The sequence below is a fragment of the Oryx dammah genome, unplaced genomic scaffold (assembly GCF_014754425.2).
Source record: "Oryx dammah isolate SB20612 unplaced genomic scaffold, SCBI_Odam_1.1 HiC_scaffold_26, whole genome shotgun sequence".
Taxonomy (NCBI): Eukaryota; Metazoa; Chordata; class Mammalia; order Artiodactyla; family Bovidae; genus Oryx; species Oryx dammah.
The window spans coordinates 79,994,147-80,122,618 of record NW_024070210.1 but is presented as its reverse complement, the minus strand read 5'-3'; the positions used below and the strand labels follow the sequence as shown (position 1 = coordinate 80,122,618).

Here is a 128,472-nt window from a genome sequence, read left to right as displayed (position 1 = left end):
CACAGGTAGTGGAGGATGGGACGTGAACCGCCTGGGCTCTACACGGAGGATGGAAGGAAGCTAGGCTCCACCTTCGCAAGCCCAGCCCTGTTGCGGCTACAGTGTGGGGACAGGCGGGGGTGGCTGGCAGGCTGGCCTTAATTATCATTAATTAGTGTTAACAACCCAGAAAGGCCTAGAGGAGAGGAGGGAGAAGGGACAGGCAGGCACAAGGCCAGGCAGGTAGCCTGGCTTCCCCTAACCCCTAACACTCCCTGGCTCGGTGAACTTCTGACTCTAGTGACCCCTGACCCAGCTTGGCAACCCCAGTTGCCCTTGTCCCCTTGCTATTCCTGACCTCATGCCTCACCTGCCCCTTACCCCTGCCCTGGCCCGGGGCCCTGAACCCCAACCCTGGCCGCCCCCCCACAGTGCTGCGCTGCCTGGGCCTGGCCACCCGTACTGTCACCAACTTCAACTCTGCGCACGACACAGACACTTCCCTCACCATGGACATCTACTTTGATGAGAACATGAAGCCCCTGGAGCACCTGAACCATGATTCTGTCTGGTGAGGCTGGGGCTGGGCTGGGCTGCCTGTCCCCGCTGGTGACCGGAGACGCGAGGCCTGGATGCTGAGAGCCGGGGCTGCTGGGGAGGCCCCAGGCAGGCAGCCCACTGAACCCTCCATCTGCGTTCATCCAGGAACTTCCACGTGTGGAATGACTGTTGGATGAAGAGGCCAGATCTGCCCTCAGGCTTCGATGGGTGGCAGGTTGTGGACGCCACACCCCAGGAGACCAGCAGTGGTGAGCAGGGCCCCTGCCTGACTCCAGACCCCACTGGGGGCCCCTCCCTGTGTCCCCAGCTAGGGGAACAAACTCCAGTGTCCTGGACGGGGCCTTGGAATCAGGTCCTTTCGTTCCACAGTTCTTCAGACGGACTCATGAGGGCAATCACCATGTGATCCTTCATTTATTTTCACCTTTCTGCATAATTATTTGCCCCAATTTTATTTATTTATAATGGTTATTACACTCAGATGGCTCAAAAGTCCCAAGATTTGAGAGAATTCAGGGAGAGGTTTCCCTCACCCGACAAACCCACTTTTCCCACTTACGTTTTTATTTACATGTCCTGGAGGTAATTAATTGAAAGACCTTATATATATACATATCTATGTGTATATATATATATATATATGTATATATATAAGGTCTTTCAATTAATTTAAAAAGTCACTATTTTAAGTAAAGAGCTTCCCAGGTGACTCAGTGGTAAAGAATTCGCCTGCCAATTCAGGAGATGCAGGTTCAATCCTTGGCTTAGGAAGATCCCCTGGAGGAAGTCATGGCAACCCACTCCAGTATTCTTGCCTGGAGAATTCCACGGACAGAGGAGCCTGGTGGGCTACAGTCCATGGGGTTGTAATGAGTTGGACACAACTGAGTGACTAAGCACATTTTAAGTAAAACATGCTTGGAAGAAAAAAAATAGGATTGCGTAACATAAAATGTAAAATTTCCTATTCTCTCTCAGGCGGTTTCAGTTTTGTTTCAAGGAAATTTCTAGACCTGAATTCCTGGAACAGATTCCAGAAATCTGTATGTTTTTGAAAGTTCCCCTGGTGATGTTGCAGATAAGCTGGGTTAGAGGCTTTCCCTAGGGCACAAGCAGCAGAGTGAACCCTGCCTCTAACTTCCTCTCTTTTGACACATATTCTTGCTGTTACCAAATTATTCTCATTGCTCCACTGAGTTATATGTATGGTATGGGAAAAAAATCAGGGTTCAGGTAGGTTCAAAGGAGGTAACAGCTTCTATAACCCAGTCCAGCCTAAGAAATAATCACTGATGGCCTAACCTACTAGTCTCTTCTCTGCAACATATGTTTCTGCAAAAATTAGATCTCCCCAGACTTTCCTGGTGGTCCAGTGGTTAAGACTCCTCACTTCCACTGCCAAGTCTGCAGGTTCAGTCCCTGGTGGGGGAAGTTTAGTGTGCCGTGAGGTGTGGTCAAAACCAAAATTAGATCTCAAACAGGTCCCCCACACCCTTCCCACTTAATAATCTGGCCCCAGGCGGCCCCCACCTGCCCCTCCAGCTGCTTCTCCCCTCCCTGCATCCCGTTTCTCCCTTCCTCACCCTGAGTCAGATAGCCCTCCCTTAGCCTACCTTCCTCTTCTGGTCTCTGACCAGACCCCTCCCTCTCAATCATCTCTGTAAATAGTGCCCCCTGAGTTATACAACTCCAAAGACGCCTGTGATATTGAAACAGCCTGTCACAGGACACCAGGAGACATGAGTTCCAGTCCCCACTCTAGGAAGTGGATGGGCTAGGTGGCAGGCAGGGATTCTGAGGCTAGCCAGGGCTTGATTCTAGCTTGATCACTTCTTAGATATGTCCTCTTAGGCCAGTTCCTTGCACCTTTGGGCTCTGGTGTTCTTGTTTGTAATATGAGGATGATGTATACCTTATAGGGTGATTGGGAGGATCAAACGAGAGGTCATATTAGACTAGCAGCATGGCTGGAGCTTAGTAGCTACTTGGTAAGGATTAGCTCCTTCCAGTCTCTCTGTGTCCGACTGTCTTGCGTCTCCTGGCATTCACTTTGCCTTGCTGAGCCTATTTCCCCGTCTGTAAAAGGAGACCCTAGTTCGAGGTATTTTCTAAGATTCCCTCCCGTTGGACAGCCCTCACTTCCTGTTCTGTGTCCTCTCAGCCACACCTCCTCTCTATCAACCTGTCTCCTCCAGAAAGCCCTCCCGAGCATGTTGAAGACAGACACTGTCTCCTACCAGCTCCCCGGTCACCTCCCCACAGAGAGGATACCAGGGGCTCTAGAGCTGAGGGTGGCTCTGGATCTTTCCGGAATGGTGACTGTGATGTCATCTCTCTCCCAGCTGGCAGGCAGAGCCACAATGGGCTCTGGGTTTGTTTTGATGTAGGATGGGGTGGGTGGGGTGGGGTCTTGACCTCTGGGGGTCACAGCCGACATCCAGCTTCAGCCCGTGGAGGAAGGGTGCCAGCAATTTGGTTACCAAGGCAGGCTTGTCCCCCGGCAGTTGTCGCTACCCCCTCACCCCCACCAATGACTGAAGCAAAACAGAACTGCTCTCCCCTTTGTTTTCCCTCCCTGAGCTGGACTGTGAAGTGAAATCGGTCAGTCGAGTCTGACTCTTTGTGACCCCATGGACTGTAGCCTGCCAGGTTCCTCCATCCATGGGATTTTCCAGGCAAGAATACTGGAGTGGGTTTCCATTTCCTTCTTCAGGGGATCTTCCTGACCCAGGGATCGAACCCAAGTCTCCTCCATTGCAGACAGACTCTTTACCGTCTGAGCCACCAGAGAATCCAGACTGGAGGGGCTGAACCTGGGCAGTGGGCACTGGGTGGGCTTGGAAGGGTGGGCCCAGGATCTAGGGGTCCCATTCAGCCTCCCTGGATCTCTCACCCCTGTGGTGCCCTCACTCCCGTAGGCATCTTCTGTTGTGGGCCCTGCTCTGTGCAGTCCATCAAGAATGGCTTGGTCTACATGAAGTACGACACACCCTTCATTTTCGCAGAGGTAAGGGCTGTGCACCCGGTGCCTTCGTGGGCAGCCTGGGGAGACCAGGGCACTGGCGTTGGTCCTAGGTTCTCCAGGCGTGCCCCACTGCTGACCAACTACCTCTGTGACCTTGGGCAGGTCACTCATTCTACAAATCTTAGTTTCCCCAACTGTAAAAAGCCATAATAATGGCTGCCGTGCTTTCTGTGCTCGGGATCAAAAGAAGTAATGGGTATGAAACTGCTTTATAAGTCATGGAGTCAGCAAGTGAGTGCAAGGGATTACTGTTATTAATGCCCAATGCACCGTGCGGAGCCTCCCAGATCAACTTCTTTCCTGCTCTCTGGCCTTGTCTGGCTCAGCTTGAAAAGTCTCTCAGTTTCACTCTGCCAGGAAGCTCCCAATCTTTGGATCCAGCCTTCTCTGCAGTTCCTAGGATCCGGGGAAGGCAGCTGGGGGGTCAGGCCCACCCTCAGACCCTCTGGCTCATTCATTCCTGGTTCACACCCCTCACAATTGCCCTCCTGACAGGTGAACAGTGACAAAGTTTACTGGCAGCGACAGGATGACGGCAGCTTCAAGATCGTGTATGTGGAGGAGAAGGCCATTGGCTCACTCATCATTACGAAGGCCATCGGCTCCAACATGCGGGAAGACATCACGCACACCTATAAGCACCCAGAAGGTACCAGCTCCCCATCCCGGCCAGCTCTGGCCACAACCAAGGGTGCCTTCCAAGCGCCCGCCCCCCCAGCAGCAGCTGTAAGCTCACCCTTGACCCTCAACCCCCAGGCTCAGAAGCAGAGCGGAAGGCAGTGGAGACCGCGGCTGCCCACGGCAGCAAACCCAACGTGTATGCCACGCGGGACTCGGCGGAGGATGTGGCCGTGCAGGTGGAGGCGCAGGACGCAGTGATGGGGCAGGACCTGACGGTCTGCGTGGTGCTGACCAACCGCAGCAGCAGCCCCCGCACCGTGAAGCTGCACCTCTACCTCTCTGTCACCTTCTACACCGGCGTCACGGGATCCGTCTTCAAGGAGAGCAAGAAGGAGGTGGTGCTGGCGCCGGGGGCCTGTAAGTGCCCCTTCCCCAGCCTGTAGCACCCCTCTCCATGTCTGGGTAGCCCAGGGCTGGGGACATGGAGACCCAGGGAGGCCGGGTCTGGGGAAGCAGGCCTTGATGACACCAGGCCTCTTCCCTGCAGCAGAGCGCGTGACCATGCCCGTGGCCTACAAGGAATACCGGGCCCAGCTCGTAGACCAGGGAGCCATGCTGCTCAACGTCTCAGGCCACGTGAAGGAGAACGGGCAGGTGCTGGCCAAGCAGCACACCTTCCGTCTGCGTACCCCAGACCTCAGTCTCACGGTAGAGCAGCGGGCTGGGCTGGGGGCAGATTGGAGGGCGAGGCGCAGGGCACGAGGCCAGAAGCAGTGGTGGGAGGAGGTCAGGGACCAGCCTGGGCTCTTGGGCTTCAGTTTCCTTTTCTGGAAAATCAGATCTCATTTCCCTTACTCTGGAGTGGCTTCAGCTGGGGAGTAGGTTGGAGTTTCCTCTCTGGCTTTGGGTGAGGCAAGAATGTGGGCTCAGGGCGGTCTTCATTCTAAGGAGCTTTCCCTCCCTCTCTGGTGGGAGTGTCCAGTCCCGTAAATTTGGCTGGAGGCTCCGATAATAGGGGTCTCTTTCTCTCTCAGTTACTGGGAGCAGCTGTGGTTGGCCAGGAGTGCGAAGTACAGATTGTCTTCAAGAACCCGCTGCCTGTCACCCTCACCAATGTCGTCTTCCGGCTCGAGGGCTCCGGGTTGCAGAGGCCCAAGATCCTCAATGTTGGGTGAGTGCAGTTCCTCCTTCTGCCACTGCCCTTGCCAGCCTCCTGGCTGCATGGGTCCCACCTTTGTCCCTCTCCTGCTCAGGTCAGGACAGTAAGGTCTGTCACCTGGGGCCAGCCAGCAACACCTCCTGACTGAGTTCAAGAGGGCTTGCTTCAGGCAGTGCTCCTCGGTGTCCCTGCCCTGCCTTGCTGGCTTGTTAGGGAGCTAAAATCTCATATAGGAATCACTAGTAATTTGTCACTACTGTTGCCCAGCACTCAAGAGTTGAGCAGGCACTTTTAGGAATGTAAGCTCATTTGGAGACCCCCAATACCCTTGAAAGTACATTAGAGATAATCATATGATGAGCTTCAGGTCCTGGCTTCTTCACGCATGGGCTGTGTGCTATAGGTATGAGCTTCTCTATGCCTCAGTTTTCTCACCTGTAAAGTGGGGATAACAGTAATAACCTGGCTCTGAGAATCACAGGAGACAGTACATGTAAAGCCCTCAGCGTGGTGCTAGGCACAGCATCAGTGCTCCGCTGGTAGCTGCCCACCCTTTACAGATGGGGCGGCTGGTGGCCACATCTCCCAGAGCGTCTCGGCTCCTAAGGGGCAGGCTCCACTCCTCCGCCACGGTGCACACCTCACGCAGGCTCTCAAGCTGGTTGCTGGGCTGGTGTGGTGAGCAGAGTGAACAGTTCCTAAGGAGAGAGCCCTGTGCCTCAGGCCCTCATCCCACCTTCTGGGGCCTGATCCCAAGCCAGGGGAGGCTGTGTGCCCACCAAGTGCCCAAGGTCATGTTCCCGGGCCATGCTGCCACCTCTGACATGGACTCACACATGCAGGAACAGGGACAGCAGAGAAGGCCAGAGGCTGACCTTTAAGATCAGCTTTCTGGGGACATGGGCAGGCATTTTCCTCATCCAATAAAGAGCCCCCGAGGGAACGTGACCACACTCACGGAGGGGCTGGGGAGGGAAACAGAGGGTCCCTGTCCACCCTACCCATCCCTCTCCCCACACACACAGGCTCTGCCTGGGGGTGGCTGCCACTTTCGCCAACAGACCAGAGCTGAAAAGGCTGCTGTTCTACCTTTGCCCCATCCTGGGCTCGTGGGTGATGGGACACCTCACAAAGGAGCGCTTTCCTCCTGTCGCCCTAAAATAGTTTCTGGCAGCTTAGAGAGCGGAGCGTGGAACTCCCAGGCAGCTTACTTGCTGGGGTCTCGCCTGCCACTGACAGGCAGAGGCTCCCCTGTCCTGAGGGGTCCCCGGAGCTGGACTCCCCTCAGCTTCCCTGCCAGATCTTTGATTCTCTCCCCTTCCAGGGAGTAAGGCAAGGGCCACCCACACTGTGTACTGGAGACTCAGCCCCTCTCTTCAACTGTGGGGCTTGTGTGGGCCCAGTCTCCCCACCAGTAAATGAGAGGGTTGGATGGTGGTTTCTCAAGGCAGGCCCTCGGTTGACATTCTGTGGCTCCTCCAGCTACTGTGAGCCCAGGCAGGGCCTCCAGCACAGGTGAGAGCCCCGAGATGCTGATTTGGGTGTATTATTGGCTGGCCAAAAAGTTCGTTTGGGTTTTCCCCTAACATCTTAGAGAAAATCCCTGAACAAACTTCTTGGCCAACCCAAGCAATTCCAAAATTGGCATTACTTCACTCTCATTTGGACATCAAAGGCTGTGGTATGGAGCCTCATTACGGCATAAGGTGTGCCACCCCACCTGCTGACTGGCCACTTAATAAACATTCCAGCACTTACTCCTCCAGATGGCTGTTGTCACCACTAAAGCAGGCACCAAGGGAAGCTAGAAGTCTGCTCCAAGCCCTTCTGGGAATTTCCCCCAGAGCCTGAATCACATTCCCTAGAATGTCCTTAGGGTGGTCTTCTAAGGGAATGGATTTGACTTTGGGGAAACAGCTTCAAGTCATTTAGAACTAAGACTGATTAATAAGGTAAAGAGATGAGCCAGGTGGGTCATAATGCCCTTTTCAATCAGAAATGAACCTTGGCTGTAAAGGACAGTGACTTGGCCAGGTGTGAGTGCACGCCCAAGTGGGTATATGTAATGCGTGTGTGGTTTTAAATGGCTGTGAAGGAAAATCTGAGAGGAGCTTTTTTAAATGTTCAGTGTGGTTGAACAAGAGCATAAATGCTAATTTGAAGCTAATACTCAAATTAGCATCAAAGACAATGCTAATTTGGATGTCTAAGTTCTGATGTCCTGTCAAGGAGTTTGTTTTATTACTGGCACTCAGTATGTTGTGGGCACATTCCAGCATTAGTAGCTGATGTGTTTGCCTTAAACTCTCAAACTAGGGTGCAGCCAAGGTCTTGCCTGACACTAAGATCAGGGTAGGGAGAGATCTTGACATCCCTAGTTGGAACCTAGAGAGCAGTTTATCTTGGAAATAATCTTATAAATAAAGGCTAGGCTCTGAAATCGTACAGTTCAATTACACATATGTGTGCTCAGTTTCTTCAGTTGTGTGACCCTATGGACTGAACCCCACCAGGCTCCTCTCTCCATGGGGATTCTCCAGGCAAGAATACTGGAGTGGGTTGCCATGCCCTCCTCCAGGGGATCTTCCTGACCTGGGGATCAAACCCTTGTCTCCTGAGTCTTCTGCATTGCAGGAAAATTCGTTACCCCTGAGCCACTGAAGAGGCCCCAAAGTTCAATTATAGTATGGGTAAATAGACTTTTGAAGGCTGGTCTGAACCCAAACAACCTTTAACCTCATATCAATGGAAAAGTGGGCACAAATTAAAAACACAGATTTGTTACCAGGCAGATACAGCTTGGGGCTTCTGCTGTAACTCAGTGGTAAAGAAACCACCTGCAGTGCAGAAGCTGTAGGAGATGGAATTTCTGTCCTTGGGTTGGGGAGATCCCCTGGAGGAGGGCATAGCAACCCACTCCAGTATTCTTGCCTGGAGAATCCCATGGACAGAGGAGCCTGGCGGGCTTCAGGGCACAGGGTCTCAGAGTCGGAGATGACTGAGGCAACTGAGCACGCACGCAGAGTATAGCCTACCTGTTAAGTTGTAGACTGAATTTCAAGTTGGATATTATGATAGAAAGTCTTGAAATTAAGTCTACAACCTATCAGGTAGGCTATAGACATCGATCTTCCAGACTTTCCTACTTCTCGCCTTCATAGAGCTTGGAGGCACCTTCAAGACCATCTGATCCCACCCCCTCATTTTATATTCACTTCTATTTTACATCAGAATGTGAGGATGACTGCTACGTGTTCTAAACTACACAGTTAATGGGGTAGAAGGAGTACAGAGTGGTCCAGGGACGTCCCTTGGCAGCAGGCTCCAAGCTAAATGTTTTGCCCCAAGGAAATCCTTGATGTTGGGGTGTTGGCTCTTTCCCTTGGAGGACTGTGGTGTTTGCACAAGTCTAGCTCCAGAAATAGTCCCCAAGGCAGGCTCAAGTTTAGCAGGGGCCAGAGGTAAGGGTTTCAGGCAGAAGCAGGAAAGGACAGATGCTAACAGGTGTGAACAACTGCAATATACATTCAATCACAGTCAATGTGTCTGCGGACTTGCAGATTGCTGGAGAAGCTCAGAGATTCATTTTCCTGAGGGTAGGAGGTGCTCCAGGGAGCCCTCACTGAAGAAGAAGTGTGAACTGGGTCTGGAGGCAGCCCAGGGGCAAGGCATGAAAACAAGGTGAATTCAAGGCAGGGGTGGAGCTCACTGGGGCTGGTGGGCAGGAGGAATGTGGTGGTGGCTGGGGGGAATGATCGCAGGCAGGCGGGGTGAGTCAGAGTGACCCTGTGTGTCAGGTTACAGAGCTACAGTTTCGTCTGTCTCCTAAGCAACGAGGAAGCCGAGCCCTTGGAAGGCTCAGTTCACCTCTGAGTGATTGGAAAAATGAATGGAAAATGAGATGAGAGGCAAGGAGGGCCGTTAGAAGGCAGGTGAAATTGTAAATTCCTGGAGGGGTGATCTGGGACTAGAGGTGCATGGGAAGGAAGAAAATAAAGACACTGAGGTGTGTGTGCGTGTGTGTGTGTGTGTGTGTGTGTGTGTGTGTGTGTGTACACCAACCAGCATGTGTATTTCTCTCACATACACACTTGGTTTGTGTCTATTTAATTTAAAGATGCCACCTGTCTGTTCTTGGGAGAGACTCCAGTTTTGTTTGCTTGTCTTTTGGGGGACTCCAGTTTTGTTTTGTTTTTGAGATAACATCCTAAGCAGTGATGGTAGCAGAGAACTCCTTTTCTTCCACCTTCTTCCTTGGCAAGCCTGGAAGTATTTGGCAACACTGTGTCAAGCCCCAAAGTCTCCTTTTGAGGTTTCCTTGATCTTGGAAACCCATCAGGGCATGGGGCTGACCTGGTTGGGGCAGGAGCATTGGCAATGGAGAGGAGGGGGCTGTGCTTGCTCTTCGCCCAGATGTTTGTGAGAGCAGGGAGGGAGGAGTTCTGAATGCCAAGGAGATTTCCAGCTCAGCAGCTGGCTGGGTAGCCACTGATCACGCTTTGTGGAGGCGGACTTGGGGTTCAGGCTTTACCCTCCGTCAGTAGGTTAGGTCGTGGGTGTAGAGATTCCAGCTGAGCCCAGAAATGCCGGAAGGGCTCCACCTTCTGCTCCTTCCTTCCAGCTGTCCCATCAGCCCTTACTCCCCACTCCGCACCCTGTCACCCCAGGCCCATGACTCTATCTCTGCCCACAGGGACATTGGGGGCAACGAGACAGTGACCCTGCGCCAGACGTTCGTGCCTATGAGACCAGGTCCCCGCCAGCTTATTGCCAGCTTGGATAGCCCACAGCTCTCCCAGGTGCACGGAGTCATCCAGGTGGACGTAGCCCCGGCCGGCGGAGGCGGGGCCTTCTCAGACATTAGAGGCAGCGGTCGCTCAGGGGAGACCATCCCCATGGCCTCTCGAGGTGGGGCTTAGCCCTGAGCCAGAAGCAATGGGACTGATGTCAGATGAGCAAGGACACTGCCTCAAGACAGGGGCCTACAGCAGAGAGGCTCCCCAGGGGCTCAGGTGGGAGACCTGGGCCCCTGGGAGGAGCTGATCTCATTTGCACAGATGCTAGACGTAGATACTAATAAACTGTTTTTTAATAAAGCTGCTGTTCTGTCCATGTGTCAGTCTATGCCAAGCTAAGGAGTGTGGGCCCATGGCCTATCCTGGGGATGCAACTTGGCATTTCTGACACCCCTAGTTCTGAGAAACGTGGTTGGCAGATCACCAGTGGCACCCCTCAGCAGCTCTTAATGCGGGCCGCTTGGCATCAGGACAACCTCCAGTGCTTCCCTGGCTAGTCTCCCCCCACCCCAGGGTGCTTCTACTGACCGAAGCCCTTCTGAAGCTACCTGGGCTGAGGGGGACTGCCCCTTCCACAGCACCTGATGGAGAGAAGGAGCTAAATTCCTTCTATGGGCACACATTTGAGGTAAGAAATAGGCTGGACTTATCTGGGAACAGCAAAAGTCACTTTCCAGTATTGATCTTCAAATATCCTTGTCAAAGAATTTTTACGAAGGTAATGTGTGTTCAGCGTTAAGCGTTAAGAAAATACAGAAAATGGTAAAGGAGAAAATAACAATAATCCTCAACTCCCACCATGTACAGAAAGTAACTTAACATTGTTTCACATGCTGCTTGCCACTCCCCCCCGGGCACCCTGCCCATAAATTCCTACAGAGTTAAATATTCTTTGAAAACAGCACAGTTAGAGACTAGAGGGTAGACTAGGCCCTCCTGATCCCTCGCATCTCCGGCTGCCATTCTCACTCTCTTTAGCTGGTACCTCTGCCTCTGCACAGACTTGGCAGTTGGGGTGACTCAGGCCTCTGCCCTGGGCTGTCTGTCATCCAGCTACACTCTGCCAAGGTGAGCTCTGCCAGCCTTGAGGTTTTAAAGACTCCCCAAGTTGTATGTGTTCCTTGAACCCCAAATTTGTGTATTTACTGCCGTCTCAATATCTTTACAATGTGACTGTCCAATGTGGCTGTCTCATAGACACCCCAAGTATAACAGATCTGAAGTCAGACTCATGACCTCCCTCCAGCATATATCTTCCTGCAGCTTCCCCTCCTACATCAGTAAATGGCCCTTCCATCTTTCCAGTTTCTTGGCGCCAAACTTTTGGAGTCACCCTTGACTCCTCTCCTTCTCTCATAACTCACACTGGATCTGTCAGCAAATCTTGCTAGTTCTATCACCCATTCATAGGTGTTCAGCTTCTGGCCACTCCTCGTCGCCTCCACAGGCACCATCCTGCTCAAGCTGCTTTCCTCCCTCAGCTGGACTGTTGCACTTGCTTCCTAATTATTTCCCCGCTTAGACTCTTGTCCTGTGACACTCTGTTCACACAGCAGCCAGAATGAGCAGGTGGACCAGATCATGTCAGTCCTCTACTCAAAGCCTTCCACTGCTGCTGCTGCTGCTGCTGCTGCTAAGTCGCTTCAGTTGTGTCCAACTCTGTGTGACCCCATAGACGGCAGCCCATCAGGCTTCCCCGTCCCTGGGATTCTCCAGGCAAGAACACTGGAGTGGGGTGCCATTGCCTTCTCCGAGCCTTCCACTGCACCCCCTCAAATCAAAGTCCTTAGAGCGCTCTGTGACTCCGCCCTCCTTCTCCTCCCCGCCCCAGGCTCGGTCCATCCAGCTCACTGGCCCCTTCCTACCTGGACAGTGTGAGCCACACTCCTGCTCCATGAACTCTGTGGGCTACACTTTGCCTGCAGACTTCTTTCCCACGTGGCCTCACGGCCCACGCCCTCTTCTCCTTCAAGACTCGCTTAACTGTCACCATCTTCTGGTCTTCCATTCTATTTTAAAATTGCAGCACCTTCCATGTTTGCTGTCCCCCCCAGTTCCTTACTTTTCTCCAGAGTGCATGTTACCATGTGCTGTTCTTATATTGAATTTTTGTATCGTTTGTTTATTATCTAATTCTCTCTACCCCTACTGCCCCATCCTAGTCCAATCCACCATGTTCCATCACTTGGATCGAAGCTCCAGTTCTCCCACAAGCCTTTGCCCTCCCCTGTCTATTCTCAACTTGGCAGCCAGGGGATGCTTTTAAATGTCAATCAGATTATGTTACCAATCTGCTCACACTCCCCAGTGGCGCCTCACCTCTCACAGAATAACAGCTACGGCTACTTCACCTTTCTTGTTGTTTCTCAAAGCCTTGACATCATGGCCTTCGGACTGACAGTTTTCCTTGCTTGGCACATTGTTTCCCTGATATCCAGGTGGCAGGTACCCTCCTTTGAAGCCTGTCCTCAAATATCACTGTCTTAATGGAACCTTTTCTGGCCACCCAATTTTATTTTTTACTTATTTTTCTCTGTGCCAGGTCTTCACTGCTGCGTGGGCTACTTTCTAACTGTGGCTCAAGGGAGGGCTTCTCACTGCAGTAGCCTCTCTTATTACAGAGCATGGGCTCTAAAGTGCGCGAGCTTCTGTAGTTGCGGTTCCCAGGCTCTAGAGCACAGGCTCAGTAGCTGTGGTGCACAGGCTTAGCTGCTCCAAGGCATGTGGGATCTTTCTGGATCAGGGATCAAACCCACAATTGTCTCAATCACTCAATCGTCTCCTGCATTGGCAGGCAGATTCTTTACTACTGAGCCACCAGGGAAGTCCCTGGCCACACTATTTTAAATTGCAACCCACTCTTCTCACGACCACTTTTCCTTGCTTTATTTTTCTCCATAACACCTATCTACATCCAACATATTCAATATTTTAACAATGCATTTATTTATTGTGTCTCCCCTGCCCCAACTGTAATATAAACAGTGATTTTTATATTTATAAACAGTGTAATATAAGCAGTGATTTTTGTCTGATGTGGTCTTTGTTATATGCTCAGAAGCTAGTGCATGGAAATGCTCACTGAATACTTGCTGAGTGAAGAAGAATTTGGTACTGACCTATGACTTTCCTGGTGGTTCAGACAGTAAAGAGTCTACCTGTAATGCGGGAGACCCAGCTTTGATCCCTGGGTTGGGAAGATCCCCTGGAGAAGGAAATGGCAACCCACTCCAGCATTCTTGCCTGGAAAATCCCATGGATGGAGGAGCCTGGTACGTTGCAGTCCATGGGGTCACAAAGAGTCGAACATGACTGGGCGACTTTACTTACGTATAAGAATGACTGTCATCTTCACAACAACCGCTTAAGATAGTTGGATTGTAATTCCCCCTCTACAGATGAAGAAACTGAGGCAAGGGGCCAGGGTACCTGTCAAAAATCATTGAGCCGTCTAGAATAGAATGGAAACCTGGGCAGTCTGGCTCCACAGCCTGTATTTTAGCTGAGACTGAAAGTGGCCCCACAGAGTTCTTAATTTCACCCTCAAACTCTTCTTCCCCTAGTTTCTCCCCTCTCATTGTTACTATGATCATCTAGTAGTTCCAGCCAAAAACCTACAAATCACCCTTGATTCCTCCCTATTCTCACTCCCAAGGTTCACTCCAGCAGGATTTCTTATCAGTTCTATGTCCAAAAAATATCCGAGTCTGTCCTCTCCACTTACACTGTCACTGTGCTCTTTCCCTACTGAACTGCCATAGCCTCCTGGTGTGTTTCCACTCTTGTTTTTGAATAATCCAATTTCTACACAGCCAGTGAGCTTTCTAAGCTCTAAATTAAATCCTGGCACTCTCCTGCTTAAAATCAGACAGGGCTGGTACTGAACCCACGTTCATCTGTTTGCTTCTTGAGAGCCAGTACTCGAGAGACACGTGTTGGTGGGAAGGGACTAGCGGCATTATTCAAGAGGACATCGACCTGGGAAGATGGAGGACTAATGTCCCCAAACCATTTCCAACTTGCCGGTTACGGGACAAAAGGTTTTAAAGTGGTGTTTCAGGGGTGTTCGAGATGGGGCTATGTGCAGAAGAGCAAAGTCAGCTCCAATAATAATAATAAATTGGTCATGTGGTGTTCTGGTCAGCACCATCTAGAAGGGTTTATGTGCCTTTACTCTTCTACTCCAGGCTTGGTCTGCTCCCATATTCTTAAGGCCAGTCCCTGGGATTCTTAAGCAAGCAAGATTGTCTCCCACTCAACTAGTCATTATCTAAAAGCTCTAAGACATGCCAGGGTCAGTAGGGAGTGAAGATGCAGGTAAGTTTTAAAATCTGTGCTGCTGGAGCAGCTTATCTTATGGCTACACTTCCAATGCTTTCCCAACACCTTTAGAACCATGCGAAGGGCTACCCTCATCTATTTGGCCTTGCAGCCGTCTCTAACCTCAACTCCACCACTTGCCCCTGACCCTGCTGCCTCAGCCCCACAGTCCTTCTGCTTCTCAAATTCACAGCCTTCTACCTAAGCCTTGGCATCTGTTCTTCCTTCTGGAGGAACACTCTTCCCCGTGGCATGGCTGCCCCTCATTCTTCGGGTCTCAACTCAGATGTCACCTCCCTCAAAAGAGAGGGGATATATGTATACCTAGGAGCCTAGTGGGCTGCTGTTTATGGGGTCGCACAGAGTCAGACACGACTGAAGCCATGCAGCAGCAGCAGCAGCAGCATGGCTGATTCATGTTGAGGTTTGACAGAAAAGAACAAAATTCTGCAAAGCAATTATCCTTCAATTAAAAAATAAATAAATTAAAAAAAAAAGATGTCGCCTCCCCATAGAGCTCTTCTCTATCCATCAATCTGATTAGTTGGTTACCTCCAGTCTCTTATCACCCTATTTTATTTTGTATCCTACTTAGCACTTATTGTTTAACATCAATGTGATTGTTTGTTCATTAAATTCTCTTTTCTCTAAAATGTAAGCTCCTTAAGAGCCTATCTGTCTGTTCACACCCAGGACCCAGAACAGGGTCCAGCACAGAGCTGCAGGTGTTTGCTACTTACACACTTAAAAGCAACAATTTGCAAGATGTAACTTATAATTGTTCCTTGAATATGTGGAGCAAACTCCAATAGTTGTACTGTTTTTTAATAAAAATGATGTGATTTATTTGATTAACCTCTCATTCCTAGAAATTTAAGTCTTCCCAAAGTTTTACTAATTTTTTTCTCAATTAAAAAAAATTGGAGTATAGTTGATTTACAGTGTTGTGTTAATTTCTACTGTGGAACAGTCATTCATTATATATGTATATGTACATTCTTTTAAAATATTTTCCATTATAGTTTATCATAGGATATTGAATATATAGTTCCCTGTGCTATACAGTAGGGCTTTGTTGTTTATCTGTTCTATATATACTAGTTTGCATCTGTTAACCCCCAGATCCCAGTCCGTCCCTCCCCTCCCCTCCAACAAAAGTTTTGCTATTCTAAATAGAGCTGTAATAAATATCCTTGTACAAGAAAATAAATCTTTGGGCTCATTTTAAATTATTTCCTTAAGATAACCCCTAGAGTGAGAATTATTATGCAAACAACACGGAACACATTTAAGGTGGTTTGATATACTTTATTAAGTTTCCAGAAATACATCAGTATCTCTTTTTATTGAACTTGGGGGAAAATGTGAGAACTTAAGATTTCTAACAACTTTGTAACTTGCTTCACATTTATTCACTTCATCCTGGTCCTCTGCATGTATCAGAACTCAAAAATGCTTGAAATCCTCAAAAACAAAAACAAACACAAAAAAACGGGAAGGCAATGCTATTCTCCAAACAGCTAGAGGGAAAGAAACGAATATATGTTGAGCTCCTACTATGAGTTAAGTTCAAACTGGGTGCTTTATGGGGATCATCTCCTTTTTTTTTCTAGGGGTGAGCATCAGAATCCCTATTGTCCCAGTTTAATTTGTTCTTAGGCCTCTGGCTCCCCTCCCACTAGAATGGAAGGGCAAGGACCTTATCTCTGTTACTCACGCTGATTCATAGCCTGTGACATACTAGGTGTTCATTAAATATCTGTTGAATGGAAAATGAACTAAATTGGAGGGTGATGGGGTGTCTGGAGGCTTAGTGCAGTGGATGATTATGTTTTGGAGAATTTGTGGGAAGAATGCATGAGCGATAACTAGTCCAGTTCTGGGAAGATATAACTGGGTACTCAGGGAGAGGTGAGTAATGACCAGCTGAGCAAAACTCTTACTGGGATTGTACCTCAGCAAAAGTACTAGGGAAACGTATTTAATACCATTTACATTTTATATGATTATTTCTTTTGCATCATCCTACAGAATGCCTTTCTTAAAAAATTAAAGACATAGTTTTGGTTTTAAGAAATTCTCTAGAAGACTTCCTTGGTGGCTCAGTGGTAAAGAATCCACCTGCCAACACAGGAGACACAGGTTCAATCCCTGATCCAGGAAGATCCCACATGCCTCGGAGCAACTAAGCTCATGTACCACAACTACTGAGCCTGAGCTCTAGAGCCAGTACTCTACAACAAGAAAAGTCATGGCAATGAGAAGCTCAAACACCACAACCAGAGAGTGGCCCCTGTTCGCCACAACTAGAGAAAGTCCACACATAGCAGTGAAGACCCAGTACAGCCCCAAATAAAATTTTTTAAAAAGAATTTAATAAGAAATCCACTAGAGTTGCTGAGGGAGGCTTGGGGAGATAACTATGAGGGGTTTTGTGGAGGTAGTCAACACATGAGCCACAGAAGATGAAAGTCAAGCCCACGAGGCAAGGACAAAGGACTAATCCAGTATGTGCAAAGCATAAGATATGAGACAACTAGGTATATCCTGAAATGCAAGCAGTTTGAAGAGGATTGGCTTATAGGTGCATGATAAGTGCAAAGTGGCAAGGAATGTATTAGAAGAGGTGAATTTATTCAGATCATTAAAAATCCCTTTGCCATATTTTGGAGCTTGGACTTTCTTTCAAAAATAAGGGGGAGCTTTCAGTTAGGGATGATGTGATCAATTTTGCATTTCACCAGATTTATGATGAAAGCAACATGGAAAAGAAATTAGGAGTTGGGCTGGAGGTGGGGAGACTAGAGTCTTCTCAATGTGAGAAACAGGGAACCTGATATAAAATACAGACTGTGAGAATGAAAAAAAGAGGGGGCAAGTTTGAAGGTTCCATTAGAAGTAGAATTGATTAGACTTGGTGAGGGATTAGATTTGGAGAACAGAGAGGACAAACTTAAGGGCAATGGTCTTGTTTTCTGAGTCACGGGTAAAGAAATATGTCATGCACAGAAATACAGAGGCCAAGAGAAAGAACAGAATTTAAAATAGAAGATAATTTTCAGTTTTCATTCTGGCATATAAAGAAAGAGCTTAGAAGTTCTTCTCACTTCTGTCCTTACAAGAAGGATGAACAGAAAATCAAAAACCAAGAGAAAATCTTGAATGAAGCCTGAGGAGTATAAGTGGGTACATCTTACCTACAGAGGAGCAAAAATAAGAATTACATTAGGGGAATTTCCCGGTGGTCCAGTGATTAGGACTGTGTGCTTTCACTGTCAGGGCCAGGTTCAATACCTGGTTGGGGAACTAAGACCCCGCAACCCATGTGGGGCAGCCAAAATAATAATAATAATTACATCGGACTTCTTCAGAAACCATGCAAGAAGAGAGCACAGTAAAATGTCTAAAGTGTTGAAGGAAAAAAAAGTCCATCAACCTAGACTTCTGTATCCAACAAGATTCTCTCTCAAAAGTGAAGGAGTTAACTTTTTCAGGGAAACAAAAATTGAGGGAGTTTGAAGCCAGATCTGATTTGCAAGATATGCTAAAAGAAATTCTTCAGAAAAGAAGGAAAACGACATAGGCCAGAAACTCAGATCTACATAAAGGCAGAACTTTAGGGAAAAAAATAAAGGTAAAATTAAAAAGTCAGGTAACTAGAATTTCATAGATGTCCGATTTGAGTACTTTGGAACTTCCAGCTAGATGTCCCGCTGGCAGTCGAATGCACGGCTCTGCACAGAAGACTGATCTGGGGGGAGACAGGGAGGATCTCTAAGAAAGGAGATGGCCCATGGAAAGTGTAGTTTCACCAAATCCCTGTAAGGCACTCAGAGCAGATAATTAATTCAGAAAACAAAGAATACACACTGTGTGTCAAGGTTCTGTCCCTGGAAATAAGGAGAGACCCCAGGAAGGGTGACAAGGAGAAAGACAAGTTATATGAGGGGGCTGATGGGAGTAAGCGCACAACAGAATTCCAAAAGGGAAATCTGTTATTATTTTTAGCACTACACGCCTTTAAAAAATATATCAAATACAGAAGAACAAAAAAAATTACCTACAGTCTCACCATCTAGAAAAAAATTAACAATCTGACGTATTTTTTCAAACTTTGTATTTTATTTTTTAAGGGCGGGCGCCCTCTTCTGTTCTGTAAAAAGAGCCGAACTCTTACTGGAAGCCGCGCACCGCCAGGGGAAGGCTTTGCAGACGCTGGTATGGGCGCTGGGATTTAAGGAATCGGATTTGAGAGGCTGAAGACGATGGAGAGGGAAAGTGGCACGAACCTCCCTTTACCGACTAGAAAGGCAAGTCTTCAAAGAACGAAGCGCTTTCTCTGCAGGCTCCCCGAAATAATACACCGGTTGGGGGCGGAGCCCAGACCCGCGGTCCCCACCAGCCCGAAGCTGTCGGAAGTGCGCGGAAGCGAGGGCGGGGACCAGCGGCGGCGCCGGATCTGCCCGGGCGTGGCCTTGTGACGCGACGTCACGTAGCCCCTGTCTGGCGGCCCATTGGTTCACCACTACCACCCTTTTCCCGGGTAGGAGAAGTGGTCGCAGAGCCGGAAGCGAGGTAGCCTTCGGGTTTGAGACAGCGGCGGCGTTTCAGGCAGAGCGGTCTAGTGCCAGGGGAGCTGGCCAGCTTCTCCATTCGGGCTCCATCCCGAGTTGGAGAGAAACCCCAGGATTCTGGTGGCCCTTGGGAGGCGCAGACTCGGATAGCCAAGTATCCGTTGCAGACTGAAATAGCGGAGCCAGTGAAGGCCACCGGAAGCCCAGCCCCTGGGAGGAGTCGAGAAACCGCGCCGAGGAGGTAGGAACCCAAAGAGACGGCCCCTGGGGTGGAGTCCACCTGCCATGGCCACACCCCCGGGGGCCGGTCCCGCTGCTATTCGCTTTGTAGCTGCTGCCAGCTGGCGAGTCATTCGCGGGCGCTGCGTGGAGCATTTTCCCCGAGTATTGGAGTTTCTGCGATACCTGCGCGATGCTGCCCCTGGCTTGGTTCGCTACCGGCATCATGAACGCCTGTGTATGGGCCTAAAGGCCAAGGTATTGGAACCAATAGGACCTGGTAGAGGGGATAGGGGCTGACTGCTTGGGGATGGAACCGGTAGGAAAAGGGCAGTTTGCTCCGACGTGGGCATTCTGAGCTCAGTACCCTCCACAGTTGGTGGTGGAGCTCATCCTGCAGGGCCGGCCTTGGGCCCAGGTTCTAAATGCTCTACATCACCACTTCCCAGAGTCTGGACCTGTAGTGCGGGACCCCAAAATCGTGAGTAACCCTTGAAGCGAGCCCTACCCCGGTTAACACCTGATGCAGCAAAGCTGCTCCTCATCCTGGTCACTGGATCCTGGTGCCCCTTACCCGTTTGCCTTCCTTACCCTCGACAGACAAAGCAGGATCTGAGGAAGATATCGGAGGCTCAGGAAACCTTTTGCCAGCAGGTGAAGCAGCTGGCAGAAGCCCCTGTTGATTTGGCTTCGAAGCTGCAGGTAGGACTGGCTGCTTCGGAAGCAGTGGTGTGGCTGTTGGCTCTAGCCCTCTCTGACCTGCTGCTTTTCCTCCTGCAGGAACTTGAACAAGAGTATGGGGAAACTTTTCTGGCAGCCATGGAAAAGCTGTTTTTTGAATATTTGTGTCAGCTGGAAAAAGCACTGCCTACGCTGCAGGCACAGCAGGTTTTGTTGGGGCAAAACACATAAGGGCAGAATGCTGGGGTGGTGGGTGGGGTTGTAACAAGGCCTGTGGTCTTCATGACTCTCTCCCTTCTCACAGCTTCAGGATGTGCTGAGCTGGATGCAGCCTGGAGTTTCTATTACTTCCTCTTTTGTCTTGAACCAGTATGGCGTGGACATGGGGTGGCCACTTCCAGGTACCAGGACCATGTGGGAGAACTAAGAATTCGGGGGGTGGAGTGTTTAGCTTGAGACCTTTTGAGACAGCCCACTGGAAGGGTTACATGGGCCTGAGGTATAAGAAACCAAACTGAGTGGATGTGTTAGAATTTTAGCTTTTTAAGGAGCCTTGTTTTCTTCTTCAGAGTGCTCTGCTACTGATTCAGTGAACACGACAGAGCCCTCAGAACAGAGTCCTCCTCAGCAAACAAGACCAGCACTCCATGACCCTCTGCCAAAAGCCTCTCCTGGCCCACTGCTTCCTCAGGGACCAGCCTCGAGGAAGCATCCGGAACCTCTGACCGGCCATCATTTCAATCTGGCCCCTTTAGGCCGGCGAAAAATCCAGTCCCAGTGGGCACCCATTAGCAGAGGCCATAAGGAGCGCCCCACAGTCATGCTGCTCCCCTTCAGGGATGTGGGTTCACCAGCCCAGGTCATATCTAAGCCTGGGAAGAGCAAAGACGGCACACACATAGCAGATCCAGCAGGTGCTGTGGGCACCAGGGCACCCTCCACCGGGAAGTCTAGGAGCCCATCCAAGACCCTGGGGGGAAGAGCTCTGAAGGAGAATCCAACTGACTCATCTGCCTTGGAGCAAAAGGAGTGAGTAGAACAGCTGCTTCTCCCTACTAGCAGCACGTGCCCTGCCCGCTTTCCTTTCACCCTGTCTTTGCTTGCTCCCACCTCAGGAACTGCCACATGGACTGCCACATGGAACCACTAAGACTGTCATTATCACCTCCTAGGAAGTCAGGTAGGTATCCTGAGTCAGAACCAGATCAAATAGCCTTCTCTCCTGGGGACTCCTGAGGATCTGTGTTCACTGAGGAGAGTACCTGGACTCTGCTTTCCTCCCTACAGTGTGTCCTCCATCTCTGTACAGCTCTGACATTACCATAGGGGACCTGGTTTTGGACTCTGACGAGGAAGAAGATGGCCAGAGGGAAGGAAGAGTGAGTAGGAAAACTGGGAAGGGGATGGGTGGGCAGAACAAGACAGAAAGTGACATGCTCTAAGATATGGAGGGCTCAGGGCACGTTTCAATGATGATAGGATCTCCCTGCTCCCTTCTCTGCAGGAATCTCTGGAAAACTATCAGAAGACAAAGTTTGACACCCTGATCCCCACCTTCTGTGAATACCTGCCCTCTTCTGGCCCGAGCACTGTGTCTGTCCCCTTCCCTAGCTGTACAGACAGTTCTAGACTCCTGTGATAAGACTGAAATGCCCACGACATTCTGCCTGTTTCCTTTCTCTCATACAGTTTAGTGGGGATACAGTGGAAGCCTGGGCTTGGTTTGCCTGACTATAATGCTGAAGTTACTTTGTAATGCTTGATAATTAAATTTTGGATTTGTTAAAACACTGTCTTGATACAAGGAAGGGGAATGAAGCCTTCTCTAAGGTCAGGGTAGGTCATTCTTTAGAAACACAACCAGCCTCTCTGGGGCTGGAAGCGGATCCTTTTGCCATTTTACTTTCCTTGGAGAGTATTGTTCAGACATGCCCAATTACCAGGGCTGAGAGCCTGAAAGAAAAATTTCCTTTTGCTCTTCTGAAAATACTCTGTGGTCTGATGCCAGAATATACTTCGTAAATTCTCATGCTGCCAGGTTCCTTGGGGGTAGTGGCTCTAGAATGGAGATATTTCATGGGAAGGGTACTCACTGTCTCTGACTCTGCTGGGTCAGTGCTGACTCCACTTGCCCTGGGGTAGCACCCAGATGCCAGCCTTATGCAGAAAACCCCAGAATCTCAAAGTCATTGGGATCTGTCTTTATTGAGGTATTTAAAGTATGTAAATACTTCCACGCTTTGTAGATATTCAAAGGTCTATTTAATGAATCTGATTAACAAAACATGATTCTAAAAGCCTACCTCTACCAGAACCAAGGCCACATAAAACATTTATGTATGTATCAGCCTCTCTTTTTAATCATCTTCAGAATGCTGGGTCCCCAGATTCCCACTTGATTCTCTCAACTTCCTTTTCTCAGCCTGCCTGCCTTGCTTCCTCCCCACTGAGTGCCCTCGGCATTTTGCATGTGCAGATAGAGAAGTACAGAATTACTGCAGGAGCCATCAGGAGAGGATAGGAAATGACCAAGTAATAGCCTGAGTAGCTGGGATGAGAGAGGGGCCCACTTGGGAGCCCTGTGGTGGATGCTAGAGCCCTGGGAGGGCAGAACTGCTCAGGTCTAGCTCTCGTCACTGAAGATCGGATTCACCTGCTGGGTGACACGGATGAAGGTAGTTCTCCGGCTCAGCTCCTTCAGCTTAGCTGCTCCCACGTAAGTGCAGGTGGAGCGGATGCCTCCAAGAATGTCTCGGATGGTATGTTCCACATCCCCTTTAAAGGGCACCTCCACTGTCTTTCCTTCTGAGGCCCTTAGAAGAAGAAAAGCTTTCTTACCTTTGCTTGGTGGATTCCTTACCCTGGTCTCTAGCATTTAGTCCTTCCCTGTTCATCACTTTTCTTCCAAGAACTGTACTATCCATCTCCCAGCCACCGTGAATTCTGCCATCACCCTTCTTGGAAAGTCATGCTTTCCAAGAACCCTTGGCCTCTGGCCACCACACCTACCTGTACTCAGCCACACCCCCGGCATACTTCTTCATGGCCATTTCGGAACTCATGCCGTAGAAGAGCTTGTACTTCCTGCCATTCCTCTCGATGAGCTCACCACCTGACTCACTGTGCCCAGCCAGCATGCCGCCCAGCATCACGAAGTCAGCCCCTGCCCCTGCCAGCACCAGCGAGAGGGTAAGAGATGAAACTGGCCCAGGTGCCCAAACTGTCACCCTCAGAAGCAACTCACACCAAGTTTTCAGGCCTGACAATGATTCTGGCATCTTCCTGGTTTTGTTTCCTTAGCTGGCCCATAACCTAAGCGCACAGGCCTGCTCTGCCCTGACTTCAATTCCTTAGTAGGCCTGACTTTTCCAAGAATTTCAAAAAGAGTCTCTGCTAGGCTTCTGCTCTCTGCTTTTTGTTGCTTTTGCTATCTTCTGGTCACCTCTTTTTACTGTGCCCAGCGAAACAAGACTCACGTCAAGTGTCTCAAGAGCAAAGGTCTCCAACTTCAGTGTGAGCAGGGATAACCCAGGAAGCTGGAAAGTACAGATCTGCAGCCTTACTCCCCAGAGCTAGAGCCTGTGGATGCGCTCTGGGGCTCGGGCCTCTACACCATCCAGCAGTCCAGGTGACGGTGCAGATGGTCCTGGCCCACATTTGGGAGAGTCTGTATTTAGTTTCAGGATGTCCCCTGCTGGCCTGCCCCAGGTGACACCATAGACTTCTGGGTCCCTAGTCATATTATAGAAGAACAGCTTTCTTGGACTTCCCTAGCCTGATCCTCAACCCACTCCAGTGTTCTTGCCTGGAGAATCCCAGGGACGGGGGAGCCTGGTGGGCTGCCGTCTATGGGGTTGCACAGAGTCAGACATGACTAAAGCAACTTAGCAGCAGCAGCAGCAGCCTGATCCTAGACCCTCAGAGGTGACTCATCCTCTTCTACAGGATCCTCCTTATGTGCCCTCCTTACCGAAAGCCTTGGCCACATCCCCAGGACAGCTGCAGCCTCCATCCTGCAAAGTAAGGAGCACTGTGAAGAGACGGCATGGATGCCCCAAGCCCTCTAGGAGGTCCCAGCGGCCCAGCTCAATGCTGACAGGGACCCAGGAACCCTGATCCAAACTCTACCAGAACCTCCAGATGTGGGTGAGAACCCAGATGTTTGGCAGCTTCATACCCGACCCTGCCCTTGACCTTACTGAAATGATGTGGCCTTTGAGGCCATGAGCAGCATCTGCACACTCCATCACTGCACTTAGCTGTGGATACCCGACTCCGGTTTTCTTCCGGGTGGTACACACGGAACCTGAGAAGAATGTGACAAGAATGAGGATGAAGTTCTCCACAGGTGTCGGCCACTGGAGGGGTGACCAGTGGCCCCCAGTGAACCAGCTTACCTGGTCCAATTCCCACTTTGATGATGTCAGCCCCAGAGAGGATCAGCTCTTCCACCATTTCTCCTGTTACCACATTCCCTGCCTGGGACAGAACCATCAAAACAGCATTCTCAGGGTCAGAAAGAGAGAAAGCCATGTGCTTCCAGCATTATTACAAAGAGTCCCTGGGTTCCCCTTTTAGATGAGCCACTCACTTCAAAGGACCCTGCTTCCCAAGCTGAGGTCAGGGGTTGTGTGGCCAGTGTCAGTGTTATACTGGGGTAAAGTGGGGGTCCAGCTGGAATAAGCTCACACCGGATTTACAGATTTATCTCCCTCCCCACGAAGACACCCAAATGCATTCTGTGCTTAAGCTGCTACGTCATGAAACCTCTCTGGCTTCAGGGGAAGTGGGAGGACATGGTAATGTAGGCTAAGTACCCACCTACCCAGCTGTATTTGCTTTTGATGAACAGCACAGAGAGACCCCACAATGCTGTGGAGAAAACAAGGCCTTGTCATCACTCCCCTGAGCTTGTAAAAAAATAAAACTGCATTTCATGCAACCCCTTTAATGTAAGACTAGTGTCTGTCCATGTCTTTGGGCAGGTGTGTATGTACCAGAGATGTGCAATGCAAAAGTGTTCCATTGTGGTTTGGTGAGGGACATCGGGTACTGGATTTACAAGACCGTGTATCAAGGGTCAGAGAAAACAGCACTGGCCAGTAAACAAACATCTAAAACGGGGAAGCGTGGATAACCCCCCAGTGCCATGATGAAGTGGACTGGGAAATGCAGTAGAGGAGAAAGGAACTTATAACAAAATAGAGTGGCAGGTAGAGTAGAGAAGGAGAGGCATGGACCCACCAGATGGCAACAGACATACCATGATGGTGTGTTCAGGGAAGCGCTTCCGTACATCCTTCACAAATTCAACAAAGTGTTCAGAGTAGCCATTGGCCACGTCCAGGCATACATACTTCACCTGGGGAATAGCGTTCAGGATCTGTTCCAGCTGCTCAAAGTCTGAAGAGCTTGTGCCTGAGCTGGCAGCCAGATGCTGTGAGACAAACAGGGCCATGAGCATGTCAGAGGCAACATGGCTGGTTAGCCAACAGGAGTTGGGGGGTCAGGGTTGGAAGCCAAGCAAAAGGGATTCTCGGAAGACTGGGCTAAGGAAGGGATCAAGGGAGGGGCCAGTGTTACCTCAAGACAGTCAGGATTCTGGCTAGCAAACTCTTTCCACTGCTCAAGGCTGTAGTGTTTATGGACAGCAGTGAAGAGGGAGAACTGGGGAGAAGAAAGCGTTAAAAAGGAAAGAACTCGTTAGAACCGCTTTCTCTGGAAACAGACCTTTATATTATCCTATCTGAGGGACAAAAGGACTGAAGTCTGGAAAAAGCAACTTGAAGATGTCAGTGGTTGAACTGAGACCTCAGTTCCACCATTATTCTCCCTACAAATGCAATTGCGCTTTTCCACATAAGCTAGTACTTGCCCAACACTCCCACCAAAGCACTAAGTCATCTGGATTGGATTTCACCTGCCAGCGCGTGTAGTGCTTGGTTTAAAAGGTGACAAGGACAAGCTGTGGGTGCAGTGGGATAAGCAGCAGACAAGAGAGAACCATGAAAAGGCTGGACAGTGTGTCTGCCTGCACTGACTCAGCTCCTCCTCCTATGACAACCTAGTATAGAACTAACCTATTTTTGGTATTTTCAGTTCCATTTATCAGCAGTAATTCAGTGAGCCTAAATGCTCACAAAATCTAAAAAGGTAAAGCCTTAAGGTTAACAGCCAATAAGGTACTACCCTTTCTCCATCTCCGCTAAAGTAATGGACAAAAGGGACTTTCCCGGTGGTCCAGGGGTTAAGACTCACTTCCCATGCAGGGGGTGGGTTCTATCCCTGGTCCCACATGCTTCAACACATGGCACCCCCGCCCCCCCCCAAAAAAAAAGTAATGGATGGATTTTCTTAAGTCATGGACCAGCCTGAAAAGTCTGTTTCAGCCTATTTCAGTTAACCAAGTTCAAGGCTAGAATGACTCATCAGACTTATGTTCCCTAGCTCAAAAAATTGCAGACAACATCCCAATACAAAGGCCACTGTGAATGCTGCTGTTTGTGCTTTAAAAGTGCAGACATTTGGATAAACAAGATAGCAGTTGAGAAAGCACAAATCTTGCAACTGATAAGAGATCCAAGGGAGTCACGCATTAGCCAGCAGTAAGGAAGTGCACATGCTATACTCAGAGATCATCAACACTACCCAGCTAAAGCTGCTACTGAATTCTGCTTTCTCAGAACACTCTGCCACCAACAAAGAAAAATCACTCTAGAAAGTCATCACACCTGGGAGATATCTTGGCATAGGGTGGCATGATAAATACGTCCAATTACCTACCAAGCTAGAGATCTAGCAAAAGGTCCCTGCTTGCATCCAACCTTTTAATTATTACTGAGACTTGCCTGTATCTCTAAAATCTGACTTCTTAAGCATTCATCAGCAGAAACAAAAAGCCAGTCTCAACAGAAAGCATCAAGAAAGTCCCAGCAAGGTCCATACGTTGTAGGACATCTGTTAACACTGAAGTCAGATTCACCATTCCTTCCTAACTCTACTGGATAGGCCAGGTGGACAACAGGCAACAGTGGGATTGCTAAGCAGATAGTGAATGGCAACAGTAATATGGTTCTAAAGCTGCATAACTATGAACCTCAGAGAAATGACAGCAGATATTCCAGAAAGACTTACAGCAATCAGAAACAGAAAGGGAGTCGAAGTCCTTAAGGATAACAGAGCCACATGCAGCAGCAGAATCCATCAACCAGGGCTACATGGATAATCAGAGCAGTGTATACAGATACACTCAGGATACCCAAAGTAACTATCTACTTCTCAGCTACAAGTATAGAAGCAAGTAATATAACTGACAGGAGCAGCATCTTCCATTTTGAAAACAAGCAATAACCTGTATAAGAAAAACATTCCATTTTGGGCACATCCCAGAACACCCAGGAACCTAGGACTTAAAAGGAAGATTAAAAAAAAAAAAAATAGCAGGCATGAAAGAGACTAAATTTCTTCTCTCTAGGACTTTCTAGTTGGGAATTTTTGAATGCTTAAACTATATTTAGTTTCTGGACTAAAACAGTGAATGCTGAGTATCCTAACAGTAGTGTAAAGAGAGATGCATGTGGTTTGTAGACGGTGATCTGGGTAGTGGGAAAAATTGGCAGGATGTTTAAAATGCTGGACAGGAGAAAAGGGAAGTTTTGTTAAAATGGGTGCAAAACGTAGCTTTGAATCTCCCTAAGTCAGATGGCCATTTAAAGTTATCAGATAAAGAGGCCTTAGTGCTATTGCAGAAAGCAGTAAATCAAGCATCCTGACTGTTAATTGCCAGAGCTGACCTGGGATGGGAGTAGGAATACAGATACCTCTGCAGTCAGCCCACAAAACACCATGAGGAAGGGGCATGAGGGAAGTCCTACCTTACAGAGAACCTTGGCCATCTCAAAGGTGCCCACAGTATCCATATTGGCAGCAATAATGGGGATCCCAGTGTACATCTGCTTTGAGTTCCGAAATGCAAAGGATCTTGTGAGATCCACCTGCAGATGCGAACAGGAAACAGCGTTTCACTCATCCAAAAACAAGTACTGCAGGAGAGCAAAAGCCAGGAGTCCTTCCCAGTTCAGGCCCTGCAGGGAGCTTGGGATCAAGAAAGAGCAACTAGGAAAGCAGGCTCACCTCACTTCGAGACTTAAGGGTACTGCGTTTGGGCCTCAACAGGACATCCTTGAAATCCAGTTTGACGTCGTTGTCGATGTGAGGCATGGCAGGGACCTTAAGATAGCAATGAATCTGAGGGTTGGAAGGTAGGAAAAGTCTGGGAGAGGGTAGCTGAGTCAACTTCTCTTTAGGTCTTAATGCCCTGTTAGGGCTGGGTGGCTTATCTCTCTTCTAGCTTAAATAGTGGAAAGTCTGGGCATTGACTGAGGTACAGTCCCTGAAGAATTTCACTTCAGACCCATGCGGTTTCACTTTCTCTCGGTGTCTTCATCAAATAGTACTATTTGTTGGGGAGAACTGGGATGGAGTCGTGAGTGACCCTAAAATGGTGCATTCTTTACCCCACCACTCTTCTTTCTGCCACCCTTACGAAGACCAATCTGGGGTAAGGGGCAGATTTGGGAGCGAGGAATGGTGGGTTTCTCATAAATCAGCTTCCGGGATAGGGGTACTCACTTCCTGTCTCCGTGATCCGGGTGGCAGTTGACCAACGCTTCTCTCGCTTAACCACAGCCTCGCGCAGCCCCGCTGAGCCTTGTGGGATAACAGGTTGGGCTAATTTGCCGCAGAGAACTAGCAACCAAGGAATTCCGGCTTCGGTGGCAGCCGTGCAAGGCCTTCTGGGTAACAGTTCACACATTGAGGATGCCGTCGGATCCGAGGGACAGGGGACTACAACTCCCAGAGTAAGACGCGCGGAGCTGCCCCCCTGGCATGATGGGAGGAGTAGTTCGTTCCGCGCCCGCTTATTACTAGCCCAACTCACTGGGGACTCTCAGAATGGTCATCTCTGCTGTGACTAAGCTGGCTGCCCTTTTACTTTCTTTTTTTTCTTTCACTGCGCCACCGAAACGAAACGCAGAAATATTCCTGAGCCTTTCCGAAACCTCTTGGAAAGAAGGGGGTGGGGGAGTGCGAGGCAGGGGTGGAGCCTGGCAGTGACCCGGAAGCAGAAGTGATTCCTGCAGGCGGAGTGCTGGGGAGAGGCATCGGCGACCGCAGCGGCAGAAGCAGCAGTTTGTCTGTGTGCAGCCCCAAACTGAGAAGAAGATGCTAATTAAAGTGAAGGTGGGAGCACCACCAGCCTTGCCAAGACGCAGTGGTACTGGGCTGGCCGCTGTGCCTTAAGGGAGAAACCGGGAAGGAAAACCACGCCTTTCCCGAGCATGGAGGGGGTTGACAGCTTCGGGGCTCCGCGCGAGGGGTGCTGGGAGGTAGGGGGGAGGCCCAAGAGGACTTTGAGAGCAGGGGGCTGGCCCCGTCAGGGGACTCTTATGTACCTGCTTTTACTTCAGGGCTGCCTTTGTCCGAAGTCTCGCTGTTTGTACGCACCCCCGCGGTCATAGAGAAGGCCTAGTAGCATCTTGGCCTCCTTATGTCTCGGTTTCTTGGAATGAGCTCTGTTCTCCATCCTTCATCCCCAAGTTACCCGCTTCTCCCAGCCCCTAACGTAGGCTACTCCGAGCACAGCACAGCACAGCACAGCACAGCACAGCACAGCACAGCACAGCACAGCACAGCACAGCATAAAAGCGTTAGCCTAGGGAACTGGGGCCTCACAGAAACTAGACTGTGTAAGCCTTGGCTAGTTGTTGCCAAGATGTACTATCTCAGCCTTCATTCAGGCACCAAAGGTGGGAGCGTGTTCAGTTAGCACCTGCCTTTCTGAGCCAGCATCCTGGACTAGCCTTGACTGAGGCAGGTTATCAGTACCCTAGTACGCGATCTCCATCCCGCCTCCCATGGTTCTTCACTAATTCCTAACCCTCATTAGCCCTAACCTGCAGTTTCCTCCTTTGTGCCTTAAGACGGAGGGACAAAAACTAACTAACAAGTGGTGCAGTGCAACGTTAAACTTCTTTTTTTAACTGCTAAGTCTGTCGTTACTGCATCTGCTCCTTACTGTATTTACCACGCATAATAGCCATTAACATCTTCAGCCCTTCTGAACTACCTCTTAGCTAAGGATTGAGGCCAAGCAGCATTTTAAAGGTCATTGTTTTTTAAAATTTGAATAATGATTTACAGCTTATAGCTCAGTCAGTAAAGAATCCGCCTGCAATGCAGGAGACTTGGGTTCAAATCCTGGGTCAGGAAGATAGATCCCCTGGAGAAGGAAATGGCAACCCACTTCAGTATTCTTGCCTGGAGAATCCCATGGACAGAGGAGCTTGGCAGGCTGCAGTCCATGGGGTCACAGAGTTGGACACGACTTAGCAACTAAACCACATATTTTCATTTCCTTTGGATAAATACCAAGGAATGGAATTACTGGGTCATGTATAACTTTAAAAGAAACTGCCAAACAGTCCTCCAGAATGTGGCACCATTTTACATCTCCACCTGCAATGAGTAAGCATTCTAGCTGCTCTGCACCCATCTTTATTTTAGCTGTTACAGTGGGAGTGAAATGTTACCTCAGTCAGGTTTAAATTAATCACTGTTGGTCTTCCCTCACCACAGCACTTTGTCACTGCACCTTGTATTTGGACGATAATAATCAGTATGGCATTTCCTTGTATGTTGGTTTATTAATTGTATGCCCCATTGTCTGTTGATTGTAAATCTTCACTTGGAAAAGATTGTTGACAGAGGCTGAGTCACTTAATTTCTTTTGTATCCCCTCTAGTGCTTAGAGCAGAATGTTAAGTTTAGGTTCATCATAGACCAGTTGAATACCATTGGATGTATTCCCAGGTCACAATGATCAGATTTGAGGGAAGAAACCCAGTATGACATGATCTTTTAAAACTGTTCAGTTTTAAACAGTTTTAATTTATGGACAATTTCAAACATATACAACAGCAAAGAGAAGGAATAATGCACCCTATGTTGTTGTTTAGTCACTAAGTCATATCCAGCTCTTTTGTGATCCCATGGACTGTAGTCCACCAGGCTCCTCTAGGTCCATGGGATTTCCTAGTCAAGAATACGGGAGTGTGTTGCCATTTCCTTCTCCAGGGCATCTTCCTAACCCAAGGATCAGACCCAGGAATCAAACCCACGTCTCCTGCATTGGCAGGTGGATTCTTTACCACTGAGCCACCGGGGAAGCGCAAAGCACCCTATATACAGCTTCAAAACTATCATCTCATGGCCAGTCCTGTTTTATTTATACTCACCACTTTTCTTACTTGATATTTTAAGAAGCAAATCCCAAATGTGTAGCATGTATTATTTGTACATAGTTCAGTATTTATCTGTAAAAAAGAATTTTTTCCTAACATAACCATAATTATTACAACTAAAAAATCAATGATAACTTCTCACTATCATTGTCATATTTATTTTTTTACAATTTGTTTGAATCTGGATCCAACTAAAATTCATACGTTGTGCTTGGTTGATAAGTATTTTAGGCCTCTTTAAACTTGTAATTCTCCATTTCCCTCATTTTTTCTTGTTGAATAACCTAGATTATTGGCCCCACAGAGTTTCCTATATTTTGGATTTTGCTGACTACATCCCCATGTTGTCTTTTAATATATTTATTTCCTCTTTATTTCCTGTTAATTGATAATAAGATCTAGCTAGAGGTTCAGTTAGTCCTGTTTGTCTGTTCATGTGAGAGTAATTCATGGGTGGTTTTGTGACATTTACTTCTGTCAGGTGGTTTTGCTTTCTGTGATGTTAGTAGTTGCCTAGATCTATTATTTCATTGGAGTTTACAAAATGGGGATATTCTGATTTTATTGTTGCTTCCTACATAAGCTGGAATGCTTGAGCCGTGTCCAGCACAGTGCCCATTAGCCCTCTTTGGGCTATCAAGCACTTTAAATGTGGCCAGTGGGAATTGAAGTTTTATTTCAGTTATTTATTTTATTTGTATTTCATTTTAGTTAAATACAAGAACTAAAACTTTATTCAGCCCTTGGGAAACCTTTTAACTTGTTTGGAACAAGTTGGTAATGTAAATCTTTTTCAACTGTAAATTATGAAAAAGTTTTTTTAATCTTTTTAATACTTATTTCTGTGGCTGCATTGGGTCTTGGTTGCATCATGTGGGATCTTTTGTTGGGCACATGGACTCGGGCTCAGTAGTTGTGGCACTCTGGCTTAGTTGCTCCTCGGCAAGTGGGATCTTAGTTTCCCTACCAGGGATTGAACCCTGATCCCCTGCATTGCAAGATGGATTCTTAACCACTGGACCACCAGGGAAGTCTCATCAACTGTAAATTATGAAATTTAAATACAGATCAAGTATTTCAGATGAAAACTTACCATCTGAATTGAAGTGTGCTGTAAGTCTGAAATGCACACAGGATTTTGAAGGTTTAGTTAGAAAAAAGAATAAAATATATTAATAATTTGCATATATTGGGTTTTAGAATATTAAAATTGCACCTTTAAAAAATGTGGCTACTAGAATATTTAATATTGTATATGTGGCTGTTACTAAGTTTCTATCTCTAGTAGACGGTGCTACTTTACTCTCATCAAGGACATTGTTTTAATTTTTTTTTCATCCCAGTGTGTTCATGGTTTTTAAAAAATGGAAAATACAAAAAAGCACAAAGAAAGTAATTTAAGTCAGCCATAATCTCACAACTCAAGATAAAAGCACTGATATGTATATCCTTTCAAACCTTTTTGAAAGCATATAAATACACGTGTTGATTTATTTATTTACAAAATTAGAATTATACTATTAGTCTAAACACAATTTGAGGAGTCTGATTTTCCCCCTGTGTCTGAACCATAATTTATTTAACCTTCAATGGTATGGTATTTAGATGCTGTTTCTAGTTTTGCAGTTTCAAAAGGTTGCAGTCCATAATGGCACCCCACTCCAATACTTTTGCCTGGCAAATCCCATGGACGGAGGAGCCTGGTGGGCTGCCGTCCATGGGGTCTCGAAGAGTCGGACACGACTGAGCGACTTCACTTTCACGTTTCACTTTCATGCATTGGAGAAGGAAATGGCAACCCAATCCAGTGTTCTTGCCTGGAGGATCCCAGGGGCAGCGGAGCCTGGTGGGCTGCCATCTATGGGGTTGCACAGAGTCCGACACGACTGAAGCGACTCAGCAGCAGCAGCAGCAGTCCACTGTCATAGATATATTTTTGGACATATTATTTTCCCAGAAGTGTTGTTGCTGGGATGCCCTATGCCAGAATGCTGTCTGGATACATTCATGGGCTTTTGTAGTCAATCTCAGAAACAAGAAAACCAGTCCTAGACTTTTAGAATTTATAAACCGGTAATATTTTTCAAACGTTGTAAAGCCCAAGCATTCAGCTCTTGGGAGGGTAGTTCTAGGCCTCCTGTTAGAGTTTTTTGTACTCTTTAAAAATTGTTATTAAATCAGAATGAATATTTATTAATATCCATATGATAAAGGAATACATATTTATTAGAAATGTAAATAGTACAGATAAAGGGAGAGTTAGCTTTGGTAAACCCTCTGCTCAGTCGTTCCTACTCCTCAAGGATAATCAATTTAAGAGATATGTATACTTTTAATCCTTTTTAGGTATGTATGTATATATCTACATGTAGAAAGTGATACTAATCGTATATTCTTTTAGATCTTTCCATGTCTGTGTATAAGCTGTTGCATAATAAATATATCATTCTATGGGTGTACCATACTTTGTTTTCTTATTAATAGGCATTAGGCTATTTCTAGTGTTTTGCTTTTATGAAAGGTGTTACAGTATATTTTAAATGTTCCTCTTTTGAATATGTACTAAAATTTCGTTTTTCCTTTAGGTTAGTTACCTAGAAATAGAATTGTCTGGTTAAAGAGTCTTTGCACTTAAAGTATTAAGAACAATAAAGGGAAATATTTGTGGGCAACACACCCAATTGTATACTTTTCATTTGGTCAGGAAAGAGCCTAAAAAAAATACCATATATTGTCACTGTCATTTCATAAAAGGACATTTTAACAGCTGAATATATTTAGTTTCAAGGCTTCCCAGGTGGCACAGTAGTAAAGAATCTGCCTGCCAGTGCAGGAGATGCAAGAGACACAGGTTCAATTCCTGGGTTGGGAAGCTTCTCTGGAGTAGGAAATGGCAACCTGCTCCTGTATTTTTGCAGAAAATCAGAGGAGTGTGGCGGGCTACCGTCCATGGGGTCACAGAGAGTCAGACACAATCGAGAAGGCACACACATATTTAGCTTCATGAAAATCTCACTGTTGTCATTACTTTTCTCATTTTAACAGAGACTATTGAATTTTCATATAGACCAGCCTGGGTTGGGGTGGAAACTTGAGAATCGCTATTGTAATTTATTATTTTGCATCCAAGCAGGTCGATCCAAGGGAGTTACTCCTGCATTTTTTTTGCCATTCTCATAGTTGAGAAATTAGGTCCTATGTAATTTCTTCATGCCGGTCCCATAAGTGGGAACCATGTGTTATTTTGTGATCTGCCAAGGAGTGTACATTGAGTCCCAATACGAGATTACCTGGGCTTCCCAGCTGACTCAGTGGTAAACAGTCCACCTGCCAAGGAAGGAGTTGGAGATGCAGGTTCGATCCCTGGGTCAGGAAGAGCCCCTGGAGAAGGGAATGGCAATCCACTCAAGTATTCTTGCTGGGAAATCCCATGGACAGAGGAGCCTGGCGCACTACAGTCCATGGGGTCATAAAGTCAGATGCGACTTGCATGCATGTGCTAGATCAGCCAGACTCAGGCAGTGCTGAATATGGAGCTAAAAGCTCTGGTTCTGGGGCCAGAGAATTTGTATTTGGATCCACACTCTCCTTTTGACATCATAGGCATGTTTTTAACCTGTTCAAACCCCACTTTCCTGATCTATAAATGGTTATAGGAATAGTACATATCTCGTTACTTGCAAGGATTAAATGTATTGATGCATGCAAGACACTTGGCATAGTTTCTGACTCTTAGAAAGTGTTCAGTAAGTGTTGGCTGTGATCATAACATGATCTTCAGTGTATTTAGTGAGTGAAGTCGCTCAGTCGTGTCTGACTCTCTGTGACCCCATGGACTGTGGCCTACCAGGGTCCTCCGTCCATGGGATTTTCCGGGCAAGAATACTGGAGTGGGTTGCCATTTCCTTCTCCAGGAGATCTTCCTGACCCAGGGATTGAACCTGGGTCTCCCGCATTGTAGGCAGATGCTTTACTGTCTGAGCCACCAGTGTATTTAGCCTTTCCATTAATATTTATCGACTGCTTATATGTCAAACACCGTACTTTGTGCTTACACTGGGAAGATTGAACAGTCTCTGTCCTTTAGGAAGTTGGAGTGTAAATTGGAGAGTTTGACACTTAAGACAACTAGCTGTACTATCTATTAAAGTGCATTGGTGACAAGTCATCAATCTTAAAGGGTCCCTTGAAGGTTTGAGAAAGAGTGGAAGAGGGGATGGCAACAAGGAAAACAGTAGAAGCAAAGAAAATGCCCCTAAATTAGACTGTCCATTTGTAGTCTAGATTACTGTAGACTGATGCAGGTGGCGCTTTAAGAGCAAGGATGATGGGAGATAAGATTGGATGAAGCACAGCATTTGTAAGTGTACGGTTGTGTTTTGGATATCAGCAACCCTTAGCCTATGGAAGAAGTCAAGAAGACCAGAGCTGCAATTTTAGGATTCAGGTGAAAATCTGGAGAAGATACAGGAGAATAGAATGTTGAGTTCTAGCATTGCTTAAAAAGCTGGTCAGAGGTGATCTCTAGTGTCTTTGAGAATGCTTTGAATTATCTGAGTGTTAATTTCTAGCATTAGTACATAAAACAAGGTCCTTTTCAAAGGAATACTCTCCTTAGGTCAACTCTCATTGCTGTCTTATCCAAAGGAGTTACAGTATTCTCATGGATTCTAATTGGGTGGGGAATGAGATGACCTGTGAGATTAAGAGGTCAAATGGTTTTCAGACTCTTCCCCTGTCAAAGTTGTTCACAGCCTAAAAATGTCTGAAACTGGGTATGAGCAAATACTCCTGACACTTCAAATCAACTTTGCTGAGAATGTGCATTTCTCAGGAGGAAGTCGATCCCCCAAGGCTAGGCCAGGATGTTTTACCTAGGAGACAAACTGTATACTGAACTATAAGACTTATGAAACCCTTGCCTATTTCAGACGCTGACCGGAAAGGAAATTGAGATTGACATTGAACCCACGGACAAGGTAGTGTATGCCCAGTACCTCTCCAAGCCTATCTCCCTACACGTACCTTTGCCTGGGTATGCTGATGAAATTAGTCCTTTTGCTCTCATGTTATCTGCATAGCTCTTGTTCTTTCCACTTCCATGGTCCCTCCCCCTGAGCAGCCCCTGACTACTTGTACCCCTAAAGGTGGAACGAATTAAGGAGCGTGTGGAGGAGAAAGAGGGAATTCCACCACAGCAGCAGCGGCTCATCTACAGTGGTAAACAGATGTAAGTATGGAATGGAAATGAAGGTATGGTGATGGGGTTTTTTTTGGCTATGCTAGGTCTTTGCAGTGCTGGTTTTGCTCTAGTTGAAGCGCGTGAGATTCTCAATGCCATGACTTCTCTTGTTGCAGAGCACTAGCTACAGGGCGTGTGGGCTTCAGTAGTTTCAACTCCCGGGATCTAGAGCACAGGCTCAACAGTTGTGGTACATGGGTTTAGTTGCTTCTCAGCATGTGGGATCTTTCCAGATCAGGGATTGAACCTCTGCCTCCTGCACTGGCAGGTTGATTCTCTACCACTGAGCCACCGGGGAAGTCTGAAAATATCTCTAATTTCTCTTGTTAACAGGTTACCCATATTGCTAATTCCTCTGTGGGCTTTTGTCTGTGTTCAAAATTGAAAGAAATATCAAGTTATAGTTGGGGGTTAGTAAAAACATAAAAGATGTAATTTTTTTTCTCATACGCACTCATAGATCTCCAGAGATCCATGAAACCCAGGTCAAGAGCGCCACTCTAAAGGGTGTTGCTAACAACTTGTTTTCCTGTTTTTGCCTCTTCCTGTAGGAATGATGAGAAGACGGCAGCTGACTACAAGATACTAGGTGGCTCAGTCCTCCACCTGGTGTTGGCTCTGAGAGGAGGGGGTGGTCTTAGGCAGTGATGGACTCCGCTCCGCTTTACCTCCCTGCCCTGTCACTCATAATGAGGCATCGTATATCCTCTCCCTCTGTGGGACACCAGAACCACTCCCCGCTCCCCTGGCTGCCCAGTCTTGTGTGTCTGTTGGTGGGAGACTGTGAGGACCGCAGGAGGCAGTGTTCCTGGCCCAGAGGGCCCTTGCTGGCTACTGGGTTTTAGTTCGCAGTCCTGTGTGCTTCCCTCTCTTATGGCTGTGTCCCTGGTTCTCAATAAAATATTTCTTGACCTCCTGGAATCTTTCTTCTATTGCACAAATGTGACTGAAATCAAAGTGGACCCAGGGAATTCCCCAGTGGTTCAGTGGTTAGGATTCTGTGCTTTCACTGCTAAGCACTAGAGTTCAGGCCCTGGTTGGGGAACTAAAATCCCACAAGGCCAGTGGGATCTTAGTTTTGGGTGTGGCCAAAAAAACCCAGAACGGACCCGGTGCACACCCAGTTACACCAGGCTGAAGGACTGTGACAATGGACAGGAACGCACCCTTGGAGGAATTCTCAAACTGTAAGTGTATATACTCAGGAGTGTGCCAGAGCCAACTGTTACTTGTGTCAGAGTTAATCGTTGGTATCTTTCCCAGCCCCATATTAACTGACTTCATGTTGGTAGCTTGAAATTGGCCATGGTCAGAGTATTTACAGAAATTGACAATACAAATCAGTCCTTCCCCCCAAACTGGTTGTTAAAAATCTTTCAGCATACTATTGATGTAGGTGTTAGAAACCAGGAGATTGAGTTCTCCCCCATTGAGATGCTACAGGACATTTGGGCCTGGTTCAAGAGCTTAATCAACACTACATTTTTTTATGGCTGGAATATTGCTGAGGGCTCAGGTTTCTATACCATGGAGAGGCTGATATTGAGATAGGATGAGGAGTGATGAGCTATGATGGATCACTTTAGGTCTCAGTGAGATAAAATGAGAGAGGAGTACTAGAAGAAAGGGCTTCCCTTCCTTGGCTCCTCTAGTTCAGTAGAATATGGTGAGCCTAGGTGGGGTGGAGAAACAAGGGAAGATACCTTGCAGAGACCTGAGGGTCATGGGAGCTGTCGGCGATGGTACTTTGCTGAGGTCCTTCCCCTCCTCCACCACGAGAGGGCGCCCTTGTGCGGTCTTGGGACCAACCTTCCCAGCTCGGCTTGGCGACGCTCTAGTCGCCGTTGGCGGCCACTGAGCTGTGAGAGCAAGGCCTGCCTCCGTGCGCACAGCCTGCGGGCACGGGTCATGGCGCGACTCCCGAAACTCGCAGTCTTCGATCTAGGTGAGGGACCGGATTGGGGAAAGTTTCGTAAGGCACAGTATTTCTCCAAACCCCAGTACCTGCTCTTGTGGCCCTGCGCCCGCGCAGGCTGAGACACCCCCACCTTCTTCCTCTCGCAGATTACACGCTCTGGCCGTTCTGGGTGGACACGCACGTAGACCCCCCGTTCCACAAGAGCAGGTGAGCAGGGCTGGGAGGCCTGGGGCCAGGCGGGGCTCCGCGGGAGCTGAGCGCACTCTCGCCCTCTCCAGTGATGGAACTGTACGAGATAGGCGGGGCCAGAGCATCCAACTGTACCCTGAGGTGCCTGAGGTCCTGGAACGATTGCGGGGCCTGGGAGTGCCCATTGCGGCCGCTTCACGGTAAGAAGAGGGCCTGAGTCGGTCTAATGTTGAGAGATGTGTGCATGAGGAGACTTCCATGTAACCCTTTGGCTGCAAAAATTTAGGCTGTGCAAATTTGCAGGTATTTGTACATTTTCGAACTGTACCCTCGGCTGTGCATTTTGTAATTTAATAAACATTGGCTCAGTGGTACCCGTGTCAGACAGGAAGGATATAGAATTGAAGCTGGACGGAAGATGCTTGCCCATCCCGGACAAACGAGAAGTTGATTTCCCCCTGGTTACACATAACTTCACTTGAAGCCTTGGCCCTCCACTCTCCCCATCTACTATACCTTTTTGCAGGACAGGTGAGGTTGAAGGAGCCAACCGGCTGCTGGAGCTCTTTGACCTTGTCAGATACTTTGTTCATCGGGAAATCTATCCAGGCAGTAAAGTCACACACTTTGAGAGGTACGAAGTGATAAGTCGTGAGGCAGGGAGAGAGAAGACCAGGGAGACTGGAGGGGCTAAGAAGCCAGCGTGCTCACGCCCACCCTGTCTTGCACAGGTTGCAGCGGAAGACTGGAGTTCCTTTCTCCCAGATGATCTTCTTTGATGATGAGAAGAGGAACATCGTCGATGTCAGCAAACTGGGTACTAAGTGGTGAGGCTAGCCATTTGGGGAATGAGGAGAAAGGCTTCCAAAGAGGGAAAGGTTGGGTAGGTATGTACAGGACAGTCTGCATGCAGGTGATGCCCAAAAAGGCGAGAGTCCTAACTGGGAGCCCTGAAGGCCTGATGAAATGTTGCTTCTTTTCTTTCTAGGTGTTACCTGCATTCATGTCCAGCATGGAATGAGCCTTCAAACCCTAACTCAAGGATTAGATGCATTCACAAAGGCCCAAGCTGGACTCTGAGGTCCAGTCATTTGAGGCACAGAACTGAAAGGAAATCAGGAGGGCATTTTCAGGTGCATTTGTAAATTATTAAAGTCTATTTGTGTGCGGCAGAAGAGATCTTACCCTGTGTGGGTTGTTTCTGTTTTCACCTGGGGTGGGCCATCCGGAGGTGCAAAGACCAGAATGTGAGGCACTGGTGCTGCTTTATAAACTTGTGGCAAACCTACTGTGATCTTGTGCTCTCCCCATTCCCACCCCTCTCCCGAGCTCTGTCAAGGGCATAAAAAAACTCTTCCACTGGCCCCAAGTTGTAGGGTGCATTACCCTGCACATTTCCTTCCAGGAAACAAAGAGTTTGTTCGCGGGTTGGAGTGGGGCAGCCTTTTTATACAGCGGGAAATGAAGCGGCCGCTTTGAGAGGAGCGCGTGGGTTTGGGGCTGGTGTGTTGGCTCACGTGATAGCAGTGGTCTCACTGGCGCCTGTTGATGATGTCGCCGCGGTGCCCTAAAGAGGGATTGGCCGAGGCCGGTCTCGGAGTGATGCGTACGGCACCTTCCCTGAGCGAGGCGGAAGCGCACGGGATACCGTGGGGCGGAGGCGGGAGAGACGAGGGTCGCGATGAGTGGGCTTGGCCGGCTGTTCGGGAGGGGTGAGCCCGGGAGAGACTGGTCCCCGGGAGGTGCGGGCCGCAGGAGGCTGGAGGCGGGGAGAGCCGTAGACGCTGTGTGGAAAACCCCTATAGCCCGGCCTTCTCCTGAGCCAGCACCGCCACCTTGAGAGCGTGCGCGGTTCCAGCTGCCTTCCTCGGAGGGAAGAGCCCGAGGCCCCGCAGGGGGCGAGAGTGGAGGGCGTGGCTACTATGCTGGCTCCCACTGTTGAGGCTTTTGGGACGAGTTTCTTGGCAACCAGTCCTTTCCAAAACACTGGTGCTTCCCAAGAAAGCTAGCCCTCTTGAGCTCCTCTGAGGTGGGGGAGACAGGCAAAATCTGGCATTTACAGTGTGGTGTGGCAACTCCGTGATGGAGATTTTCCCGAAAGCCAGGGGCACACAGAAGAATCAGGGTGGCAGATGGTGATCCAGAGTCTAGAAGTATGCCAAGCGGGGGGTGAGGGGTGGGGGGGGGTAGAAGGGTGGTTGAGGTTCTCTAGGAAGAGGTAACTGTGTGCAAAACAAAGGCAGGTAAAAGTGTGGTATATTTAGGGAAAAGTTCTGACCTCTGAGTATGGGTGTGTGTGTGTGTGTGTGTGTGTGAAGGACCCTGTGTATCTTGTTAAAAAACCTTTTTTGGATTTTATTCTGTAGGCAGTGGAGAGTATGGAAGGATCTTAAGCAGGCTCAGGCCTTCAGCTTTTTTTTTTTTTTAATAAGTCTGTTAAAAGTGCAGAAGATAAAGGGAAAAATTGAGATCAGATTTTTTTCTTTAGCCTCCATGCTCTGTTCAATTTGATGCTGTGGAGTCAGGACCTTGAGTATCTTCTAGGATAACAAGTGGAACAGTGATTATAAAATGTTATTGAACTCTGGTGGGGAACGAGATAATGAGGAGGTTATGCATGTGTGGGTGCCGGTGGTACATGGTCTTTGTACCTTCCACTTGCTCAGTTTGCTTTAAACCCAAAACTGTTCTAAAAAAAAAAGTCTGTTTGAAAAAAAAAAAAAAAAAGATTGGAAATGACTTGAAATGTAGCTAGGAATAGCAAAAGGATCCTAGCTTTGGAATTCATGCTGTCACATTTCAGTTCCCTTGCAGTCTCTTATACAGCAGTTGTAATTTTAGATCAAAATGTTAACCTCTTTGTGCCTGTTTTCACATTTGTAAACTGGAGTTGGTACATTTCATTGTAGAAAGTCGTTTGGGGATTAACAACACTATTAAGTGCCTGACACATACCATGCACTCCACAATCAGTGGCTAATATTCTTCCTTCACACAATGTGGGCTGCTCCATTGGATTTCAGGAAAGAAGGAGAAGGGGCCAACCCCTGAAGAGGCAATACAGAAACTGAAGGAGACGGAGAAGATATTGATCAAGAAACAGGAATTTCTGGAGCAGAAGATTGAACAGGAGCTACAAACTGCCAAGAAGCATGGGACCAAGAACAAGAGAGGTAATGGGGGAGGGAAAGGTGCCACCAGGGAGGGCCCAGGGGGAAGCAAGGGCTTCTGGCTCTGATGTTCAGGGTGTGGGCTGGATCAGCTGCCCTACAGGCTTTGCGGAGGAAGAAAAGGTTGGAACAGCAGTTGGCACAAACCGACGGGACATTATCCACCCTGGAGTTTCAGCGTGAGGCCATTGAGAATGCCACGACCAATGCGGAAGTGCTTCGTACCATGGAGCTTGCTGCCCAAGGCTTGAAGAAGGCCTACCAGGACATGTGGGTATGGGGGGAGGGGAGGAGGGGACCCAGGCACTGGGGAGAGTAGCTTGGTTTTGTGCTGTGAATCTTAAAACCTCTCCAGATGTGAACTGAGAGTAGAGACACCTGTGATGGGGAGATCTCTGTCAGCCTTCTTGCTTACTACAAGGTGATCTCTGCTGCCTGGGACATTCTAGGGAGGAAAGATGATTTTCCTTTTTGGCTGTGACAAGCAACTGTGGGATCTTAGTTCCCCAACCAGGGATTGAACCTGGGCCCCCAGCAGTGGAAGTATGGAATCTTAACCACTGAACCACCAGGGAAGTCCCAGTTTTTTCTCATTTTTTAAGACCCTTCAGAGAGAGCAACCAATCTTCCCCATTGTGGCTTCATGTCATTTCTCAGCCCAAGTTTGTCTCTTTATACTTTTCCAGGGGTCTCTTTTACCTGGTAGCCATGGATCTGTCAGCCTGAAGCCACAGGCAGGAGGGACGTCATTCATGTGAGATTAAAAAGTGAAGGGGATTGTCACCTGATTTCTGGGCTGTGTATCTTATTCTCAGGGACATTGACAAGGTGGATGAACTGATGGCTGACATCACAGAACAACAGGAGGTGGCCCAGCAGATCTCAGATGCCATTTCTCGGCCTGTGGGCTTTGGAGATGATGTGGATGAGGTGACTGGGCTAGAGGGGTCAGGGAATGTTGAAGGCACAGGACCAGCCAGAAGGAATGCCCAAGAGAATTGTGGGGCAGGTTTGGGGGGAACTCCAAAAGTATGGTTTTGGGAACAGAATTTTCCTTTGTTCTGAGTGGCCTTGTCCTTCCACATCCAGGATGAGCTGTTGGAGGAGCTAGAGGAGCTGGAGCAGGAGGAATTGGCCCGAGAGTTGTTACACGTGGGTGACGAGGAGGAGGAGCCCCCGGTCGCACTGCCCAGTGTGCCCGCTACACATCTGCCTGCAGAGCCAGGTACCCAGGGCTCCTCTGTCATCTCAAGGACTTGAGAGGGTGGGATAGGCAGGGAGAAAATTACTCCTCATCCATCCTGCCTCAAAGGATCCAGGCAGAGAGGGTTGCTGCTACAGTTGCATAGGTTGTTAACTGCATAAGGGTACCTGGCTGAAGGGGCATGGGGACTGAGATCCAGCCTGTGCTTCACTCCACAAACCATGTATCCTGGTTTAGGGATGCAAATGCTGGGAGAAATGAGCACCTGATTTGCGCAAAGGTGCTATGGGAATTAGCAGCAGCCCAGCAAGTAAGACCATACCCTTAGATTCTTTGCTGGGAGAGAGCATTCAGCAGGTTCCTAATGTTACGGGAGGGGATGGCTGGAAGTTACTGAGACCTTAACAGTTTTCTTTTCTCTGGGTGTCCTTGTCTCCAAAGCTCCCAAAGCGGATGAAGATGAAGCGGCACTAAAGCAGCTGGCCGAGTGGGTGTCCTGATGAGCCTGGGCTTGTCAGCCTGACGTTGCCTCTGTTGCTCTCTTTTCCTTAAGTGCCAAATGCTGAGCTAAAGGAAACAAGGCCTTGTTGGTAGGTCCTGCTGAGGGTGGTGGTATGACCCTACCTGAGAAAAGGGTCTGTGGCCCTCCCTTCCCTGGCTCAACTATGAAGAAGGATTGGTATGGGAAGAGCCACTGGGCTCCCATGGATAGCATTACAGTGCCCTCATTCCCAATAAAACTGGGCGGATGGAACCCTAGTGCTTATGCTGCCTTGTCTACCACTGAAACTCATCTCCTGGTTCCTGGAGCTTTGTTTTAAGAAATGAGTGATAGAGTGAGAAAGGGGAGCTGTAGCGTAGAACAAATGGAGCTTCCAGTACCTTAACCTGGTGTGTTCCAGGCAGGTATTGTTCCATCTCTCAAGCTGGTTTGTCCTAGGGTTGCCTAGTGCTGAAGGTAAGGAAACTGCCATCTAGTATTATCCCAGAATCATGTGGAGCCGCCCCTAAGTCTTCCCTCATCCCTTTTCACCCAATTGTGCCACTGCAAAGAGAGCCGCATGATTTTACTACCCATATTCCTTTTACTAAGCCCGTTCACAGATAGGAGAAATACATAGATAACAGAGCAAATAGGTTTGCTTTCTCCAGAACACACAGTGAATAGGCTTGGTTTGAAACTGTTACTTCCACGTGTAGGAACAATAATGAGGGACCGTAACTACCGGGACTGTTTCAGTGGTGGTTAAGGTGGCATTTGGAGGAGCAAGGAACCAAAATATTGCCCACCTCCTGATACTGGTTTCTAAAAGAATGAACAACGCTGTCCCTTTGGACTATAGACAAACAGAGCAACCAGGGTAGAGCAAGTTCTGCCCCACTACTTGAACATTTGGAGTGCCTGGAGATACACAGCAGCGAGCATGTCCTCAGCCAGAATAGTGAAGCGTCTCCAAAGCAGGTGTTCCTCCCATCACACCCAGCCCACCTTCAGAGCCACAGAAGAGCTACATTGTAAATTACAATCTAGACTTAACTGGTGTTAAGATGACTGGTTACAGGCTCTGGGCAGAAATCTACCTCTGACCCTCAGTACTGGTCCCTGCTAAGAGTCCCCTGAGGAAAGAATGTGACTCCAGCTAATGAAACTAAAACAGAATGAGATTTATTTATTTTTGGTATAAAAGATTTTTATCCCCAGACCCTTCTGCTTTGCTCCTCTTTCAACCCCCCTCCCCCCTCTGCCACTTTCAGGTACTGATTTCCAAGGACTGGTGACGATTAGTGGTGCTGGGGGGCTGGCACATGGCCTCGAGTAGCCTGATCTCATGGGTGGGTTGCTCAGGCTGGAACTTCAGCACCCAGGGATCCTTGATGATGTCCAGGATGGTGGCACGCTTGGTGGCTTGGCGTAGCATCTGGAGGATCAGGTTCTAGGGCAGGGGAGAGAGAGGTCTTGGCTGAGCTGGCCCCCTACTGTGCCACACAGGCAATGAGCAGCTGGACCTAAGGAAGAAGCAGGATAGCCCATCACACCACTTTGGTGAAAGGGAGTATGGCCCTGACTTTACCCTTAAAAGCCTCCTGTCTGCTCAGAAAGCCAATGTCTTGAGGGGAATCCTTGTAGAATCCCCTTATGGCCTAGACATAGAGACTAGAACCTGCTTATCACTCAACCCAGGTGCAAACCCAGGGGTTGGCCCTTTAGGCCCTCCCTGCCATTCCAGGGCAGAGAGTGGGCGTGAGATGGCCCTGGTGGCGGGGAGCCTTCCCCTGGATCGGAAGGTCTAGGTTGGGTATTCCCTCCCTACGGGGCACCCAAGGCTTCAGCCCTCGTAGGGGAGCCAGCACCTTGCACTCCTGGGAGACGGCATGGTTAGGTGGAAAAGTGACCTCCTTCTGAGTCTCTTTCAGCAGCTTCTTGAGATTGGTGTCATCAAAGGGTAGATGGGCGACCACCAGAGTGTAGAGGATGACGCCCATGCTCCAGGTGTCAGACAGGAAGGGGTTGTAGGGCAAGCCTAGCAAGATCTCCGGGCAAGCATAAGCAAAGCTGCCACAGTAGGTCTGGCTGAGGTGGCTGAAGCAATTCACTTGGCGGTAAGAAGGGCTATTCCGCACAGACTGGTTAGAAGGCACCATCTTGGCGAAGCCAAAGTCCGATATCTTCACATTCTCCCGCTTGTCCAGCAGCAGGTTCTCCAACTTTAAGTCCCTACCAGCAGCAGAAAGGCTGGGGGTCAGGAGAGGGCTTAGTATTAGACTGGGAGCTGAAGGGCCAGGGGTCAGAGGCTAGAAATGAGGACAGGCAAAGGGAGAGAGATGCCAATATGAGGACACAGGGCAGAGAGGAAGGAAAGCCAGGGAGTTTTGAGCAGAACCCAAAGGGGAGAGGATGGCTACTAAGGACTACTGGGAGCTTACCATCACTTCATAAAGTGCTCTGCTCACAGTGGGCACTTAGTATATGTTCTTGACGAGACGATTAAAGTGGATGAATGGGCCTAGATACTCAGGAGGGAGATCAAGGAGGGGAGGGTGAGGGAAAGGGGGCAGAAAGTAGGAGACGTGCATAAAACCCCCTGGAGCCCAAAGGCCCCAGTCTGAGTGGCAGCGCCCTCACCGGTGCACGATGCCTTTGCTGTGCAGGTAGGCGATGCCCAGGGTCAGCTGGGAGAACCACTTTCCAGCAAGGGGCTCAGAGCAGGCCCCGTAGCGCTGGATCCACTCAAGAACGTCACCACCCTGAGCCAGCTCCAGAATGATGTAGACCCGGGACGTGGTCTCGATGGCCTGATAGAAGTTGATGAGATACTTGTGCCGCAGGACCTTCATCACCTGGCTCCAGAAGAGGGACCCATCAAACCCAGGCAGGGAACTGTGCTCCAGCCCTCCTCCTCTCCCACTGCGGCTTTTTTAGAACTCTGCAACAGAATCAAACCCCAGAGGGCTGGTGGCCTATGGACAAACCCTACGTTTTGTACTCTTACTTTTGGAGGGTCTGCAGGTGAGGTGGAAAGAAACTTAAATTTTCCTAGCTGCCTAGTGAGTCATTCACTTGTGGTTTACTGGTTTCTGGCTCCACCCGCTCCTAACCGTACCCTTTTTGAGAACCATGAAGTATCTTGGTATCAGTGCCCCCTTCTAGACCCCTTTCCAACCTGTATCTCACGGGGCAGGAACTTGTTAAGATAGTCCTCAGAGGCCTTCTTCTTTGAGATGATCTTGACAGCCACCATGACCTTCTGCTTTGTGTAGTAAGCCTCATACACTGTCCCATAGGAGCCATTGCCAATGACTTTGCCCACTTCATAACCATACTCCTCCATGACAGAGCGGTAGGCCGAGGTGGGTGGTGCTTCCACGTCTCCCTTCCCCATGGTGTTGGGCTTGTTGAGTGCAGGGAGCTTTGCTACTTAAAAGCCTCCTGTCTGCCTAGAAAGCCAACACCTTAAGCTGCTGTAGGCTAGGGTACCAAAGTGAAGTTAAAGTCTCCAAAAGCTTGCCTGTGCAGTCACACAAGTCTGGGATGCTGGGCTCAGCTCTCCACTAGGAACTTGGAAGGGGAAGAAGGGAGAAGCAGTTATTTTTGTCTACACTGGCTGTTGTTACTTCTTTCTCCTCTTGGTTACGGAATTCCCCAAGGTCCCACGTTCTGCACACATCATAATTCACCTTCTATCCACCACTGGCCACAAGGCTTGAGAGGAAATGCAGTTTCATTGCTGGAAATTATCCCTTTGTAATCTGGTGAGACTCATTTCATGGATCTGGTCCTTTCAACCAGTCATGTTTATTGAGTTCCTGCTATGTGCCAGGCAGTGTGTGGCATCCTGGAACAAAATTACCAGTCAGACCAATAGAGACCCTATGCTACTAGTGTTTACAATCCAGCATGAGAAACACCTGAGTGTGAGAATATCACAGAGAATGGTAAGGTATTGTAGAAGCATGTTCTAAGGAATCTAAAATATTATTTTTGTGGAGGTGGCTTTTTTAACAGATTGAGCTGGACTCACTTGGGTAGTTCTTCTGGTGACATCATCTCAGCTAGGCTGGTTTGTTTCTGCATAAGTGAAGTGAACTGAAAGTCGCTCAGTCGTGCCCTACTCTTTGTGACCCCATGGACTATACAGTCCATGGAATTCTCCAGGCCAGGATACTGGAGTGGGTAGCCTGTCCCTTCAGGGGATCTTCCCAACCCAAACCCAGGTCTCCCACATTGCAGGTGGATTCTTTTACCAGCCGAGCCACGAGGGAAGCCCAAGAATACTGGAGTGGGTAGCCTATCCCTTCTCCAGGGATCTCCCCGACCCAGGAATTGAATTGGGGTCTCCTGCATTGCCGGCGGATTCTTTACCAGCTGAGCTATGCATATCATGTCATTATTCAGTAGACTAGCTCAAGTTGCCTCACATAGTTTGCACTGAATTCCAAGTTAAAAAAAAGAAAAATCAGAAGCTGCATGACCAATTGAGGCCTAGGCGCCAAAATAAAAAAAAATCACTTCCGTACTTCTATATGAATAAAGACAGGTACAAGGATCACTCGGATGTATGGGGTGAGGCTGGAGATGCCTCTTAACCTTGAAATGCACACTTATCTTGCCTTCCATGATCCTGGACTCCAGTTTTCCTTACATCCAGCCAGCCATTCCCCAGGATTCACTGGAGCCTCTCCCACCATCCATCCCTGTAACAGAACCTTATTTCTCCCTCTATTCCTAATAGAAATGTTCAAGCCTTATTTCCTCTGACCTTTACATCCTTCCTAAGGATCTCATCAAGACCCCTCATTTCTTCACTGATGACTCCAGCAAGCCTTCTGCTCCTCTCCCCTCGTTGTGCTCACCCTGAAATCCAGGGAATAAATCTGATTTTGTTCCCACAATTCAGTGCCTCCCCATTCTCCTTAGGATCAACTCGAAATTCTTTTATGTGACTTCAAATTTGACCCCACTTACCTCTCGTTTTCTGTTGTAACATACATGCAATGCTCCAGCCAAACAACTGCTTCTCCTTGGTTGTTCCCTCTGTTCTGGCAGACTGTGACTCTCTTCAGGGCTTAGCCGATGTGCTGTTTTAAGGAAGCCTTTACTGACTGCTCAGGTCCAAATCAGATGTCCCTCCCTCCTGAGTGCTCCCACGGCTCCAATACTTTCTCTAATGTAGTGCCTGTTATTTTTCTTGCTTGCATCTCCCGCTAGGCTGTAAGGAAGGTCAGCTGATGAGAGAAGGGGTATGAAGTCAAAGATCTGAGAAGAAAGGCTTGTGGAGAATGGGAGAGAGCTGACTGGGAAAATGAACACCGGGCAGCACTGACGGTCCCACTGGGATCGGAAAACCCAGCTTATGGACACAATCCTAACACAGTGTAGTGTTGATTCTTTTAGCATCCTGGATATTGGTGCTTGAACATTAACAGACAAACTGACCCAAGATTAAGATTTCACTTGCAGCTGCAGTGAAAGGATAATGGGAGATAATCAAGAACTCAGGCAAGAAGGTGACTAAAGACCCAAGTTGTGTGGGTTAGGAAAACAAGCGAGTAAAAGGTCAAAGGGCAGGGGGAGGGGTTGCAGGTCTCTGTGAAATGAAACGAGTCTGGTGGGAAAGATAGAGGAAGAGAGGTTATCTGGGTTTAAGATGGTGGGGCGGGGGGATGGCACACAAGGAATAACACACACAAGGGAAGAATCGAATTTCTTTTATCTTCCATCCTCCAAAACAAAACTTTCAACAGATTATGCCATAGGCTACTGGTAAATTCTCGTTTATTGACAATCCTGCTGGCAGGGTGGCTGAAAGTCCTGTTGGAGTTAGATCTACATCCTTAGTCTATCAACATGAGCAGCTGTCCAGGACACACCACGGTAAGGAGGCTCACCCAGCCCCGCCAGTCTTCCGCTCCCCTGGACAGGCAGCTTGGTGGCACCTCTGCTATTATCATGTACAGCAGGTAAATCAGTTAATGCAAGGAATGTGTATTAAGCTGCCTCAGGCGCTCAGTCACGTCTGACTCTCTGCTACCCCATGACTGCAGCACTCCAGGCTTCCCTGTCCATCACCAACTCCCAGAGCTTGCTCAAACTCATGTGCATTGAGTCGGTGATGCCATCCAACCATCTCATCCTCTGTCGTCCCCTTCTCCTCCCACCTTCAATCTTTCCGAGCATCAGGGTCTCTTCTAATGAGTCAGCTTTTCACATCAGGTGGCCAAAGAATTGGAGCTTCAGCTTCAGCATCAGTCCTTCCAAAGAATATTCAGGACGGATTTCCTTTAGGATTCATTGGTTTGATCTCCTTGCTGTCTGAGGGACTCTCAAGAGTCTTCTCCAACACCACAGTTCAAAAGAATCTATTCTTGGTGCTCAGCTTTCTTTATGGTCCAACTCTCACATCCATACATGACTACTGGAAAACCACAGCTTTGACTAGATGGACCTTTGTTGGCAAAGTAATGCCTCTGCTTTTTAATAGGCTATCTAGGTTTGTCATAGCTTTTCTTCCAAGGAGCAAGCATCTTTTAATTTCATGGCTGCAGTCACCGTCTGTAGTGATTTGGGAGCCCAAGATAATAAAGTCTGTCACTGTTTCCATTAAGTTGCCTACTGTATACAAAAACACTGCTAGGTTGTGCTTGCTAAGGATTTATCCTTTGCTAAGGATACCAAAATGGATAAATTATAATCCCCCTGTGAGGAGTTAGCAATTAGTAAGGGAGACCGACAGATAAAAAGTTAACAAAATAGTACAGTGAGATAAAGTTCTATAAACAAAGTCTGAAAGGAGATGCAAGAAGGTGGCATTTGTACTGTTCAAAAGAAAGTTAAGCAGGGAATGGTGGATTGAACAGTATAGGCAGAAGGAACTATATGAAGCTTGCAGGCCTGAGAAAATAAGACATTCAAGATTTCAATTTAAATACAGGATAAGGTTCCAGAGGGGAATGTACCTGGAGAAGTAATTTAGATCCAGGTCTGAGAGGCCTAATATGCCACGTGTTTTGTTGTTGTTTTTTTTTTTTTTTTTTGCTCTGTCCTATGTACTTATGGTTAAGTTTTGGTATGCATCAAAATCAGAGCTTGTTAAAAAATACTGATGCCCAGTAATGTCCTCCCCAAGATCCTGATTTGGGAGGGGACCCAGGTATCTCTGTTTATAAGTTTCTAGCTGAACCTGATGCATAGAGATTTAAGAACCGTTGTTGCAAACTAGTGAATTTACTTTTTTTTTGGTCACACTTCTAGGCATGTGGGATCCTAGTTCCCCAACCATGTTCCGGGCATTGGAAGCAAGGAGTCTCAACCACTGGACTGCCAAGGAAGTCCTAAACTAGTGAACTTAACAAAAATAAGCAGACTCACAGATTAAAAAAACAAACTAGTGGTTACCAGTGAGGAGGGAGAGAGGGACAATATAGGGGTGGGGGAAGGGGAGACACAAATTACTGCGTGTAAGATGCACTCAAGGATGTACAACATGGGGAATACAGACAATATTCTGTAATAACTAAATGGAAAGCTTTAAAAATCATATTAATTTTTTTTTTAAAAGAATCACTGTTGCCGGAAATAGGACATCTTTAAGATTAAAAAAAGAAAAAAAACTTGCAGCAACAGTGTGGAAAATAGATACAAGGGGAGAGATGACCAAGAGAGAAGCAAGGTGGCTGTCAACTTAGTTGAGGGGATAGGGCCAGCACCAAGGCAGGACAGAAAGCAATTTGGAAGATACTCGAGAGAAAAGCAGAGGAATCCTGGTGGCACTGATCTTATTGGGGGGGAGGAGGGAGTGACTGTTAACTGTGAAAGAGGCCCAGGTTTAGAGACCAGGGGGTTGTCACGTAAAAGATTATTCCAAAGCCACTCTAAGTTACTTTTCTTTTCTTTTTTTTTTTTTTTAAGTTACTTTTCTAATTACAAAACTCACTGTCTAAAAATCTCAGCCCCTACATCCTGGAACCTCACCTCCTCCTGCAGGGAGGGAGGAAGTAAATGAAGGACTTCTCAAGCCAGAAGTCACTTAACACTTTCCACTTTCTTTACTCGAGTAAAAGGAACCTTAAGTTGTTCCCAAGTGGCCAAAAATAGTCACCGACCCTAGGTCCGATCTCCATAGTAACTTCCCTAATAACAGATCCCTTGACAGAATAAACTTTTCTAGAATAATCTGCAATACAAAATTAAAAGATGCTCAAACACATACCAAGAACTTCCAGATGTTCAAGCTGAATTTAGAAAAGGCAGAGGAACCAGAGATCAAATTGCCAACATCTGCTGGATCATAGAAAAAGCAAGAGAATTCCAGAAGAACATCTACTTCTTGCTTCATTGACTACTCTAAAGCCTTTGACTGTGTGGATCACAACACACTGTGGAAAATTCTTCAAGAGATGGGAATACCAGACCACCTTACCTGCCTCCTGAGAAGACTGTATGTAGGTCAGAAGCAACAGTTAGAATTGGACATGGAACAACAAACTGGTTCCAAACTGGGAAAGGAGTACATCAAGACTGTATATTGTCACCCTGCTTATTTACCTTATATGCAGAGTACTTCATGCGAAATGCCGGGCTGGATGAAACTCAAGCTGGAATCAAGATTGTCGGGAGAAATATCAATAACCTCAGATATGTAGATGACACCACCCTTATGGCAGAAAGCGAAAAGGAACTAAAGAGCCTCTTGATGAAGGTGAAAGAAGAGAATGAAAAAGCTGGCTTAAAACTCAACATTCAAAAAACTAAGATCTTGGCATCCAGTCCCATCACTTCATGGCAAATAGATGGGGAAACAATGGAACAGTGACAGACTTTATTTTCTTGGGCTCCAAAATCACTGCAGATTGTGTCTGCAGCCATGAAATTAAAAGATGCTGCTCCTTGGAAGAAAAGTTATGACCAACCTAGATAGCATATTCAAAAGCAGAGACATTAGTTTGCCAACAAAGGCCCGTCTAGTCAAAGCTATGGTTTTTCTAGTAGTCATGTATGGATGTGAGAGTTGGACATAAAGAAGGCTGAGCGCCGAAGAATTGATGCTTTTGAACTGTGGTGTTGGAGAAGACTCTTCAGAGTCCCTTGGATTGCAAGGAGATCAAACCAGTCAATCCTGAGGGATATCAATCCTGATACCTCATTGGAAGGACTGATGCTGAAGCTGAAGCTCCAGTACTTTGGCCACTTGATGAGAAGGGCTGACTGATGCTGGGAAAGACTGAAGGCAGGAGGAGAAGGGGCCGACAGAGGATGAGATGGTTGGATGGCATCACTGACTCAATGGACATGAGTTTGAGTAAGCTGCGGTAGACGGTTAAGGACAGGGAAGCCTAGTGTGCTGCAGTCCATGGGTTCGCAAAGAGTCATACACGACTGAGCGACTAAACTACAACACACACATACACACAGGTAAATAAAAATAAAAACAGCGATCAAAGCATGTTAAGATGCTTTACCTGCAATTAATAATAAGCGTCAGGCTGCCCAACTCACGGGGTAAAAAACCCGATCTCTTTGCCCGCCTCTGCACCAGACCTGGCCCAGGCCTGCCTATCGTCGGACACAGGACGGTCACTATACAGTCAAGGAGGCCTCCAGTACAGCCTCGGGAAGATACTTTTATTTACGTATTTGGTTTTTGGCAAGAGACCATTTATGACTGTTGGCAGAGCAGCCGTGAGGTGAGATCCGACTCTAGGGCCGTTGTACGGGCTGTGTCCTCGCTGTCCTAGCACAGCAACGCCCAAAGCCTCATCCTCGTCCTCGGTGGGAACCTTGAACCGCCTCTCGGGACTCGGCCTGAGCACTCGGCGGCAAGTCCCGTTGGTTCAGCCGGCAAACGCTTCGGGCATCCACTAGGCGTGGGCTAGCTGCCCCCGGGATCCGGACGGTCACTCGGTGCGCGCGGCGGGCACTGCTCTTAGGCGTCCAACCCCAAAATTCCTGAGGAGAGGGGACTGGACTGTCGGCGATTCTTATCCAAAAAAAGGTGTTTGTGTCCTCGTAGCGAGGTCTCAACCGCAACCCCTCCGCGGGAAACAGGACAGCGCAGCAGCGGCTTCAGCCGGGGGGCGTGGCTCGCTCCAAGCTCCAGCAAAGGAGTTTTCCGTGGGGCTGAGGTCCCCGCGGGCGAAGGCGGAAAGGGTAAGATTGACGTGTCCCGAGCTGCCCTTTCGATTGCCGGGAGGGCCCCGCGCCGGGCGACGCACTAGCGGAGAGTCGCTGGGTCTGCAGAGGTGGGCCGAGCCTCCAACCGTAGAAAGTTCCTCCGGCAGCACTGAGGTGAGCCGAGCGCGACGTTTTGCGGTGCGGCCGCAGCCGCTGTGATCAGGCACCGCGGCGGCCAGCCCCGTGGAGGTCGGGCGTCAAGTCCTCTCCAGGGCCCCCGCTAGCGCGCCGCTCTGGGGGAGACCCCGGCTGGAGCGCAAGAGCGGCTACGGGGCCGCAGAGGCCTCCTCGGCCAGCCCTTCCCGCGTGGAGAGCACCCAGGGGCTACAGCGGGAAGGTGCCGGAGGTGCGGGGCCGCGTGGCGTTACCATAGAAATGGGCTGGGGCTCGCGGGAAGGTCCCAGGCAGGCGGGCTGCTAGAGGGGGGACCCCAGGTTCAGAGGACTACAAGAGCAGAGGCGGAACCTAGTGTTCGGGCTAGAGAGACTTGGTGTGGTGTGGCGGTGGGGTCGGGGGGTTGTGGCCTCCCGAGGGATGGGAGGAAAGGCCAGGGGGAGGAATTGGAGCCATCGGCTTCAGTTCGAAGAACCTGACCTGGGGCGTCATTTGATCCCTGGTTCCCATAACTGCAGGACTCCCTCAAACAGGTTCCGCTGCCTTAAGGATGACAGTCCTAGGGCACCCTCGAAGTTGGAGCTGCCGGTGGTGGCCGCTCTTGCTGCTGCTGGTCACAGGCCGTGAGCCGGGGGTGGAAGGTGTGACACACTACAAGGCCGGCGACCCCGTCATTCTGTATGTCAACAAAGTGGGACCTTACCATAATCCTCAGGAGACTTACCACTACTATCAGCTTCCAGTCTGCTGCCCTGAGAAGATACGCCACAAAAGCCTCAGCCTGGGCGAAGTGCTGGATGGGGACCGAATGGCAGAGTCTCTGTACGAGATCCGCTTTCGGGAGAATGTGGAGAAGAGAGTTCTGTGCCACATGCAGCTCAGTTCCGCACAGGTCAGCCTCTCCACAGTGACTGGGACTCAGCCCACCCTCCCAGGACCTTGAGTTTATGGTTTTCAAAGCACCTGTATGGAAATAATCTGATTTGATTCTAACTACAACTTTATGAGACAGGCAGGACAGTTGGTTGATACAGAAACATCCTTGCTCAGAAGTAACTTTTTTCGAGACTACATAGATGGTGGATTGCAGAGTTGATATGAGAGCCCAGGGCTCCTGACTCGAAGCTTCTCTGTTGGTCGTAAGGTCCCAACTCCTACGTAGTCATTTTTTTCCATTCCTACCTCTCAGCTATGTTAACTGGTTCCTTTACACTCTGTCTTCAGCGATTCCTATCTTAGGGCATTTTCGCTTGGTCTACTCTAGGCCTTCCTACACCTTCTCCCTCTCCTTCTAGGCCTTCATCCTGACAAATCATACTTGTTCATTTAGGAGAATCACAACATACTAGGGTCTGATCCAGTGGCTCTCAGCAGAGGGTTTTTGTCTCTCAAGGGACATTTGGCAATGTCTGGAGATATTTTTGATTTTTGGGATTGGGGGATGCTGCTGACATTTAGTGAGAAGCTAGGGATGGAGCATCTTAAAATGCACAGCCCCCCAACAACAAAGAAGCCTCTAGCCCAAAATGTCATTGGTGCTGAGGCTGAAATCCTGCTCTAATCCATTGCTTGGGGAGGCCTTGTCTGACTCCTGACTTGCTCTCTGTAGGTGGAACAGCTACGCCAGGCCATTGAGGAACTATATTACTTTGAATTTGTGGTGGACGACTTGCCAATCCGTGGCTTTGTGGGCTACATGGAGGAGAGTGGCTTCCTGCCTCACAGCCACAAGATAGGACTCTGGACCCATTTGGACTTCCACCTAGAATTCCATGGAGATCGAATTATATTTGCCAATGTCTCAGTGCGGGACGTCAAGCCCCACAGTTTAGATGGGCTACGACCTGATGAGTTCCTAGGCCTCACCCACACCTACAGCGTGCGCTGGTCTGAGACGTCAGTTGAGCGTCGGAGTGACAGGCGCCGTGGTGACGATGGTTTCTTTCCCCGAACACTGGAAATCCATTGGTTGTCCATCATCAATTCCATGGTGCTTGTGTTTTTACTGGTGGGTTTTGTGGCTGTTATTCTCATGCGTGTGCTTCGAAATGACCTGGCTCGGTACAACTTGGATGAAGAGGCAACCTCTGCAGGTTCTGGTGATGACTTTGACCAAAGTGACAATGGCTGGAAAATTATCCATACAGATGTCTTCCGCTTCCCTCCATACCGTGGTCTGCTCTGTGCTGTGCTTGGTGTGGGTGCCCAGTTCCTGGCCCTTGGCACTGGTGAGGTGATAACAATTAATCAGGGATTTCTCTTAAGGGGTAGCACTAAGTAGGTAGTTTGTTCAGAAAAAGATCTGCAGATCTTTTCTGTCCAAGGTGAGGGGCAGACCTAAGGGGTGGTGGGATGGCTGTAGCGAGGATGCATATATTCTGTTGTGGGTTTTCTGGACAACAGAACTGGGGGATATTGGAAACCCTGGGTCTGGGAGAAAGGGGGCTGGCTGATCCCTCTTAAGTGGGATAAGTGAGATCTAACACAGGCTTTCCACTACCACCCTGCAGGCATTATTGTCATGGCGCTGTTGGGCATGTTCAATGTGCACCGTCACGGGGCTATTAATTCAGCAGCCATCTTGTTGTATGCCCTGACTTGCTGCATCTCTGGCTACGTGTCCAGCCACTTCTACCGGCAGATTGGAGGCGAGCGCTGGGTGTGGAACATCATTCTCACCACCAGTCTCTTCTCTGGTATGACTGCCTGTTTCCTGGTGGGCCAATTTAGGAACTTCGAACACATTGCGGAACCTGAGTTAGAGTCCAAGTAAGGCTTTAAGGGAATGAAAATAGGCAAAAAGAAACACTAAAAAAAAATTCAAAAGACAAAAATGCATTTTTTTCCATAGTTAAAAATGATTAAGGCTTTAAAATGTTCTGCTGCTGCCACTGCTAAGTCGCTTCAGTCGTGTCCGACTCTGTGCGACCCCATAGACGGCAGCCCACCAGGCTTCCCCGTCCCTGGGATTCTCCAGGCAAGAACACTGGAGTGGGTTGCCATTTCCCTCTCCAGTGCATGAAAGTGAAAGTGAAGTCGCTCAGTCGTGTCCGACTCTTAGTGACCCCATGGACTGTAGCCCACCAGGCCCCTCCATCTATGGGATTTTCCAGGCAAGAGTGCTGGAGTGGGGTGCCATTGCCTTCTCTGTTAAAATGTTCTAAGCAGCATGATAAACACTTGACATGCCTTCATCTCATTTAATCCTCATTACTGACTTTATGAAGTTGGTACTATTGTTCTCATTTTACAGATGAGGAACTTGAGCTTAAGGCTGGTTGGGTAACTTGCCTGAGATTATACTTCTAAAAAGCAGTGAATCAGGTTTCATAACTAGGCAATCAAATTCTAGAGCCTGTATTCTCAACCATTCCACTGAAATAACATTTTTGAATTTATCTTTTGGTAACTCCCTTTCTTTTTCCCGAAACTTTTTAAATTTGGAAGTGGGCTACCCCACTCCAGCCTTTCAAGCCAGCTTGTCCTTTCAAAGACAGTAATTTGCATTCTGAACCTTTTGTGTTTCCAAATCAAGTGTCTGATTTCTGTTCCATCACATTTACATTTGAACCAAGGCTTTCTGAAAACAGGGCCTTAACTCAAAGGAATGTCTCATATAGGAGTCAACCAGTGCCATGGCAGGACAAGTCCTTGGAGGCAGGTGGATTTGTGTCATTCTTAGGTCATTATGTAATGGGCTTGCCTTGATCCTTAATGATAATGGGTAGAGGAGGGAGTGTTGGTAAGCCAGGGAGCAAAGAACAAGACATGAAGGGGTGGAGTCAGCCTGGGAGCAGGATGTTTCACTCCTCACCCCTTTAGGTCCAGTGTGATTGGTGCTCCCAGGGATGTAGCTCCTAGTGCTGACCCTCCCTCTGGGGGCCCATCCCTGCAGTGCCTTTCTTCCTGACGTGGAGTGTGGTGAACTCCGTGCATTGGGCCAATGGTTCAACACAGGCTCTGCCAGCCACTACCATCCTTCTGCTTCTAACGGTTTGGCTGCTGGTGGGCTTTCCCCTCACTGTCATTGGAGGCATCTTCGGGAAGAACAACGCTAGCCCCTTTGATGCACCTTGTCGCACCAAGAACATCGCCCGGGAAATCCCGCCCCAGCCCTGGTACAAGTCTACGCTCGTCCACATGACTGTTGGTGGCTTCCTACCTTTCAGGTATCCTCCCTTTATTCTGTGGCCATCACTCTCAGGATCCTGACCTTAACTTTCCCCTTCCCCATGTCAGTGATGGTCCCTGGTTCAGCTGTACCATTAAGAGATCACTAAGTGGGTCCTCCTTTCTCCAAGCAGGAGAATCAGTTCAAATATGAGGGTGTCTAAGTTGAAAAGCTCTCCAGAGACATTGCTCCTTTCACTGTCTTCCTAGTTTCTGACCTTAGTGACACCATGTGGGGCTTAAAACCCATTTGATTACTCATTCAGTTTGTTGAGTACCTTTTCATGCCAGGCAAATACAGTGCAAAACAGAACAGACAAAATCTGCTCTCAAACTACCAAAGATGTTCTTGAAATGAGAGCAGCTAATCATAGGTTAAAAACAATCCCCATCAAGCCAGGAACTCCAGGGCAGGAAGTGGAGAGGGCCCACTTTCCACAGTGAGCCGCCAACACGGAGGGGTGGTGGCTGGGGTTTGGCCTGGCCGCTGCGCTGGCAATGCACACAGTGCTCTAAATGCTGTATACCGTCTCTTCTCTTCACAGTGCCATCTCTGTGGAGCTGTACTACATCTTTGCCACGGTATGGGGTCGGGAGCAGTACACTTTGTACGGCATCCTCTTCTTCGTCTTCGCCATCCTGTTGAGTGTGGGGGCTTGCATCTCCATCGCACTCACCTACTTCCAGCTGTCTGGAGAGGATCACCGCTGGTGGTGGCGCTCTGTGCTGAGTGTTGGCTCCACTGGGCTCTTCATCTTCCTCTACTCAGTTTTCTACTATGCCCGTCGCTCCAACATGTCAGGGACGGTACAGACAGTAGAGTTCTTTGGCTACTCCTTACTCACTGGATATGTCTTCTTCCTCATGCTGGGCACCATCTCCTTTTTTTCTTCCCTAAAGTTCATCCGCTATATCTATGTTAACCTCAAGATGGACTGAGTTTTGGGTGGCAGAACCATTGCTCTTTCCCTTTCTTCATGCTGACCCCCCATTCATTGGTCTCTTACCAACATCTCTTCGATTGAGTGACTGACTTGTGTGGTGGTTTTGTTGCCTTCCCCTTTGCCCTTTGGGTCTCCCTTCACCAGAGAGGGCCTGGAAATTATAAATCTCTATTATTATAAGGAGTATATATTTGAATTTTTTAAGTTGCTTTTAGTTTTGGGCCTGATTTTTCTTTTTACAATACCAAAATAAAATTTATTAAGAAAAAGGTTTGGTCTGGATATAGGAACTCATGCCCTGCCGTTAAGGGCAATGTCCCCTAGGAAGCCGGGTCGGCCGCGAAATGCACGGAACTGGCATTCTCCGCGGAGCTTGGGAACTGTCCGCTGGGGGAACTTATATTACCAGGGCCCTGTTTCCGCGGCTCAGCCGGCGCTCGGCTCAACGGAAGTGGTGGAGCCCGAACTCCGCTAGGAGCGAGTTGAATCACCCTGGTGACGGGAGGGGCGCGGAGCAACGCCCTTTCCGCCGGAAGCGGGTTTCAGAGCCTCCACGTGCAGTCCCAACCCCCCTCCCGGTCCATCAGCCGCGGCTCCGCTACTGCCATGGAGCGCGCCGGCCTGGAACTGATCCTGCGGGAGCTGCTGCTGCCGGACACCGAGCGCATCCGTCGGGTACGGGGCAGGTGGGACCGGGCCAGGGCGAGTAGGGGATTGCGGGAACGGCCCGACTCTGATCCTCAGGCTCTTCCCAGGCCACCGAGCAGCTCCAGATCGCTCTTCGGGACCCCGCCTCCCTGTCCGCGCTCTGCGACCTGCTGGCCTCAGCGGGCGACCCTCAGGTGAGGCTTCTGGCCCTTCCCGCTGAGCTGTAGTACGCCACATGTCAAGTCCTAGCTCCTACCCTCGGCCATCCGCTCAGCATCTTCCTGCCCCGGTCCTCACACGCCCGCTTCCTCGTCCTTCCCCGGACCCCCAAACGCCTGCTTCCTTGTCCCGGCCCGGTCCCTCACGTATCTGCTTCCTTGTCCCAGATTCGCCAGCTCGCGGCCGTGCTGACCCGCAGACGACTGAGCACCCGCTGGCGTCGGCTGGCGGCAGAACAACGAGAGAGGTGGGTTGGGCCAGGGGCGGGGCGGGGCCAGACTGAGGCGGCTACTGGGTACCAATCTTCTGCCCCCTGTGTTCCAGCATCAAGTCCTTGGTCCTGACGGTCCTCCAGAGAGAGACAGAGTAAGTGCCTACCTGCCACCTCTCGGGGTCCTAACTGACTCCAGGCTGAGACCTTCTCCGGGTTTGTAACTTCTTTTTCAGCTCTAGGCTGGGTCTTGGGGGGCAGGGACTTTGCTTCTAGATCAAGGGTGGAGGAAAAATTTTTCTCAGGATGTATTAAAGACTAAAGTTCTTGAGAGTGGGCTGTGATGGTCTGGCAAACTCGAGTCAGAAGAATGGAACTGAAATTCAATATAAGGTCAACCCCACCATGCTTCTTGTTTCTTTCTGAGTTGCCATCTTCTATGTCCCAACTTGGCAGAGACCATGTGCACACACCTGGAGGTTTCTCTCCTGGCCATCCTAGGGAGGCAGAGCCATTGTGTATAGAAGGAGAGTTGGAGGGTGATTGAGGGTGCGGAATCTCTTCTGTTTGCAGGCATTCTGTGAGTCTTGGCCTGGCCCAGCTCTCAGCTGCCATTTTTCGAAAAGAAGGCCTGGAGGCCTGGCCTCAGCTCCTGCAGCTTCTTCAGCACAGTACACACAGCCCCCACATCCTGGAGAGAGAGGTACTGTCACATGGTTGGTGGGAGGAAGGGACCCAGAGGCTGGATAGACTGTAAGCTTTTCCCTCTCAACCCTTCTTCCTGAGCAGATGGGGCTTTTGCTTCTAAGTGTGGTGGTGACCTCCCGACCCGAGGCCTTCCGACCCCACCACCGGGAGCTTCTTCGACTTCTGAATGAGACTCTTGGTGAGGTTGGCTCTCCTGGGCTCCTCTTCTATTCCCTGCGCACTCTGACCACCATGGCCCCTTACCTCGGCATTGATGATGTGGTGAGATGTGGGCCCTTACCTTCCTAGTTCCTGTCCTCGAGCTTTCGTATCCTTCCCTTAGCGGACGCAGATCTACTTGAGATTTTTTTCCCTGGTTTTTGTTCTGCCTAACAGTTGAGAGGGGATCCTGTGGGTGGCTGTCCCTGGACTCCTATGTCCAGACTTTGAGGAAGCTGCCAGTTTCTGGGGCTGAAGATTAGGCTGTGTCACGCTTTCTGTGATGCATCTCATCTTGTGTCCTCCAGCCTCTTGCGCGGATGTTGGTGCCCAAGCTGATCGTGGCCGTGCAAACTCTGATCCCCATAGATGAAGTAAGGACATTTGGGTGGGAGCTCTGTTGGTAGGAGGAAAGTTGCAGGAGTGTTCAGCCTGATTCACTAAAGAAGAGCATAATAAGCCTGTGACTTCTCTGTTTGGCAGGCAAAAGCCTGTGAGGCCATGGAGGCCCTGGATGAACTGCTGGAGTCAGAGGTGCCCATCATCACCTCGCACCTCTCAGAGGTCCTCACATTCTGCCTGGAGGTGAGCCTGGGCTCGGCACTGTCCTTGCTGCTCGTCATGCTGGGAGCTTCCTTGTCTGTTTCTGATTCAAGCTGGTCTCTGGGCAGGTGGCTAGAAATGTGGCCCTGGGCGATGCAATACGTGTGCGCATTCTTTGCTGCCTCACTTTCTTGGTCAAAGTCAAGAGCAAGGTGAGTTGCCTTCTGACACACATCAACCCACCCCCCATCTCCTCCTCTGTATCACTCCTGAGGCTTGCTGTCCTTTTGGGGATATGTAAAATAGCATAGCTAAGGTGTTCCAGATTTGGCCTGGACTCAGCCCAGCTCTTGGCTTGGGGACTGGGAATCTCCTGCTGGACCTCTTGTAGCCTGGAAGGCTAGAATTTTAAATGTGAGCCCATCTTGGGAGCAGATTCTCAGGGACACCCTTTCATCTTTCTTCTTCAGGCCTTGCTGAAGAATCGCTTCTTGCCACCCTTGCTGCACACCCTTTTTCCCATCATGGCTGCCGAGCCCCCCCTGGGTCAGCTGGATCCTGAGGACCAGGATGTGGAGGAGGAAGAGCTGGATCCTGGGCTGGTTGGGGAGACCCCCAAGCACTTTGCTGTTCAGGTGGGATGAATGTGGAGGGTCCGGTGGCTGGGGTGTGAGGTGGCTGGAGAAGGTCGCGGGGCAGAGGTGGAGTCCGGCTAGGTCTCCCTGTCCTATTCCAGGTCGTGGACATGCTGGCACTCCATTTGCCTCCTGAGAAGCTCTGTCCCCTGCTGGTAAGTGTGACTCTGTCCTTCCAGGGCTCCTAACCCCAGGTTTGCCTGGTCCCTCCGAGGCTGAGGATGTTTGGGCTCTGGTAGGCATGGCAGGCTCTTGCGGGGGTCTCAGGAGACTGCCGTCTGCTCCCCTAGATGCCCATGCTGGAAGAGGCCTTGCGGAGCCAGAGCCCATACCAGCGCAAGGCTGGGCTCCTGGTATTGGCGGTGCTCTCCGATGGAGCTGGCGACCACATCAGGCAGAGGTGTTTGTCTCCCTGTCTTGGAGTGAGGGTGGGCCATGGTGAGGAGGAATGCATGCCCACAGGACACCGCCCACAGCAGTCCTGGGCTGCGCTTGGCTTTAGCCTCATCATCAGTAGCATCTGCCCTTCCTCTCAAACGTCCTGATCTGGCAGATCAATGTCTATACCCCGGCGGCTGGTGCTTACCATCTGGTGACAGAAAGCTTGGTTTTCCCAGGGGAGACAGCAGCCTGGCTCAGCCCAGGGATCTCAGGTCCTGCCCCTCAGACTCCATCCTCTTGTCCTGCCCCATCCAGACTGCTGCCCCCGCTGCTGCAGATCGTGTGCAAGAGCCTGGAGGACCCGTCGCAGGTTGTGCGCAATGCCGCGCTCTTTGCCCTGGGCCAGTTCTCAGAGAACCTACAGGTCAGCAAGGCCACAGTGGGCAGCCACCATTCCAGAGTTCCCACCGCCCCCCAACCCCCTGCTCCGACCCAGGGACCAGCCTCCCCTCAGCTCATCCGTCTGCATACCTGCTGCCCTCAGCACTTAGACTTAAGCTGACTCAGACCCCCTTTCTCCTCCCCCCAGCCCCACATCAGCAGCTATTCTGGGGAGGTGATGCCACTGCTCCTCGCCTATCTCAAGTCAGTGCCTCCTGGGCACACACATCACCTGGCCAAGGCCTGCTATGCCCTGGAGAACTTCGTGGAGAACCTAGGTAGTGAGGGCATTTGGGGGTGTGAGGCAGTGGATGGGGCTGTGGTTTTGGCCGAAAGGGCAAGGATGTGCAGCTCCGTGAACCACTGCCTATGGTGGGGACAGGTGTGGTAGGGAGACAGGCACGGTGGGGCCACAAGGCGGATTGGCCTGGAGGCAGGCATGAGAACCTTGGTTGGTTGCCAGAAGGGTGCCCTTTCCCACAGGGCCTAAAGTGCAGCCCTACCTTCTGGAGCTTATGGAGTGTATGTTGCAGCCTTTGAGGACCCCCAGCAGCTCCCGGTCCAAGGAGCTGGCTGTGAGTGCCCTGGGAGCCATTGGTGAGTCAGAGGCAGGAGGTGGGCACCCGGGGTTCACTCACTGTTCACTCACTCACAGTGCCTGTGGCAGGTATCCCAGCTCACCCGCCAGCTCTGAGTCTGTCCTTCCATCCATAGCCACGGCTGCCCAGGCCTCCATGCTTCCCTACTTCCCTACCATCATGGCGCACCTGCGGGAGTTCCTGTTGACGAGCCACGAGGACCTGCAGCCTGTTCGGATCCAGAGCCTGGGTGAGTGAGGGGCTCCTGGCAGGCTTCCTGGGGCCGAGGAAGGGCTGATGCTCACCTGATGTTCACAGAGATGGGCTCCGAGGCAGCACAGGTGTCTTCTTCCCTCGCACTGTACCCAGGGGAGGGAGGGGTTTCTGAATCCTCCTCAGCTACCTCTAGTTGCCCAAGCCTTGGCCCTGCACATCTCTAGCCTAGAGCTCCTGGTGCTAACCATGCCCTTTCCTCCGCAGAGACGCTTGGGGTGCTGGTGCGAACAGTAGGAGAGCCTATGAGGCCCCTAGCTGAGGAATGCTGCCAGCTGGGGCTGGGCCTGTGCGACCAGGTAGACGACCCTGACTTGCGGCGCTGCACGTGAGTGAGCCCTTACCCTGCCCCCACCCAGACCCCAGACCTCCCGTTCTGGACCATGGGTTCCCCGGGCTTCCCCATCCAGCCTGGCTACAGCAAGCAGGACTATACAGCTTCCACCTGCCTCTCCCAGGTACAGCCTGTTTGCAGCCTTATCAGGGCTAATGGGTGAGAGCCTGGCTCCCCACCTGCCACAGATCACCACACTCATGCTGCTGTCTCTGCGTTCCACCGAGGGCATTGTGGTGAGTGGGAGGTCAGGGGGAGAGTGTGGGCCCGTGGGGGAAGGCCACCCCTGGGATGGGAGCTCTCTCCAGGGCCCAGCTGAGCTGAAGTCCCTGCCGGGCCTCCCCATCCAGCCTCAGTATGACGGAAGCCGCACATTCCTTCTTTTTGACGATGAGAGCAGTGGTGAGGAAGAGGAGGAGCTCATGGAGGAGGATGACGAAGAAGAGGATGATTCAGAGATCTCAGGGTGAGGCGGCTGCCCTTCTGGTCCAGGGGGTCCTGGCTTAGACAGGGGCCCAGGGCCAGCTCTGCTCTTCCTGGCACTTGATTGCGGCTGCCTCCTCACCTTACTCTAGATACAGTGTGGGAAATGCCTTCTTCGATGAGAAGGAAGACACCTGTGCTGCCCTGGGGGAGATCTCTGTGAATACCAGGTGAGCACTAGCCCTTCCCCAGCACTGGGAACCCCTCCTGGGACCCTCTTTTCCATGGTGGTGTGTCTGTCTGTCTGTCCACAGCGTTGCCTTCCTTCCCTACATGGAGACTGTCTTTGAAGAAGTGTTCAAACTGCTGGAGGTGAGTGGACCAGTGGGCTGGTGAGCAGGGCCAGAGGGCTCGGGTTGGCCCTGCACACAGCATGCACGTCCCGCCCTTCCTCATGCCGCAGTGCCCTCACCTGAACGTGCGGAAGGCAGCCCATGAGGCCCTGGGTCAGTTCTGCTGTGCACTGCACAAAGCCTGTCAAAGCTGCCCCTCGGAATCCAACACTGCTGGTGAGAAGGGGAGGCCACGGCCCCTGGAAACGGGGTGGGTGGGGAGAGGGGCAGGGCCTGAGCAGGGCTTCAGCCAGTCGTGTCCCCAGCTCTGCAGGCTGCCCTTGCCCGGGTGGTGCCATCCTACGTGCAGGCGGTGCACAGGGAGCGAGAGCGCCAGGTGGTGATGGCCGTGCTGGAGGCCCTGGCGGCGGTGTTGCGCAGCTGTGGGGGTCTGGCTCTGCAGCCCCCCGGGCGGCTTGCTGAGCTCTGCCAGGCCCTCAAAGCTGTGCTGCAAAGGAAGGTGAGGAGGGCTGCAGGGTGAGGAGGTGGCCCGGCCCTGGGTGGGGCTAGTCAGAGACATCCCCCTCCTTCCACCCCATGGAGACGGAAAGGGGCTGGAGAGCCCAGACCAAGCTGAGCACCCTTTCCCGCAGACAGCCTGTCAGGACGCTGATGAGGAGGAGGAGGAGGAGGAGGACCAGGTGAGAGCTTTGGGTGCAGACTGGGACCAGGTCATCTCCACGGGGCAGGGTGGACAGTGCACTTGGCCTTGGCCTGGGAGTACAGGGGCTGCTCAAAGATGGCTAGTGGCTCTGAACAACCAACCCTGCTCCCACCGAGGCAGTGGAGATTCAAGGAAGGCTTCCTGGTGGTGGGGATTTGGGGCGGCTTGGATCAGTGGATGGGGATAGGAGAACCAGGAAGGAGGAAAGGCTGGGCTGCAAACCAGCCTAGCCTGGGAGGGGCCCCCAGTCCTGTTGACCACGGTCAGCCCTCAGGGGAGACCACCTGCAGTTGCGGAGGATCGCGACAGGAGCTGCTCCCAGGCTCAGAGCTGGCCCTGGCACTCCAGCGTCTGACCTGGCCCCATAGGCTGAATACGATGCCATGTTGCTGGAGCATGCTGGCGAGGCCATCCCTGCCCTGGCAGCTGCGGCTGGGGGAGATGCCTTTGCCCCCTTCTTTGCTGGCTTCCTGCCATTACTGCTCTGCAAGACGGTGAGTGCTCTGTTCTCTTGACCTCCAACCGTGTTCCTCCCGGGCTCCCGTGCCCTCCTCCCATATCTGTCCCCATCCCAGGCTGACTTGCACTCTTCCCCTCACCAGAAGCAGGGCTGCACAGTGGCAGAGAAGTCTTTTGCAGTGGGAACACTGGCAGAGTCCATTCAAGGCCTGGGTGCCGCGTCAGCCCAGTTTGTGTCCCGGCTGTTCCCCGTGCTGTTGAGTGCCTCCCGGGAGGCAGATCCTGAGGTACGAAGTAATGCCATCTTTGGACTGGGCGTGCTGGCAGAGCACGGGGGTCGCCCTGCCCAGGAGTATCCTCAGTTTGCAGGAGGGGGGAGCCTGAATGCGGTTGGGAGCGTGGCCCTGGGGTTCGGGAGGGGAGTGGTCTGCCCCTGTGCCTGTTCCTTGACTTTGGACCAGACACTTCCCCAAACTTCTGGGGCTCCTGCTGCCCCTTCTGGCGCGAGAACGCCATGATCGTGTCCATGACAACATCTGTGGGGCGCTTGCCCGCCTGCTGATAGCCATGAGGAAACCGGAGCCTCAGGTAAGGTTGGGGGGCATCAGGCAATGCCAGGGACCCTGCTGCGGAGCATGCAGGGCCAGGGGCCAGAGTCTTCCGTGTGTCCAGGTGCTGGCCCCCCTGCTGCACGCCCTGCCACTGAAGGAAGACCTGGAGGAGTGGGTCACCATGGGGCACCTCTTCAGCTTCCTGTACCAGAGCAGCCCTGACCAGGTAACCCCGATATTGGGGCCCTTGCAAGGGGCTTGATGCTCCAGTCTCATTGATGGGCAGAGTTAGCGTCAGTTGAAGCTGCCCTTCTCAGCTTTCTCATTAGTCTGCCAGGATTGGCAGCCAGGACTTTAATGCGAGAGAAGGGGCTTCCTCTCACCACGTAGCATTTTTCCTCAGGGAGGCTTTGTTTCCACCCTCTGTTCTGAGCCAGAAATCCCAGCTTTCATAAACTGATTTCCTAGACCAGGGCTCTTTCAGACTGTGGGCCATGAAGCCTGGTTCCGCTGGGCCACCCCACCTCCCATTCTAATCAGAGCTGCTCTGCTTTCTGAATACAACTTGTCTGAACCAAGTGGCTAGCTCTGGAGTCATGCCCCAGTGCTCCTGTGTCTATCACCTCTGGCTTGCACCTTGAGAGACTGTGTTGGTGGAGCTCCTGAGTGTCTGAGTTCCTTTTGGTCTTGAGGCCACGATGTCAGTTATCTGTGGTCACAATCCCATCCTCCTGCCACCCCTCCTCCCCCTGCAAAATTACTGCTACCCTGTTTCATGGGTCCTTCTCAGAGTTCACAGTTGTTTGGGATGTCTGTTACAGTGTCAGGCTCAAACAGCTCAGGTGGGAGACTGCCTCTCCGGGGCTCCTGCTGCCCACCCCAGTGCTGGGGCCCAGAGGTTCTTCTGTCCCTTAGTCGGCCCATCTTTTCCCACAGGTTGTAGACGTGGCTCCAGAGCTCCTTCGTATTTACAGCCTCATCCAGGCCGAGAACAAGATCCCATCAGGTGAGGATGGCAGTTGTGGGCAGGGCTGCGGGGAGGCGGGGAGCAGCAGGGCTCAGAGGGCCTGGGGCAGCTAGGATTGGGGGCCAGTCCTCCCCAGACGTCTCCCTCTTCACTGTCCACCCAGACACCAAGGCGGCGCTGCTGCTTCTCCTCACGTTCTTGGCCAAACAGCACACCGACAGCTTCCATTCAGCACTGGGCTCCCTGCCTGGCGACAAGGCTCAGGAGCTCCAGGCCATCCTGGGCCTCACCTAGACTGTGGGCTGCAGCTGGGCTGAAGAGAACAGAGCCTGCCCAGGCCCAAGACCAGCTCTCAGCCCAGTTCCAGCTCAAGCCTTACCAAAGATTCTGGGCCTGGGCCTGGGCCTCATACCCACTTGGAGCCCCAGCCCTACTTGCTGCCTTATGGGGGTGTCCCCTAGGGCTGGAGCTGTGGGACAATACAGAGTCGTGACACCATTCTGTAATAAAGGCAGTTTATTTTCTGCTTGAACGGTAGCTCTAGGAGCAGGAAGGACAGAGATACACGTTCAGAAGGCCACAGTGTAATGTAGTTGGTTGCCTGGCAGCTTTGTAAATTGGCTCTTAACTGTCATGGAATCTGGGCCCTGGCTGGATCAGGAGGCGCCCATATGGCTCCTCTTGTTTCACACGGAGGATCTGCTGCGCGGCAAGCACTAGTCAAGAGAAGGGAGCTGGTCAGAGGAGTCGCTACCACAGCCTCTGGCCCGTGTGTCTGCTCTCCACCCTCCACATGGGCACACACGCTCCTCACTCACCCAGGAGCAGGTAGAAGACGCGAGCGGCCATCCTGCGGGGGCTGAGAGGTGGCACCAGGCTGCTGAAGTCAGGCTCCCTGTCGGCCTGCAGCTCCCGCGCCACTGCCCTGTGGTCAAGAACCAAGACCCGTCAGGTGAGGCCGCAGCCCGGCCACCCGTGGAGGGGCGTCCTTCCTGGTACCTGTGCACAGCCTCCAGCGAGAGCAGCTCGGCCTCTGGGGGCAGCTCCGCAGGCAGCTCCACGGGCACCTCAGGGAGCTCAGGCACCATAGGCAGTGCCGGGGCCTCTGGCTGCTCGGCCTCCACCCAGGCCCTAGAAGAACACGGGAGTTGGGCGGAGCAGGGGAGGAGGCGGTGCTGACAGCCCCATCCCACTGCTTCCCCCTCCTGGCCAGGGCTGCAGGCAGGCCGCTGCTCACCACCGCTCTTCCGGGGGCACGAGGCTGATGCGGGACTTCTCCTCCTCAGCTACTTCCAGGGAGATCTCTGTCAGGGAAAGGGGAGTGTCCTGAGCGGGTCTGTTTGCATCTGAGCAGTCGGGATTTGGGGTCACCTGGCCCAGCTGGGTGCCACAGTGGGCAGTGACTTGTTAACAGCACTTGGCAGGGAGGGGAATGAAGATAATCAGTCTGTGAGTCCTTATGTTAAATGCACTGACAAGAACCATCAGCAGCTGGGGCTCCACTTTCCTGGGATAGTGGTTAGAGTGGTGGTCTCCATTGCCCCTTCTCCAGGTACTTACCAGAAGATACCATGAGGGGCCCACTGGGCTCCTGGGCCTCCCTCAGGACCTGGGGATGAGAGAAAGAGAGCTAAGGCCCCAAGCATCACAGCTGGGCCAGGGGTGAGGCAGGCCCGTTGGCTCATGTGGGCAGAAGGCAGCCTGTGGGACCATTCAGCACAGGCGGGGCTCCAGGAGGGACTGAGGGGGCCGCTACCTCAATATCGCTCGGAGTCTCAGCCTTTCTCCTTTCCTCCTCAGCTGCTGCCTCCCTCTCAGCCTCTTCTAGCTCCTCTCGCCTTAGTGCCCTTGGAGGTGGCTGGGCACAGTGGGTCCAGAAAGCCAGCAGTTCTGGGGGTAGCCAGCCAGCTGAGGAGAGGGGCAGCAGGGAGGGGGTTGAGGTGTGAGGAATAGGGTTGTGGAGGATCCCCTACACCAGGTCCCATCACTCCTCACAGTAAGTTGGGTTTCGGAACAGCTCCACGGGGGTCCTGATCATCCTCTCAGGAGGCTGCACCATTGGCTGTGTGCAGAGAAGGCCAGAAAACCAATTAGGAAGGAGCCATGGCCCTTCACCTATAATGCCTCGTTCCAAGGGCTCTGGCCTTCCAGCTCTTCCAGGCTCGTGCACCTGCCTGCTCTGCTCATTGTTAAAATGATTTTCAACTGATGCCCTTGGATGTGCTAGGCAGGGTCACAAAGGGGTGTGTGGGCAGCTCCCCAACCCATGCATTTGGAGGACTGTTCTCAAGATTCCCCCAGGAGTTTAGTGGCCTAGCACGCACTTGCCTCCTGCCATCCCGCCAGAGCCTGGGGTACTCACACACTCCCTGCAGTGGGCTCTGGTTTGCAGTTGTTCCTGGAATTCCTTCCGGGAGATCTGAGTCTCTTTGTCCCAAAATAGTAACTGGCGGCGGCGACGGCGAGCTGGTGGGCCCCTGGGAGGTGGGGAGACTGGGGGCCTCCTCCACTGAATGGGGAGGGGAGGTGCGGGCAAGGCTACCCATTACTCTTTTTCCTGAGGTCCTGGTGGACTATAAATAGGCCCTACACTCCCAATCCCTAGAGGTGCCCTGGCGAAGGGCTTGGGTGGGGACTCAGGGGGTGCAGCCCCCACTGTATGAGGTTCCCATCTGGGAAGTGCAGGGTGTGGGCCAGGCTACCTTGTACAAACTTGCACAGAGGCCTGTGGAAGCCAGCAGGTGCCTTGAGGAGACTGAAAATGGGTGAGGAGCTCTGGCAGAGGGTGTGGAGGGGCAGCACTCACCTCAGGGCTGACTGGGACGGGTGGCAGACGCAGCTCTGGCGGGGGCGTCACCTCTGCAACAACAGTCTAGGTCCACACCCTTTGCCCTCAGAGCCACCCAGGTGAGAAGCTAGAGGGTCCTCCCTTCAGCAAGTTGGATTACAGGGTGTTGTCTTCAGCAGCTGTGTTGGGACCCCCAGGAAGGACCCTGGTTTAGTGGGTACTCACCGGGAAGTGGGACCTCTGGCTCCCAGCCTACCGGCTTCAGCTCCTCGGGGGCCAGGACCTGGCTGGGAAGTGGCTCTGCTGCCTCCTCCACCCTGAGGGGAAGTGGGCAAGAGGATGAAAACACACTCCCAGCGCTGACCCCTGCCTGGCCTGGGGCTCCTGCCCTTACCCTACAAGAGCTGAAGGTGAGGGTGGAGGAACTGTGATCTCCGCCTCTTCTGCGAAGAGAGGATCAAGCTTAGAACACAGAAGAGATGTGAACATTGCCCAGCCCAGATGGCCAGTGCCTGGGGTCTGACCGTCCACTGCCAGGTGGGTCCTACCTAGCCGACGTTCCTCTAACAAGATGGCTTCATCCTCCTCAGCAATCAGCAGGTCTAAGACTCGGCGGCTGACTTCTGGGAGGTCCAGTTCACCCTGTCAGGAGAGGTGACAATTTCATTTCTGTCTGAGAGACATGCCACAGGGCCAGGCCAGGCCAGGCTGAGGAAGCCTGTGGGTACTCAGGCATCGGGGGAAGGGGTAGAGAAACGGAGGCAAGAAGGCAGGACTCTAGAGGCAGAAGGAGCGGGTACAGGGGGCCTGGGCCATCAGACGCAGGACTCAGGCCTTGGGCTCCATGTGCAGGGGGACAGCTCACCTCGATCCGCAGCATCCGTATGGGCTCCGCCTCCTGGATCGTGATGGCTTCGGGAGTGACCCGAATCCTTTCTGGAGGGGGAGGGAAGTCACACAAGCCTCTGTTTCAAGTCCCCACACCCATGTGTGTAAGGCAAAAACAGACTCTAGAGTCAAGCCAACCTGGGTTCTAGTCAGGCCCTGGCCAGTCACTGGCAGTCTGACCCAAGGCACATTGCTTAACCACTATGGGCTTCACTTTCCTCATCTGTAAAATGGGCACAATAATTCCAATCTCGTAAGAATGTTGTAGTGCCCCTCCCAAGGCCTTGCTCCTGAAAGAAGCTCAAAAACAGTTATTTCTTCAGCCTTTGGGTGTTCCTCTGCCTCTCACCAGAAAGAAGGGTCTCTGCTCACCTGGCTCCCGAGGCTCTACGGGGACTTCAGGAGGGATCTCTTCAGGAACTCTCTCCAGGGTCACGGCCTCTAGAAGGTGTCGAACCTTTGGGAAGGGATGAGAACAAAAGACTGGATTCAGCTTCAGTGCCCTGCTCCCCCACTTTCACAACCTTATTCAGACAATGGACAGTGACACCCCTTTATGCCTAATCCTGTGGCACTAACAGCAGCATGCAGGCTGAACCCACTCACCATCCAGCTCCCCTTCCTCCCATTTCCTGCCCCTGCCCAATCATCTAGCCTGGGTCACTTTGTGAAAGAAGTTCTGCATCCTGGGGTCAAGTGTTGTCAGGGATAGAGGAAACAAAAGATCCTTGATCTTGATATTGTCTAGTGGGGAGACAAGTTTGTGTATGACCCCAGCAAAAGCCAGCACAAAGAATGCTGTGCTGCTGAAACTAGCACAATGCTGTAATCAACTACACTTCAATAAAAGCTTGTCTAAGCTGTAGGGGTATTAGGAGTGGATGGACAAGGACATGGAAAACCCAGTGCCAAGGGACACTGAGGGCCTGGACTGGGGCCTTGGCTCTAGGAATGGTGTGAAGACAAAAGCTGCCTCTAGGTTGGTCCTGAATAGGCAAGTGCAGCAGGCTTGTCTGGATAGGCCCACCATGACAGCTGCCCTGCACTGACTTCTGTGGGGCAGAGCTGGAGCAGGCCCCCACCTGCCCCCCCAACCCTGGTGCTAGACTGGCGCAGAAAGAGCGTGCCCCTCTGCACTGTCAGCTCATCATTCTGAGCTGTCCGAGGGGGAGGAGACCTACCTGAGGGATATCAAAGGGATCGGGCAGCATGGGACCCACAGACATCATCCCAAAAAAGGGGTCTGGAGCATCTTCCAGAGTCTCCATCCTGGCCAGGTGGTCAGGCAGCAGCAGGCTGGGTCTGAGGGAGACAGTGCGCTATCAAGGACTGAGGCGAAGTTCCCTTCCAAAGACCGGGTGGTCCCAGCCCCAGGGATGCACTCACAGGTCAGTCTCCACCATATCAATGCGGATCTGCAGCTGTGCCCGGTGCAGGCGCTCCAGGATGTGCTGGATGTCTTCTGTGGTGAAGGAGGGCAAGCTACAGTGCCCGCCCAGGGGAGGACCACTCGGCACTGCCCTACATCCAAGCCTTCCAGCCTTACCTACAAGGTACTGGCATTGTTGAGAGTAGACGCGGATGACGCCAATCTGAAGCTGCGCTGAGAGGTAGAGCGAGAAGCGGGGCCGCGGCGCACCCGGCAGCGGGGGCTGAACTCGCACCAGCACGTAATTGAGGATTTCCTCGCTGGGGAAATGCACCCCGTCACCGCTGTGCCAAAGACCTACAGCCTTGTCCAGCCCAATCCATCCCCTAACCCACCCCAGCCCTGGGCCACTCTTTTCTGGGCCTTACCAGGTCTTCACCACATTCACCTTCAGGTATTCGCGCTTCACCAACCGGCAGCCCCGCGTCGCTGCCAGCCTGGAAGAAGAATGAGGGGTGTAGATGGAGGGGAAGCCCTCAGGTTGGGACCCCTGGGTGTCCCTCCCGGAGCACCTACCCTGGCCAGGCCCGCCCTTACCAGATGGTGGCAAAGCAGCCGGTGTGGCGCTGAAGCACATTGGGATAATAGAACATGGTCCCTCCAGGGTTTTACCCTCGTCTACACCACTTCCGTTCTGATCTCAATCCAAATTCTTCAGGGTACAGAATTTCCCAAACCGCTGGAGAGAAGGATGTGGACCGGTAGTGTGGACCAGAATGCCAAATAAAGGAACCGATGAACTATGGGTGGATAAATGATTAAGGGGATAAGTAAACGGAGACACAGACTGGATATACGTCAGCCCTGAGCCAGTCTGCACACCACGTAGGTGCTTCGAACTTAACGGGAGCCTTGCAGGTTGGGTTCCAGGTTGGAGATGCAAAGATTCGCGAAGGAAGACCGTCCGTGCTACAACCCAGGCCAGGTCCGAGGGAGAACGGGTGTCTTCTGCAGATAGGCCCGGCAGCTGACTGTTGCGCAGCTTCGGCTGCTGCCGGTCCCGCTCCTGCAGCCTAGATCCCGCCGCGGGGAGCGCGTGCTCTGGTGCTTTGCACTTTGCCCCTCATTAGATGGCGCGCTCTCCAGAGCAGCCAATGGGGAACAGGGTCAACTTGGGGGCGCTCGTTCGGGGCGCTAAGTAGCCTAGTCCAGGCAACAGGGGGCTCCCGAGGCAGGCAGCGAACCAATGGGACGAACCCTGCAGGCGGTGGGGGGAGGGGGGAGGGATTGTGAGGGGTCTGGACCAATGGGCTCTCATCCTCGCCAGGTAACAGGGGTACCTCTGAGGTGCTTCCCCATGGACCAATGAGTGGGGAGGAGGCTCCGAGCACCGAGCCTGGTAACAAGGTGCTTCAACTAGCCGAGGAGGTTGCGTCATGCCAAGGGCAATCGTCAGGCCCTGTTTAGGGCGCCTGACTTGCAGTTAGACCTTACCCTTTTTCCGAATCCCACAGAGCAGCGAGTGGTTGTTCTACTTTTATGCCCAGCCTAAGGCCTATGGCGAACGGGTGTAAGGTGGCTTTGTAGCCACCACAGGTCGATGGGGAAGAAAGATCTCACAAGCAGTGAGGGACTTGCCAAGTCACTTCCTAAACTTGAACAGCTTAGGTTGTAGGCATTCCTCTCCTGGCTGTTTCCCAGGTGTGACTGTTTTCCTGGCTGAGACCTTAGTTTTGTTGGATGTAGGGCATATTTATCAGCATAGCAAAAGCTGTTTGTCTCAAACAACTGTTTGTGTGCTATAAATTGTGTGGCTGTAGTTGCAAATATTCCTTTCCCCATGCCTCCTGCCTGCACAGTCATTTCTTTGGTCTAGAGGGCACTTTTCAGCCTTGACTCCAGGGCGTGCTTCTGTCTCTAAGACTCAGCTTTTCACACCATACACAAAAATAAACTCAAAATGGCTTAAATACTTAAATAAGACATGACACCATAAAACTCCTAGAAGAGAAGAGAGGCAAAACATTGTCAGACATAAATTGGAGCAATATTTTCTTAGATCAGTCTTCCAAGGCAAAAGAAATTAAACCCCAAAATAAACAAATGGAACCTAATGGAATTTAGAAGCTTCTGAACAGCAAAGGAAACCATAAACAAAAGGGAAAAAGCCTACAGAATGGGAAAAAACATTTGCAAACGATGTGACCAACACAGGCATAATGTCCAAAGTATACAAACAGCTCATACAACTCAGTATCAGAAACACAATCTGATCAAAAAATGGGCAAAAGGAGACTTCTCCGGTGGTCCAGTGGTCAGGGAACATGGGTTCCATGCTTGGTCTGGAAAGATCCCACATGCTGTGGAGCAACTAAGCCCATGCACCACAACTACTGAGCCCACACGCCACTACTGAGCCAATGAGCCCTAGAACCCGCGCTCCGCGACAAGAGAAGTCACTGCAATGAGAGGCCCATGCACTGCAAAAGGTAGCTCCCCACTCACTGCAACTAGAGAAAGCCTGCTCGCAGCAATAAGACCCAGCACAGCCAAAAATAAACAAAAATTTAAAAATATTTTTTAAATGGGCAGAAGATCTAAATAGACATTTCTCTAAAGAAGATATACTGATGGCTAACAGGCGCATGAAACTTTGCTCAACATTATCAGAGAAATGCAAAGCAAAACCACTGTGAAGTACCACCTTCCATGGACCAGAATGGTCATAACTGAAGTCTACAAATAATAAGTGCTGGAGAGGGTGTAGAGAAAAGGGAACCCTCCTACACTATTGGTGGGAATGTAAATTGGTGCAGCCATAGTGGAAAACAGTATGGCGATTAAAACTGAAAATAGAGTTACCATATGATCCAGCAATCCCACTCCTGAGCAGATTTCCAAAAAAGACAAAAAGTTTAATTTGAAAAGACACATACCCCAATGTTCACAGCATTATTTGCAATAGGCAAGACATGGAAGCAATCTAAGTGTCCATCAACAGATGAAGATGTGGGGTATATGTATATACACATATACAATGGAATATTACTAAGCCATAAAAAAGAATGAAAAATGCCTTTGCAGCAACATGGATGGACCTAGAAATTATCTAAGAGAAGTCAGAGAAATACAAATATTATATGATATCACTCATATATGGGATCTAAAAAAGAATACAAATGAACTTATTTACAAAACAGGAATAGACTCACAGACATAGAAAACAAACTTATGGTTACCAAAGGAGGAAGGGGAGGAAGGGATGAATTAGGATTGTGGGATTAACAGATACACACTACTATATATAAAAGAAACAAGGACCTACTGTATAGCAGAACTATATTCAGTATCTTGCAATAATCTATAATGAAAATCATCTTAAAAAATGTACATAACTGAACCACTTTGTTTAGTACTTTTGAAACTAAAACAATAGTTAATCAACTGTAGTTCAATTAAAAAAACACTCAGCTCTTATTAGAGCCAAACTAACCCTATTTCATTTGTTCCTTCAATCCAGGAACTCTTAAGACTGGGGTCTTGTTTTTTCCTTTAGTGCCTGAAACATAGCAAATATTTGTCAAATGAATGTACAATTGCCCTAAATTTACAACCACTGAATATTAAGGCTGAATGGGATTCCAAAATCTAGTCCAAGACTTGTCTTCATGATGAGAAAACAGAGGCCCATACAGACCGTTTCTGCCAGAACACACAGCTCTGTAGTGGCAGCCTGGTTGGGAGTTCGACTCTTCTGAATTCCAGCGTTCTCAGTCCTTCCATGGTGCCTGGCTAAACTGGTTTCTACATGACACCCTCAAATTGTTTTGATCATATAGTGCCAATGTTCCTAAGGGTTCACACTGGGGCACACATATGATAAATTTGGGGGTACCTGCCTTTAAGGAAGGCACTTATAACCTAGTTTAAGAGATAAGTGATACAGTAATTTGTTCATTCACTTAGCAAATATTTATTACATGCCTACCACGTATCAGGCAGTCCTCCAGGCACTGGGGGTGTAGCAATGAACAAAATAAGTCCCTGTTCTCAAGGAATAGGAAAGGAGTGATGATAATCAAATAGACAAATAGAAATGTATGAGGTCATAATCTGTGCTGTGAAGAAAAATGAGGCAGCATAATGGAATAGTGAGGGGTGCTATTTGGGTCAGGTGCTCCGGGAAGCTCTCTGAAGAGAAGGGGGCAAGTCAGTGTGCTTATCTGAAAGAAAAGTGTTTCTGACAAAAAAAAAAAAAAAAAAAAACCACCCAGAAAACAACTTAGCAAGCGCAGAGGTCCTGAGGCAGAAATGTGTTTGGCGGGCTCAAGGAGCCTAGAGCAAAGTGACTAAGAATGGCAAGGGGTGAGGTTAGAAAGGTGGATAGGAGTCACATCGCCTTGGAGGCCAAGGAAAGGATTTGGGCTCTTCCCTGAGTGAACAGAAAACTATTGGAGAGCTTTGAGCAGAGGAGTGACATGATGAGATTTATGTGTTAAGAGGATCTCTTCTGTGTTGAGAATGGACTGATGGTGAACAAGAGAGGGAGCAGAAAAGATGTGGAAGGAAGCAGAAAGAAGAGGTGTGTGACATAACAGTGGTTGAACAATCAGTCTTAGCGAGGGAAGCAGAGGCCAGATTCTGGAGAGAATTCTGAAAGGGATGCTAGAATCAGCTGATGGGTTGGAGGTGGGGTATGACGGAACAGGAAGTAAAGGGCCTGTGCCCCTGCGCACTCAGCACCCGACTTCCTCACTGCCTATGCAGGTGGCTGTCTCGGGAGGGACAAGGAAGGTCCAAGGAGGCAGGAAGGCTCCAAAGCAGCGCTGACGTTTGTCAGGTGAGATAGTAAGGACTTCCTCAAGAAGCTAGACGTCTATTTAGACTTAATGATGTAGCTGAACCACTCAAAGCTTATATAAGTGACATCACAGGAAGGAGCTGGCTTGGGAGGTTCCTGCTCTGCCCATCTGGTGTCCTGTATGGGGAGGGGGGAAGCAGTGGCTATGGCAGTTGGGTAAGTGGTGAACTAGTTTGGTGAAGGTGAACGTCGAGAGGTAGGAGGACCGCTGGCCTTGAGAAGAACTTCCAATTTGGGAGCAAGATAAACACGAGGTAAGGGAGAGAGGTGTTGGTGGATCTGGGCCCCTGGGATCCCCGTAAATAGAGTGCTGCTGACATGGCAGTCTAGGTTAGGCTGTCTGACGTAAGGCTCAGGCAGAGTAAGGAGACCAGCATGGCAGCAACTTTCAGTTACGGTGACGGTGCCCCAGACACTGGGAGAGAGGCCCCAGGACCTGATCCGCCTCGGGCACGGGAGGCTCAGCCCCTCGTCCATCTGATGTCCTCCCATGCCAGGCCCCAGGGCCCCGAGCTCATGGTTTCAGGTCTGTTCATTGAGGCTTCCAGGTAAGAGTTCAACCGTGGGCTGAATCAGAGGCCTCTAGCCTCTGTGGACACTGGACTTTCCCATGAGAGAAGGTGGCTCAGAGCCCTTCTTGGTGGCTGACCCCAACCTTCCCTCCAGTCCTGGTTGCCCAGAGAATACAGAGCTGGGCCCAGAACCCACAGAGCCTGGACAACTCCCTTGCCAGAACCTGTGGGTGGATGAGGGGAGAGGGGCCCAGAGACACCAGCAGGAAGAGACCCTGGGAACCCTGCTCTCAGGTGACATCTCCATCATCTCCCTGTGATCCTGCTGCCTTCTTCTCTCAATGAATCCGATGAGGAGTCCTTTTTCAGTAACATTTTATTTTAAATCCTTAGTGAAGATCTAAGACAAAAATATAAAGTGCTAGGTTTTAGGGTTGGGGGCGGAGGGAAAGACCCACTGAGTTCACACCATTTGGACTTGCCTGTTCAGTTCCTCAGAGATGAAAGAGGGTATATCTCAAAATTGGAAAAGAAAAAAAAGTCATTCTTGAGTTTCCCACCAATAGGTGTCCATGAGGAGCTGAGGCACAAAGTCATCACAGACCACCAATGAGAACGCTCACTGGGGGAGGCAGGTCGACAGCAAGGAGGCTGAGGCTGTCTCAAAGAAGACCGGCGGGATAGAGAGGAGAGGAGGCAGCGGGTCCTGCAGGCTCTGCAGCAGAGACAGGGTGGCCGCCTGCTCCTCTGGGGTCTCCTTCAGCATGCGTCGGGCAAAGGCCTGCTCCATCTGTGCGGAGAAGTAGGAGAGGGGTCCGTGGGCACCACAGGGCCAGATGCTATACCCCGGGGCTTCTTCCCCAGTACGCTCTTCTCGGGAACACACCACCCCCGTGCAGGCAGGCTCTGCTGACTCACCTGCACCGCAATCAGACTCTGTGAGGTGTGGCTGGGGTCAGGGTTCTCCTCCCAGAAATTCAGTGTCACCTGAAACTTGGGTGGGGGCCCCAGGCCCTGGAAGTATCTGGCCAAGTCTGAGAGAGAAAAGGCCAGGAGTTGGAAGAAAGAGAAGACAGAAGGCCCCAGGCAGGGAGGGACAAAGGAGGAACCCATAATGGAGGAAGAGGGATGGTGATGGGGCCACTCGGAGAACAAGGCTGGAGCCGGGGGTGGTGAGACTGCCGTCTTGTGCTAGGAACCGAACTGCTACTCACCTGAGGACAAACAGGGAAAGGGGCCCCCTTCAGGGGTAGCCGATCGTCACACACCCTGAAACCTCTCTGCTGGGGGAGCTCAGAGTCCTCTTGGCAGCAGCCCTGGCTGCTAACAGCCACGCCACACCTTGGTTGCCTGTTCACTCCCTTCCACACTGACGCTCTGCGTCCCCTATATTCCTGGCCCCAGTCCCAAGGTCCAGGTGAGAGCTGAATGGAGGCAGGAAGTGGAATTCTCAGCATGGTTGGGAGAGGGGGAACCCGAGGGCAGCTCAAGCAGTGGGTGAGAACATGTGACATGCGCAGCTCTCACAAGTGTGGATGGTCGTTGTGCGAGTGTGTCTGGCAGGGGAGGGGGGTGTGGTGCAAAGCGCATCTTCTTGTAATTACTGTATGCTTCCATGTGGTGGCGCTCCTGAGATGCGCTATTATGGTGCTGGGCTCCACCTGGGCCTCCTCTTCTGTGGCTTTGGCCCAGGAAGCAGGGCTGCCAGGGCTGAGCCCTGGGATGTGCACCACACAAGTGCAGGGGCCAGGCCTGGACTGTGCTGGGGGATTGGCTGGAGGGAGCATAGGGTGATGGCCGGCCCAGAGGCGGGGAGTGGAGGTGGGGGAAAGGGCTCAGGTGCTTGGCTGGAGCAACCTCACCTCTGCAGAAGTAGTTGGTTCTGAAGAGCTCCACGCACTCGTTGATGGGCAGCAGGTGCGGACCCGGGCCAGATGGCATCTGGGGCGCATTCCAGGAGATAGGGATGGGGCAGAGGCGCTGCACAAAGAGGCCCCGGGAGTTGCTGGCCAGCAGGACCCCTCTCTGGAGCTGGCTCAGCAGGCGCTGGGCGGGCTCGCGTGGGTCGGGTTTGGGAAATATCACCTGCTCCATGCTGCACTGGGAGCTTGAGGGCTCAGCCACGAGGCGGCAGTCTAGGCTCTGCACCTGGGCCTCACCCACCACACGCCCGTTGTAGATGAAGGTGAGCAGCAGCGAGTAGTCTGCAAGACAGAGAAAGGCCAGCTGCACCAGTGCCCTCCCGGGGGCCCACTGACTGGCAGGAAGTTCTGGAGAAATGAAAAGGGACGCCTTGCAAATCCAACATCCTCATTTTGCTGGTGAGGAGCATGGGGCTCACAGAGAGAGACCAAATGAGGGCTGGTGAGCACCAGGCAGGCTGCGAGGCAGGGGCAGCAGCTGTACCTTCTGAGGACAGAGAAGACCCTTGCCTTTCCTATCCTCATCCTCCAACCCTCAGCAGCCGGGGGGTCTTCCACTCATGCTTTCCCAGCCCTTATGTGTGTGTCTGACTCTTTGCAACTCTATGGACTGTAGCCTTCCAGGCTCCTCTGTCCATGGGATTTTCCAGGCAAGAATATTGGAGTGGGTTGCCATTTTCTTCTCTAGGGCATCTTCCCAATCCAGGGATCAAACCCAGGTCTCCTGCATTGCAGGCAGATTCTTTACTACTACACCATGGGAATTCCCTGGCTCCCAGCACTCAGGAGAGAAGCTAATACATAGGTTTCCACTGAGGCCTTAATGCCCAGGGTCTTACAGTTTACAAGAGGGTCCCAGAGATCAGGCCTCTACTTAACCCACAGAATCAACATCTCAAAGTGGATTTCCAGGGAAGAGAATGTGTAGGGGGTGTTGTTGTTGTTTTTTTTTTTTTGTAGGGGGTATTTTTGAGAAGTGAGTTGTGTGGAGTCTGGAATCTGGCAACCAGTGCCTCTGGGTCAGGTAGCCTGCTGCAAGCCCTGACAGATTAGATAACACATGCATGGCCTTAGGACGACGAAGGGAGACGGGCAGGGGTGAGTCAGAAACGCCAAGTACCTGAATCTGGAGGGGGCAGAAGCTCCAGGGACAGCAATTCTCCCTGGAAAAGAGCCTCAGCTGTGTCCCTACCTGGAAGGGAGGCAGAGGTACTGGTCATTCAGAGTGGACCGGGGAGTCCAAGGGCCAGAGGGTGTGGTGTGGAGGATGACACAAGAGGCAGAGTACTTGGTACCTTCCTGAGGCTCAGGGCTGTTGCTGCTGCTGCTGCTGCTTCCGCTGCTCCCAAAGTCTAAACGGCCAGCTCCCCCATTGGTCTCCACCGTCTCCTGCAGACACAGTTCCTGCGGTTGGCCCACCTTGCCCCCAGTCACTGCTCTGCCCTCAGACCCACCCGGTTCCCTCCCCAGCTCTCACATTCTGAGGGGGCTCCTGGAGCAAGGAGGGGCTGAGTAGGCAGTTCTTTGTGGTAACCTCTTCCTCTTTCTTCTCAGAGAACGCAGAACTGTGGGGTCGCTTTGATGGTAATTTCTGGGTCCCTGATTGAGCTGTGGAACGTTGAGAGGGAGGCAAACATCAGAGCCTTAAGTGGGCACAAAAGGAAGGGGAAAGACAGGAGGCAGTGAAAGGACGGGCAAGACTGGGCAGGGAACCCCCTTCCCAAGGACAGGGCAGATCTCTGAGTGAGGGGCCTGGAGGGAGGCCCACCACCCTCCCGGGAGGCACAGAACTCCATCCTTCCCCCCACACTCCACCCCCAGCTGCTGATTTTAGGAGTAGTGGGGCATAGGGACACCCACCGGGGACAGTTCCTGGTGGCAGCAGCCGGTACACCTTGTAAGGCTCAGCGCCATCCCTATGGCCGATCTCAGGAACCTCCTCAAATTCACAACTTTTGTTGAGAGCACAGCGCAAACGAGTCTTCCAGATGGCAGGGCCTTCCGAGCTCCCCTCCCTGTACTTCCCCTTGTATATCGCCCAGGCCTAGAAGACAGCAGCAGTAAAGAAGAGATCACTGGTAATGGACCACTGACCCGGCTGGCTTCATGGATGTACAGCCTGAGCACTCGCACAGAAGGGCTCGAGCTAGGTTTACACTCAGCTGTTGCCACCGCGAGATCCATGCTGAGTTTTGCCTTTCCATCTTGCGTGGGGCTGGTCCTACCCTCCAATCTCCCCTTTATCTGTCATCCTACAGGGTGACAGCACCAGCGTGTGCTCCATCCCTCCCTCTGAGAGGCCAGTTTCTAGGCCTTTCACCTTGAAGAAGGCGGCATCCTGGTCCTCCCGGAAGTCTTGCTTGCCTGCGTGCTTCCAGGGGATCCGGAACATGGTCTTGGCTGCATCCTCCCAGCACACTCCTGGGAATTGCCCGCTCTCCACTTGCTCCACCACCCAGTTCCGGAGCTTTCGGGTGCAGCGCGTCCTGCCTGATGCCATCCTGGGGATAAGAGCAACAGAAGTGTCAGGGGAACTGACACTTTGGGAAGAGTGAGACCCTGGCCCTTGGGGTTGGCTTCTGGCCAAGGCCCCTGGAGATCCCATTTATATTTTGCCTCCAGACATATCTCAAAATTCTAAGGTTGAATTGTTTCATTTCTGCTATCACTAGCAAGTACCAAAAATACTTTCAACATCCCAAGCTGTGACATCTGGAGGGAAATCCTAGGCATTTGTCTCGATATTTTTCAGGAATCTCCTGTTTGGAAGAGAATTCCCCTGGTGTCCTGCTCCAGGTGAGATGTCCTATCTTGATCCCCAAGTAGCTGCTTCTGAGATGTCTCATCAACCCTCTTCACCCACCACCCTCACAACTCCTTTGATGTTTCCCAAACTTCCTCTGTGCTTGTCCCAGGAGCAGGTAGGGCAGGGAGCTGGGGGCTAGGGCAGAGCTGGGGGCTAGGGCAGAGCTGGGGGCTGGGGCAGAGCTGGGGGCGGAAGTGGGCAGGGCCAGAAGGCAAGAAAACAATCAGGAGATGGGGCAGTCTTCTTCCCCAAACAGCCCCATAGCAGGCCCTCCTGCCCTTGGCCTGTAGAGCTTGGGACACTGGCCCCGGATCAGTCTTCACTCAGGCCAAACTTCTAGCTCCCTAGCTCCCAGGCCTTCAGCTGTCTATCCCTCAGTCTAGCAGAGGCGTCCCCAGAAGCCCCTACCCACCACCTCCAGTCTGGCCAGGCTTTCCAAACCTAGGCCAAAGCTGATACCCATTTTTGGTTAATCTTACCTGAGCTGCTGTGCAGGCAGTCCCAGGGCTCAGCCGACCTCAGCTCAGCTCAGCTCAGCTCAGCTCCCAGCTGGGCAGCTTCCGTATCTCTCCACCCCTTCCTACAGTCCCCACCCTTAGTTTCAGTTCTCCTCCAGGGAGGGCCCTTTCCCTGAAATCACGTGGTCTCCGAGTTGCAGGGCAACTGGTTACCACCAGGGGGAAGCAGCATCTGAGAACCTTATCTTTGGAATCCTGCTGTCAGAAGGTGGAGGAGGGCCTCTCCTACTTCAGGCTCCTTCCCTTTCCTCCCTTAGGATTCCCCTTGCTTGTATCTGACGTCTCTGTGATGCCGCTGCTTCCCCTGGGAGGCTGCAGTGTCCTGGAGTCTGGCCTGGGGCCTCTGGATAGCTCTGTACCACTTGCCCATCTATATTCCCCCCATGATGCCTGCTTGGTACCTACTAGGTGACCCCAGATATTAGCTGAATTCAATGAAAGAAACAAAGGAGGTAGGGAAGGAAGAAGCCCAGGCCAGGTGGCTGAATGGGGAGGGTTGCCCTTGGCCACTCACAAGTTTTAACAAAGCTCTGTTCACCCCATTCCCCTTTCCCTGGTGCCCCCTGATGGTTAGTTAGGTCAGGAAGGAAGAAGGACTACCAAGAAGCCTGGGCAAGGAAATGCCTCTTTATTGGTGCTAGAGTTGTTCTCGTGGGAGTCGAACCACAGGCCCCTCTTTGGGACCGTCGCTCTCAGCTACTTCCTCCTGCGGGGGATACTCTGTCCCAAGGGCACCTCTTCTATCAGCTTCTGCAGAAAGAGAGAGAAGACAATGATGCTGGAAGCCTGGGACTCAGACACAGGCTGGAAAGGGGACTCCTAGAGAGTGGGGTTAGAGGCAAGGCTGGTAGGGAGGCTTTACGTGCAACAGGCGGGCGTGGTAGGTAGGGGCATCCTCCCCAGGCAGTGCCTGGGGGCGCCCGTGCAGGTAGCGCTCCGCAGCTGTCTCCAGTTCCTCCACTTCATACAGGGTGGCTGGGTCCAGTGAATGGGCATTGATGAGGCTCACAAGATACTCTTTGTAGTGCGCCCTGAGGAGATGAAAGGGTAGAACATTTGTTCTGTTTGGCTGATTTTAACTGAGTGTGCTGGGCACTAGTGTACTCAGAAGAACCAGATGGACACCCCTCACCTGTTGCTCTTGTAGGCACTTAACCTGTGCGTGCTGCCTGCTGTGCCCTTGCCTGGAAGGCTCCCTCCCTCCCACTTCTCACAGGACCCACTACTCCCAGAGGCCCACTTCTCTGCCCAGGCACACCCCCAGTTCTCCCCCAACACCAAGCTCCATGCCCCGCCTGGCACTCACTGGCAGAGGCCAGCATAGCCAGCGGGAGTCTCCTTGCCACAGGCTTCGTCCCTGAACCCGTTGGGAACTTCCTTCTGCTCCATCACTCGACAGCCACCTAGGGGTAAGGGAAGGAAGGGACCCTTTGCCTGGAGGAGGCCACTGAGCACAAAGGCTCAGGGGAACATGGGAGGCGGCCTCTGGGAAGAGGACTGAGGATAGGAGTCCCTGCTCTAATGGGGGTGGGGGTGGGGGGGCATTGGGAAACAGATGCCACTGTGCAGACCACTTGTGATACAGAAGGAGGGACCCGCTGTCCTTGCATTTAGCTAACCTCTTACAAGGTTAGCTTATTCTGTGAAGGTCTTACTCTATGCAGATGGTGAGAAGTGGGATAGATTTGAATCACATGCAACATCTTTTCTGTTGTCCTCACAGAACCTAAAACAGTGCAACTGGTAAGTCTCATTAAATAGCCATTGAGTTAAATAATGAATCACTATCCTTTGGGAATGGGAGAATAAAATTAGCATCAAGGTACCAGGTGCTTGAATGTGGCCTTACATAAAACAGCTGGGCTGTACGCTGGACATGAGCCTGCTTCACAGAGGAAGAAACAAGCCTGGGGAGGCTGACTCACCAAAGGACACAACAAGCAGGTGCAGGATGGGCTCTGCATTCTGGTTCAACCCCACACCCAAGCCCCCTTCATCCATCACACAGCGGGAGCCAGCCCCTCCTCCCAGGCCTGTCCTGACACTCACCTCCGGGCACTGCCCGGGCCCCTGCTGGGGGTTCTGTGTTGAACATGACATTATTGTCCTGAGGGCAGAAGGTTGGGAGTTAGTTTCCCTGGATGCCTGCCTGCTGATGTCTCCGCGTCTGACCTTTCCCTTCCTGCCACCCTACACCCTGCCTCCTCTCCTGGGCAGCTGGCAACCAGCCAAGTTGGCCACCCGACCTGAAGTAGCTTTTGGAGCCGGAGAGCAGACCAGTCCCGCAGGTAGAAGAGGCAGTCTCGGGGGTGGTGGCCATGCAGGGACTTCTTCACCCTGCAGTTAGGGTCTGGACATTTCTGGCGGAAATGATGGGAGAGGGGCAGTTGGAAACTGTTGGGGTCCTGGCCTCTCAGGAACCCCTGCATGAGGGGTATAGTGGTGGGGGAGATGGAGACATTGGAGGGTCTGGAGCAAGCAGAAGGCGGGAGGGGACAGAGAGAGGTGCTTCACCTCACCCACGCCCCGCCCCGGTCTCCTCTTCCCCTGGGCTGCTCCTCCACTGCCTCCGCCCCTCCTCATGGGAGCCCCACCCTGCTACCCCTTCCATCCCAGTCCTGGGGGCTCACATTCTTGGCGTAAAAGGCATTGTAGCAGCCACTGCAGAACTGGTGGCGACACTGGGTGCAGTGAAAGTGCATGCAGCCTCCTCGGGCCAGGGCGTACGAGAACTTGCACTTGGGGCAGTCTGCAAGGGTCAGCAAGTCAGGGTTGGGGCTGCTCCTCAGGCCCCGGGAAAGAGTGTCATTCTTCGCTATGAGAGATTACTGGGCACCTTACCTATGCCGTTTTCCTGAAGGTACATCGCCAAGCCCTGGGCTTGGTATTCTGGGTCATTGGTGCGTTTCCAGTTCTGGAAATCTTCACAGCTCCGGCCTCGGTGCTGCTCCTCCCACTGCCAGAAGGAAGCAAGCTAATGAAAGCGCCATGCCAGGCCCTTCTTGCTGGCCACCCCACTCAGATCCAGAGGGCCCTGACTCAGTGTACGGCTCTGCCATCCACCCTGTGCTCCAACACCAAACTGCAGGGCCAGCCTTGGCTCTCTCATCTCTCCACACCTGACACATTCACCAGCAAGTCTCGTTTCTGTCACTCCAGCCCAGCTCCCCTTTTCATTATCCCTCCTCTGACCGCCTCTACTCCAGGCCAGGTCAGGTCTCGCCTTGGTTGCTTGCCTCGAGGACCAGTCTCTCTGGCTCCACTCCTGCTCCCCTGTGGTTCAGCCTCCACCCGGCAGGCAGTGTGCCTCTGAATGCATACATCAGGCAGCTTCAACTGCACTGGGAGTGTTCTAGCTTGGAAGTTTGGAGGTAGGGTGGCAGGTGTTCACTTTATTATTGTGTTTCATAAGACAGACACAAATTTTTAGTATCAAATATTTAACTTTTTTTTTAATGAAGAATAAACAGCCAATTTTATTGGGCTCACTCAGACTAGGAATCCATTCAAATATTCAACATTTTAAAGGTACATGAAGGCGCATAACCCCTTGTTCAGTCTTAGAATGAAAGGACCCGAGACTTCCCTGGTGGTCCAGTGCTTAAGACTCCACTATTCCACTACACAGGGCGCAGGTTCGATCCCTAACTGGGGAACTAAGATCTTACATGACCCATGGCACAGCCAAAACAGAGAATGAAAGGCCAATCAATCCCCTCCTCGCTCGGCCTCATCATGACCTCTCCTGATCTGGCAGCCAGCTCCTCTTGGACCACCTGGCACTCTCGTCCTTGCTCTTGAGGCTCCAACCATACAACACTTTTTTGGACTTTGGCCTTTCCGTGTTTTGTTGTTTCTCTCTCAAATACTTCTTGCATAGTTGACTTTTTAATTTTCAGACCTGAGCTTAAATTAAGCCATTTCATTTATTTCTAAATATTGATTTACTTTTGGCTTTGATGGGTCTTAGTTGTGGCAAGCTGCTGGGGCTCTAATTGTGGCACACAGGCTCGGATGCCTCAAAGCATGTGGGATCTTAGTCCCCCGACCAGGGATTGAACCCCTGATTGCAGGGCAGATTCTTAACCACTGGACCACCAGGGAAGTTCCTAAATCAAGCCATTTTAGAGAAGACTTATCTAACCTCCCAATCCCATGTACCAGGTAGGTCCACTCTGTTATTCCTGACCTCAGATTCCTATTTGTTTTCTTCATAAACACATGGTGATGTATATACTTCTGATCTCGCTCCCTTCCTCAACCTTGCCCCCTCCCTCCCTTGCTAGTCTGTAAGCTCTTTGAGACCAGACAGCTTGTCTGTTCTGTTCTGTAGCAAACCCTGAGTCTAACACAGCACCTGCAGTGGCTCAGCAGGTATTCCAAAAGGTTAGACGTGCCTCACCTGGCGCTTACAGCGCACACAGAAGGTCTGGTGACACTGGGGACATGTTGCTTCCAGCTGCTCACGCTCGTATATGAAGCCAAAGGAGCACTGTGGGTGCAAGAGCATAAAGCTATCTAAGGCCTGACCACGTGCTACTCCCCACCCCTCCTTCCGGTCAGCAACTCTGGGCAGCCCACTGACCTGGGCACACCACAAGAACTTGGGGTCCCGCATGAGCACACCTTCCGTCAGCTTCTTGTGGAACAGCGCATAGGCATCTGGCTCTAGGCTCTCTCGAAGCTGGGGACAGGATGCCAAAGTGGCAGGTGGGCAAGGCTCCTGTTCAAAGCCCAGGGCACCCTGAGTCCGAGGGACTGCCCTACCTGGATGTCGAGGGTGGAGAAGTAGCCGAGCAGCTGTGTGTCATCGGTGAGGTCGGGGCGGCCACAGGCAGGGCATACCATATCTGTGATGTGCTTCTCCTTCAAGGCGATGGTGAAGTGCTGGCGGAAGCAGTCGGGGCAGATGGTGCACTCACAGGAGGTCAGGGCCTGCATCTGGTGGAGGAGAGAGGATGGGAGGGGAGGGGTTAGAAGCTACAGCTGCCAGCCGGTGGAAGGGGCAGTGGCCTGGTGTCTGCTACAACTGGCCAGGCAACCTAAATGTCTGAAGACCTTCAGACGGAAAAAAAAAAAAAAAAAAGACAATGGTGAGACCTAATGTAAATGGAAGAAGATCCTTTGAAGGCATCCTCAGTCAATTAAAAGCAAACATATGATAACTGAATCACTTTTCTGTGCTGTACACCTGAAACGAGCACAGCATTGCAAAACAACTATACTCCAGTAGAAAAAAAAAAAAAAAAAACATTAATTGAAAAAGGAAAGAAGGGAGGTGGGTATTCCCTGGTGGTCCAGTGGTTAGGATTCCACGCTTCCACTGTTGAGCACCTGGGTTCGATTCCTGGTTGGGCAACTGAGATCCTGTAAGCCATGTGGCATGGCCACAAACAGCAAACACACAAACATCCTTGAAATGAGAAAACTGTAGCAATGGAGAACAGACTAGTGCTTGCTGTATGACAGGAGGAGGGGAAGAAGGTTACAACTCTAAAGCTGTAGCACAAGGGGGTGCTTTTGTGATATCTTGATTGTAGTGGTGGTTACATGAATCTACATGTGAGATAAAATTGCACACAAGTACACGCATAAACCAGAAGAAATGTCAACAACCTCAGATATGCAGATGATACCTCTTTAATGGCAGAAAGTGAAGAGGAACTAGAGAGCCTTTTCATGAGTCAAAGAGGGGAGTGAAAAAGCCAGCTTAAAACTCAATATTAAAAAAACTAAGATCATGGCCACCAGTCACATCCCTTCATGGCAAATAGAAGGGGAAAAGGTAGAAGCAGTGAGAGATTTCCTCTTCTTGGGTTCTAAAATCACTGTGGATGGTGACTGCAGCCATGAAATTAGAAGATGATTGCTTCTTTGTCTATGACAAACCTAGACAGTGTATTAAAAAGCAAAGACATCACTTTGCCAACAAAGGTCTGTATAGTCAAAGCTATATTCTTTCCAGTAGTCGTGTACAGATATGAGCTGGACCATAAAGAAGGCTGAGAGCCAAAGAATTGATGTTTTTGAACTGTGGTGCTAGAGAAGACTCTTGAGGGTCCCTTGGACAACAAGGAGATCAAAGCAGTCAATCTTAAAGGAAATCAACGCTGAATACTCATTGGAAGGACTGATGCTAAAGCTGAAGCTCCAATACTTTGGCCACCTAATGTGAACAGGTGGATTCATTGGAAAAGATCTTGATGCTGGGAAAGATTAAAAGCAGAAGGAGAAGAGGGTGACAGAAGATGAGATGGTTGGATAGCATCACTGATTCTATGGACATGAACTTGGGCAAACTCTGGGAGATGGGTGAGGGACAGGGAGGCATGGTGTGCTGTAGTTGCAAAGAGTTGGACACGACTTGGTGACTGAACAACAAACACACACATCCACGCACAAAATGAACAAGGTCTGCAGTCTAGCTAGCATTGTACCAATATTTATTTCTTGGTCCTGACACTACACTACAATTATATAAGATGTCACTATTGGGAGGTGGGTGGAGCACACAAGACTGTACTATTTTTATAACTTTCTGTGAATCTACAATTATTTTAAAATAAAAAGTAAAAACAAACAAACAAAAACACAGAGCCAGCCTAACTAACCTGGGCTGTATTTGGCCAAGGAACTGCCACTTCTGACCTAGAGTTAAGTTAGAAGGGGCTCAGGAGATAAAAGGGGCCTATCCCTACCAAACGGGTATTTGATGATGACATTAAAGAATTACTGTTAATTTTTTTTTGGCGTGACAGTGGCATTTGTGCCTGTATTTTCAAAGAGTTTTATCTTTTAGAGATAGATATGGAAATATTACAAGTGAACTATCTGATGTCTGAGATTTGCTTCAAAATAATCCTGTGTAGATAAGTAAAGATTGGCCATACATTAATGATGGTTGAAGCGTGATGACGAATACATAGTGGAGGGAGGAAGGCTGAATTTCTTATACAATTTTCTCTACTATTGCACACTTGAAATTTCCCATAATAGAACATTAAAGAAGAGAGAGGTGGCCTATTCCTGCTCTCCCCTTCCCAGAAGCCTTCAGGGGCACATGGGCAACTGCAGAGCAAAAGACAACATGAGAGACAGGACCCGGGTAGAGGGGAGGTCCAAAGGGAACAGAGCAATTCTAAGGCTGGAGGCAGTGGAGACTCACCCGGTTGCGGGGCAGGGCCCAGCCGCACACGGCACACTCCTGGGCAAGCAAGCGGCGCAGGAAGGCCCGGTCCTGGCTCTGCCTCACAGCCTCCACCACGTCCCCCAACTCATAGTTCCTAGGTGTTTCCTGCAGCAGCGCCAGCGCTAGCTCTGCCCGGCCCCAGCTGGGGAGTGCGTGGACTGCCAAAAGCCGTCTGACCAGGCTCTGCAAGGCGATTCAGGTGGAGAGGGAAGATGTGGCTGTCAGACCCCAGGGAGCCGACCCTTCAGCCTGCCCTCAGCCCTACTAAGTGGGCTCGTCACCTCCTTCCAGCACCTGCTTATCTGGCCCATCCCAGGAAGGGGTGGGCTCAGGGCCACTGTCCCAGAGGCGCTGATGGAAGGGCTCTAGGCGCTGGCGCTGTAGCTCAGTCAGGGCTCGTGCCACATCACCTCCATGTTGGAATAAGGCTTGAAGAGACCCTTCCTCAGGCCCAAAGCCCAGGGACCGGAGCTCCTGCACCTGTGAGTTGGGAGGGGCGAGAAGGAGTGAATCAGAGTGTGAGAGGCTCTTAGATCCACAGCCCTCAACCCTGCCTCACCTCCAGCACGGCTGCTATACCTTCCTCCGCCGGGTCCTCACACACTCTTCCACAGCTTCATCCAGGTTGCCATGACGATCCAGCCAGGCCTTCCGGGCCTCCTGACAGGAAAAGGCGCCCAGCCCTGGGTCCTGCTGTCCAGCCAGCTCAGCCACCATCTCCAGCACATACGGCAGCTCTGAGCGCAGCCACTGCAGGGGCACCTCGGTGCCCGAGTACTGCAGAGCCGAGAAGACCTCCTCTGGACAGGCACCTCCAGCTTCCCCTTCCTAAGAAACAGCCCCGCTCAGATAGAGAGCCCAGCAGGAAGGGCACACTCCATCCCCTCCTTGAAGAAGAAGTGAAGTTGCTCAGTCATGTCCGACTCTTTGTGACCCCATGGACTGTAGCCCACCAGGCTCCTCGGTCCATGGGATTTTCCAGGCAAGAGTACTGGAGTGGGTTGCCATTGCCTTCTCCAGGGGATCTTCTCGACCCAGGGATCGAACCCAGAGCTCCCGCATTGTAGGCAGACGCTTTACTGTCTGAGCCACCGGGGAAGCCCATCCCCACCTTAGCCTGAACCAAAATGCTGACAGTGCTTGAGACCATGGATCATGTGAGCAGTGCACAGTCTGGTACCTGCCATGGGGGAAGGGTTCAGGCAGCTGCTGCTGACAATGACAGGTTTTGAGAATGCCCATCAATCAACTGCAGCCTCTCCCTTCCCCGACAAGCTCATCCCAGGCCCATGTCCTCACCCGGATCTTGATCACCAGCTGGAGTCCTTCTTCCCTCATCTTGTCTTGGCGCTGCTTCTCAAGGTCCCCGCAGGAACTGGTCACGGGGGCACAGAGGGGTCGTGGAGGCCCTGGTTCAGGGTGTCGCTCTTCCAAAGAGCTGGCATGGGGCTGGGGGGTCTGCTGTACTGGGACGGGGCTGCTGGTCCGGTTGCACATAGCACATACCCAGCCAGGGCCCGAGTTGCAGAAGGTACAGTGAATACAGTACCACACTGGAGTCTGGACAGAGGAAAGCACAGTATCCCCCTGCTGGAAAGGCAGAAAGAATTATCCTATCGAAGGCTGGCTAAGGCTCAAAATGGAAATATAGGACGCTTGGGGGAAGATAACCGGGGAACTAAGGGAAAACAGAGGATGAAGAAGTAGAGAATGGCCTGTGGTAACAGATCTAAATAAAGAGATCAAAAGGCCAGGAACAAGATACCTGAAGGGGCTTCAGGCAAATGCCGGAATCCTGAGAATCCACCACCAAGCTGGGAGGCTGAGCCAGCCGAGGTCGTTCACATATGGCACACAGCACGGCCGCAGCCTCGTTCTCAAAGGTGCAGCTCTGGCAGGCCCAGTGACCCCGAGAAAGCTCAGGTTCTAGGCCCCCAGTTCCTTGGGGACCCTCAATTCCCGGACCCAATCCCTTACAGCCTCGGGGCCGATCACAGGCCACACAGAGTACTGCCCAAGGTTCATTTAATAAGGCACAGGCAGAACAGGGCCAGAGCAGACGGGCACTTGCAGGATCAGGGGGAGAAAAAGAGCTGTCTCCCAGGGTCGGCACGGAGGCTGGCTGAGGCCGTGGTGGAGCGGAGGCAGGTAGGCTGCAATGGATAAATAGACATGGCCTGCTGAGGGGGTGCCTGGGCCCCTTACCCATGGGCCCCCCTCCTACCCTGCAGGACAGCACATGGCTCTGGCCTTTGCACATGTTACCCTCTACGCCTGAAATACTCGCACACTCATAGCCTATTCAACGGTGAAATGACAGCTTAGAGTTCAGGTCTGGCTGGTAAATATCTCAGCCTCACCCCTATTAGATGCTTAAAATACTGCCAACTGATTGAGCTGATCCTTCTGACTAGGGTGCATCCTCCCACTACCCATTTGCACACCATGACAATCTATTTTGCTATGACTGGTATGTATATCTTGCTTGGTATATATGTCTATGATCTCCTGAAGGGCAGGAGCCAGCTGCTTGGCATCTATGAAACAGTCTTTAGCACAAAATCCATCACACAGTAGACTCAAGGAATATTAAACTCTCTCAATTTTGCTCCCACTCAGAAGAGAAGATCTCGCACCTGGGGTGAACAGCCTGAGGGGCTCCATGCAGGGTCTGGCGATGGTGATATGCACGTTCTGGGTGTCCGTGGAAGAGGCGATCACAAGTTAGACACAAGGCCTGTTTACAGGTTGAGCAGTGCAGCGTGCCTGGGGCAGAACCACAGAGGAAGCAGGGACCAGGAGTGGAGCCTGGAGAACAGGAGACAAAGAAGAACAGAATATCTTTCTAAAAAAGACCAGGTTACATTTGAATCAGCTGTGGAGGGAAACAAATCACAGACTACTTTTCAAAACATCTTTCTACCCAAAGAAACAATCTTAATCTCTTTTTTAAAAGAAAGGGAGATAATCAAGAAGAAAGAGGAAATTTCTATCAATATGATCTACTAGCACTCCTTCCCCCTAACACAGAACAATAATACCTGCAGCAGAGGGTATGGTGAGGGGGCCGGGAGCAATCTCTCTCAGTAAGGGGGCAAACTCTGAGAGCTGCAGTAGCTGAGGAAAAAGGACAGGGAATGAGTAAGGGCTTGGGGACACAGGCCCACAACAGGTTTCCTTTGTTCACCAGAACCCAGAGCCCCATTCCTGCCTTCCTTACATCATCTTCAACCTTGTCTTTCAGCAGCTGCTCCAGTGCTTGCGGTTTTGGATGAGCATTCTGCAAACAAGATGAGAAGAGTTCCCACCTATAGCCTTAGAACAAGACCCTCCCTCAAAGCCCTGGTCCCCTAACATTCAGAGTGAAAAGTACAGAGAGATCTCAAGTTACAGTGGAGACTATGCCTGTGATTCAGCAGTATGAGAGTCCCCAGACTGGCTTTGTTGTTAGGCTAGTCTCCCCAGCCCTGGTGCTTAAGTCCTCAGGACTAGAGATACCTCACCTGTAACAAGAGATTGAGCTCTGTCCGAAGCAGCAGTACTTCCAGTGTGACTGTAGCAACTTGCCGCTGATCCGGCTCCTCCTGCCTCTCAGGGAAGCTCAACCCATCTGGCTGCTCCTCTGTGTAGCCATACAATCGCAGAACATCCCGGCCCCCCTGCCACACAGGCAAAGCAGTCACCGCCCAGCAGGCCCCCTTCCCAATAGGGCTGGGACTCAACCCATTCAGCACAGCCTCAGGCCTTTTCTAGCCAACCCCCAGCCCAGGCTAAGTTTCCTACTCCCATTAGGGGCCCAGGAGCTTCACCTGCACGGCATCCACCGTAGAGCGAAAGACAGGGTTGTTAAACTTGACCCCGCGCCAGTACCGAGGCCTCTGAGGGCTTAGGAGGTTGCGGCCATATTTCTCCAGGATGTTCAGGGCCGTGGAGAGAGTGCTGAGGTAGTTTCGGGGCTGGGAGCAGTCAGAAAGCAGAGAGCTGTGAGCCCCGGCCCAGCCTCAGGTCCTGTGTCCTCCTCCCGAGCCGGGGCGGGCCTCACCTCCCCATGAGCGTTGCAGCGGACCAGGCGTGCAGCATCCAGCTGCACGTAACGGGCTTCTGGCGGCAGAGAGGTGCCCAGTAGCGGCCAGAGTTGCTCCTGCGTAAAAGCCTGCCCGGAATCCCTCCTCAGGGCGCTCGCCAGCTCCTCGCGGGCCTCCAGGAAGGCCCGCTTCTCTTCCTCCCCCGGCATCCTGAGACAGGAGTCAGCCCCGGCCCGCTGCCAGACTGGACCGGGCGCAGGCTGTGCACGGCCCGAGCACCACCCGGAGCGTCTGGGGTCTGGCTTTCCAGCCCGACCCTGGTCGGTGCGGACGCCCCGGGTCACTCAGGCCACGGTCACTCTTCGGTCCCAGGCCCCATGCCAGGGTTAGCGGGAACAGGAAGTACTAGGAAAGAGGGCGGGATTGAGACCCAAATTCAGGGGAACGGGAGGGGTTTAAACTTAAGATGGGGTGGGGCCAGGAAGTCAGGGGGCGTGACCATGAAGGCCCAGCCAATTATAATGGTAAATAGTCCCTGGCTCCTCCTCCAGAGCGTCTAGGCAATAAACCTTGTTTTAGCTCGCTTCCCCTCTTTGGTCCAGGCTGGTTCCACCCTTCTCCGGGTAGCTCCCGATGCGGGGTTACTTTATTCCCATCAAAGTCCTCTCTATCCGCACCCCACTGAGGTAATCCCACTCAGCTGGGGACTCAACTCTGGCCAGCCTGAGCCCGTCAAGCCCCTCTGTCAGTCTTGAAGATAGAGCGCCCTTCAGGAGGAAGCCCCCTCTTCCATATCCTCTATCCCGTCTCCCTCCTACTACTTCTCCCACTCACTCTGATCCCTCTCTGACCCTTCCCCGCAGTCGAGCCTTCCTGGGGGAGCCACACCACTGAGCACACCCTTTCCCACTCTGCCACCCTTCTCATCCCTACCCCAACCCTGACTATATCCTTGGGCAGTCCTTTCCCTTCCCTCTAAGCCTCTCCCCTTCAAGAGACAGCCCCTGTTCAATCTCCGCCTGTTCCACTTGTCCTAGCCCCTCCCACGGGCAGCCCCTGGGCTTGTGACCAGTCAGCACCGCCTCTCCCACTCGCACAGGCTGAGAATGGCAGAGGGGCTCCCTACGGTTTGCTGCCTTCCAGGGGGAGGGGGAAAAGAAGGAAAGGGGCGGGGCTGAGGGGGGCGGGCCTGGACGTCTGGAGTGAAAGCGAAAGCCCAGGCGGCGAACTGGGGGACCGGAGATCTAGCAGCAACTGGAGCAGCATGGCCAAGCCTTGTGGGGTGCGCCTGAGCGGGGAAGCCCGCAAACAGGTAACGGGGGACCGGGAGTCCAGGAAGGGGCCGAGGAGCCCCTCTGAATGGAGGCCAGACTGGGTGCTCCGGGGGAACGAGGCCGCGCCAGAGAAATCTCTCAACCTCTCTAAGTGCTTTCACTTCTGCCCCGGGGGATTACAGATACCTGCTCTCTGGACTATCTGCACTGAGCATAGGTTTCCAGGGAAATCTGGCTTGTGGTGGGAAAGAACTGAGCCAAGTTGGAGGGCATCCCATTGAGGGTGGGATCTTACTCTGGGCAACCGAGACCCTTAACCGACATCCGGGTACTGCTCTCTGTGCAGGTGGATGTCTTCAGGCAAAATCTTTTCCAGGAGGTAAGTAAGTCTTCAGGATTCAAGCGATTTAACCCAGAATCTAAGGCCAATACTTAAGGGTTGCAACTTCTCAAACTGATCCCCAAACCCACCCTCACCACGTGCCCTACTTTACCAAACCTCCACTCAAGATAAGCTCTTAATTATTGATCTCTACTTTCACTTTGACCTCTCTTAAAACCGTCTTCAGTTCCGTCACTTCCTCTCCCCTCTTTTGGTGTGGAGGGAAAAGCCATGGCCCCAAAGTAGGAATGAATACCACAATTCTTGGTTCTGCTGCGTCCCAGCTTGGGCAAGTCCCTTCACTTTTCAGGGCTTCAGTTCCCTCATTTGTAAGTGTTAGAGTCAATGATTTCCAAGGGCCCTTCCAGTCCCACTTCTCAGACATCTCACTGAATGTCTTCTGTGATTCTGACCATTGCAATATAACCCACAGGCTGAGGAATTCCTCTACAGATTCTTGCCTCAGAAAATCATATACCTTAATCAGCTCTTGCAAGTAAGTAGTGTGAACTCCTCCTGCCCCATCCCATAGCCTCTCTCCTCTTCATCCACTTTCTCTGGCTAACAACTGCATTCTGAATGGAGAATACAGTTGTAAGTGGTAGACTGGGAACATTAGAATAACATGAAGCCTGAGCCTAGGTTCCGAGGCAGAGGGCTGGTGTGATGTGTGAAGGGAAGGCTGTGACTCAGGCCGAGGGGGAAGAGGCTGGGCAGCCCCTGACAGTGAGCTCTGTGCAGGAGGACTCCTTCAATGTGACTGACCTGAATTCTCTCCGGGCCCCACTGGACATCCCCATTCCAGACCCCCCACCCAAGGATGATGAGGTGAGGCACCCAGGGTGTAGGGCTCTGGCTATAAACGCAGTGTAAATGATGGCCCTCCAACCTCCATGACTTTTCTAAAGCTATTTTTCCCCCTTTTCCCTTAGATGGAAACAGATAAGCAGGAGAAGAAAGAAGGTAAGAGAGGAAGAGGTGGCTAGGGAAAGGGAAATGGCACATTGACTGTTGGATGAGAAAGGGTCTAAATCCCCTCTTTCTCACAGTCCCTAAGTGCGGCTTTCTCCCTGGGAATGAGAAGGTTCTGGCCTTGCTTGCCCTGGTTAAACCAGAAGTCTGGACTCTCAAAGAAAAATGCATTCTGGTAAGCCTGGGAACTGGGGGACATAGAGAAGACAAGCAAGGCCAGGCCCTAGATACTCAAGTCCTTCGTTCAGGAACTTATTCCCAAATTAGGAAGCTTCCTTCTGTGCCTTGTGTTTAGATACCTTTTGTTTATCACAATGGTGATCACATCCCCAAATCAGATGGTGCTGTATCCACCTCCATATGCAGCACAGGTGCTATGATACAGTGAGCTAGTTTAAGAACTTAGGCCCTAGAGGGAGACTGCCTTGGTTCAAATCCTGACTGTATCACTTACCTAACTGGTTGCTTTAAGTAAGTCACTTAGACATCCTGTGACTCAGTTTTTTCATCTGTTGAGTGGGTACAATAAGAATATTTACCTTGAAAGGTTGTTGTGAAGATTAAATGAGATATATCATACATAGCACAGTGCCTGGCATATAATAAGTACTCAGTTAAATGTAGGTTTATTAGGAAGTAGCAGTAATAAGAACAGAGAATGATTGAACAGTTGAATGATTCCTACATGATAACTTTTAATGTAGGTGATCACATGGATCCAGCACCTGATCCCCAAAATTGAGGATGGAAATGACTTTGGGGTGGCAATCCAGGTAAGAAAGGGTATGTGAGGATGCTGAGAGCAGGGAGAGACTTGGAGAGAAAGGGACAGGAGCTGGACATGAACTGGGAGGAGGTGGGAGATAGTGAGCGAAGGAGGGAGATGAAGTGTTTTCTTTGCCTCGCATCTCTTTTGTCATCACAGGAAAAGGTGTTGGAGAGGGTAAATGCAGTCAAGACCAAAGTGGAAGCCTTCCAGACAACTATTTCCAAGTGAGAACAGTTGGAGGGCTAGTATGGGGGCCTGCAGGGACATTTATTTGGGACTCCCAAAGCTGAGCATGCCCATTGGGATGAAGCAGGGCTTTGGGGAAGGTCTGAGGGAATCTCTCTCTCTCTCGAAATAGTCATTCCTATGGTTATTCCTCTTACTTCTGGCAGGTACTTCTCAGAGCGTGGGGATGCTGTGGCTAAGGCCTCTAAGGAGACCCATGTAGTGAGTACATAGTCTACCCGCCTTTTAGCTGAGGCTGGCTGGGGTGGGGGTGGGTGGGGAAGTGGGGATAGAGGTCCTCTTTGTCTTGTTTATGACCTTTCCAATGTGGAGTATATTAAGCCCAAGAAAACTGATTTGGGTTTCACAAACCTTGACCCCTTTTCTCTGATCCTGTGTGATCCCATTTCTTGGATGAGAAGGGGCTCATTCTTCAAGTTAGCTCTTCCTTATATAAGGAAACGAGACTAATATCCCACCCTCCTATGGGGCTGATTCAGCTTTGCTTCTCACATCCCAGATGGATTACCGGGCCCTGGTGCACGAACGAGATGAGGCAGTCTATGGGGAGCTCAGGGCCATGGTGCTGGACCTGAGGGCCTTCTATGTGAGTCTGGAGTAAGCCCTTAAGGGAGGTGGATGAGGGAGGCAGGGGAAAGGCCGAGAAACTGACTGTTGTCCTCTGGCCTTCTTCCAGGCTGAGCTTTACCATATTATCAGCAGCAACCTGGAGAAAATTGTCAACCCAAAGGGTGAAGAGAAGCCATCTATGTACTGAGCTCAGGATTAGAAGGGAAATAAATGACCTATGCTTTGTGTAGATAACCTCTGGTGTGTGTCTTTCATTCAAAAAACATGTACTGTCACCTCGGCTTCTCTTGTGGCTCAGATGGTAAAGAATCTGCCTGCAATGTAGGAGACCCAGGTTTGATCCCTGGATCAGGAAGATCCCCTGGAGAAGGAAATGGCAATCCACTCCAGTATTCTTACAGTAGCCTCAAGACTTCTCCATCCATACAGCACCGATGATAAAATATCTAGGTTAATGGTGAAAAGATTCTCCACAGTGAGAGACACCTAGAGAGGTTCACAGAGTTACATGGACAAGAGAAGAGGGAGGAGGGAGATAGAGGTGACCAGGAGAAGGGGGGGAATCAAAAGGGGCGAGAGCAGTCTAGCTAGTAATCAGTTCCCTATTTGCTTTCCACAGTCTGGAACACTCAGAAAGGTTCACGGAGTTACATAGAGAAAAGAGGAGGGAGGAAGGAGATAGAGGTGACCAGGAGAGCAGGGGGAGTCTAAAGGAGAGAGACCAATCTAGCCAGTAATCAGTTCCCTAAGTGTTCTCCACAACCTGGAACACCCAAAGAGATTGACAGAGTTAAGTAGAGAAGAGAAGGGGGAGGGAGGAGATTGAGGTGACCTGGGGGAGAAAAAGGAAAGTCAAAAGGGGAGAGAGCAATCAAGCCAGTAATCACACTCCTTAGTAAAAATGGGTACTGAAGATTGGATTCTTTTTTTTTTTTAAAGGCTTAAAATGTATTTTAATAAGTTCATGTTGCATTATTTCATTTCTCAGAAAAACTTCAAAGGTATTAGGGACAAATCAAACATGGTACACCAATAAAAGATGCACAGCATAACTACCTAAGATAGGCAAAGCTAAGAGCTACCGTCTGACATTCAGCATACAGCAACCCTGTTCTCAAGATTGTACTAGGCCTATCAAGAAAAGCTGTGAATGGCAACATCACAGACACAAAAGGGCCATTTTGGGGTTGTCCTTACCCAAGAAAAAGATGGAGGCAAGTTTAACACAAGATTTTTTAAAGATACACTAAATGAAAATCTCTAAGAGAAAATGTCTTCCTTGGGACATGAAAGGGTAATATATGGGACATAACAGAACCGTATGTATGTTGTCTGTGACCTCTGCGGACATGTGCCTGAATTCCCACCTGGGAGTGATTGGAACAGTGGGGCCAAGGTCATTGGGGGATGTTTGGTTTTTGTGGTATATGTGGCAGGATCTCTGGGGTAAGACAGTGCACTAAGTCGTGTCCAACTCTTGTGACCCCATGGACTGTAGCCTGCCAGGCTCCTCTGTCTACAGGATTCTCCAGGCAAGAATACTGGAGTGGGTTGCCATTTCCTTCTCCAAGATTGGATTCTTAAAGGTACAAAATTAATAACAATACCAAAAAGCAAAGATTAAAAATCTAGAGGTTAGACTCTCAAAAATACAATATTAAAAAAAAAATCACAAAAATTATAAAAAATGTATATATGAAATTTGCTTTAAAAATAGGGTCTTTTGTGCAAGCTAATAGGTTTTAAAAATGAAAATTAAAGGAGTAATAACTTAAAATTTTTAAAAATTAAAAAAATGATAATAGTAAAATATATCTAGGAATTTCTCTGGAGCTGTTGAGGGCAGTGTGGGGTCAGTTCCGTTTCAGATAGTTCCTTGTTCCAGCTTATACTTCTTCTCAAGGTCTATAGGTCCCTTCTGATGTAGTCAATGCTAACGACCAGGTTTTAATCTGTTGCACCTGTCACTTCCAAAGTGATTCCCTCTTCTTTATTTTGACTTCCTCTGTTTGCAAGTCTCTTCAGTGTCTGATTTCCACCCTGACGCAAGGGGGTGGTGGTGGACACTTTTTTAGGATTACTTGTTCAGGCGTGCTGTGGGGAGGGAGGAACACTGCAAACAAATATCACTGGCGTGTGTGGGGTGTGCTCGCAGTGTCTGGGCCACACCGGGTTTGCCCCCCACCCTCCACCCCCACCCCTCTCACAGCGTATGTGCTTTCTGGGTCTTCACTGCTCAGGATCCAGGTTGCTCTGCAGGGGAACTGTCTAAAGTGGGCCCTGGGTTGCATGCACTTCCCAGGTCTAAGCTGCTCAGGTTCAGGTTCTCAGGTACTCCACAAAGGCACAGTCTCGGTTGGGCCTGCAGGTCCGAGCAGCTCAGGCGACCAGGTGCTTGGCAAGCGCAACACTCCAGGATTCTTGCCTAGAGAATTAATTACATGGACAGAGGAGACTGGTGGGCTACAGTCCGTGGGGTCACAAACAGTTGGACAAGACTGAGCAATTACACTTTTATTTTCAGTGTCACCTGTGTCCAGACACTAAATCTGAATGATGTGGTAGGAAAGGGAGGGGTGCCAGGAAGACAAAGATGAATTAGAGATCCATCCTAGTCTTAGGAAGTCATTCTAAAGAACAGGGTGGGGGCTGTCACATGCCATGACAGCCATGAAGATAACCTGTATTTGGACTTCCGTAAGATCATTTCCATCTGGAGGTCTCTTGAATGTGTCCTGGCATTTGGGCAGAGCCCTTACAAGAATAATCAGGCTTTGGAAGGCTCTGCGGCTGAGGTCAGGGAATGAAGAAAGGTACAACCCTTGTCATCAGCTCAGGGCAAGCCCAGAGGGAGAATGAGGTTTTACTGCGAAAATTATGGGTAGATGGTTGGGCTTCTTCTCAAGGGTTGGGAGGGTAAAAAACACTTCCAAGGCATTAAGGCGAAGATAATTATACCACAGGACATTATGGGAAGGATAGGTCAATAAAATTCTTTTTGACCTTTACCTCCTCCTTTCTGCAATTACTTCCCCGAGGAAACCAAGGGCCAGATAACTTGAAGTGCGAAAGTAACACGGCTTAGTAAGTGGCAGAACCACCACTCTAGAATACAGACTCACTAATTTCATAGTAGGAACCATGCTGTCCGCTATGTACCCAAGTTCCAGACTCCACGGCTCCTGTAGACTCCCGACTTGGGTGCGGGCTCCACCCAGAGGGCTCAACAGGGCCTGTACGGACGGGAAGCAGAGGTAACAGATGCACCCATCTTGCAATCAAGATTCGAAGTGGGACAGCCTAGCCAATCAGCGCGCGGGCAACTCTCTAGTTTCCAGTCAAAGGCGGGGCAAGGTTGGATACTGCCGGTGATTGGGCAAAACGATACCCTCTAAGCCTATCAAAGAATACCATGTGGGCGTGACTCCAGAAGCAGCTCGTACACGGGGCCCGGGTTTTGCGTGTGGGAGGCTGCGCCGCTTGGGGGCGGGAGAGGCGGAGCTCGGTGTTGTAACATGCCGTTTCGGCCGCCTGCATTCCGGGCCAAGTAGGGGCCGGGCGCCGGGCTGAGGTCGGCCTGAGCTGACTGGCTGCCTTCGAGTCGAGTCAGCGTCACCGTCGAACCTAAGTGAGGGGGCACGGGGAAGGGCCTAGGAGGGCTCTGGGGCTCTGGAGGGGGCTTCGCGGACGCGAGCTGGGGCTCCGCTCGCCATGGGGGAGGTGGAGATCTCGGCCCGGGCCTACGTGAAGATGAGCCTGCACGCCGCCCGGTATCCGCACGCCGCTGTCAACGGGCTGTTGCTGGCGCCGGCGCCGCGGTCGGGAGAATGCCTGTGCCTCACCGACTGTGTGCCCCTGTTCCACAGCCACCTGGCCCTGTCTGTCATGCTGGAGGTCGCACTCAACCAGGTGCCGCCGCCGGACGCCCATTGACCACCGCGAAATCCCCTAACACCCCTAGCCCAAGCCCATCCCTGGTCTCTTGGCAGTAGTGCGCACCCACAGGGCGGGCGGCACGATTTAGTTACTGATGGCCCCTTTCCCATGGCAGGTGGATGTGTGGGGCGCGCAGGCCGGGCTGGTAGTGGCAGGGTACTACCATGCCAATGCAGCTTTGGACGACCAGAGGTGAGTGGGGTAGCCAGAGGCAGAAGGCTAAGGGTTATGGGGTGGGGGGTGTCAAGAGAACCTCTCGGTCATTCCTTCCATCTTCCCTTCATTCAAGGCTTAGGCACTGTAGAGCAGGCACTAGGCTGCGTACGCAGTGACTAAATATAAAGAAACGTATTTTTCTGAAGGAGCTAGGTGGGGGTGGGTAGGACAATATCAGTCTGACACCTGCTGTAACTGAGATGCCCCCCCCCGCCACCGCCGTCCCGCCCCAACAAGTGCTGAAATCACAAAGAAAGCTCAACTGGAAACTTTTATTTTTTAGAGGTTTCTTTTTATGTATACAGTTCACCATTTAACGACACAGGCTCGAACTACCTGGGGCCATAAACAGGCAAAAAATTTTCACTAAGTACTGCAGTACTACAGGACCCAAGGTTGGTTGAATTCCAATGTGGAATCCAGAATAGGGAAGGCCCACTGTAAAGTTATCTGCAGATTTTCAGCTGCTGAAGACTCTGTGCCCCTAACCCCATCATTGTTCAAGGGTCAACTATACATAGAAAAAGCTATCTAGTTATAATCAAGTATTCGGATCAAACTATACTGTTTTGTAATTTGATTTTCCCTCCTTAATAAATATCTGACATCTTTCCATCTCTACACTAATAGCTACCTTACCCTAATAGCTATATAGTACGAATATGGGCGTACCATAATTTATTTAATGCTTTATAGTAAACATTGAGGTTTCCATTTTTTTTGTTATTACAGACACTGTCCTATTAATACAGTAAATTCTTTATAAGTAGAATTTCTGGGCCAGCATATGTATAGTATACAATATAAGTTTGGATGGTTATGCCAAATTGCTCTACAAAAAGACCGTCGTAGATTTCCACTCTCACCAGCGGTGTCTGAGCACCTGTTTCCCACAGCACTCAAGCATCAGGCAGTCATGCATGAAGCATCAAGTAGGCTGGGTGCCCCCAGGCCAGATACAGAGAAAGGCCATCGCTGCATCCACGTCTTTGAGACCTGGGAGGCCCAGCTCAGATGGATGCAGTCTGCCCACAGTATGCTCCTCACACCTCTGATCTTCCTTCTACACAGCCCTGGGCCCCTGGCCTTGAAAATCGCTGGGCGGATTGCTGAATTCTTCCCTGATGCAGTACTTATTATGGTGAGGCTTGGTTTTCAGAATGGGGAGTTGGAAAGAGTAGGAAGGCGGAACCCTTGAAACCCTCACCAGCCCTTCCTTGTCCACACAGTTGGATAATCAGAAACTGGTACCCCAGCCTCACGTGCCCCCAGTTATCGTCCTGGAGAACCATGGTCTCCGCTGGGTCCCCAAGGACAAGAACTTGTGAGTGCCCCTCTCCTTCCATCTCTTCTTGGAAGCCCACAGCTCCTGAGCCTCCTCTGTTGTTGGTTCTGTCCCAAGGGTCCTTCTCTAGACCCTAACCTGGCCCCACTCCCTACTGAGTTTGACCGCCATGGGGGTTATTATTTCAGAGTGATGTGGAGGGACTGGGAAGAGTCACGGCAGATGGTGGGAGCATTACTAGAGGGCCGGGCCCACCAGCACCTTGTGGACTTTGACTGCCACCTTGACGACATCCGAGAGGATTGGACCAACCAGCAGCTCAACGCCCAGATCACCCAGTGGGTTGGTCCCACAAATGGAAATATCTGAGCCAGGGCCAGAGGGGAGGCTCAGGATCCAATAAAGAGACTTGGGCTGTTGGGCAATGGTATGACTATATTTATTGTGCCTGGGAGGCAAGGTGAGGGAGAAACCAACAGGCAGAAGGTGGGGAAAGTCTGGAGTCCCCTGTAAAAGTCAGAAGGTCTCTGCTGGAGCCATCACAGAATGAGAAGGTCTCAATAGATCATTCCCTTTGTTTCTCCCCTGGGCTTCTTGAGCTTCTCGAAGTTCTTCAGGATGATGTCATATAACACAGCCTATGGGGCCAGGGAGGAGAGAGTCAGCCACCAGCCCCCAGTGGCTCTGTACCCCATTTCTAGCCTTGTGGAGCGGTCGAACTTTGTAACCCTTCACCCCAGTCTGCAGGGTCAGGGAGTGAGTGGCTTGGGAAAGCTGCCTCAGCCCACACCCGACCCTCGCCTCCTCACGTAAGCATTGCGGATCTCCATGACCATCAGCCGGATATCTCGGTACTCTGCCTCATCCAGCTCGTGCACCAGTTGCCGATAATCACCCTGTGGGAGACTTGGATCAGGCCTGACTTCAATAGTGTCCTTCCTCCCTTGCACCCAGACTGAGACCTCACCTACCACGTGGGGCTGCTTGGCTGCTTTAGTTACAGCATCACCGCGCTCAGAGAAATACCTGTGGGAAGTAGAAGGGTATGGAGCAGGAGGAGGAGGGAGCAGAGGCCTGTCTCTGCCAGAGGCAGAGCAGTGGGCAATGACTCACTTGGAAATTTGAGTGTGGAAGCCTTCCAGCTTGGTGTGAAGGGCAGTCATCAGCTCAAACACCTTCTCCTGGGGAAAGAAAGCAGAAGGGAAAGTGGAAAGCAGCAAGGACTGGAGAGATAAGGTTGGCAGAGGAGTGGGGCAGTGCTCTCACCTGGACAGCCACTCCAAAATTATTCCCATCCTCAATCCGAGGTATTTGCAGCTGCAGCCAGGTGGTGACCTGGGAGGAGGGAATGGCAAAGAAGCCCCATCAGTCCCAAACCCAATTCCCAGCTTCCTGTCCTTTGTTTCCTTGCTCACAGTGAATGGGAGTGTGTCGGGTCTGTCCTGAATGCCATGGCCTGGAATTCTGGCTTTACTTGCTGTGCCCTCTCCTGCTAAGACCTGGCAGGTGCCATGCCCAACTGGTAGGGACAAAGGAGGACAAAGGGTTTGACCTGAAGTGTGTGGATGGAAGTGGGAGGGCTCACCAGGTTGAGCTTCTCAATGACATCCTTGATCTCAGGCTTTACGCGCTGCAGGAGGACCACAATCTTCTCATTGCAGCTCACTGGGCCACATGGAGGACCTAGGAGGTGGGCACTGGGTCAGTCACATGACTGGGACTGTGCCAGGCAAGGAAAATGCATCCTTAGGGAGGAGCTCCTGGGAAGTGTGACACAAGTCCCTTCCACCATAGTGATACCTTTGTCTTCATCTTCTCCTTTCTTCTTTTCATCCTTGTCTTCCTTCTGCAGGGAAAGGGAGGCTCTTGGGAGTCAGGCCTGAGGCTGATTTTTCCCCGGGTTGGGTCCCTCCTCCCAGGAATTCCCATCTTGCCTCCTGCTGTTTCCTTCGCTCCTCCTTCTCTTTCTCCTTGACTGGATCTGGCACTGGGATGTCCAGTGGGGCCTTCAGATTGCTCAGGTTGGCTTCATTGAGAGCTGGCTCCTGGTGCAGGGTGGGAGAAGGGCTGGAGGCAGGGGCGAGCTCTCACCTCACTCTCACAGCCCCTGAAGCTCTCCCTTTGGCCTCTACTCCCTGCCCAGCCCCAGTACCTTTAAAAATGCATCCAACTCAGAAATCTTCCTGGGAAAATAGCTCCCGAGCAGGTTCTCTGTCTGTGTGCAGGGTAACGGTAAGGGAGGATGGGGGTCAGAATCAAATTCCCTTCCTAAGCAGTAAAGGAAGGGCTGCCGCTGCCTCGCAAAGGAGGGCTGAGCAGCGGGGCTTGGGGAGGGGTGGGGTGATGACCACGCAGGTCTTACCTTAGTACATAGGTCTTCACGGAACACATCCACCTGTGGGACACAAGCAGCCCTTCAGACATTTGGCTTCATGGCCAGTTTATTCGAGAACCCTTAGGGTTGCATGGGGTCTGACTTGGGTGCGGTGGGATTTGGGGAATAACATTCCTGGAAGTGAAGGGCGAAGGGTTCAAGAGGGAACAGATCCCTCGGTGGGCAGTTGGAGGAGGGATTTAAGAGAGCTGCTGCGACTGGGGCAGGGTCGGAGTGCCCTGTGGAATGGGCGCGGGGCTTCCCATGGTGGCAGGGCAGGGCCCGAACCCCGTCTGTGTGTGGGCCCGGGCGCCGGGCCAGCAGATTTCCCCTTCACGCCAGGGCTCCGCTTCACCTCACCCCGCTGAACCTCGGCCGCCTCGCCTCTCCTCCCGCAGGCAGACCTGGCGGGGCTCCCCGGGCTCAGGTGCTCTGGGCACGGGGCCCATGAGTGTTCGGATGACTGACCCCTACTCGAGGGGCTGGGGGGCGGGTCACGGACTCCTTCAGTGTCTCGGAGGCACGCCTCCCTGATGGGCCCTTCCTAGAACCCGCAGCGCTCACCTTGGCTTGGGCTTCGGGCAGGACCCTGAGCGTGGCCATGGCCGGGGTAGGGGCCTAGCGCCGCACGCGGAGCGAGGAGTGGGCACCGGGAAGGGAAAGTGAAAGCAGCGCTCGCTCCCCGCACGGCCTTCCTGGGTAGTGGGAGTGGAGGTACTAGAGGAGGCGGGGACAGACCGGAGAGAGGCGAGGAGCTGAGTGCCGGGAGGCAGCCCAGCCGGGGCTCCCCCTAGAGTCGGAGAGGCGCCTTTCCGCCTCCCCGCATCCCCATCGCTGTCAGTCTTTCGATTCCCCGCCCACGACTCCGCCCACCTGCCCCACCCTCCCCGCCTTCCCTTTGACGCCCCGCCTCCCCGGCCACGAGGCCGGGGCCCGCCTCAGGACTCCCCGCCCCTCCCGCCCCCTGCCCCAGACCTCGGGCTCTCTTCCCAGCGCCGCCTGGGCCAGTGATTAGCCTTATCTGCCTCTCTTCTGGGTGGTGAAGCAAGATTTGGCCTCCCTTCCTTTGCCCTGCCAGCGTGGACCCCTGGCTCCACGGGCATCGTCTGGCCCACGCAGTGACGTTCAGACTCTGGCATCATCCCATCACAGGACCTGGTCAGCTCTCTTAAGACCCTTGTGGACTCCATTCCTCTGTAACCCACTCACCACGCAGCAGCAGGATTCCACCTTGCTCTTGCTTAAAACTGTCTCAACTTCCTGTTGACCTTAGAATCCAAAGGACTTTCCTGGTCCAAAAGGCCTATCTGGCACCTGTTTCCCTTCAACTTTGCTTTCCACTGTTTTCTCCCTCTTTTCAGTTATAAATACCTGGACTTTCCAGTTGTTTCTCAAACCTGCCAGCGTTGTTCATTCCTGCCTCAAGGGCTTTGCTCTTGCTAATCCCTTTGCCTGACACAACCTACCCTGCCTCAGGATGTCATTCTGTTCTCAGCTTAGATATCACTTCTTCAGAAAGAACTCTGCTTATAAAGTAACTACCTCCAAGTCTATTAGAAAGCAGCCTGTTTCAGTACCTTCACAGCACTATCTCTATGAAGTTAGTTTCTTTTTTGAGGATAGTGTGGTTTAGAGCAGGGGTTGGCAAACTTTTTCTGTCAAAGACCATATAGTAAATAATTTAGGCTTTGTATTACTTGTAGCAACTACTCAACTCTGCCATTGTAGCAGGAAACCAGCTATATACTTAAATAAATTAGTGTGGCTAGTTACCCTAAAATTTTATTTATGGACTGCTGCTGCTAAGTCGCTTCAGTTGTGTCCGACTCTGTGCGACCCCATAGATGGCAGCCCACCAGGCTCCCCCATCCCTGGGATTCTCCAGGCAAGAACACGGGAGTGGGTTGCCATTTCCTTCTCTAATGCATGAAAGTGAAAAGTGAAAGTGAAGTCACTCAGTCGTGTCTGACTCTTAGTGACTCCATGGACTGTAGCCTACCAGGCTTCTCCATCCATGGGATTTTCCAGGCAAGAGTACTGGAGTAGGGTGCCATATGGACAGTGGCATTTCAATTTCATGTAATTTTCACCTGTTATGAAATTTTTTTTTTCAACCATTAAAAAAAGTAAAATCATTTCTTAGCTCTCAGGCCATATAAACACTGGCCACAGGACTGTTGCTTGCTGATCTCTGTTTTAGAGCACAAACAACAGATCCATACTGCCTGGGTTAATAATTCTAGCTCCAATATTTACTAGTTGTGAAAAACTTACTTAGCTCTGCACTTTCATTTTCACAAATGTACAGTGGGAACACTCCTACCTCATGGTGTTGTTGTGAGGGCTAAATATGTGAATTTATATAAAGAATTTATAGATACGTAGAATGGTGCCTGATACAGAGTAAGCACAATAGTATTATTATTTATAATTTATCATCAGGCAGTAACCCACTGGCCCCCAAACAGCAAAAACTTTGTCTTTCTTATTCACATAGCAAAGAACTATGCTTGGCTCAATGAACATCTTTTAAGAAAATAAGCATGTATAGACCCTCTTTGGAAAGACAGGGTAGAAAGGGAGGCTGAGTAGGGTGCCCAGATAGAAAGGCCCCTGAGGATGGTGAGGGGGGGATTCAGTGCTGGAGGCAGGAAAAACAAATCAGCCAAGCTGGAGATGGAGCATCTATTTAGTGGGAATGCTGCCCATCCCTGAGGACACTATTACCTGCCCTGGCAGTGCCAGTCTTTGACATCAGAGCCCCAGATAGCTTGACGTCTGCAGAGACCAGGAGACTAAAAGGACAATAGGAGGGATAGGGGTCAAGCATAAGGACATTCAAGGTCAGTGACAGCAAGGAATGACTGGGGAACCCTGGCGACTATTATACTTTCTTCTTACCCTACCCACCCCTTACAGGTCCTGCCAACCCAGTGATGAACAGAGCCGGAGCTAGGTCTGATGTGACTTTATTCCTTTCAGTTATGCTTGTGGCTGGAGTGGGGCCGAGGGAAGAGCCCATGGCCCGGGCTCCCTGGAGACCAGGGCTGATGATACCAGCTGCCATAGGTGAGGTACCAGGCAAAGGTACCCACCGCAGCCCCCACCACCTTGTGAGTATACTGGTGGAAATAGATGACAGTGCAGAGCAGCAAGAAGTTCCAGAGGCCCAGCAGCAGCACGTTGAGCAGGAAGACAAGGCGCAGGGGTGCGCCGGCAGGCAGCCCATGGGCCAGATACTTGGCGAACACTGCTGCTTCCTCGGCCATGAGCAGGCAGCAGAAGGTGAGCAGGAAGGTGTGGGAGGAGACCGTGTAGCCCCGCCATTGGTGGCCGGCCGCTAGGCAGCTGCGGCGATCCGGCAGCTCGTGGAGCAGCAGGCCCTGGGGTAGAGGCTCGAAGCAGGAGCCGGTCAGGTCCTCGATGAGCAGGAAGGCCCGGCCGGCCCCCCGCCACACAGCTGCCCCCACCACCAGCCGGCTCAGGTGCCGGGCAGTCATTGCCACGCGCCGTGTAGCCAGGAAGACCACCAGCAGCACAAAACCACCCAGGAAGGTGCAGGTCCAGCCCCACGCCGAATTCACAAACTTTCTGTGGGCAGAAAAGAGGAAAGGCTATTGAGGCCCCTCAGCCCCATCACTCTGTGTGTTCCCAGCCTGGCTCTGTCTCCAGTCGCAATATCACCCCCTGTTGTTTTCTGTGCCCTCTAACCCCTTCTCCCACAGCCACTTGAACTTGGCCGTCTCCTTGGAGGTCCATTCAGCTTTCTAGGGTCCACATTTCCTCTTCGGCCCTGCTCCTGTACCCCCCGGCTCTGTTCCCCTCCCCCCTGACTTTCTCCTTAACCTCCTAGTCTATTTTTAGTGTCTCACACTGGCAGGAGGACAGAAACCTGGAGGGAGCCGGGATCCCTGAGCCCAGGCAGCCAGCGCCCCCAGCCTTGAGTGGACTCACATGTTGAAGAAGTTGCCGTGGCTGGCGAAGATGGTCCGAGGGTTGACGTGGAACTGCAGAAGGGGCCCGAAGATGACCACTGCTGCCAACCAGGCATGGTAGAGGCGCCGTAAGCAGGGGCTGCCCAGGAGGCGGGCAGCCTGTTCGCTTCCAAAGTACAGCAAGGCAGAGGCCACCCAGAGCAGCACCCTGACCAGGCCGCCCAGCAGGGCCCGGATCTGGGCCCCGGCCCCCCGCCCTGCCCCCACCACCGGCCCCCGCTCCATGTTCCCTCCCCTCCCCGCTAACCGCTTGCTCTGCTGAGCAGCTGAGGAGGGGCTGATGGGGCCCCCCCTGGACAAGGACAGGCAGTGACAGGTGTGGCAGACACAGGGCAGAGCCCTGTTGGCAGCTGGCAGGCGGGGGAGAGGGGCGGGGGGCAGTGAGGGGCCAGGGCTGAGGGTTGCCACGTCAGCAGGGTTCTCACTTTGGGTGTTTCCTGACAATGGCCTTGTTCCTTCCCTGTTAGTCTGTGTCCCTTGACTTTAGGTCCTATGTCTCTAGGTCAAACCATGTTCAGGTTTCAGGGCCACTCCTGTGGTTCAGGGCTGTTTTTGTCCACAGCTTGCTTGGGTCTGTATGTCCCTATTTGGTCAGCCAAAGTCACCCCGACCCCACACAGGTTGGCCTCTCAGAGTCCCAAAGATCAAGTTCACTCCCACATGATAGGGGGTGGAGGAGACCCTAGGAGGAAAATCCCCAGTCTGGAGTCTATCATATCCTTGGGGTTGTGCCCCTCAATTACCTTGGGGCTTGGCCACACATAGAATGTGGCCTCCAAGCCTGACCACTGAGGCTGGAGCCATAGGACGGTGAGCAACTTTCCGTTATTCATTCAGTAACTGTTTTGAGATCCCTATTTGTCTTCTCATTTCTCAAAATGAGATTTGAGAAATGGGATTTCAGGGGCTACCTTTGTGGAGGCTCATGAAGTAGTGAAAGGGATGAGCAAGAAAGGGAACCTGGGTTCTGGCCCAACTCTGTGACTTTGAGAAAATAAACTAACCCTCCTTGGTCCTCAGTGCCATCATCTGCAAACTGACCAAGATTCCATTTCCCATACCTCGACATAGCACGTGCTCAGGGGCACTATACCTGAGGACCTCCAGAAGCACTCACACATTTTTAAGCTGACACAGAGTTTTTCATTGTAATTTTAAATAGTTGCAAAGGACAAAATATCTAGTGTATTATATATACTTACTTTTCAAAAATAAAGCTATCTATATAACTCCTTCTCTGGTGGCTCAGGCGGTAAAGAATCTGCCTACAACAAAGGAGACCAGGGTTTGATCCCTGGGTCAGGAAGATCCCCTCAAGAAGGGAATGGCTACCCACTCAGTGTTCCTACCTGGAGAACCCCATGGACAGAGGAGCCTGGTGGGCTACAGTCCATGGGGTTGCAGAGAGTTGGACACAACCACTCGACTAACACTTTCACAAAACTAGTGTTTATATATCTCACCATTTTTCATTTTAAAAATGTGACAAGATCTTAAAAGAAATTATATTTCCATTCTATTCTCCCTACAGAATTTATCCTAATATGTTTTTATGCCTGAAAATCTTTCATTGATCATACATAAGTCTCTGCCCAAAAAAAAGAGTAGATGATTTGAAACAATTTTTACACATTTCCTGTGACCATAAGTTGAATTTTTTTCTTCTGTATTGAATTTCCATATAAATTAGTACAAATTTCAAAATTGTTAGTAACACAAAATATATTATTTGTACAACAAAACTTTCACAGAGTTTGATAATAATACAATAAGATTGTATTGGAAATGCATCTCTTAATGAGAACAGATGGCCCTTGGGGCCTTGATTAAATGAGGATTTGAGGACACTAATCATTTTAGTTGGCATCTCCTTCTAGCATCCTGGAGGTAAAACAGTTCTGGGTGAGATGGGTGGCATCTCTGGGTGTTAGGGGGTAGAGATAGGTATCATTTGTTAACTAAGCTTTGCAACAGGGAGTCCGTCCTGGGTGAAGAGGCAGAGGGGAGATGAAAGGAGCCAGTAGAGATCCATGTGATGGTTTCATGCAGGTGGGTCAACTGGAGGAAAGAGATCACCTGGAGGCCAAGCATCCGGACAATTTATTCCTTTAAAAGTGTTTTGCTGTTGAAGAGGTACACCTCTTAATCCCTTGCTGTGTCTCTAAGACCCCTTGGAGGTGTGCATTCTGGTTCCAGAACTGCCTTAGAGACAATGGGGAAGGTGAGGCCAAGCTGCTCCCCTATTGTCCACACCATGGGTCTGCCCTGAGGCATGGTGGCTGACCTCTGTATGCCTCCATTTCCTCACCTGGAAAAAAGGGTGCTGTGAGAATGGGTAAAGTCCTGAGTGTGAAGTGCCCAGATGGGGCCTGCCATTAGTGCCCACCAGGTGATCTCTGGCTCTGGGCTACTTCTTTTCATAGACTGGACCAGCTCCAGGGCAGAGCTGATGTGGTTGTTCTGGGTTCTCATCTAAAATGTGTTTACTTCCTATTATCTCAATTTCCATTTGCTGAGAAGTTTCTGAGGTCGGTGAGGGACTCCCTGTTGCAAAGCTCAGTTAACAAATGATTTTGGTATTCCCTTTCATCTTCAGGCATCAAAGCAGTGATTTCTCTAACAGAGAAGCATATCTGAAAGCTTTGTTGAAACCATTTTCTTAAAGTGAGAGGATAAAAGATTTGCAACAGGATAAAGAGAGAGACAGACGGATGCTGAGCCAGGTTCCCACAGAGTTTATTGAGGGAGCCAAAGCCAGTGATAGGACAAAGGAGTCCTACTTCAACATCCCTCCTTGAAGCTGCTGGCCTCTGGCATGATGGAACATTCTGGGAGGGGGAGGACCTGCCCTGTGTGGGGCCACACAGAGCCTCTCACACCATAGCCTGCCCACCCCAAAGACCCAGACGCATGAGAGAGAAGACATAATTCCCGCCGTGGGAGGGTGCTTATCCATCCCCCTCTCCCTGAGGGGCTAGAGCTCTAGCCATTAGGACCTCTAGAACAAAGGCCAGCACTCCTGGCCCTCTGACTGACCAGTCTAACTAATCCTCAATGTGAAGGCCTGGGCAATGGGCCTTGCTGATGGCACAGTTCAGACCTGGCCCCAGGCATCTACTCTAGGAGCTAACACTTAACATCCAAACATGATTAGAAACACTCAGGACAGTTCTCCTGCTGATCAGATAATGGCAGTCCTGCCAGACCCCGGCCAGAGACAGAGGTCCAAGATGATTGAGTGTGAGCATGTGAGAGGACCACACTACCCCAAGGGGAGGATCTCCCAGGGATCAGCTAGGGGCCCAAAGCCTGGGCTTCTGTTTCTCCCTAGCCAGTGCCAGTGAGTCCCCAAAGATCCCCCATAGGGGAGAAAAGAAGGAGAAGGTGGAGAGCTGGTGAAGAGGCTCACCCATGACTGGGCCTGGAGGTCAGATCTACTGGGGCGAGGAAAAGGCTGTAGAGGGGTGGGACATTGGGGCAGGGGTGCCGGGGTGCTCCTCCGACTCTGGCATGTCATCCTGGAAGTACTCAGCCTGGCGGTACTGCCACAGACGCAGATTCCCGTCCCACTGCAGGGTAGAAGGTGGCGAGCGGTCAGGGGACGCTGCCCTCACCCGGCCCCAGACACACACTGGCCACCCTCACTCTAGCATCCTCACCGAACTGCTGACGATCTTCTCCTCAAAGGGGTGCCAGCTGACGTCACGCACACAGGCCTTGTGGCTGGTCAGCTTCTTCACGATGTGGCCACTGAGGAGGTCATACACTGTCCGGGGAAGGCCAGAGTGGAGAAGGGCAGCCAGAAGACCTTCCAGCCATCCCTCATCTCTCCCTGCCTCTCAGGCAACCTCCCACCTTCCCAGAGGAACAAAGCCCACATCTGGGGATGCTGTTAGTTTCTTTTCCCTACCTCAGGTTGAGAGTATGATCTAGCAGAGCTTGGGTATCTCTGGCCCTTAGCTAAATGTTACAGGGTCAACAGTTAAGAAAATGAAATGTGGCTTTAAAGCAGCAATTTTTTTGAAAGCTCACAAGATATGGGAGACACCACAAAGGTGAACATGGGCCTGTCTCCATAGACTTGTAAACCTGCTGCTCCTCTTCTGGACTCGGGTGTGCCTTCCTCTCTCCCTGGATGGGCCTTCATCTCAGCACCTCCCTAGGTCTATCTTAGGCTCTGTCTTAGGCTCCATCCATCTGTGTCTGTGTTTCTTTTCATGCATTCCTCCTGCTTCAGTGGCTGTACATCTTTTATGACTTGCTGCTTTTTGTGTCATTCTTTCTGTCTCTGTTCCCTCCTACCTTTCATCTGTAATCCCTTCCCTGACTGATTAAAAAACAGAACCGTGTATATTTTTGGTGATCTAGTATATTTACTGACTAGAATTCTGTGTTCCTTTCTTAATTTAAAATGCTAATGAATAGAATGTTTTCTTTCTCTGTTTAAGCCGCCCCGCTTCAGGCTAAATGAAATTTCATTATAGTTCTCACTGGATTTTTTAAGGTGCTCACTGGTGGTTACAGGTAGAATGCCAGGGGAACATTCCTGCCCTTCCCGAGACCCCCTGGTCTGACCCAGTCCTTACCGACCACTTTGCCAGTGGAGCAGCCACTGTAGATGAACTGCTGGCCAGTGCTGTGGGTGGGGGAGAATCGGCAACGGATGAGGGTGTGCAGCACCCCGTGGCCCCGGTAGGTCATCAAGGAGCTGTCCCCTGGGAGCTTCAGCTTCCGCCAGGCTGGGGAGGGATGCAGGGCAAACCCGGGGTTAGGGAGTCCGGATTCTCCTGTATCACCAGTCCTCAGCAAACAATGATGCTCATAGACAGTCCTCTTTCCAATCCCCAACTGGTGTCTCTTTCCCCACCAAACAGTCAGCTGATATACGCCAGTATGGCTCTGCTGATTGTCAAGATGCTGCAGTACTTTTGTATCCATTGGATTGGAGTGAGTGATCCCCAGTTCCCACATTGGTAACCCCTGATTTTCCCACGGTTCAGCAAACAAAGAGTTAATGCCTGGCAAGGGGGAGTCAGGAGAGGGGTCCCAGCTTCATCTATCATGCCCATGCTGGGCCTTACCACAGGTTAAATATTTTAACTACCACTCCTGACTCTTCACTCTCCAGATCTCAGGTTCTACTTCTACTCTCACCTTTTTTGGGCACCTGCTGCCAGCGGTAGTCCCAGTTTTGCTGTGTGGCAGCCTGGCGAGAGGCTTCCATGCCTTCCCGGCTAGAAAAACGTCGGATATCCCAGAGCTTGATGGTCTGGTCTTTGGAGTTGGAGATGAGATATCGGGCATCACCCTGTGAATCCCAGGATGGATAAGGAGGATCAGAGCCCCCTCTCTCAGTTGAGGGGTATGAACGCAGGCTGCTCTTTGGTCTCCTCTCTCTTCACCCAGGTAGGCCTCAGGTCCCCAGCTAGCCACACACCCTGGCTAGGTTTCCCCTTCTTTGTCCAGCACACTGATGGCTCCTGTTCTACCTTGGATCAGATTATCTTCTACTTTTCTTGTATAGAAAGCCCTGCTCCTTGTGGAACAGTGCTGATCTTGCAAACCGTGGCTAAAGGAGGAGCTTGGAGAGTTGCCACCCCTGTTTGCTTTGATAGCACAACTCAGTCGCCTGGCTGTGCGGTCCTGCCTCTGCACCCACCTTACTGTCAATGAAAGTGATGCCATCCTGATGTCCGGCAAGCGCGCCCACAGGCTTGGGGTCATCTTCCCTCATGGTGCGTCGATCCCACACTTTGCAGATGGCATCGTCACCCCCGGAGAACAGGATTTGGGAGCTGACGTCAGCAAAGGCCACCGCATTCACATCATCCTCATGGGACTCAATCTAGGGCAGAAAGGGGCCAGGATGTTTACAACCTCTTTCTAGGTCTTCCAACAAGCCAAGGACCAGGAGGCGGGGGCTTGAAATCTCGGGAGCACTACCTGAAGGGTCCGCCGGTTCTGTTCTCGATCAAAGACGTACAGGCAGCCATCATTGGCCCTGAAGGGGAGGCGATAAAGAGGGCTTTGGAGCCAGGATCGAGAGGACCCATGCTACGTGTGCTCTGGAGACACTGTGTCTTGAAGTCCTGCTAAGGGGCAAGCCCTTGTATCTTCTTATACAGGAGGTGGGAGAAGAGTTAGCTGTGACCTCCCATCTTGTGCTGGAGAAATGGTGCTTGAGAAGTGAAGCCACACATAAATCTTGGCCCTGGAGAAGCCCTGGTTGTTCTCCACAGCTGCCTGGGTATGGGTATCTACTGTAGTCTCTGTAATGGTAGAGCCCGTTTCTGGGAGAATTTCTATCTCATTAAGTTCTGGAGGCATCCCCACAAACACTCACCCTCCTAGCACTTCTCGTCCATCTGAGGAGACAGCGATGGAGAATACAGCGAAGCGACGTTCATCTGGCCTGAAAAGAGACAAGGAGGAGCTGCATTAAGTGAACTTCCCTTTAGCCCGGTTAATCCACACAGAATGTGTCAAGGGCCGGGAGGCACACTGCTGAGGGGAAAAGAAATCCCGCCAGCACACATGCCAGAACGTGGGGCACCTCAGTGAGGAACCAAGAAGAATCCTGCAGCCATCTATTTATCCTGGTCCTCTGGCTGACAGGCTGGGTGGTTCCCTCCCAGAAGTCCACACAGAGAAACTTGCAACCAGTGTACTTTCTCCTCTAAGCAGGAGTTCCAGTTCAAGAGGTATGCTCCTAGAGAGCCCTTCTTGAGTAGTTTCTGATGAGCCTGACCAGTAACGGAAGCCAGTACCTTAGATCCAGGGCAGTGTGTGTGTCTCCCTCCCCGTAGATGTTGCAGATATGAACTAAGAGAAGCAAGAGAAACAAGAATCTTTCAGGGCTGAGGTAAGGAGGGTAGAGCCAGGGAAGAGATAGAACAAATGGGAAGGAAGTTGGACCTGGGGAGTAATTTGTCCAGGAAAAGGCATGGAGTCATGGCACGGAGGAGATGGGTGTTTGGAGACCTCAGGTCCCCAGCTGGAGAGACCATGGAGGTCTGGGGCACACTCACTGTAATCGGACCAGCTGGAGTAAAGGAAATGGTTCCCATCAGGGGTGAAGGCCACATCCAAGACGCTCCAGCCGACATCTCGGGCTTTGATGCTCTTGAATTTACGAAAGCGGCCATACCGGCAGTCATATAGTCGGATTGTCTGGTCTGTGTGAGTGGCAATCAGGCAGCATTAGAAAACAGCCTCCTGGAATCCTCCCTAGGTCAGACCTCTCTCACTCACCACTGATTTGTGGAATCTCCCCTTGATCATGGGACAAAACATATGTTCTAGCTAAGCATCCTTAAGCCAGGGTCTGAGCTCCCTGGATCTGGGGCTTTCTAGCATCAGTCAGAGGGAACATCTCTTGTTCTAAGGCAGCTGGTAGGACTAGGGTATGGTACCTTGACAGGCAGACATGAAGATTTGACCATCTTTGCTGTAGATGCCACAGAAAGCCTTCTGAGAGTAGGTATCAGTGAAGCCCAGATCGTTGGGCAAGAAGCTGGGGAAGCAGAAAGAAAGTGAGGGTAAGAGGAGCTCAGGATGGCTCCTGTCCCAGTTGGCAGCATCCTAACAGAGCTGGATGTGAGTACAGGGGCATTCTTCCCGGCTTTGGGTATAAGCCTTTGTCTTTGATTCATTCTATCATCCTCTCAATTGCTATACTTTTCCCCTTTGCTCATTCTCAAAGCCTCAACCCCACATAACCTAACTTTAATATCCTTGAGAATCCTTTAACACTCATCCTTTCAAAGTTTAAGAAAGTTTAGACTTATCTGGCCCTTGGAATCTCTCCACCAAGCCCCATACTCACTGAGACATCACTCGAGACCGTTCTCCAAGGGAGAAGCTTCCCTGGTGGCAGAGGCCCCGTTCTCTCTAAAGGAAGGGATTGGGGAATATTGCTAGTGGAAACAGAGGGCCACCTCAGCCACACCAAGCCCCCTCTTCCAAAAATATTGCTCTTGCTACAGGAACGAACCCAGCACACAGTAATATGTCCCACCAAATGCCCATTCAGGCTGGTTGAGAGTGCTCCAGCTCCAGCACTTGAGGCTTCCTTGGAAAGTTTACTTCCCTCTTCTCTGGGATTGTGGCTTCTGGCTGCACTAATAGTCCTGCTGCCAGACTGGCTGGATGAGGAGAGGCCTACCTGGTGCAGCATTTGAGGAAAGCTGAACTCCTGGGCTGCCCGCCTAAGCCCCAGCCGCCCTGTGGCCAATTCCACTTGTGTCTTGATCTCACTGCATTCCAGCTCCCGGGTGTCAGGGGTTGCATCCACTGTGAGCACCAAAGAGAAGCTTCATCCTAGGTCTTTTCCAGCTCCAGCAGATAGTTAGCAAGGCTGTGCTCAGCCTTCTCAATGTGGCTGAATATACTGGGGCTGCAAAGACTCCCTCATTCCCTGAATTATCTCATCTTTTTCTTGCAATTTTTGCCAAAATTAATTTTTTTAAAAAAGTTTTATAGTGGAAATCCTTTGATGTTAGGGTCTCTGTCTGTCTTTCCTCTTACCTGGTGGATTGTATCGGTCTCCAAGACGACCATCCCAGGCACTGTCATGCTCTTCCTCTGAGTCTGAGAGGGCCTGGATGAGCTGCAAATTTGCTGCACCTCCTCCCTGCACCAACCTCACCTGGCCTCTGTGGAGAGACCCCCCCGCCCACGTGATAAAGGGGAGGATCCCTTCCCCAGACCAACCAAATTCAGAGTCAATGGTTATGTAGTTCATAGACCACCTTGTCCTCAAACCCCTGTACTGTCCCCATGTTGAGGTGTGAGGCTGACTAGACTGTGGCTGTTATTTTGTCTCCTATAAGACACACCAGGAAGCTAATTTTCACTCTTACAAGAGGAGTAGAAAACCCCAGCATTGCATGGATGTTGGCTGATCTACTGAGTTGACTTCCCAGAGAGTTAGAAATTCTGAGAGCATTTCCTTCTGAGTCTCTGCCCAAGGAGTCTAGCATAGGACATGGTTTTCTGAAGCCAGTTGCATCCCCTTTCCAGGCAATTGCCGGCGGTCACTTCCCTCAAAGCATTCTTTCTTCAGGAACAGGATTAGAGTTAGGTTAATTTAAACTTGTTTTTCAAGTAAATCCATGTGGCCTCATATCATGTGTCAATGACTTCATTTAAATTCAACACCCACTTCCCCAACTCTTTTCTTCACCCCTCATAGCACTTCCTTCCCACCAGGACACCCCTCCCTCTTTTTTCTTTTACTTACTTGGAAAACAGGTTACATGTGTGTAGTCATAGCTAGACTCCCTTGAATAGTCCCCTCAACACAAGAGCAAATCATTCTGTTGACCCTGCCTAGGGGAGTGCTGCCAGTGTCCAGCAGAGAAGGCTGTTCTGCTCAAACAGAACAGCTATCCTGGGCTGATCCCATTTTCTATTCTCTGTAACTTCCCCGAAGGGAGCTGGTATCAAGGGACTGTGGTGGTGCCTGGTGGGGACACACCAAGGGGTAAGTTACCTGCGTAGGAGATAGGCCAGTACCTGGGCCAGATCCACATCTTCATCCTCCTCTTCCTCCTCCTCACTCCTACGCAGGCCAGCCCCTCTTCGGGGCAAGCCCTCGGAGGGGTCTCCGGACCCAGTTCCTGCGCTGCTACTGTTACGTGATCCCATCTTCTGGTCACAGCATCCTTAAGTCCTGTGTGGGGACTCCTCGGGTCACCTCCTTGGGTTTGGTGAAAGCAAAGCCTGCTCTAGAAACACCAGAGTTTCCTGAGATCGACAGTAGCTATCTCTAGGAGGGCGACCCTTCCTAGGTATTGAGATCCCTTCTCCTCAGCCTGTAACAACTCCCAAGGCTTCGGGAACACAAACCTTTCCCAATCCTGTGAAGCAAAATAAGCAGAGTGAAACCTAGGGCGTGACCCTAGCTCACTAGTGAAAATCCTTTGAACAGGAATTTTTCAGTTTTCCACCTCAAACTCACCTATCAAAGTCCCTGGGGTGGGGGTGGATTCCCAGGTAACCTCTCCGGCGAACCAATCAAAACCCCTCGCAGATGGAAAGTCGCCTCATTAGCTTACCCACCTAGCCAATCAGAAGCCTTAGAACTCAGAGACCCCCTCGACGCCCCCCTTACCGGCCAATTAGAGCACTCCCTTGCGAAAGCCGGTGGCAGCAACAACCAATGAGGTTAAAAATCGGCCTAACATCCCCCCCTTTCCTTGCCTCACGCCCACGTGGTGTTCCGGGGGTGTGTACGCTAAGCGGGGGCAGGCAGGGAGGAAGCCGAGAAGCACCTCCCACATAGTTTGCGGTTACCCGCCACGCGCGAGACCACCCACCAGCGAGAAGCAGTCGCAGGACCAGCAGCGGCGCGAGGCCTTGTTTACACGGACTGCCGCCGCAGCGTCGGCTAACCGCTTCTCCGTCACGCGCCGCCTTCGTCACGCATCTCCCCGCTCCGCGACCGGCGGATTACGGACGTCACGCGACAGCCCTGACGGCCCAGCCCTCTTGGCCAGCTTACTGGACAGCTGAGCGCGGTGATTGACAGACGGGCGGGAGAAAGTGCGCGAGGGGTTTGAGGGGAGGAGAAAGCGCGCGACCCAGTAGGGGCGACTGCTCCTTGTGGGAGGAGTATGTAGGGAACCGGCTGCTTCCTGAATATGAGACCGCGGAACTAGACTAGATGGGCGAGGGGCGGGGCTTACAAAAGACGTTGGCGCGCTTCCGTGAGGGGTCTTAGCAAGGGATACAATTTGCTGTCGGTCCCTTGGGTTAGTTTGGCTTCGCACTTTTCAGACGACCTCTAAGGACCTACTCTTTCCTTCCCTTTTCCCCTTTCGGGTCTATCGTCTCTCTCTTCGCCGACTGCAGCTACTGCCGTCCCTGCCCTAAGGGGTGCCCGGCGCCTTTGGGACGTGTTCACGTCATAGGCCCTCACACCCTCCCTTCCGGACTTAGCTTCCGGAAGCCTTGTTCTTGTAGGGTTTGCCGTTTCTAGACCTCCTGTTAGCAGCTTTGGCAACTTTTTAGGTGACCCCTGTCGGTCTTTGCTGACGTTCCCTAACACAGACGCGGGTCTCCTTTGGCCTTTACTTTTTGTCTGTTCCCCTCAGCCGCCCCCTGGGCCCTCTGGGATTTCCTTAGACCTTCTGTGCTTTGGATGCCTCTCCGCCCCAGGCCGGTCCTGGCTCGCGGCGCCTCCTACCCCCTCCTCCGGGTTTATGAGTAACTCGGCTAAGTCCAAGGCCGCGACTTGTGTACTTTGGGATCCTTGCCCTTGCTGGGGTTGGGTGTGTGTGTCTGTGGGGGGCAGTGTTGATTGTCCGTGCCGGGCGCGGGCGCGTACATCCGGGGTCTGAGGTGCACCTCAACAACCCCAGACAGCACTCTCTTAGAAGTGTCATCTGTCCCCCTCCCGGTGCCGCCTCAGGGCAGGTAGGGGAGTGGGGACCCTTAGTTTCCCTGGGCTCATTCTCCCTGGGAGGGCGAAGGTGTGGTTAGTCCTTTGGGCGATGCCTCCTGGTTTCTAGGTCGCCAGATCGGTGCTTATCACCTGATCACCAGGGCCGGCTTCTTGGGCCCACACTTGGTTTAATATTCTGCTGTCACCCTTTGAAATGCTTAAACATTTTTTTGAGCAAGTGCCCCACAATTTTCTCTTGCTCTGGGATCTACTAATTAAGTAGCCTGTTCTGCCAGTCAGCCATCTCCTCTTGCCAGGTTACTTACTATCTGCCCTGTAGTGTTTATTGTCTCAATAAATATTATATATATATTTATAAATAAATTCTAAAATAATATAAGCGAAAGGGTTACTATCCTCTGTGACCCCATGGACTGTAGCCTGCCAGGCTCCTCTGTCCATGAAATGCCATTCCTTTCTTCACCGTCTTGAGTCACCATCAGAAAATCTTAGATTCTGTGGTTTCTGGGTTGTCCAGCCTGGAAAATTTGGAATCCTTTTCCAAAATGACCTTTCCCTTCTCTTTGCCCTTTAAATTCAGTTATTCAAGTCCTATGGTTTTCAGAGTCATCACCCAACATCAAATTTTCATTGTTTCACACCTCTCCTGGTTAGTTGATCTCTGGAAGTATTCTTCTCTAATAGACTTCAGTTCTTAACCTACAACTGGTTCATTAGTGTTTGTTTCAAATACAAACTTCCAAGCCTGCTTGATTCTTTTTTTACTCTTAGAAGTGCTGCCATCTGTCCCCCCTTGTCATTTTTTTATTACTTTTGCCAAGCAAATATGGCCATAAAGTCCTTACTCGTTTCTCTTCTCTGCACCTTCCCAGAATTTCTTGTCTGGGGGAAACTTTGTCTCTACCAATCAGACTTCCTTTCTCAGGACCCAGTAGTGTCACTTCTAGGAAGCTAGCCCTAGTCTAGATGCCAAGTTTAGCATAAATGTTTATGTTCAGGAGAGCAATTATGGATTGTAGTAAAACACTGGAAACAAAATAGATCCAAGCACACTGCTACAGGATAGGATTGGTTAAATAAATTATGGTTCATATGGTAGACACAAAAATGCCAGGTAGCCATTAAAATGATGTAGTCTTCTATTATTATGCTGTGGGAAATTGTGCAAGTTACATTTTTAGGTTTCAAAAAGGTGGTAGTTCTTCTGGTGACATGTGGATGCAAAAACAATCTTTAAATTCTGCGTTTAAAAAGTATAAAAATACCCAGGCTTATTATTAGACAAATAGTAGAGAAAGCCTTGCATGAACTAATATGATAAGGATACAGTATGAACAAATCATTATGGTTAACACAGTTCAACCACTTGAGGTCCACAGAAAACAAAAACTTCTGTTAAACTCATCTTCTTAACTCATTTAAAAATTACCTCTCCTCTTTTCTTCCTTAGCTTACAAATTTGTTTAATTTACAAATGCAGTTTAAAGCTGAACAAAATCTATACTCAAATCTTTGAAAGGTGGAACTTGTGTGTTATTGAATAAGGCATTTTAAAGTCACAGTAAATGTTAAAAAGAAAAATCTGAGGTTTTATGGCTAAAATGAGTCTTGACATCAAATGCTGAAGAGTGTAAGATTTCATCTCTTGATGCATCGGTTGATTTTTGTATGTAAAAGATTTTAAGCCTATGAACTTGATTATATTACTTGTGATAATAATTTAAAAATGTATATGAGCATTTATATGTTAGGATGTACTGTGTGTTTCATTGAAAGAAAATGGTGTTTCTTTAAAAAATAATTTTAATTAAGTCATTTTGATAAACTTTATTGGCCCTTCCTCTCATGAATTTGAAATTTGGCACGTTGCTTGGCAACAGTTTGTAAGTGCTTTTCGTTTGGGCAATCTCCACTCTCCCCACCTACACTTAAAGCAACAGAGGGGTTTTCTAGTTAGCACCCATTTTAGGACTGGTTCTAGTGATTGCTCTGTAAATGTCAGCTAGTTGACTTCCCGTCTGACCGGCTTTGGGCATTTCCTGCTCATTAGCATGTCCACCAGGGGGCGGGCTGGGCTTGAGAGGAGAGAAGGAAAACAAATTTTTCTCTGGCTACCTTTGTCCTCCCTCTCCCTAATCCCAGCCTGGTGACGGCAGAGCTCCTGGAACACATGTCCAGCTACAAAGGAACACGTGGGCAACACAAAGGAACGTTTTGTCTTCTGAAGTGATGGATGACGTGTGTTTATACATTCTCTTCTTATAGCATGCTCAATGTAGAAGGAAAGGGGGAAGTATGCTGGTTTACCCAGGACTTAAGTGTGTTGACTATAAAGCAATTGAGTAATTACGGGATTTCTAATACTTTTGTGTCCTTGGGAACCAGAATTTTTTGTGTGGCGGGTAGGAGGTATAAATATGATATAGAAGTTAAAAACACTTTAGCTCTGAGTTTGAATAGGAACTATCAGTTTGAACTCAAGAGGTGTTTTATTTTCCTATCCCTATCCACTGAAAAGATCTAGAAACAATCTAGTAGCAATAAACATTCCTACCACCTAAATCTTAAAATACCATTTCCCATGAAGGAAACCAGAGCTTGGGGTAGGTCTGGGGTGCATGTGTGCGTGCTCAGTCCTGTCTGACTCTGCGACCTTATGGAATGTAGCCTGCCAGGCTCCTCTGTCTGTGGGCTTCTGCAGGCACGAATACTGGAGTGGGTTGCCATGTCCTCCTTCAGGGAATCTTCCCAACCCAGGGATCAAACCTGTGTCTCTTATGTGTCCTGCATTGGCAGGTGGGTTCTTTACCTCTAGCGCCGGGTCTAGGGTAGGAGATGTACAAGGAAAGCATGGAACTTACCATACCAGATAGTAAAGAAGCCAGTAAACATTATCAGGGTAAAGTCAAAAGGACTCAGGAGCCAAGCCTATGGCCAAAGAAGGGGTGATTTGAGCATTATAAGGATAATTTAATAAACATTAACTATGTTTAAATCCTTGAGTTCATAATGGGTGTGTGTGTGTGTAACTAATTGGTCACACAAAAAAAAACCAACCTGGTCACCTGTTTGAAGGATGATATGAAACCAAATCATTATTTTTTTAAATAAGTAAAACATTTATTTGTGCCAGGTTCCAGTTGCGGCCCATGGGGTCTTTGGTTGTGGCATGAGGGATCTAGTTCCTTGGCCAGGAATTGGGACTGCTGCATTGGGAGCTCAGAGTCTTAGCCACTCACTGGACCGCCAGAAAAGTCCCAAAACACATTATACTGAAGATGGTAAGTTAAGGAAAAGAATCAAGCAGTCATCTTGCTGTACCTGTATAAACTATGCCTCAGGGTAATGAAAACAGAAAATAAAAGGAGTGTCCCTTTGTAAGGGAATTCCAAAGATTATGACAGAGTTTGAGGACAGCTTTTCTGAAATCCCTAACAAATTAATGAATCTAGGCGATGAACATCTAGGCCTGGATTCTTCAACGGTTAAATTGAAGAAAAGAGTAGAGGGGTAACCTGTAGATTGAAAGAGATATAAAAGGTATACAGGTTTGTTTTTTTTTTAATGGATAAGGTTAGGCTATAATGTCTAGGGTTCTGGATTTAGGAAATACAGGAAAAAAGCAAGGATGTGATTATCAAGAACCATGGTGTCAATTTACACCAGGAAGGGGAGGGACTGTGAAGATGAGGAACTGGTGGTGATAGTGGTGGCAGTTTTAGTGTTTGGCAAAGTTCTATTTTTCTGGGTAATGACTTCAAGTTTCGATTTAGTTTATTAAGCTATACTTTTATTTTGTATGGTTTTCTATACCTATGTTTTAGTTTAAAATAAAAAGTTTAATAAAATGTGTTAACTATATTTTATCATTTATCCGGAGCTGCAGGGCATGCAATTTTATTCTAATTGGCAAAATCTTTTTTTCTTTTTAATGGGGATTTGTCCAGGCTTTTTATTTTTTTTAATTTAAAAAATTGAGTATTAGCCGTTAAAAAGAATACATTTGAATCAGTTCTGATGAGATGGATGAAACTGGCGCCGATTATACAGAGTGAAGTAAGCCAGAAAGTAAAACACCAATACAGTATACTAACACATATATATGGAATTTAGAAAGATGGCAATGATGACCCTGTATGCAGGACAGCAAAAAAGACACAGATGTGTACAGCCGACTTTTGGACTCAGAGGGAGAGGGAGAGGGTGAGATGATTTGGGAGAATGGCATTGAAACATGTATAATATCATGTAAGAATCGAATTGCCAGTCTATGTCCAATGCAGGATACGGCACGCTTGGGGCTAGTACACGGGGATGACCCAGAGAGATGTTGTGGGGAGGGGGGTGGGAGGGGGGTTCATGTTTGGGAACGCATGTACACCCGTGGTGGATTCATGTCAATGTATGGCAAAACCAATACAGAATTGTAAAGTAAAATAAAAAATTAAAAAAAAAATTGAGGTATAGTTGTATTAGTTTCAGGTGTACAGCAGTGATTCAGATACATATATGTGTGTGTATGTATTCTTTTTCAGATTAGTTTCTTTTATAGTTATTAGAAAATATTTATAGTTCCCTGTGCTATACAGGTCCTTGTTTATTATCTATATTTTATATATAGTAGGGTGTATATGTTAATTCCATTCTCCTAATGTATCCCTTCCTCATACCTTCTGCTGTGGTAACCATAAGTTTGTTTCCTCTGTGTGGGTCTATTTCTGTTTAGTAAATAAGCTCACTTGTACCCTTTCAGATTCAATATGTAAGTGATATATATTTGTCTTCTCTGTCTGGCTTACTTAATATGATAATCTCCAAGTTCATCTGTGTTTCTGCAAATGGCATTATTTTATTCTTTTCTATGGTTAATATTTCATTGTATATATATACCACATCTTTATCCATTCATCTATTGATGGACATTTTTTTTCCCAATGGACATTTAGGTTCCTTTCATGTTTTGGCTATTGTAAATAGTGCTGCAGTGAACACTGGGGTGCGTGTATCTTCAAATTCTAGTTTTCTCTGGATATATGCCCAGGAGTGGGATTGCTGATCATATGGTAACTCTGATTTTAGTTTTTTAAGGAACTTACATGGTGTTCTCCATAGTGGCTGCACCAGTTTACATTCTCACCAACAGTGTAGGAGGGTTCCCTTTTCTCCACACCCTCTCCAGCATTTATTTGTAGACTTTGATGATGGCCATTCTGACCAGTATGAGGTGATATCTCATTGCATTTCTCTAATAATTAGTGAAGTTGAGATTTTTTCATATTCCTGTTGGCCAGCTGTATGTCTTCTTTGGAAAAAAAACACACACACACACAAAACGTTTTTTTGGCCTTGTCATGCAGCATGTGGGATCTTAGTTTTCTGACAGCCACTGGATTTTCAGGGAAATCTCCAGACTAATTTTTAAGGCTATAACACCTTCCTATTCCTGTGCATTTAGGTATGGTATCAGAAAGGTGCCTGGAATCTCAGTTCCCTGCCTCTTTCCAGGAATGACTTTATTTCCAACCTATTTTCTTTCTCCTCTAAATTGTATTTACATTGCTCACTTTCCTCTTAAACTGTCAAGTCAGCAGTGTATAACATGCCTACGGGGCCCACTCTAATCCATATAGAGTGAAAAGGTGAGGACAGCTAACTTATTCAATGGTTATTCCTTGTCAGGCATAGTTATGAGTGCCTGGCTTCACTGACTCTTAATCCAAACAACACTGTCAGATGTAGGCACATCCCCTTTTTATAGCTGAAGAAACTGAGAGGCACTCCTGGCTTGAGTCTACTATGTGTCTAACATCTACACTATGCTACCTCTGATCATATTGTTAGCTATCACATGCTATGTATGAAGTTTTAATATCTATTAGTGCAGTTTAAAATCTATTTTAGTGCCATGGACTCCACTGCTGTGTTTTAGCATGTAATCCACTCTGACTTTAGATTCCTTTTTGCTCTTTACACATTATAACTGGTTATTGGCTGTTTTCTATAAAAAACATTTGTTGTTTCCTCCTCCAAGGTTTTCTTCTGAGGAATTTTCAGTTATTTTGTGAATATTTATCCTCATTTTGTGGGTACAAACTTCCATCATACCCATCTCAGTTTATACATTCACTCAGGCAGATCCAGATCACGGGTGAAGTTACTCTCAGCCGTCACTCCTGAACAGTGCCTGTCACACAGAAGGTACTATGGAAGCGTTAGCTGCCTCAATATTGAATCAGCTCTCATGAACACTTTGTGAGTCAAACTTCAGGGTAATGCAGGAGGAAAAACAAGTCTGAAAACTTGACAGTGGAGCCGCTTCACTGGAGTGGGGTCATAGAGGCTTCTGCTTCTCTGATGGGAGATTAGGAATTTTAGGCCTGGAGGCTATACTGAGCTGCTCACAGAGGTCCCTCCTTTTTAATTCCTCAGGACACCAGTAGATACTGTCTTCTCCTAGCAATTTCTACTTATCTGGCTCGGTGGTTGAGCTGCCTATGAGAGAGATCCTTATACCACTGGGCCATGCCAGGGCAGGCTGCACTGGGACACCAGCTGCTTGGAAGAAGATTGTGAAATTAGTGTTAAAGGGAAGCCTGTGAAGACAGGCAGGAAATGAAAACAGCACAAATGTTATATAAATGAGCATCTCATTATTAGGCAGCATGTGGGGAAAGCTCCAGGGCTT

At 50.5% G+C, this 128,472-nt stretch overlaps 18 protein-coding genes across 53 annotated transcripts in view; 9 read left to right on the top strand and 9 right to left on the bottom strand.

Moving 5' to 3' along the window:
- Positions 1-10,444, top strand: part of TGM1 (transglutaminase 1) — a 14,468-nt gene extending 4,024 nt beyond the window's left edge. Inside the window, exons 7-15 of the mRNA XM_040227347.1 lie at positions 1-5; positions 412-550; positions 685-788; positions 3,459-3,547; positions 4,061-4,214; positions 4,322-4,603; positions 4,734-4,894; positions 5,221-5,357; positions 10,039-10,444. The exon at positions 1-5 is cut by the window's left edge and continues 170 nt beyond it. Coding sequence (XP_040083281.1) covers positions 1-5; positions 412-550; positions 685-788; positions 3,459-3,547; positions 4,061-4,214; positions 4,322-4,603; positions 4,734-4,894; positions 5,221-5,357; positions 10,039-10,264 — 1,297 coding nt within the window. The 3' untranslated portion in view covers positions 10,265-10,444. The remainder of the gene's footprint in view (positions 6-411; positions 551-684; positions 789-3,458; positions 3,548-4,060; positions 4,215-4,321; positions 4,604-4,733; positions 4,895-5,220; positions 5,358-10,038) is intronic.
- An 8,123-nt stretch (positions 10,445-18,567) lies between these two features.
- TINF2 (TERF1 interacting nuclear factor 2) lies at positions 18,568-24,891 on the top strand. 12 transcript variants are annotated; one of them, XM_040227333.1, is made up of 11 exons: positions 18,568-19,036; positions 19,203-19,276; positions 19,367-19,512; positions 19,631-19,735; positions 19,855-19,956; positions 20,035-20,142; positions 20,240-20,336; positions 20,505-20,964; positions 21,051-21,115; positions 21,223-21,314; positions 23,881-24,891. In XM_040227333.1, exons 3-11 carry the CDS (start codon positions 19,495-19,497, stop codon positions 24,049-24,051), a joined length of 1,218 nt encoding a protein of 405 aa, XP_040083267.1. In that variant the 5' UTR covers positions 18,568-19,036; positions 19,203-19,276; positions 19,367-19,494; the 3' UTR covers positions 24,052-24,891. The 12 variants fall into 12 exon arrangements, with proteins under 12 accessions (XP_040083267.1, XP_040083263.1, XP_040083268.1 ...); XM_040227329.1 differs by adding an exon at positions 21,440-23,124 and having other exon boundaries at positions 19,203-19,512; XM_040227334.1 differs by having other exon boundaries at positions 18,568-19,276; positions 23,881-24,081; positions 24,284-24,891.
- GMPR2 (guanosine monophosphate reductase 2) lies at positions 22,122-29,026 on the bottom strand. Of its 2 annotated transcripts, none has more exons than XM_040227338.1 (10): positions 28,567-29,026; positions 28,069-28,164; positions 27,810-27,929; positions 25,519-25,602; positions 25,199-25,372; positions 24,333-24,414; positions 24,135-24,241; positions 23,906-23,948; positions 22,945-23,104; positions 22,122-22,748 (listed from the first exon to the last, which is right to left on the bottom strand). In XM_040227338.1, exons 2-10 carry the CDS (start codon positions 28,153-28,155, stop codon positions 22,559-22,561), a joined length of 1,047 nt encoding a protein of 348 aa, XP_040083272.1. In that variant the 5' UTR covers positions 28,156-28,164; positions 28,567-29,026; the 3' UTR covers positions 22,122-22,558. The 2 variants fall into 2 exon arrangements, with proteins under 2 accessions (XP_040083272.1, XP_040083273.1); XM_040227339.1 differs by having other exon boundaries at positions 22,175-22,748; positions 28,069-28,182; positions 28,567-28,773.
- On the top strand, positions 28,893-37,401 carry NEDD8 (NEDD8 ubiquitin like modifier). The gene is made up of 4 exons (XM_040227345.1): positions 28,893-29,178; positions 36,170-36,217; positions 36,386-36,468; positions 37,032-37,401. The coding sequence occupies exons 1-4, from the start codon at positions 29,161-29,163 to the stop codon at positions 37,126-37,128; spliced, it is 246 nt and encodes an 81-aa protein (XP_040083279.1). The 5' UTR covers positions 28,893-29,160; the 3' UTR covers positions 37,129-37,401.
- Positions 37,402-38,287: 886 nt separating this feature from the next.
- LOC120853473 (magnesium-dependent phosphatase 1) lies at positions 38,288-43,715 on the top strand. Of its 3 annotated transcripts, none has more exons than XR_005718784.1 (11): positions 38,288-38,425; positions 38,545-38,605; positions 38,677-38,787; positions 39,114-39,221; positions 39,319-39,404; positions 39,576-39,720; positions 41,611-41,760; positions 41,850-42,027; positions 42,573-42,687; positions 42,847-42,982; positions 43,403-43,715. XR_005718784.1 is itself a non-coding variant. In XM_040227344.1 (6 exons), exons 1-6 carry the CDS (start codon positions 38,389-38,391, stop codon positions 39,665-39,667), a joined length of 495 nt encoding a protein of 164 aa, XP_040083278.1. In that variant the 5' UTR covers positions 38,288-38,388; the 3' UTR covers positions 39,668-39,721. The 3 variants fall into 3 exon arrangements, 1 of the variants encoding a protein (XP_040083278.1); XR_005718783.1 differs by having other exon boundaries at positions 38,293-38,425; positions 39,319-39,414; XM_040227344.1 differs by lacking the exons at positions 41,611-41,760; positions 41,850-42,027; positions 42,573-42,687; positions 42,847-42,982; positions 43,403-43,715 and having other exon boundaries at positions 39,576-39,721.
- On the top strand, positions 39,759-43,725 carry CHMP4A (charged multivesicular body protein 4A). Its single transcript, XM_040227343.1, has 6 exons — positions 39,759-40,299; positions 41,611-41,760; positions 41,850-42,027; positions 42,573-42,687; positions 42,847-42,982; positions 43,403-43,725. Exons 1-6 carry the CDS (start codon positions 40,269-40,271, stop codon positions 43,459-43,461), a joined length of 669 nt encoding a protein of 222 aa, XP_040083277.1. The 5' UTR covers positions 39,759-40,268; the 3' UTR covers positions 43,462-43,725.
- A 904-nt stretch (positions 43,726-44,629) lies between these two features.
- On the bottom strand, positions 44,630-53,612 carry TSSK4 (testis specific serine kinase 4). 3 transcript variants are annotated; one of them, XM_040227340.1, is made up of 5 exons: positions 52,919-53,612; positions 48,220-48,685; positions 46,086-46,300; positions 45,314-45,695; positions 44,630-44,895 (listed from the first exon to the last, which is right to left on the bottom strand). In XM_040227340.1, the coding sequence occupies exons 2-5, from the start codon at positions 48,256-48,258 to the stop codon at positions 44,713-44,715; spliced, it is 819 nt and encodes a 272-aa protein (XP_040083274.1). In that variant the 5' UTR covers positions 48,259-48,685; positions 52,919-53,612; the 3' UTR covers positions 44,630-44,712. The 3 variants fall into 3 exon arrangements, with proteins under 3 accessions (XP_040083274.1, XP_040083275.1, XP_040083276.1); XM_040227341.1 differs by lacking the exon at positions 52,919-53,612 and having other exon boundaries at positions 48,220-49,574; XM_040227342.1 differs by lacking the exons at positions 48,220-48,685; positions 52,919-53,612 and adding an exon at positions 46,624-47,602.
- A 30-nt stretch (positions 53,613-53,642) lies between these two features.
- TM9SF1 (transmembrane 9 superfamily member 1) lies at positions 53,643-59,113 on the top strand. Of its 4 annotated transcripts, none has more exons than XM_040227324.1 (6): positions 53,643-53,744; positions 54,263-54,636; positions 55,354-55,972; positions 56,255-56,440; positions 57,640-57,913; positions 58,460-59,113. In XM_040227324.1, exons 2-6 carry the CDS (start codon positions 54,295-54,297, stop codon positions 58,851-58,853), a joined length of 1,815 nt encoding a protein of 604 aa, XP_040083258.1. In that variant the 5' UTR covers positions 53,643-53,744; positions 54,263-54,294; the 3' UTR covers positions 58,854-59,113. The 4 variants fall into 4 exon arrangements, with proteins under 4 accessions (XP_040083258.1, XP_040083259.1, XP_040083256.1 ...); XM_040227325.1 differs by having other exon boundaries at positions 53,650-53,744; positions 54,278-54,636; XM_040227322.1 differs by lacking the exon at positions 53,643-53,744 and adding an exon at positions 53,818-53,976.
- Positions 58,946-68,020, top strand: IPO4 (importin 4). The gene is made up of 30 exons (XM_040227321.1): positions 58,946-59,533; positions 59,614-59,700; positions 59,893-59,972; positions 60,050-60,091; positions 60,510-60,639; positions 60,726-60,905; positions 61,151-61,216; positions 61,326-61,427; positions 61,514-61,597; positions 61,856-62,020; positions 62,122-62,175; positions 62,311-62,420; positions 62,717-62,825; positions 62,991-63,120; positions 63,326-63,439; positions 63,557-63,670; positions 63,901-64,021; positions 64,152-64,263; positions 64,378-64,493; positions 64,603-64,680; positions 64,765-64,822; positions 64,914-65,019; positions 65,109-65,302; positions 65,436-65,483; positions 65,875-66,000; positions 66,109-66,317; positions 66,427-66,553; positions 66,638-66,742; positions 67,453-67,522; positions 67,647-68,020. The coding sequence occupies exons 1-30, from the start codon at positions 59,465-59,467 to the stop codon at positions 67,775-67,777; spliced, it is 3,237 nt and encodes a 1,078-aa protein (XP_040083255.1). The 5' UTR covers positions 58,946-59,464; the 3' UTR covers positions 67,778-68,020.
- On the bottom strand, positions 67,985-74,649 carry REC8 (REC8 meiotic recombination protein). The gene is made up of 20 exons (XM_040227346.1): positions 73,434-74,649; positions 73,126-73,328; positions 72,957-73,025; positions 72,706-72,848; positions 72,546-72,621; positions 72,341-72,461; positions 71,532-71,616; positions 71,137-71,207; positions 70,803-70,913; positions 70,666-70,733; positions 70,497-70,588; positions 70,290-70,342; positions 69,846-69,992; positions 69,479-69,545; positions 69,240-69,391; positions 69,044-69,092; positions 68,721-68,787; positions 68,483-68,614; positions 68,302-68,408; positions 67,985-68,199 (listed from the first exon to the last, which is right to left on the bottom strand). The coding sequence occupies exons 2-20, from the start codon at positions 73,179-73,181 to the stop codon at positions 68,108-68,110; spliced, it is 1,758 nt and encodes a 585-aa protein (XP_040083280.1). The 5' UTR covers positions 73,182-73,328; positions 73,434-74,649; the 3' UTR covers positions 67,985-68,107.
- A 3,610-nt stretch (positions 74,650-78,259) lies between these two features.
- On the bottom strand, positions 78,260-83,650 carry IRF9 (interferon regulatory factor 9). Of its 6 annotated transcripts, XM_040227314.1 has the most exons (10): positions 83,109-83,650; positions 82,144-82,324; positions 81,684-81,867; positions 81,301-81,431; positions 81,119-81,212; positions 80,944-81,015; positions 79,987-80,105; positions 79,764-79,881; positions 78,820-78,935; positions 78,260-78,691 (listed from the first exon to the last, which is right to left on the bottom strand). In XM_040227314.1, the coding sequence occupies exons 2-10, from the start codon at positions 82,321-82,323 to the stop codon at positions 78,521-78,523; spliced, it is 1,185 nt and encodes a 394-aa protein (XP_040083248.1). In that variant the 5' UTR covers position 82,324; positions 83,109-83,650; the 3' UTR covers positions 78,260-78,520. The 6 variants fall into 6 exon arrangements, 4 of the variants coding, with proteins under 4 accessions (XP_040083248.1, XP_040083247.1, XP_040083246.1 ...); XR_005718782.1 differs by having other exon boundaries at positions 78,820-79,881; XM_040227313.1 differs by having other exon boundaries at positions 79,764-80,105.
- Positions 83,651-83,753: 103 nt separating this feature from the next.
- RNF31 (ring finger protein 31) lies at positions 83,754-94,757 on the bottom strand. Of its 2 annotated transcripts, none has more exons than XM_040227300.1 (21): positions 94,379-94,757; positions 94,146-94,292; positions 93,840-93,995; positions 93,557-93,616; positions 93,378-93,453; positions 92,973-93,144; positions 92,102-92,489; positions 91,636-91,926; positions 90,916-91,164; positions 90,631-90,816; positions 90,313-90,519; positions 87,915-88,088; positions 87,733-87,831; positions 87,550-87,639; positions 85,989-86,103; positions 85,778-85,896; positions 85,394-85,507; positions 85,197-85,254; positions 84,454-84,550; positions 84,010-84,178; positions 83,754-83,897 (listed from the first exon to the last, which is right to left on the bottom strand). In XM_040227300.1, exons 1-21 carry the CDS (start codon positions 94,568-94,570, stop codon positions 83,844-83,846), a joined length of 3,213 nt encoding a protein of 1,070 aa, XP_040083234.1. In that variant the 5' UTR covers positions 94,571-94,757; the 3' UTR covers positions 83,754-83,843. The 2 variants fall into 2 exon arrangements, with proteins under 2 accessions (XP_040083234.1, XP_040083235.1); XM_040227301.1 differs by having other exon boundaries at positions 90,916-90,996.
- A 204-nt stretch (positions 94,758-94,961) lies between these two features.
- On the top strand, positions 94,962-98,808 carry PSME2 (proteasome activator subunit 2). Its single transcript, XM_040227318.1, has 11 exons — positions 94,962-95,673; positions 95,982-96,014; positions 96,451-96,513; positions 96,759-96,845; positions 96,950-96,980; positions 97,067-97,164; positions 97,694-97,762; positions 97,915-97,982; positions 98,151-98,205; positions 98,504-98,590; positions 98,681-98,808. Exons 1-11 carry the CDS (start codon positions 95,626-95,628, stop codon positions 98,759-98,761), a joined length of 720 nt encoding a protein of 239 aa, XP_040083252.1. The 5' UTR covers positions 94,962-95,625; the 3' UTR covers positions 98,762-98,808.
- Positions 98,809-101,983: 3,175 nt separating this feature from the next.
- Positions 101,984-104,436, top strand: EMC9 (ER membrane protein complex subunit 9). Of its 2 annotated transcripts, XM_040227320.1 has the most exons (5): positions 101,984-102,483; positions 102,626-102,702; positions 103,798-103,867; positions 103,956-104,050; positions 104,200-104,436. In XM_040227320.1, exons 1-5 carry the CDS (start codon positions 102,286-102,288, stop codon positions 104,378-104,380), a joined length of 621 nt encoding a protein of 206 aa, XP_040083254.1. In that variant the 5' UTR covers positions 101,984-102,285; the 3' UTR covers positions 104,381-104,436. The 2 variants fall into 2 exon arrangements, with proteins under 2 accessions (XP_040083254.1, XP_040083253.1); XM_040227319.1 differs by lacking the exons at positions 101,984-102,483; positions 102,626-102,702 and having other exon boundaries at positions 103,226-103,867.
- On the bottom strand, positions 104,429-108,116 carry PSME1 (proteasome activator subunit 1). 2 transcript variants are annotated; one of them, XM_040227317.1, is made up of 11 exons: positions 106,950-108,116; positions 106,374-106,406; positions 106,164-106,226; positions 105,946-106,056; positions 105,812-105,857; positions 105,597-105,694; positions 105,278-105,346; positions 105,125-105,192; positions 104,983-105,037; positions 104,821-104,907; positions 104,429-104,649 (listed from the first exon to the last, which is right to left on the bottom strand). In XM_040227317.1, the coding sequence occupies exons 1-11, from the start codon at positions 106,986-106,988 to the stop codon at positions 104,569-104,571; spliced, it is 750 nt and encodes a 249-aa protein (XP_040083251.1). In that variant the 5' UTR covers positions 106,989-108,116; the 3' UTR covers positions 104,429-104,568. The 2 variants fall into 2 exon arrangements, with proteins under 2 accessions (XP_040083251.1, XP_040083250.1); XM_040227316.1 differs by having other exon boundaries at positions 104,435-104,649; positions 104,821-105,037.
- Positions 108,117-109,338: 1,222 nt separating this feature from the next.
- On the bottom strand, positions 109,339-112,550 carry FITM1 (fat storage inducing transmembrane protein 1). The gene is made up of 2 exons (XM_040227315.1): positions 110,340-112,550; positions 109,339-109,976 (listed from the first exon to the last, which is right to left on the bottom strand). The coding sequence occupies exons 1-2, from the start codon at positions 110,603-110,605 to the stop codon at positions 109,364-109,366; spliced, it is 879 nt and encodes a 292-aa protein (XP_040083249.1). The 5' UTR covers positions 110,606-112,550; the 3' UTR covers positions 109,339-109,363.
- Positions 112,085-121,003, bottom strand: DCAF11 (DDB1 and CUL4 associated factor 11). 9 transcript variants are annotated; one of them, XM_040227308.1, is made up of 15 exons: positions 119,874-120,442; positions 118,907-119,034; positions 118,545-118,672; positions 118,206-118,270; positions 117,793-117,893; positions 117,409-117,555; positions 117,148-117,202; positions 116,724-116,792; positions 116,324-116,381; positions 116,040-116,225; positions 115,535-115,688; positions 114,967-115,119; positions 114,040-114,146; positions 113,790-113,949; positions 112,085-112,688 (listed from the first exon to the last, which is right to left on the bottom strand). In XM_040227308.1, the coding sequence occupies exons 1-14, from the start codon at positions 120,026-120,028 to the stop codon at positions 113,815-113,817; spliced, it is 1,641 nt and encodes a 546-aa protein (XP_040083242.1). In that variant the 5' UTR covers positions 120,029-120,442; the 3' UTR covers positions 112,085-112,688; positions 113,790-113,814. The 9 variants fall into 9 exon arrangements, with proteins under 9 accessions (XP_040083242.1, XP_040083236.1, XP_040083238.1 ...); XM_040227302.1 differs by lacking the exon at positions 112,085-112,688 and adding an exon at positions 120,700-121,003 and having other exon boundaries at positions 113,093-113,949; positions 119,874-120,108; XM_040227304.1 differs by lacking the exon at positions 112,085-112,688 and adding an exon at positions 120,700-120,988 and having other exon boundaries at positions 113,093-113,949; positions 119,874-120,240.
- Positions 121,004-128,415: 7,412 nt separating this feature from the next.
- Positions 128,416-128,472, bottom strand: part of PCK2 (phosphoenolpyruvate carboxykinase 2, mitochondrial) — an 8,337-nt gene continuing 8,280 nt past the window's right edge. The window contains exon 10 of the mRNA XM_040227299.1: positions 128,416-128,472. This exon is cut by the window's right edge and continues 591 nt beyond it. The gene's annotated coding sequence lies outside the window, so the exon portion shown is untranslated.

What these genes read in the sequence shown, in the direction of transcription:
- TINF2 (XM_040227326.1), top strand. Translation starts at nt 19,321, where the DNA reads ATGGCCACACCCCCGGGGGCCGGTCCCGCTGCTATTCGCTTTGTAGCT. An exon ending in CATGGGGTGGCCACTTCCAG is followed by an intron (nt 20,337 to 20,504) that starts GTACCAGGACCA and finishes TTTCTTCTTCAG; the next exon opens with AGTGCTCTGCTACTGATTCA. An exon ending in ATCACCTCCTAGGAAGTCAG is followed by an intron (nt 21,116 to 21,222) that starts GTAGGTATCCTG and finishes TCCTCCCTACAG; the next exon opens with TGTGTCCTCCATCTCTGTAC.
- GMPR2 (XM_040227338.1), bottom strand. Translation starts at nt 28,155, where the DNA reads ATGCCTCACATCGACAACGACGTCAAACTGGATTTCAAGGATGTCCTG. An exon ending in TGGCCAAGGTTCTCTGTAAG is followed by an intron (nt 25,603 to 27,809) that starts GTAGGACTTCCC and finishes TCTTCTCCCCAG; the next exon opens with TTCTCCCTCTTCACTGCTGT. An exon ending in GGGGGTGTGGCTGAGTACAG is followed by an intron (nt 22,749 to 22,944) that starts GTAGGTGTGGTG and finishes TCTTCTTCTAAG; the next exon opens with GGCCTCAGAAGGAAAGACAG.
- NEDD8 (XM_040227345.1), top strand. An exon ending in ACATTGAACCCACGGACAAG is followed by an intron (nt 36,218 to 36,385) that starts GTAGTGTATGCC and finishes GTACCCCTAAAG; the next exon opens with GTGGAACGAATTAAGGAGCG. An exon ending in ATCTACAGTGGTAAACAGAT is followed by an intron (nt 36,469 to 37,031) that starts GTAAGTATGGAA and finishes CTCTTCCTGTAG; the next exon opens with GAATGATGAGAAGACGGCAG.
- LOC120853473 (XM_040227344.1), top strand. Translation starts at nt 38,389, where the DNA reads ATGGCGCGACTCCCGAAACTCGCAGTCTTCGATCTAG. An exon ending in CCCCCGTTCCACAAGAGCAG is followed by an intron (nt 38,606 to 38,676) that starts GTGAGCAGGGCT and finishes CGCCCTCTCCAG; the next exon opens with TGATGGAACTGTACGAGATA. An exon ending in CCCATTGCGGCCGCTTCACG is followed by an intron (nt 38,788 to 39,113) that starts GTAAGAAGAGGG and finishes ACCTTTTTGCAG; the next exon opens with GACAGGTGAGGTTGAAGGAG.
- CHMP4A (XM_040227343.1), top strand. Translation starts at nt 40,269, where the DNA reads ATGAGTGGGCTTGGCCGGCTGTTCGGGAGGG. An exon ending in TGGGACCAAGAACAAGAGAG is followed by an intron (nt 41,761 to 41,849) that starts GTAATGGGGGAG and finishes GGGCTGGATCAG; the next exon opens with CTGCCCTACAGGCTTTGCGG. An exon ending in ACATCTGCCTGCAGAGCCAG is followed by an intron (nt 42,983 to 43,402) that starts GTACCCAGGGCT and finishes TTGTCTCCAAAG; the next exon opens with CTCCCAAAGCGGATGAAGAT.
- TSSK4 (XM_040227342.1), bottom strand. Translation starts at nt 46,842, where the DNA reads ATGGGGAAGGGAGACGTGGAAGCACCACCCACCTCGGCCTACCGCTCT. An exon ending in AGCAAAGGCATCGTGCACCG is followed by an intron (nt 45,696 to 46,085) that starts GTGAGGGCGCTG and finishes CCTGACCCCCAG; the next exon opens with CCTTTCTGCTGCTGGTAGGG. An exon ending in CCGTCTCCCAGGAGTGCAAG is followed by an intron (nt 44,896 to 45,313) that starts GTGCTGGCTCCC and finishes CCCCTGCCCTAG; the next exon opens with AACCTGATCCTCCAGATGCT.
- TM9SF1 (XM_040227324.1), top strand. Translation starts at nt 54,295, where the DNA reads ATGACAGTCCTAGGGCACCCTCGAAGTTGGAGCTGCCGGTGGTGGCCG. An exon ending in GTTCCTGGCCCTTGGCACTG is followed by an intron (nt 55,973 to 56,254) that starts GTGAGGTGATAA and finishes ACCACCCTGCAG; the next exon opens with GCATTATTGTCATGGCGCTG. An exon ending in CACCACCAGTCTCTTCTCTG is followed by an intron (nt 56,441 to 57,639) that starts GTATGACTGCCT and finishes CCATCCCTGCAG; the next exon opens with TGCCTTTCTTCCTGACGTGG.
- IPO4 (XM_040227321.1), top strand. Translation starts at nt 59,465, where the DNA reads ATGGAGCGCGCCGGCCTGGAACTGATCCTGCGGGAGCTGCTGCTGCCG. An exon ending in GGCGACCACATCAGGCAGAG is followed by an intron (nt 62,421 to 62,716) that starts GTGTTTGTCTCC and finishes TGCCCCATCCAG; the next exon opens with ACTGCTGCCCCCGCTGCTGC. An exon ending in AGTTCTCAGAGAACCTACAG is followed by an intron (nt 62,826 to 62,990) that starts GTCAGCAAGGCC and finishes TCCTCCCCCCAG; the next exon opens with CCCCACATCAGCAGCTATTC.
- REC8 (XM_040227346.1), bottom strand. Translation starts at nt 73,181, where the DNA reads ATGTTCTATTATCCCAATGTGCTTCAGCGCCACACCGGCTGCTTTGCC. An exon ending in GAGCCCACTGCAGGGAGTGT is followed by an intron (nt 69,546 to 69,845) that starts GTGAGTACCCCA and finishes CTCTGCACACAG; the next exon opens with CCAATGGTGCAGCCTCCTGA. An exon ending in GTTCCGAAACCCAACTTACT is followed by an intron (nt 69,392 to 69,478) that starts GTGAGGAGTGAT and finishes CCCTCTCCTCAG; the next exon opens with CTGGCTGGCTACCCCCAGAA.
- IRF9 (XM_040227311.1), bottom strand. Translation starts at nt 82,428, where the DNA reads ATGGGATCTCCAGGGGCCTTGGCCAGAAGCCAACCCCAAGGGCCAGGG. An exon ending in AGGATGCCGCCTTCTTCAAG is followed by an intron (nt 81,868 to 82,143) that starts GTGAAAGGCCTA and finishes GCTGTCTTCTAG; the next exon opens with GCCTGGGCGATATACAAGGG. An exon ending in TCCAGGAGCCCCCTCAGAAT is followed by an intron (nt 81,213 to 81,300) that starts GTGAGAGCTGGG and finishes CTGTGTCTGCAG; the next exon opens with GAGACGGTGGAGACCAATGG.
- RNF31 (XM_040227300.1), bottom strand. Translation starts at nt 94,570, where the DNA reads ATGCCGGGGGAGGAAGAGAAGCGGGCCTTCCTGGAGGCCCGCGAGGAG. An exon ending in AGCTCAATCTCTTGTTACAG is followed by an intron (nt 93,617 to 93,839) that starts GTGAGGTATCTC and finishes TCTTGTTTGCAG; the next exon opens with AATGCTCATCCAAAACCGCA. An exon ending in GGGCCCTGCCCCGCAACCGG is followed by an intron (nt 88,089 to 90,312) that starts GTGAGTCTCCAC and finishes CTCCTCCACCAG; the next exon opens with ATGCAGGCCCTGACCTCCTG.
- PSME2 (XM_040227318.1), top strand. Translation starts at nt 95,626, where the DNA reads ATGGCCAAGCCTTGTGGGGTGCGCCTGAGCGGGGAAGCCCGCAAACAG. An exon ending in GCGGGGAAGCCCGCAAACAG is followed by an intron (nt 95,674 to 95,981) that starts GTAACGGGGGAC and finishes CTCTCTGTGCAG; the next exon opens with GTGGATGTCTTCAGGCAAAA. An exon ending in GGCAAAATCTTTTCCAGGAG is followed by an intron (nt 96,015 to 96,450) that starts GTAAGTAAGTCT and finishes TATAACCCACAG; the next exon opens with GCTGAGGAATTCCTCTACAG.
- EMC9 (XM_040227319.1), top strand. Translation starts at nt 103,514, where the DNA reads ATGTATAGTATACAATATAAGTTTGGATGGTTATGCCAAATTGCTCTA. An exon ending in CTGATGCAGTACTTATTATG is followed by an intron (nt 103,868 to 103,955) that starts GTGAGGCTTGGT and finishes TTGTCCACACAG; the next exon opens with TTGGATAATCAGAAACTGGT. An exon ending in GTCCCCAAGGACAAGAACTT is followed by an intron (nt 104,051 to 104,199) that starts GTGAGTGCCCCT and finishes TTATTATTTCAG; the next exon opens with AGTGATGTGGAGGGACTGGG.
- PSME1 (XM_040227316.1), bottom strand. Translation starts at nt 106,988, where the DNA reads ATGGCCACGCTCAGGGTCCTGCCCGAAGCCCAAGCCAAG. An exon ending in TGCCCGAAGCCCAAGCCAAG is followed by an intron (nt 106,407 to 106,949) that starts GTGAGCGCTGCG and finishes TGTGTCCCACAG; the next exon opens with GTGGATGTGTTCCGTGAAGA. An exon ending in AGGAGAAGATGAAGACAAAG is followed by an intron (nt 105,695 to 105,811) that starts GTATCACTATGG and finishes CCCACCTCCTAG; the next exon opens with GTCCTCCATGTGGCCCAGTG.
- FITM1 (XM_040227315.1), bottom strand. Translation starts at nt 110,605, where the DNA reads ATGGAGCGGGGGCCGGTGGTGGGGGCAGGGCGGGGGGCCGGGGCCCAG. An exon ending in CACGGCAACTTCTTCAACAT is followed by an intron (nt 109,977 to 110,339) that starts GTGAGTCCACTC and finishes TTCTGCCCACAG; the next exon opens with AAAGTTTGTGAATTCGGCGT.
- DCAF11 (XM_040227302.1), bottom strand. Translation starts at nt 120,028, where the DNA reads ATGGGATCACGTAACAGTAGCAGCGCAGGAACTGGGTCCGGAGACCCC. An exon ending in GGACGAGAAGTGCTAGGAGG is followed by an intron (nt 116,382 to 116,723) that starts GTGAGTGTTTGT and finishes CCTCCCCTTCAG; the next exon opens with GGCCAATGATGGCTGCCTGT. An exon ending in TCACTTTCATTGACAGTAAG is followed by an intron (nt 115,689 to 116,039) that starts GTGGGTGCAGAG and finishes TGGGATTCACAG; the next exon opens with GGTGATGCCCGATATCTCAT.